The sequence below is a fragment of the Pinus tabuliformis genome, chromosome 1_2 (genome assembly GCF_031772625.1).
Source record: "Pinus tabuliformis cultivar Carrire ecotype Pingquan chromosome 1_2, CPIR1, whole genome shotgun sequence".
NCBI lineage: Eukaryota > Viridiplantae > Streptophyta > Pinopsida > Pinales > Pinaceae > Pinus > Pinus tabuliformis.
The window spans coordinates 957,747,880-957,892,058 of NC_142298.1; positions in this window are offsets into that span (position 1 = coordinate 957,747,880).

Sequence of the window (144,179 nt, forward strand, 5' to 3'; positions counted from 1 at the left end):
CTTGTGATTGTTAATAGTTTATGATGGTGTGTATGCTGACCAATTGTTTTGTCTAGGTGGGTAAATGATGTTCGGAGTACACAATCACCATGCCTTGTTTAAATAGCTCCACTGTTGGAGGTGTTGTATCAACATGCCCATAGACAATATAGTTCTTGTTCACAATGGTGCACTACACGGAGATGTTGTTGGTGGTAGAGGCCTATCAACTGGTGAATTATATTGTGATCTTGTGGATATTATTGTGTTGTTTTATTTGTAACCCTATATTTGAGTATTGATATATGTTTTTCATAGTTAAGTTTTAGTTGAGAGTACCCATTGTTTCATTGAATTAATGATCTATATCGGGGACATTGCCAACACATCTACTTTTGTTGCTTTTTGAGAAAAAAAGTCATATCTGGTACATTTTTCCCCAATAATTAATTAGTTGAAATTCAACTTTAATTTACACTCAATATTAAACTTCACCAAAATATTGAAAAAAATAATTAAATTTTCATTATTATAATAATTGTTTTCTAATCTCAAATAAATTTATTTATTTTAATAAATAAATAAATAAATTTATAAGACTCACTCGCCACAAAATATAACAATGTACACCATTTTTATAAACAAATTTGCACTCTCACATATGGTATAAAAGTCATATTACTACCTTTAGTGCCTTTAGGGTTATTAAGCCTAATCCAATGTTATTTTACCATGTTGCGATCATAATGAATACAAAATTTATATGAAAATGATATAACTTAAATTTGAAAACATAAACTAAGATTAAGAGTAGAACACGTATTTTTTTTCTTTTCCTAAAAGTGTAAATGTTAACCTATACACATAATTTTTTAATCTTAGTCTGAAATTTTCTTACACCTAACTATATAACAAAATTTAAAGTTGAAATTAAAATTCAAACACATAATAAATATAAAACAAAATAGTAAATTATTAAACTAATAATACAAACCAAAGACCACGATTAGTATTGTCTTCTAACTTTTGAAATTTTAATCTATCTGAAATTTTCTTACAACTAACTTTATAACAAACTTTAAAGTTAAAAACTAAAATTCAAATAAACCACATAATACATATAAAACTCTAAAACTAAATAATAAATTAGTAAACAAATAATACAAACCGAAGACCACGAATACTATTGTCTTGTAACTTTTGAAAATATATAATGGTCTTTCTCTAAAACCTAAATATAAGAAAGGGCTAAAAATTTATAATTTAGCACAAAAATGTTAAAAGGTTATAGTATCCTTCAACTTTCTATTAAAAAACTAACTTTGAATTAAACCCTTTATTTCCAAGTTAGTATGAGTTGCTCAAGTATTATCGCTAATAAACCATTGTATTATTTATTAATACTTATTATTTTCTATAATTGTTAATTAATTAATTAATTTTTTTATATTGAAATTAACGTTATTTTAAATTTCACATGTTATATAATATTTGAAATACATAAATACTTATTAAATGGACAATTGATAAACAATATGTTTAGATAAATAATTTTATATATCGGTTTGGATTTATCTTAATGATTTATTAAAGGTAAAGAGAGATCAAATCTCTTTTTATTTTAAAAGAAGTTTGTATCTCAATAGATTTGATCTTTCTTGGCACATGATTGATTAAAAGTTAAAATGGATCTATGTTAGTTTAATTATTTTTATAATTAAATTATATATATATATATATATATATATATATATATATATATATATATATATATATAATGTAATTTGATCGAGCCAAAATGTTAAAGAGGACATTACATTACATGTTAAAATGTTAAAGATGACATTACATTACAACATCTCTACTATACGGGGTTAGATTGGTTTACGATTGCTATTTATGGGCCCATGGTATTTACCCATGGTATTAGGTAATAATTTTTACGTTTAGGCAATATTTTATATTATTTAGATATATTATATTTTTTCTTATGTTAAAATACTATTACGATATTTCAGGGTGGCAGAGAAGGGGGGGTATTATTCAATCCTGATGGAATACTAGAGACTAAATTTGCATGGGGTTTGGGAACGAAAATAAATAATTAGACATAAATTTATGGTCTCCTACAAAGTTTACACATTGCCAAGAACAAAGGAATCAAAGATATTGTCATTCTATGATATTTTCTAATCACAATTCATTACCTTATTAAGGATGGTAGTCCAAAGGATAACTACTTTGCGCAAGTGCTTCAAAGAATTAAAGGATTGGTTGATTACTTCCAAGCTAAAGAATGCTATCATAATCTCAGATTTAATAATGTGGATGTTGAATCACAAGCAAATGAGGCTTGCTCCTTGGAAGAGTCCAAGCTCGATATCAATGAATAATATAGTTTATATCCCATCCCTTAAGGCTTCATGACTTTTGATTCTTGGTATTTCCCTTGGTTTATTTTTAGGAACTTTAGTTTTGAAATAACTCCTAATTCCCTTTACTTTCCTTTCCTCTACCATTATCCTCTCTCCCTAATCCCCTGCCTTACCCGTATCCCTTCCATATTCCCTATAACACCCCTCCTTTCCTCCTCTCTTGACTCTCAGTAGGGAAAATATATCCCCTCAATTTTATTTATTTTATGCAGTATCTTCCATACAAAGGCATACACTCTTCCGTCAGGCTTCCTAAAGGTTCACATATATGGTTAATGGATCACATTTAGAATTCCTTTGACATGGAAACTCAAGCGATTTGTTGCCATGCATATGTTGTTTTTCCCTTCTCACATGCTTAAATTTATGGTTATCCTCTACTAAAATCTTGGAATAACTCCCCACTCAAATCCATGATGAATTTCTTTGGAGGCTACAAAGGTGATATTAATGAAAGAATGATGATAATCGTGTGAAGGGACAGGAAAATTGGTGTTAAATTTGTGTCAAATCTAGCTCTAGATTGACTCATCAATGAGCTTGTTATGTGCATCTTCTTGCCATCGTCGTGGCTAGAGAAACTGATTACAATTCTATCTTTAAAATTAGTTGTGGTGTCAAGATGTGCTTCCTTCAAGAAGCTTTGTGAAAAGCTTCGTTCTATGTTCTAAAGTCTCATTTTTGGGGTTGTGCAACTACGGTCTCGACACTTCATCTCGTGGGTAATTTGGCATAAGGGTCTCTCTGGCTTGCAATGTACTTTGGCTACGCCTTGTCTCTCCTCCCTAATAGGCATCATGTTGTCATGGGTTCCCTAGTTTGAAGGTAATTCTGAGTCCTCTATGTCTAATTTGGAAACTTCGCGTATTCTGTGTAGGGAGGGAAACCCCACCAAAGTTGGCTCCTATTATGTCGCTTTGGGCTCTAATTCTAGCTATATTCCTTTTGTTGTCTTGCGGGAGCCTTTAGGTTAGAGGAAGTTGGTGAATTTTGGGTGTAAAGTTTATAAGTTGCATTTTCTTTGTATTGGGGATTTGGAGAGGTGTTTAATTAAACAATTTGGCGCTTCTTTCTATTGGGGACTCTCCATTAGAAGTTTTGATTTTGCAACTTGCTTATTTTCCTCTCTTTTGGGTAGTCACTTCCTGTATAATTCTAATTTAGGGTGGTCGGTCTCGTTTTAGAAAAAATGTCGATGCAGTTGATACTACTACCACCTCAACACCATGAGCTTTGACTCAAATTCTAAATATTCTTTAGTTGCCAACCCATGTTCCCAGTGCTTTTTTTCCCATGAAGCCCTGTAGAGGGCACTACGACCTATAGGTAAAATTCTATCAGATGTACCACACATAGGTCAAACTTGTGGATCAAATCTTGGCCCTCTAGAATCAAATATTAAAGAATGGAAGATGAGGTAGACACACTCAAGGTGATAATGTCGGACCTCAAGCTCTGTAGGGATTCATCCATCATTCAGGACTAGCCTCTGGAGTCTGTAGGAAAGCGGGACATCAACTTTAACAAGCCAACATCTGAATATGATTGATCTGCATGCAATGAGTTTTTGGGTCTTTTGGTTTTTTGCAAGTTTTGATAGGAAGTCTCTAAATGTAATGGGTTCTTAGTTATGGTGCCAAGGTTAATGGTCAGTACGTATCTGAAATTGTTCTGAAACAAAGCGATGTATTCCCCATGTATTTGTTGCGATTGGGTGCATATTTAATCTAAATATTACTCATTTTTGTTTAAAAAAATTACTATTACGATATTTCAATAACTTTAATACAATACAATTTATTGTTTATAGACCCATGGTATTTGGTAATAACTTTTTAAAAGTGGGTAATATTTTATAATATCCTTTATGTCTTATAAATTCAAAATCTTAATATAAATTCAACATATTAAGCCGACAATTAAAATGTTGATATACTATATAAATTTAAATACAAAACTTCCATATCCATCACAACCCGTTTTTTAATCAACGCTTCTATCTATTGATAGATTCAAAAGTCTTATATCTAAATTACTCATCTCACAAAACCCTAAACTCCAAAATACTATTTAAATATTGACATACTGTCGTTCTTACATTACATTACACCTACACATCTCCCCTACACTAAACTTTCCCATACTAAACTATAAAGTGTCTCTCAACACAATTATATATATAAAAGAATAATATAATTAAAAGTATAAATAAATATATAAGATTTAATCTTGGAATGTTCAAATAAATATATGATTCAATTATTGTATATAAGATTTTGATGGAGTTCTTTGTGACTATTTTAGTGTGCAGTGTTAGTCGTGCTTTTCATCTACCTAATATAAATATGAATACAACTTTTATACAGATTTCGAGGGAGTTCTAATATAATATGAATTAAAGATTAAGGAAATTTGTGCAAGCAATTTATTTAAAGCAAACCCTTTCTATATTTAAAGCAAACCCTTTCTATATTTAAAGCAAACCCTTTCCATAATTGAAGTCTTATAGAAAATTTCACTATGTAGACAGTCGTTATTGTATTTTTTAATGAAATGTAATAAAAGCCAAATTCTAGTTAGTGTATTTTTTAATTTATTTTTAGATAGTAAAAAGTCAAAGGAGGGGTAGAGCGATTACTTAGCTATGTATTTTTTATTAATGTATTGTGATATAGGAAAACGTTAAATGAGGTGTTGAGGTAGAGGGATTGTTGGGCTGCTTATTCTATTTTTTACATAGAAAAAAGTCAAATAAGCTGGTGAAAGGATGTATTATTTAGTTACGTATAAGATTATAATATAAATGGAAATTTAAAAATATATATAATTTAAATATACTATATATATATTTTAAGTGATGTTTTTTTTCGTATTATTCTTATATGGAAATGAGTAGTTGAATATTTATTAATGTTTTCATTATATATGATTTATCAAATAGTTTTTAAACATAATTGGTAAAATATTAAATTTATGGGTTTGTAAATAAATATTTATAAATAATATAATGAAAAACAATAATAATTATATTATGATTTTATGACGGGGATCCATTTCTATGTTTATTTTATTATATGGTTTTTTTAGAGTTTAGAGTTGGTTTTTCTCTTCAATATAATGTGGTTGGATGGTGTGCCATTTGCCTTTTCATCTTGCGAGCGGATAGCTGCTTCTCCCTATGTGATTGGAGTAACCAAGAAAACCGCATGAAGACCCTTTCAAACATTATTTCGAATTTGCCTTTAAGGCTTTGGGTAATGTGTAAGATATTTTCATGGGTTTCCAATTTTCTCTAGAAAGCTTGAGCCATTATGATCTTTACAATCTAGTAAATTTTAACAAATTTATAGAATTGCATCCTTGATGCATGAATGGATTGGATCAAAGACCCAATGCTATACCTATTCAAGGATTTAGTTCTTTGTTAGGTCCTTCTTCTTGTTCCCCACCCCCTTCTCCAACGCCTCCATTGCTCTTTTTGATCCCTTTGGGCACTTGGTATGGAAACATTTTTTTGCTTCCCAGACATCCCAACAACATTAGATGGGTGTTGCGATGTGTGGAGGAGGAGGCCTTCCGAAAGTTGTTACTCTTCCTCCCTCATTTGGTTTCCCTACCACCCCTTTCCCATTTGACTTTGATGATCTGAAAACCACTCGAAAAATATGACCTAGCAACGAACTCTTCCAATTGCCATGGAGAAAAAATAAAGGGACCTAGAAATGAGGTGTGCCCCTAACTACCTAAGATTGGACTTACTTGGAACATGCCTTGAGGAAAGCCTATGCCTTTCCAAATATATATCCCACTCCAAAAGACCTTAAATGCTAGAAAACCCTCAAAAGACATGTTATAGAGTCCAAAAATCTAATAAAATACAAAGCAAGAGAGTATCCTCACTAGCTAACACCCTCATGTGGGATGGAGTTTCTTCCATATCCTTTATATATGGGAATCCCTTTAGATTATTTATAACTGTTGTCTAGTCGTAATGTTGCCCTTGGAGGCCATCTATCCCTTGACTTATGGACCCAGGATACATACTTGTTGGGTCCCTATAATACTAGTGATTACCCCATTACTATTGTAGTCATACCCCTTATTTATATTGTTGTGCCCCTATTACCCCCATGTTGTTATTTCTGTGCCCCATAGAATCCCTCTATTGTTATTTTTGTGGCTTTATATTATTATTGTTAGGTCGGCTGGATTATGTTGTGACTCCTTAGACTCCTATATATAGAAAGGAGGTTTTGTCATTTGTATCATCCAAGAATTGTTCATTTATGTAATGTAAAGGAGGTTGCCCCCTCGAAGAGGCTGAATTCTAAGGCGTTGATCTATATTTTCTTGAGCTGGTTTCATAACAGAGAACAAGACAAATGACATCCTCCATCTCATTCATTTTGACTTGGGTGGTTCAATGCCTGTACATTCTCTTTGTGGCCATCCCTATTATATCACCTTCATTGATGGATTTTCTAGAAAAAATGTGGATATATTATTTGAAGCACAAGGATGAAGCCTTCAAAATGTTCAAGGAGTTCAAAGCTTTGATCGAAAATCAAACAGGGAAGAAAATCAAGATATTCAGGTTTGAAAATGGTGAAGAGTACACTTCAAATGAATTCATTGATTTTTGAAAAAATGAAGGTATTAAGAAGGAAATGACTATGCCCTATACTCATGAACAAAATGGAGTAGCTGAGAGGAAGAACATGTCTATTGTAGAAGCCGCTCGTGCCATGCTCCATGATTAAAAGTCATCGAATTTCCTTTGGGGAGAAGCAACAAGTGTGTTATGAAAGCAGCTCACAAAAAGATATAAAAGATAGATGAACGCCTTAGAAATAAGCCTCTTCGAGGGGGGCAACCTCCTTTACATTACACAAATGAACAATTCTTAGATGATACAAATGACAAGACCTCCTTTCTATATATAGGAGTCTAAGGGGTTAAATTATAATCAGAGCCGACATAACAATAATAATGTAAGGGCATAATAATAACAATAGTGGGCTTCTGTGGGGCACAATAATAACAATATGGGGACTACATGGGCACATCAATATAATAAGGGGGTTGTACTAATAACAATAAGGGGTTACACTAGTAGTATAGGGACCTAACAAAGTGTTGTCGTATACGTTTAAAACAAGGTGCCTCATCAAGCATTGGACAACAAGACCCCAGAAGAAGTGTTCATAGGTGTCAAGCCTGATGTTATCCATATCCATATTTTTGGCTGCCCCGTATACTTTCATCTGCCGAAGGACAAAATAAACAAGTTGGAAGCCACAGGAAGAAAAGGTACGTTTTTTAATTTATTAACCGGAGAACCCACAGTAATAACCATTTTTTTTAATCAACGTTTCAAATCCCAACAGGGATCCATCATCAGGACATTCTTGAATGATGATAGTAGAAGAACTTGAGGGTATTAAATAGTTTTTAATAGTTTGAAGTGGGAAGATTAAATGAATGTCAGCTATTTTAATCATTTTTATTTATTTATTTATTTTATTTTATTTTATTATTTTTTATAAAATTTTTACTTTAATTAATTTTAATAATAATATTATTAATGTGAATGTATTAATAATGATTAATAATTAATAACTAATAAATAATAAATAATAAATAATGATATTTAATGAATACAAATTAGTAATAATATTGCTGTTAATGTATTAATAATAATTGATAATTAATAACTAATAATAAATGATTAATTGATAATTAATGACTAATAAATAATAATATTAATGTTAATAATTGATAATTGATAACTAATAATTAATAATAATATTAATGTATTAATAGTAATTAATAATTATTAATAATATAAATGTTAATGTATAATATTTAATAATTAATAATTAATAATTATTAACTAATAATTATTAGGCATTTAGAATATATATTCTTGGTCAAAGGAAGGTTGAATTTATTAGGGACGTCAAATTCGATGAAAATGCCACCCTTGGAAAAGCAAGGGACCTTCCTCTGCCTCCTCCTCCTCAGAACAATGATGATATGCATATTATGGATGGTCCTTCTGTGCTCGAATATGAGACATATATTGTTGATGATCCCATGGATCCCATGGATCCCTTAGCTCCTCCTGCTAGGAAGAGGCAACTTTGACTTTGAGACACATTATAAGATGATGAGAGATGAGCTACCATTTGAAGATAATTTAGAGAAAGGAAGAAGCCATGCATGTATTAGGGATATGTTGCAACCATGAGTACTATGATTCAAGCCGAACCTCCCACATTCAAAGAAGCCGTAATATAATAAGTTTGGAAAGATGCTATGGCAAAAGAATATGAATCGATTACGAATAATGATGTATGGGATGTTGTGCTGAGACAAAATGGGAATTTGTGGTGACTTCGAAGTGGCTATTCAAGATCAAGCACATAGTTGATGGTAGCATTGAGAAATATAAGGAAAGGTTCGTGGCTCGAGGTTTCTACAAGAAAGAGGGATACGATTATGATGATATATTTGCACCCGTGGATTGATATATAACCATTCGTTCGATAGTTTCTCTTGTCGTAAGTCAAGGATGGACCTTTCATTAGATGGACATGAAGATTGCATTCTCCATGACATGTTACAAGAAGAAGTGTACGTTGAGAGAAACCATAGGGATTTGAAGTAGAGGATCGAAAGATACATGTTTTTAGGTTGAATAAATAATTGTATGGTTTGAAGAAAGCCCCCAGAGCATGCCACACTCGCATAGATAGTTACTTGATGAAGCTAGGATTCACAAGAATCAATGTCGATCCAAACCTCTACTTCAAGGTAGTCCAAGATATGCCATTGATTTTTGTTTTATATATTGACCATCTATTCTTGACAGGTAGTGAGTCTCTGATGATCGAGTGTAAGAGGGAGCTAGCCTCTGAATTCGAGATGAAGGACCTTGGACTCATGCACTACTTTCTAGGCCTTGAGGTGCAGCAAAGGCTCGGTGAGGTTTTCCTTTCACAAGGAAAATATGTTGTGAAGCTATTGGAAAGATTTGGAATGACAAAATGCAAGTCACTACCCACACCAATGGAAATGAACTTCAAGAAGTTATGTCGGGAAACTATAGGACCTGATTTGGTGAATCCATTCGAGTATAGACAATTGATTGGGGAATTGATGTTCCTAGTGAACACCCTTCTGGACATTTGCTATGTAGTGAATACATTGATTCAATTCATGACTAAGCCTCTCCATGCACACCGGATCGCTTCCAAACACATTTTGAGATATTTTCATGGGACTATCACACTTGGTCTGATATATTATTCTAGAGATGTTCGCCTTAATGGATACACTTATGTTATCTGGGCGGGAAACATTGTCAATATGAAGATTACGTTTGGATGTTGTTCTAGCCTTGGATCTGCCATGATATCGTGAATGAGTAGTAAGCAAAATTTTATAGTATTGAGTACCTTCAAGGTAGAGTATATTGCCACTAGCATAGCTAGCTACGAAGCATTTTGGTTGAGGAAGCTCTTTGGAGAGCTATTTCAACAGGTCTTAGATACTACAATGATATATTACGACAAAATGAGTGGGATCCGTCTGACAGAGAATCCCATATTTCATGACAAGTCCAAGCACATAAAGATTCAATATCAATTCATTCGAGACATGGTGGAGAGAGGACTTATTCAAATCCATCACATATCGACAGATGAGTAGATTGCAGATATTCTCACGAAGGCTTTTCCAAAATAGAAGTTCTTAGTCTTCAAATAGTATCTTGGAATAATGGATCTAACCCCTCCTGACAAGGGGCATCACTAATCGAGAACAATGAGCTATCTCTTCCCCCCTGTTTGAGCTCCCAAGGTGAGGAATTGAGATAGAGGGCTCCTGGGGTTGAGGGATCTTTGGATAATAGGGTCGTAGATATTTCTCCCCTATATGTTACCCATAGGGTTGGAGATGTTTCTCCCTTATCTTGGTCTTTGTAGAGTATACCCTAGTTTGCATCATACCCACAAGATCGGCTTGTTGGGATTACTGCTTCCTGTTTGGCCAACAGGTTGAGAGTGTACTTGGGGTTGTGAAACCCAATTTGATTATGATGTAGGTGTTCTACCACATGAATCTTGAGGGTCATCGTTGGGAAGATCAGTGAGAAATAGGATGGGTTGAGATGTTCTCCCCTATATCACCTATTTCTCTATATGGGGTTGTAGATGTTTAGCTCCCCCATGAGTTTTTGGGTTGAGATGTGCTCCCTGATGTAGATTCAGGCTGAGATGTGCTCCCTAATATTATTTTCGGATTGAGATATGCTTTCTAATGTTATAGAGGGTGGAATCTAATGCTCCTCGATTCTTCTTCTTGATATTCGAGAATGATTCAACTCATAGAGTTGAGCAGAGATGGGACACATGATGATAGGATGACATGTTGATCAATGGACATATATTAATAGGTTGAATTCTCCCTAGTTTAGAGGGAGTGTTAAAAATATGCAACTTGTTAGTGTCGGTATCTTCATCCCTCCATTAGTGATCAAAATTCTCTTGTTGCATTGAATTTTAGGTGTCTCATCCGATCAGCTGCATTCCATTAGGTCATGGGTCATTTGATGGCAGTGGCATATTATCAATTTTCACTCATGGTATTTACATGCTGGCCCATTTTCATAAATTCAGGTCATTTACAGTGATTTTCTGTCTTTACAATTGCAAAAGCCATTTTTAGGGTTTTAGGTCTCATTAGGTCTAGGGTTTGTCATCAAAGTTTTTTAAAAGCTCAATAATGGTCAACAGGCACATGAGGAGGTAAAATAAAGTTTTAGCATAAAAAATTTCAATAATCACATGCTCAGTGATTGATTTTTCCTCAAAACACTATTTTGAGGAAAAACAGAGTTTTATTGTTTTATGTATAAAAATTTCATGTAATTTCATTTTTTCTATATGTAATAAGTACGGAAATGCAACCCTAGTCACCTTGCCAAGCTCCTGCACTCCAGCTCCTACAAAGAGACAAAAAATTCAAAGCATTATTCCATCAAAGTAAAAAAGCAAGTCAAATTGCCGAAACAAAGTTTTAAATGATAAAGTGAAAGGCCAAACATTAGAAAGTGGGTTTTTTGTAAATGAAAAATCAAAGTCATTTGTATATAAAGTGTTTTTCGTGTTAAAGAGTTCATTTGTGCCAAAGAGTAAGAGAGCAAAGGCAAAATCATGTTTGAAGGTGAAGAAAGGCAAAACTGTGCAAAGCTCCTGGTGCGACGCACCTAGGTTGAGGCGCGATGCATTTGGCGGTGTGGCACACAAAAGATCAGAAACTACATTGAATTTTAAATGGGCACAACACACCAGAGAAGCGTGACGCACTTGTGTCTGGGTGCGGCGCACCTGCCCTCCAAGCCCTAACTTCACCAAATCGATCCTCCCAAGCTTCAAATCTTGCAAACTTCATCCGTCCAAGTAAGTGAAACATCCTAAAGTGCCTTTGCAAGAGATTTCCTCCTCTTTCATAGTGTGTAAATTGGTGAAAGATAAAATTGTAACTACTGTACAATTTCATTGAAAAAACTGTCTATGGTTTGCAAAATTATCATTTTTGCTGTTTTACCCCCTGCAAATCATTTTCACATTCCTCACACTACATTTCACTCATTCTATTTCCCTTTCCCTCTCCAATTTCTACTCATCCTACCCTTCTATCCCCAAAACCCTAATACCTAACAAATTCCCACTATTTCCCAAACCCTAATTTGCATTTTGAAAACCCTGCCACTCCCAAAAAATTGTACAACCAGCATCACAATCCCTCATTCACTATTCCCCTCATCAATCCCATTCATTAAACAACAAACACTTATTCTTAATATAAAATCTCTTCATACTCATCATAGAACATCAAACAGTGGAAAATATGGAAACAGATTCACCTTATGAAGGGATGAGGAAATAGTGAGTGATTCCTCCCAAGAAATTCATGCACCAAGAAAACCACACAAGGGAGGAAAACACATCCGCGAGGAGCCCACTACACTTACAGAGTTATTGGCATGTCCTCTTGCAGTAGCATGTTTCAAACATCAGTCTTGCTACCAGTTTTGTGAGATGGTGGAAAGAGTCAAATACCACCATGAGCTTGCTATACTTTTTGTTCTCCATCTTCACAATGGCCAGGTCAATTTGGCAGGGGTTACATTCACTTTAACACCTGAAACTATAGATGAAGCAACAGGTATTCCGAATGTGAGTGAACAGTGGAACAAGGGAAAACTAGTGGACAAAGAACATAATGAGCCTTATATCAAGGCTGACTATCAAAAGCAAATCAGCAGGGTCTTCCCTTTCAGATACCTACAGGACACATATGCTCCACTCATGAATCTCATAATCAAATAGTTCAGCTGTGAAGGCAGATTTTCTCGCCTATACACTTATCATGTTATATTATTGATGCATTTCACTAGAGTGAGGATGATGAACCTCCCCTATTTCATGTGCCGGAATATTGAGAAAATGACCACATTAGTGCAAAGAAAACCTCCTCATCAACAGTACAACAACATTTATCACTTTGCATTGATCAAGATTGTGGTTTTGCATCAGCTGAGCTTGCTAAATGTTTCATGGGATGATTTCATTTCACATAAGGTTTTCACAAGTCCTCAAGTGACCCCATCAATATTTCATGAGGCAGGAGGGCCTTCACATCAGCAAGAGGTGCATGAGACTCAAACCACCAGTGTGCCAGTATTTGTCACTTACCAAAAGGGCACAAGGAGATTATTTGCAGCAGCCAAACGAGTACTATCTCCACCCGGGGTGGAAGGGGTCTCGTTTCCTTCAACAACAAAGCAGGTAAAGGAAAAAGGAAAACAACCATTGCATGATGAGGGGCCTTCTGAAGGTCAAGAGAGAGATTTCATTCTGATTCAGGATGATGACATTGATTTGGGCTCCCAAAGCTCAAAGCTCAAGGAAATTATCCAGGAACAATAAGCTGACATTCATGACTTATCTCTTAACTTGGAAAGAGCTAAGTGGGTCATAAACTATCTTGAGCAAAGGAACAAGTAGTTGGAGGACCAACAAACTATCATGGAGCTGCAAAACATAAGAGAAAACCGACAAGCAGCCAAGAGGAGGAAAGTCAAGTTGACACCGCTAGAGCAAGAGATTGAAGCTGATCGAGAATCTTGGCTAGAGAGGGCAAACATGCACTTGGAGAAGCTGCTGGAGAAGGCCAAAAAAGAGAAAAAGATGTTGAGGCACATGGCCTATCACTATTTGGCAAGAAACAAGATTTGCAAAGCGAGGATAAGGACCTTAAAGGCCAAGTTGAGGAAAACTTTGAGGAGGAAGAAAGAGAAAGACAAGCTCAAGATCTTGGCTGAAGCTTCCTTAGCCCAACATAGTACTTGATGCAGGTCACTCAGCCCAAATTTCAAGAAATTTGGCACACTTTTTGACAATTTTGAATTTTTGGAGGAAAAAATAGGTTTTTCTGCCTGGTGCGTAGCGCCACCCGGCGCTCGCTTTTGCTAGGGATCTCCTCTGGAGGAAAAATCTAAATTTTTGGATTCCTTGTAAAAAATCATGCATACCCAAAAATTAATAGAAATTTGTGTCAAGTTTTGAGCTTCCAAAAGGGTCAAAAACACCTCAAAATGCCCTCTCTGCCCCTTTTTGGCCACATAGGAAGTAGTGTTGGGAGAACTCACTTTTGGAGGGGTAAATGGACACCAAACTCAGAAATTCCACTTGTTCTGGAAATTAGACAGATATACCTTTCCAACAAGCTCACTTGGAGTAGATTTGGTGCACGGGAAGGCCTCCAAAATCAGCTGAAAAGGCGCGCTACGCACAAGGAAAGAGGCGTGACACACAGGATGGAAAATTGCCATTTTTGCCAAAAAACTTTGTTTTTCGCCTAGTTTTTTCTCAGTTTGACTTTTCTCTCTCTCATGGTCAAACTAATGATGTAAATTGATGTAACGTGATGGAATTTGATGTAAAAATTTTAAAAATTCACTCACGGAGGTAGATACATCATGAAAAGGTAGTTTTGAACTGAATGAATAAGTTTCCTAGGTTTTAGAGGCAAGTTGTTCCACTGCCTACTTTTCAGTTCTTAGTTTAGATCTTGTTGAAATATATCCTAAAATCATGAATTCGACCCCTAAAGCCTAGCATGAGTTGTTTTTTGCCTATATCTAGTACTTTTTCAGTCATTTGTAAAGGTTGGACTCTTGTGAATGCTTTGAGCACTATTGTACATCATCTCTGCAGTTTGGCAAAGGAATAGACCAGGGTTTGCAGCATTTTGTGGGATTCTTGTGGCAAGTTGATTTGGTATTGTTTTTCCTTCTATAATTCAAGTTTACATGTGTTTATGTATGCCATTATCTCTCTCTTTTCAGCTAAACTAAATGAATCAAGGATAAAGGTAGAAATCATTGATGTTGCAGTGCTCTACCTAGGGTTTGTTTAGTTTTTCATGTTTTCAACTGTTTGAAGAGGATTCATGAGGCTCTCATGTCCTCTCCAACTCCTCACCAATCTTAAGACTCTCCATCTCACTTATTTCAAAGTACTAAAGCAATTTCCTACCTCGCCCCACAGAAACCTCTGCAAAACTGAGTCCATTCCCCGGACCCAAATCTGCCTTTCACATTTGAGCCAACAAACCAACATAAAATTCAATCAAACTCCTCTGAGCATATACCTAGCCTAAAATTAGTATTTATATTAGTCATCTCAAGCTTTATTGGCCATCTTTTCCTGAGATTGACAATGAGAGAGCCCTCTCCCGACTTGGTAGGGCTAGCTACCAGGTTAAGCGTGGTTTGATGTTACCCTAGATCCTGCCTTTCTCAGTCTGAGGTAGATTTAGGCCATAACACAACTACGGTCAAATTTCACTTTGGACAACTCATTTTATGGATATGATGATGGCATTGAATTCCACTTTTAAATAGGAACAAAATTGACCTAAAGTTCACTCAAGTCAGATAAGGGAAAGTGTACTTATGAAGGAAAGAACACATATGCACATTTAGACAAGGTCAACCTCAAAGAAAATTGGACACCCATGGAACCCTATAAATACAAGTGACCTCAAGCTCATTTTGACATCATCACCAAGCATCTTCTTCTTCTCTTCTTCATTGATTGGCTTGCACAGGAATGAGGAAGGGATGACAGTAGAGGTTCACAAAGGTCTGAAATTACAGGGTACGAGGCTAGCATATGTTTTAGAGTTTTGGGCTATAGTCGCTAACTTTCCACAGGGAAAATTCAACCACCGTCTTTGGCATCACAAGATCAAGGGAGTGACTAAATACCTTCAGTCACACACACAACTCCCCATCCATGCGACCGAGAATTTTGACTCATATTTGATCGAGGACTAGAGTTGATCGTAGTTGATCGCAAATGGGAAAAGTTGTCTATGATATATTTTGATGTTGGAAAATTATTTCTGAATATTGTTGGGTTTTTTTAATGGATGAAATTGTATTGGGTTCATTGTACTCTATGCTAAACATTTTATAACAATCTAATAGAAGAAAATGTTTCAAAGGGTTTTACCCCTAGTGGGGGTTTTCCCTAGTCTTTGAACAAATCTAGTGTCTCTTGTTGATGTGTCGACTGTCTCCTTTGTCATTGCATTTATTGTTCTATCTTCAATTACCGTTGATGAATGGAAATAATAATTTTATTTGGAAAGATTGATAATTGAAGTATTGAATTGGGCTAAAGGAATTGATACAACATAGAACAATCTAAAAAATTAACAACTAATTTGTGATTTATTTTAATGATAATGATATTTAATGATCTGTAAGTGTAAAATAAATTAAAAGAGACAAAATACTAATTCACCCCCCTCTCAGTATTTTGGTACCATAGTGGGTTCCTTCACAACAATCTAACTATTGGAAGGTATATCATGGACTGCACTAAAAATGGAACTCCATTGTTTGACATAAAGAAATATGCGTTTTGGAATGGAAGGATGAAAGCATTTGTGGATGCATAGGGATTTGATGTCTAGTCCTCTATAGAAAGTGGATACACTAAACCCCCTGCTCCTCCAAAAGATGATGATGGTTAGAAACCTTTTTAAAACTATGAAAAATCCAGCAATGCTACTTGAAGTGGTCTAACAAGTTCAGTTTATGTTAAAGTAATGCATTGCAATTTAGAAAAGGAGCCTTGGGACAATCTTAAAAGCATATATGAAGGACATAAGAAAGTCAAAGAGGCCAAGCTTCAAACCTTCATACGACAATTTTAGTAGCTGAATGAAACAATATGAAATTATTGTTGCTTACCTTTGTGGTGATGAAATAGTAAACGACATGAAAGGTTTAGGAGAACCAATAGAGAACAAAGTGATTGTTTAAAAGGTACTTTGATCTCTTTCAATGAGATTTGATTCTAAGGTCTTAGTTCTAGAAGAAAGATTAGACTTAGAAATGGTCAACATGGATGAGCTACATGGAACACTTACAACTTATGGAATGAGAATAGAACAAGATAAACCATCCAAAAGAGATGCAAACTTCAAAGAATCCAAGAAGAAAAGAAAGAACAAGAAACAATAAAAGCCAAGATTTAGTTATTGTTGAAAATAGCAACAAGAAATGATAAAAATAGAATCTAGAATATTCCAATTTTAATTTGTCCTTGAATTAAAATCGAATTTAGTCTCACCAGCTACTTGGAATTATAATTAATTAATTCATTATGGATTAATTAGTTGGAGAAATTCAAGTTAGAAGTCTTTCTAAAGTCATGCAACAGTTATCCCTTAAATTAAGGAGATTATCCCTTAATTAAGGAGATAAGATTTAGTTATATTTGAGTTGTAATTAGTTAACTCAGTTTACTGAGTTAATTCCAGTTAAATTAGTTCCAAACTGTTTGAGGAACTAATTGTGAGTTATCAGTTAGTTGATGCATGCATGCACTCAACCAATGTACTCCAGATTACTGAAGATTCCCTCATCAGGAACTCATGCATGTCTAATCAGAGAAAGACCCAGTTGAGATCAAAGACAAGGACAATGTACTATTAGTTGCATGTGTTTTCCTATAAAGGAAAATCATGCATGCAATCAAGGTAAGGTTCCTTGAGGATTGCGCAGTTCTGACAGGGTGTGAGATCAGTGTGAGAGATCAGTGTTCCACTTGGTAACAGGAGGATCACCTAGGAGAAACTGCGTAAGGAAATAGGAGCTTGGAGGGTAGAGGAGAAGGCTTGTGAGAAGCTTTGATTTCCTGTGAGCATCCAGGAGGATTGTACTGAGAGTTGGCTAGCTGTGAGAGCTAAGGATTTGTATAATTCTGATCTATTTCCACCTTGTATGATAATACAGATAGTGGGGTTTTTAGCTGAGGCTTTCCCCTGAGTATTTTCTGTGTTTCATGTGTATTGATTCTTCTTCTTATGGTTATATGTGTTCAACTTAGATTCAGCTCAATCATTAAGCTTTCGCAACGTAAATTGATAATAGAAGTAGATTATAGCATTCTTCTTTGGTTATATTGCATTATCGGGTTAATCTACAGTCAAATTTTCTACAGAGATCTTAGAGGTAGATTTGTAGAGAATTTGTAGAATTTCTACATGGTATCAGAGCAAAGTTTATCGAAGCTGTGAATAGTATACTGAGAAGAGAATTTGAATTTTGAAGTTCGGGGTTGCAGGTGCAAATCAAATTCATATCATACTTCAATTGAGATGGAACATTATGCGACTAATTTCCCATCGAAGAAGTCCAAGAAGGGATCCTTGGAAGGATCAGAAGGTGAGGCATTAGCCTGTCAATTCGAAATGGACTTTACTCTCATCACATGCATGGTGTCGTCGATGATGGGTTGTGTTTGGTATCTTGAAAGTGGAGCCTCATTACACATGACCGGTGATAAAAGTTTATTTAGTGCCTTGGAGGAAAAATACCTCAAGATGCGCATTGAGATGGGTGACAACGAAAGGTATAGTGTTTTAGGAGTGGGCACGGTTGCTTTTCAGAGGGAGCATGGAGCTCCTATCACCTTGAGAGATGTGAAGTATGTGCTTGGACTGAAGAAGAACTTAGTATCAGTCGGAAATATTTTCCTTAGACACATCACCACGAGATAGGTGAAGCAGATCGGTTCACAAGTTAAGAAACTGTATGCTCTTGAGGTTCAAGATGCATGCAAAGCCTTGAGGAGCAAGGCAAATGTTAGAGACTTGGTGGTTGAGAGGGAGAGTAAATTACCACTCAACATGCAGCCCCTGAAGAAGTCTCAGACAATTGTGGAGGAGCCACAATTGGAGAAGTGGGGAGAGGGATCACATGTAGCCATACCTCCAGATGTGAGGTGGGGCGATGTGAAGTGATAGTCCCAAGAAGGATGAAATTGGGTAGGGTCCATTGAGAAGTTTTATCTCATGGATCGTACCTTGCTACGGGAGCCAAAAGTAAATAGTAGCGGGAGGAATCAGTGGGATTGATGCAACTAGAGATCAGAGCGACAGAGGCTAGAGCAATCAGATACTGAAGAGCGCAGAGAAGGATTGACAACTGTGCAGAAAGGCAAAGTCAGCAGAAGCACAAATTTTTCAGTTGACAAAGGCAATATCAGTCAGAGACTTTGATGGCAGATGCATCATACTGATTCAGGTTGGATGTTTTTTTTTTGTTTCTGGAGTTGTTGGAGCAACAACACTTGAGAGAAGTGTTGCATGCATAACATTCCAAAGGTTCACGATCGGGATTGAGTTGAATTCCTTTCTTGTTGAGAGGGAGTGTTGAAAATAGCAACAAGAAATGATAAAAATAGAATCCAGAATATTCCAATTTTAATTTGTCCTTGAATTAAAATTGTGAATTAAAATCAAATTTAGTCTCACCAGCTGCTTGGAATTAATTAATTAATTCATTATGGATTAATTAGTTGGAGAAATTCAAGTTATAAGTATTTCTGAAGTCATGCAATAGTTATCCCTTAAATTAAGGAGATTATCCCTTAATGAAGGAGATAAGATTGAGTTATATTTGAGTTGTAATTAGTTAACTCAGTTCACTGAGTTAAGTCCAGTTAAATTAGTTCCAAACTGTTTGAGGAACTAATTGTGAGTTATCAGTTAGTTGATGCATGCATGCACTCAACCAGTGTGCCCCAGATAACTGAAGATTCCCTCATCAAGAAATCATGCGAGTCTAATAAGAGAAAGACCTAGTTGAGATTAAAGACAAGGACAATGTACTATCAGTTGCATGTGTTTTCCTATAAAGGAAAATCATGCATGCAGTCAAGGTAAGGTTCCTTGAGGATTACGCAGTTCTGACAGGGTGTGAGATCAGTGTTCCACTTGGTAACAAGAGGATCACCTAGGAGAAACTGCACAAGGAAATAGGAGCTTGGAGGCTAGAGGAGAAGGCTTGTGAGAAGCTTTGATTGCTTGTGAGCATCCAGGAGGATTTTACTGAGAGATGGCTAGCTGTGAGAGCTAAGGCTTTGTATAATTTTGATGTATTTCCACCTTGTATGATAATACAGATAGTGGGGTTTTTAGCTGAGGCTTTCCCTTGAGTATTTTCTATGTTTCATGTGTATTGATTCTTCTTCTTATGGTTATATGTGTTTAGCTCAGATTCAGCTCGATCTTTAAGCTTCCGCAACACAAATTGATAGTAGAAGTAAATTATAGTATTTTTCTTTGGTTATATTGCATTATCGGGTTAATCTACAGTCAGATTTTCTACAGAGATCTTAGAGGTATATTTGTAGAGAATTTGCAGAATTTCTATAGTTATAATGGATGATTCAGATGAAGAAATGGATAACTTTGTGAGAAAGTTGAAGAAAGGAACTAGAAAGTACAAAAATAAGCTTCCCTTAAAGTGTTTTAATTTTGGTAAAATTGGTAATTTTGTTTCAAAATTTCCTTATGCAAAGTGCTTAAATAGTGATGAAGTAGAAGGGTCTCCTAAGAAGGAAAATAAAAATGGAAAAAGAGGAAAGAATAAAAGTAAAATAAAAATCTACAAGAAAATTTTATATTCAAAAGAAGACAATTCTTCATCTGAAGAAGAAAGAAATAATGAAAGTGACTGAGAAAGAGTGTTATTCATCATAATGGAGAATCAAAATGAAACCCCTAAAGTTTATGATGTGAAAGGAAAAGTATATCTTGTGAGTATCTCAATACACTTTTAGATCTTCCAGATCTAAACCTTCTCCTTGCTCCCTGGTGCACACCAGTTCTATATCAAATCACACATGAATAATCCATTCCATTGCACACCCAACTCCTTGATCTCCTTCTCTTTGTATAGTTTTTGGTCTTTCCAATACCACAGGAAAATCCATTGGTTATGTTTAGTAATTGTTGACGGATCAAATAGACGTTGCCGACACAAAACCGTGGGCGATTACCATGGTAAATGCTCATGGTATTCTATGTGCACCCACAAATTCAGAATTTCACTTTCAATATGTATATCCAACTCTAATAAATGAAAGTAGTGTATGTACTCAAGTTTGATGAAGGAAAGTAGAATATATTTTTAAAACTTCAAATTCTTCAATCTATTGCAAATCCAACTTATTACGAAGTTTCCAACGCTCTTCCTCATCTTCTGCAACACTTGTGCAAACATTCATATCATTTGCAATGGTTCAATGAATCTTTATAACCATCATCCATCCATAGAGTAGCTAGGAATAACAAGCGTGTGACATCATAGGACAAGTTGACATCAAGGACAACACATTTGACATCTGGTTCATAGTTGGCATGTAGGTTTCCATTAAGGACAACACATTAGCCATAATTCCAATAGGCCTTTATGCAATGTTCATCGTGGTTGGCTTCTTCAACTTTGCTAGGCTTAATTATGGACAGTAATGCAAGATGCCCTTGTTATGGAATGCTTATTTGTTTGGATTCTTCTAGTTTCAATTACTACATTCATATCACCAGTAATCTAATTCAATCGGTGATTCTTCTAATACCGTTGTTTAGGTGCTTTGGAAGATGCCTGGAGATTTTGCTTATTACTTACAATTTCTTCCCAGTTGACAATTGGCCCTTCTTCTAATTGTTCTTCTTCTTTTATTATTTATTCTTGCTCGAGTTCTTAGATTTATTGCTCCTTTGAGTATATGCTTCCCTACTTGGTCTTTTTCCCTTGAATTTCATCAATTGTTACATTTATGCTTTCCACTACCTCGCTACATCTCAGATTATAGAAATTGTATGCCATGCTTTTGCTTGAGTATCCAACAATTATACCTTCATCTACCCAGGAGTCAAGTTTTCCAACATTTTTATCTTCCCTTTTTATACAACATTTGCTTCCAAAGACTCTAAAGTGCTTGAAATTTTGTAGTCTTCCCTTCCATAGTTCATATTGGGTCTTACCATTATTACTTCTGAGCATTCCTCTGTTAAGAATATGAACAATTATTTCTATTGCTTATACCCAAAATATATCACTTAGTTTGGAATGCTCAACATAGTTCTATCCATTTCAAGTATAGTTCTATTTTTCCTTTTAGCGACTCCATTCTTCTGAGGTGTCCTAATTGTTAAAAAATGTATTTTTATTCCTTGTTCTTCACGAAAGTGTTAGAATTATTTTGACGTAAATTATCCTCCATTATTTGATCTTAAGATTTTGATTTTCAAATCAGAATCATTTTCAACCCTCTCTTTTTAAATCCTAAACCATTCAAATGATTCTAAATTTTCTTCAGAAAACATACCATTGTCATCCTAGTGTAATCGTCCATAAGGAACATGAAGTATTGTTCACCATCCAACTATTTAGTTCTCGTCGGTCCTCACAAATCGTTGTGTACCAACTCCAATGGTTTTGAAGTCGAGCACTCCCTGGTTCTGAACTTAACCCTTGTTTGTTTTCCATGTTGATAGTTCTTACACATGGTGCTTGTTGGTTTCAATATTTCTATCATATCCCTTTCTACTTCCTTTTTTTTGATTTTGACCAGATTATTGAAGTGCATGTGACACATTCTCCTGTGCCAAATCCAACTTTCATCTTCCTTTTCTAATCAACAAATTTCTTTTCCAATTTCATCCAAGATGTGTATGTTATTTATAGTCCTTAATGTTTTTTCCACTAATCTACTTGATTTATTCTTTATTATTTCACATTTCTTTGAGTCGAACATAAGTGTGTACCCTTGGTCACGCATTCAACTCACACTTAGAAGGTTATGGTTCATATGTTCAATGAGAAAAAAAATTTCCTCCATGGCATCCTTGCTTCTAAGCTTAACTATACCCTTTCCTAAAATCTTGGCTAATCAGTCATTTCCAAACAAAACCATTCTATCCCTTTCCTTTTGCAAGGTTACAAATTTGTCTCTATCCCCTGTCATGTGTGTTGAACAACCATTGTCAACATACCACTCATTTTTCTTTCTTTGGGATTCTAGAGCAATCACATAGTTTTCAACCTTCTTCTTCCAAACTTTTGGAGGATTGTTTAAACCATGCTTTGTCTCCTTTAGAGGAATGTTCAACCTATAATCTTTTTCTATATGTCCAAAATTGTTGCACTTGTATAATTTTACTTCATTCCGAAATGGTCCAAATTTGTTATAGTTTCATCTATAATCTTCACAAGCCTTTCTAGAATAGTTACTCTTAGAGTATATTCTAGTTGATTTTGTTCATAGCATAAGCCTGACAAATCATAGCTTTGTACCTGAAATCATTGCAAGTATAACATAAACCAAGAAACATAGTTTGATACCTAAGAGTGGGGGATCTTCTAAGTGGTGCGGCTCTCCAGAAAATTTCTTCTTGAGTCCTCTCCATTGGTGTTTGCCGGTTTTTCACTCTCTTAAATGACTAATATTGATCTTTCATTGGTTGAACATTCTCTTTTGAGGGATTTCATTCCTCTTTCTTGATAGGACCCTTGATGACACATGCATAACTCTTTTATTTATATTCTTTTTGAGTTGTCATGGACCCTGAGCCCTTCCCAACATAAGTTGGCTCATATCCTAATCCACATTTTTCATCACATGGCCTTTGAATTCTAATAATTCATCCAAATGTTTAGTATTGTTCACAAAATTTTGTTGGATGTTTTCCTTCTGAACTTCCTTTCTTAGAGAAACTATTTATGCTTCCAAACATTCCTTTATTTTGGCATTTTCTTCCAACCAATTTTTCAGTGTTTCCTCAATCATTCTACCTTCCTATAACTCGAGTTTTAGATTGATAATGGTCTTCTTTGATTATTCACACTTTTTATTAAGACTTCGAAAATTCTGTTTTAGTTCACTTATCTCTTCCATCAATTCATTGTTGGAATTCTGATTCTGATATTTTTGTAGTCTATTGATGATGCCCATATGCTGCTTAGAAATGGTGTTGGTTCATGATGAGTTTATAAGTTGTTACAAAATCTTATATTATTGCTGTTATTGATATGGTTCTTTGGTGCATTTCTTGTTGGTGAGAAGGATACAATGTGATCATAATTGATAATGAAGAGTTGGCACATGTTTAGGGGGATCATCTTCTAGGCCTCTGATGGTTCATTGTTGGAATTATGGTCTATGGATCACATCTTATTGCATGATGTTGACTATGATGTGTTCATGTTATTGTTGATGATTTGTATCCTTGCATTACTCACTAGAGATTGGCAATTTTTTTATAAGAAAGAAATATACATGTTGTTATCACTAGATCTTGAGTTGTATATGTTGAAGCTATTGATGGTACCTCATTATTGCTATTGATGATGAAGATAATATATGGTACACAGTGTTCATTGTTAATGATGGTTGATAATCAATATGTCGCTGAACAATTCTATGATACTTAATGACTTGTACACGAAGAGAATTTGTTATTGGTATGAGTCTCATATATTGCCTATGGTGTTTTTGGTCCAAGATATTTATAGGTTATTGATACTTAAGGATTGTGTCTCTTCCTATATCTGGAGAGAGTGTGCTAACCTTGATGGCATGAGGCCAAGGGGATGAGTTGCTATATTGCAAAAATCTTATGCTGCTACTATTGTTGCTTGGATGCAATGCATATTTGGCCACATGTTTATGATACTGAAGAAACATATGTTACACTATTTTATCTATGGATCCTTGATGATGGGGATGCTTATGCTACTGTCATTATCTCATGCCTATATGGTGGATGGAGGTTTCTGATGATTATCACAGTTTTTCTACATAAAATTCCATGTCATATATGTAATCCCATTATTTTGTGTTATTGATGTAAAATTTGGGTCCATAGAGTCACCTTTTGTAAGAGAGGTCATATGTACTTATGGATAGTCATGTATTTTCTCATGAAGAGTAATTCTATCATCATGGTTTTTCCCTTTGCAGTTGATGTCAAAGGGGTAGAGAAAACTTGGTGTTTCCAGGAGGTTTCTATTGGGTGCAGATTTTGGGCATATTTTAGATGCCTCTTTTCCCCAGTTTTGACCATTTTACCTTTGAACCCATTCGGTTTACATCCTAATTATCACTTTTCCTGGTTATAACAATCAACTTTTGTTGTGACATATTATTTTTCCATTTTTGTTAAATATGAATGAAGTGATATCTTTTGATGGCTAACCAAGGTAAGTGTTGAAGAAGTTCTCTGGCTCTTTTTCTTTCAGGTTTTGCCTATGAATTCAAGGCCAAAGGATGGACAATTGTGTTGTTAATTCACAAATATGTTTTGAGGATTTACTATTACGAACCATTTATGTTACACCTCAAGTTGTTGTTACACCGCGAGATGTTGTTACACTGCAACTGCCGAAGACAGTGGGTATTATTCCACGAGACAATTGTCGAGAAACATGAACTATCTGTGGGTAGTCAAGGAATCTAGGCGGTGATGATATTAGAAAATGATGTAACTTGAATAGGCATTGTATTTAGAATGAGTTGTAACAATTTCTGTTTTCTTTTAATATCGATTAGCATGAGAATCGCAAGATTCTCATGACTGATCTGTTCCCTATTTTGGGCATGTAAACTTTATAAAAGGATTTAGTTCCATGGAAGGGAACATGCAACATGAGATAGTACCGTAATTTTGATTCTGTAATTCACAGCTATTTTAATGCAAGAACATCGTGTGTGATGCTTTTGCAGATTCTGTGTTGAATTCCTAACTAGCTCTTATTTCATCCTTGCACCCTACTAGGGAGGAAAGGCCCTCCTATTTATGGGGGATTGTAGTAGTAGTTGTAGAAGTAGATTAATTAGTTATTTTTCATAAGTGTGAAGTTATTGTTGTTGCTGTATAATTCACATAGTAGATTTACTTCTGTTTTTCAGATTTATGATATGATGTTTCACAAGATTGATTGAAGTTGTAATATTTGATCAGCTGGTTTAGTCATTGATATTATGTGTGGTGTGCCGTTTTCTTGGTAAAGTATGAAGTGTGATTTCATTCCTGTAGAATTCTTTTTGATTTCTGCATGAGTGTTTAATTTTTGCAATTAGTTTTAGCAACATTTCTTTCTATTCTTTATTTCTATCCTTGGTTGTTATGTATCGACACTGATAGTGTAGACACCTTTGAAATAAACAAACCTACCCTGGTTGACAATTAAATGGTTGTGGTTCAATCAATTAAAAAGTGATTAAACCAACACAACATTTTAGCATCGTTGCCAGGGAAGGCAGTTGACAATACAACCAGCCAAGTGTGTTATGTTAATATAGTGTTTCTAGTGCACAAGTGCTGGGCGGAAAGATGAGAGGTAAGAACCTATGCATCGCTCTAATATAACTGCGTGGGCTCACCACTGTGATCATTAGGACAGTTAGGGTGTGTGAAATTTTTGGATTTTCTTTAGACGTGTTTTCAACTTTACAGGGACTGGGTGGTAAGACGAGAGGTAAGAACCTGTGCATCACTCTAATATATCTGAGTGGGCTCACCACTATAGAAGTCGAGACACTTATGGTGTGAAATAAACACACATAGGGTCCATGTGTAAGGTGTAGGAGTAGCAGAGATACCAAAACAAAACCACTCTAATAAATCACAAGAAAAACGGGTCATAAAAGGAACAAGAAGAGCACAGATTTGGGGAGAAAAACATTTATTCAGGAGCTAATCTCAAAAGCAGAGAAAAAACAGTCAAACTCATAGAGGGATACAAGAAAAACAAGGCCAAAAAAATATGTTACTCCAATAGTAAGGCTAGAAGCATCGGGTTCCTCTATCTCCAGACCTCATCATCCTCAGACTAGTGTACCCACTCCCAAAACCATAGACTGAATTCAAGAACAATAGGTCAAAATTGGTGGCCATGACCTTAGGTCTGAGGGCCAAGGGGAAACCAGTGGGGAACATCGAGGGCCTGAATTAAAAGTGCATCCATTTGCTTATCCATATCCATATTCGAGCAGTGCGGTGAAACAACCAGCCCCAGAGCATCCTGAGCTATTATATCACGAGTCTTCACCCACAGGATAGTCACATAGATGGCCTGAAGAATGAGACTCATCATAACAAGAGTTAGGAGGATCAATAATGGGGGATGATAATAACAATAACAACAATAACAACAATAAAACAAATGCCACCATTACCAACTTTGAGTTCCCAATAGATGATATAAGGGGTGAATCTCCCATGAAAACATTCCTTTTGTCAGCTCTTCCATTTTTTCAAGGAACAACTATAGAAGACCGTGAAACCTTCTTGCTTGAATTTGATGTCTTGTGCAGGGGCTATGATTATATCGTTGAATTGAGGCTTATGTGATCCATATTAAATTTATGAGAGATTTTTCAGCGTAAATCACAAGATATTTCATTTGTCGACGCGTTTCGAACCAGCTAGTGTGGTTCATCGTCAGGACAAGTTGAATGAGCAGGTCAGACTTATCATGTTAAATAGATAGAGCAAAAACTCCAACGGCTGAATTCCTTGACCAGGTAACGACTATATAGATAACGGCTAGATTTGGTATGGCCATTATATAGTTAAAAAAAATAACTTAGGTTAGTTAAATTCTTATTAAAATAAGAGTAAATGGATAGTTTTTAACCAATTATAATTATGAATATATGTTTTAAAATAAAAAAATTATAACCTAAAATAATTTAGGTTAATAGTTAGTTATAAAAAATTATTATTAAATATATAAATATGCATAAATATCCATATATAATATAATTCACATATAAGTCAATGGGATTATTCCACAAACTAATAATTTTTTTTTTTTTTTTGTTGATAAGTGGGTGAATCCTGAAAATCACTCTTACCCTGTGGCTGAGAGGCCACAACTCAGGGGCATCTAAGCCGTCAAAGTCACCCGGGGATCGCACCCGGCCTGAGCCGCACCAGCGGAAACCATGCTGGATTTTTGGTATCGGCGAGACTAGAACCGGTGACCTTTGCATACGGAGCGCCTTAACAACGCACTCCTTCACCGACTGTTCTATATCTCTTTGATACAAACTAATAAATATTAATAATCTACTAAATTAATTTTAAATTTTAAATAATAGTTATTTAAATAAGTCATAGTAACTAGAGTAATTTAATTATAATTATGATATTAGAAATATACATATAAATAAATTATAAAATGAATTAATTTAAATTAAAAGTAAGTTATCCAAGTTGTTAAATCTAAATATTAGAAAAGTTAGTTAAAAGTTATAAATGTTAGGGTAATATATAAATAGCAAGTTATATAATTTTAATTTTTTTTTTTTTAGTAAAAAGTGAGTGACAACTTATTTATAGTTCTATATATTAAGATAAATTGATTAAAAATAAAATAAAAGAATTCCAATTCAATAGTTATTTAAAAGTTAGTTAACTATATAAATAATAGAGTCATATAAGGGTTAAAAAGAAAATTTTTAATATTAAAGTTAATGGATAAAAATTAACAAAGAATAATTTCAAGCTCAAATACTTGAAGTTATCAGCAAGAATAAGTGCTACAACAAAACCTTAAACTAGAAAAACCTCAAGGAACAAAGACCCCAATAAATAGGAAACCAGGGGAAAAATAAAAAAAGACAATGAGAGAAAACAAAGGGAAGGGAAGGCAGGAAGACCGCGACTAGGAGGAGAGGGCTGTAACCCAGAAACTACTGACCTTCTAGCCATCCTCCCTATTGAGATTGTTAAGCCTTTTTTCAATCTCGAGCACTTCCCTAAATTTCTGGTGATGGAATTGGGACACTCTGGCAATCACACTAGCCTCCTCAATGCAGATATGATGATTGGTTTTCTCGACATGCTCTGCTAAAGCGGAAGACTTGGCTCTCCTATGCTTAAGGTCAGCTGCGTGTTCACTAATCCTCTGATTAATGGAGCGACCAGTCTCACCAATATAGGGGGTCCCACAGGAACAAGGAATAATATAAACCCCTTTCATGTCCTTGGGGTCGATAGGATCCTTCACCAATCTGAGGGACTTACGAATGGTATTGAGAGGTCTAAAGGTCGAGGGGACATTATGCTTCTTAAGAATCCTCGCAATCCTGTCCGTAGTTCCCTGAACAAATGGAAGATGGACCCCAAGAATCCTCTCCTTCTTATCTCTTTTAGCTATCGAATTCTTAGCTGCTAAGAGGAAAGCCTTATGTCCCAAGTGCCTACTATAACCGTTCTCAACAAAGACATTAAGGAGATGGGATTTCTCCTCCTCAAAGCTCTTATCATTGGAGATTCTTAAGGCACGAGTGGCAAGGGTGTTGAGAACCCCCAACTTTTGAGCTAGGAAATTGTGGGAACTAGCATGAAGATATTGCTCCGTATGAGTTTTCTTACGAAACACTCGGTGGGAGAGGGAACCATCACTATTCTTAGAGATAAGAATATCCAGGAAAGGGAGGCAGCCATCGACTTCCTGCTCCTTGGTGAATTTAATGGCAGAGGATTGACTATTGAGATGTTCGAAGAAGAGGTCTAACTCCTCTTGGCCATGAGACCAGATGACATTAGTGTCATCTACATATCTTTTCCAAAGCTTAGGCAGGAGACGGGCTGAGTTAAGAGCCTTGGATTCAAAGTCCTCCATAAAAAGATTCGCAACAATAGGGGAAAGGGGTGAGCCCATGGCAACCCCACAGGTTTGCTCAAAGAACTCACCTTCAAAACAGAAAAAGGTCAACGTGAGGCAGATCTCAACTAACCAAGCGGTATTAGGATCAGTTAGATAGTAGATAACTTCCATAGCCTCATTTATAGGTATGCAAGTGTACAGGGAAACCACATCAAAAATGACTAGAATATCTTCAGAGTCCAGTTTAATGTCCTTGAGCTCCTCGATAAATGAAGCAGAGTCTTTAACGAAGGACCTTGTATGACCAACTAAGGGTTTAAGCTTCAAGGCAATGAACTTTGCTAGAAGATAGGTAGGACCCCCAATGGTGTTGACAATGGGCCTAAGGGGAGCTCCTTCCTTATGAATTTTAGGGAGACCATAGATTCTAGGAGTGATAGGATTGCTCTCAATGAGTTTACATTGCAGGGGACCCAACGAGCTACTGGACTTGATGGCAAGGGCGACATTCCTGGAGATCTTCTTCAAAAGCTGAAATTGTTCCCTACTACTCTAAAACGAGCAACACTGAGATGGTTTAAGGGACTAGGCTCTTCTACTATTCGGACATGGGGTGACATGAAAGCTACATTCCTATCCAAGTATCAGGACTATTGTCGGACCCAAGACCTAAGGGGATAAATATTCAGGATGACATAGAAGGAGGAAGAAATCTTGGAGGATTATGTGGAATGATTCCATTATAACTTGCAGAGATATAAACATAGTGATTTAGATCTAGAAATCTTGAAAACCATATTCATAAGGGGAATGAGAGATGACTGCCTTGATACCGTGAATCTACTAGGAAAGGAAGACATATATCAGGAATCATTTGATGAGATAATAAATCTCTGCCTAAGATGCTCGAGAGGGTCATCTAGAGGAAGAAGCATGGTACGAGATGCCTCTGTCAGAATACATAAATCTACAAATGGAGGTGTGACCAGAGTGTAGATTGGAAATCTATTAGAAAACCTTAAAATTGATCTCCTCGATACCTTATCTGCTCAAATAATGATGACACAAGTGAAGAAAGCATAATATGAAGTTGATACAACTTTAGCTGTGTAAACAACGTTAGCTTGTGCAATATTTGTGATCTAGAGCATTCTACAGGCCATTGCTCAGAGCTTCCCATAGTAAAAGTGGTTCTCAATGAATCAAGCGAGGAAGTTTAGTCTTCCTATTTCATTGGATCCGGGAAACCATGGAAACCACGACCCCCAGGTATGTCTCAAGACTTCTCTTCTTTTAATCCATGGAATAATATATATAATGCTAAATAATTCCCTTGGCATTATTCTATTCCTCCTCCAACACAGGTTCCTTCACCTTGGAACCAATGGTCTCCCTCTCCATCTTTCCAATACCCTCCATCTTAGCCATATTCTTGGACTTAGATTTGGAGAAGAAATTCCCTAGGCCTAGCCCCTCCTGTAATTCCAACGCAACAACAATTACAGCTGCCACCTCTTCAAACACCTGCTGCTACACCTCTTGTATGAACCCAATTACTTGTGCAACATAACCCTAACCCAAACAATAAGGAAACCCAAAACATTTAGGCCCTGACTAGCTTTCATACTTATTACATCACTCTTGTCGGATGTAACAAAATTCATCTTCGGCTAGGGAAAGTCAATAACCCAAAACACTCTCCTATTATCACTGAAGAAAAGTGTGAGTCACCGAGAGAAGATATCATAGATCTTGAAGATGTTGTCACACCTGTAACAGTTAACTTGGAAAGGATTGTTGTGCCTATAACAACCAACTTGAGTAAAGCTGATACACTTGTAACAACTGACTCGACTATGATAGCTAAGGATCCTCTGTATCCCAAAATATTAGCCGAAGCTGGGATGACTTCACAACTAGAATCTGATTTCCTTAGGGAGTTAAAAAATTTACACATACAAATTCCTTTACTGAAGGCTATTAAAGATGTACCTATTTATGTAAAAACAGTAAGAGATATGTGTATTAAAAATCCCAAGAGGAAGCCTAAGGATCCCGCTACTATTCATGTGATGGGAATGTTTTATGAATTGATGACTGATCAACCTCTCTTAACCAAATATAACAATCCAGGGAATCCCACGGTCACTGTTTACATCGATGACAAGCCCATTACCAATACATTGATTGATTTAGGGGAAACCATTAATGTAATGACTAAGGAGCTCTTCACAACCTTGGGGTTACATAGACTAAGACACACACCTACAATGTTGGAATCAACAGACAGGTCCCATGTCAAACCTAAGGGAGTGTTAGAAGACGTAGTGATCGCAATGGATTCTTGGAGATATCTAGTTGACTTCCTCATTTTACAAACTAAATCAAACATGGGGGGGCATTATTTGATTCTAGGGAGGCCTTGGCTAGCCAATGCAGACATATTCATAGGATGCAGATCTAGGTCTATGATAATTTCAGATGGTCAGGCCATAAAGAACCTTAGTCTCTACCCCCCAAAAAAACCAAGTATGGATTTGGGAAACCCCTTGTGGGATGAATTCGAACCCGAGTCAGATTACTCCCAGCCACTTCTCACCCTTGGGAAATCCCAATACTTCAAGGATGAGATAGAGGATGATATCATAAATAGATTTATTAGTAATTCACTTTCTGTTACTTCTATAAAGGACTCAGGGGAGGAAGATGTTGTAGAAGATCTAAGATTTGAACAGATGAAGACTGCTCCAAACATCAACAATAGTCCAGTTGAAATAGAACCAGGTAAATATCTAAATGTCAATCCAAACCTGACTATTGAGAAAAACATATTTCTGTTACAGAAGTACAAAAATGTGTTTGCATGGGATTATACATACATAAAAGGGATCCATCCCATCCTATGCGCTCACCACATCTATTTAAAGTATGGTTGCAATCCAATTAGATAGCCGCAGTGATGTATGAACCCTGCACTAAAGGAGGTAGTGAAAGAAGAATTGCATAACATCTTGAATGCCAACTTCATTTATCTAATCCCCACTTGTCATCGTCCCTAAGAAGAATGGAAAGTGGAGAGTCTGTGTAGATTATAGAGAACTCAACAAAGCCACCCAAAAGGACCATTTCCCTCTGCCATTCATAGATCATGTCCTTGATACCCTATCCGGAAAGATTTTTTTTTCATTTTTGGATGGGTTTAGTGGTTACAGCCAGATATAGATTGCCCCAGAAGATCAAAATAAAATGACCTTTACCTGTCCTTGGGGAACCTTCACATACATGGTTCTTCCTTTTGGACTCTGTAATGCGCCAACAACTTTCCAAAGGGAAATATTGGGAATTTTCTCGGATCTGTTGAATGACTATCTAGAAATCTTCATGGATCACTTTACACCTTACGGTGATGCCTTTGAAACAACATTAGTTAATTTAGAAAAAGTATTAGAATGATGTGTGAAGACTAATGTTTCTTTGAGTACTGTAAGTGTCACATGATGATGAATTAACGAATTGTGCTAGGATATCTTATTTATGCTAACGGGATTAAAGTAGACCCTGCTAAGATAGAGGTAATCTTGAAAATCTGAATTCCCAAGACACAAAAAGAGGTATGTATTTTTTTGGTTCATGCAGGGTATTATAGGAGGTTTATAGAATTTTTTTCAAAGATTACATCTCATTTATTCTCCTTACTTACAAAATATGTGGAATTTGTATGGACAGGGAAGTGCAAGCAAGCCTTTATGGAATTAAAGAACTGTGTATCAACAACTCCTATTTTGTGAGGACCAAATTGGAGTCTGCCATTTCACATAGCTACAAATGCATCTGATACTGCTGTGGGAGTTGTATTGGGCCAACTGGAGGACAGAAAGTCTTATGCTATCTATTACATAAGAAAGAACTTGACTCCAACTGAACTCAATTACACGGTGACAGAAAAAGAGTTCCTTGTGGTAGTGCATGCCATCAACAAATTTTGACACTACATCACAAGATATCAAGTGTTTGTACACACTAATCACTCTTCCATTCACTTTTTAATGAATAAACCAGTCACTAATGGTAGGATTACATGGTGGTTATTTCTATTATAGGAATTTGATATAACAATCCTAGATAAACCTGGGAAAGATAATGTAGTGGTTGATTTTCTTTCTAGGCTAACTGTTGGTGATGAATGCATGCCTATTGAAGATTATTTTCCTGATGAATACCTTTTTTCTATTTCAACTCACTCACTGTGGTATGCAGACATAGATAATTATATTACGACAGGAATATTTCCACAATACCTATCCTCCAGAGAAAAGAAAAGAATTGTCGAGCAAAGTGCTAGATATTCTTGGATTGAGGGAAATCTCTATCACACTGGGCCAGATCATCAAATCAGGCGTTGTGTGAGGGAGGATGAAATCTTTGATATCCTTAGAGATTGTCACGAGGAACCTTGTGGAGGACACTTTGCAGATAAGAGGACATGATACAAGGTGCTCTCAACAAGATACTATTGGCCCACAATATTTCAGGATGCTAAGAAGTTCGTGAAGGGATGTGACAGCTACCAGAGAATGGGTCAACCACTCCAGTAAGATGAGATTCCATTACGACCTCAAATAGTTTTAGAGCCATTTGAGAAATGGGCCCTGGATTTTGTAGAACCAATTAACCCTTCGTCCCAGTAAAATTCCTACATCCTGGTCTTCACTAAGTATGTCACAAATGGGTTGAGGTGAAGGCATTGACAAGAGCCACAAAGCAGGTTGTTTTAGACTTGTTTGTTTGAAGACATTTTTGTTCGCTTTAGGATACCCAAAGAAATAGTGACAGATGGAGGTCCCCAATTCACATCTCATTTGATTCAGAAGCTAGTTGAAAAATACAAAATATGTCATAGGATTACTTCACCTTATCATCCACAAGCGAATGGCCAAGTGGAAAGCACCAACAAGGTTATTGAGGGAATTCTTACCAAGATTGTGGCCAACCATCAGAGGAATTGGGTTGATAAACTTCCAGAGGCGCTGTGGGCATACAAGACTACATGGAGGAATACTACAAGATTCTCACAATACGAATTAGTGTTTGGTAAAAATCCTTTATTTCCCATAGAGTTCGAAATCAAGACATTAAGAACAGTGCTATAGGTGAAATTGGATCTAGCAACAACACAGAAGCAACGTTGAATCAACTCAATGAGCTAGATGAGAAAAGGCTAGCTTCTATTTAGAAAACATACATCATTCAACAACAAAGGGATAAGTGGCATGATAGATTCATTAAAAAGAAGAAGTTTCAAAAAGGAGATTGGGCTCTATTATATGATTCGAGATTCAAGGATTTCAAGGGGAAGCTCTACACCAGGTGGCTAGGTCCTTATGAAGTTGACACAATATTTGACAATGGGACTGTGAATTTAGTTACCATTGATAGTGCTAGGACACCATTACTCGCTAATGGGCACCGTATTTGGCTATATCACAAACCCACTTCAAAGGATTCATTCGTCAACATTGTTGTGGATTCTAACCTTCAGATTACAGGGGCAGGGGAAAATTCTCCCGCGCTGCCAAATTTTTAATTTTCCAATAAGTGTAATAGCCGAAAACCAACTTTTGTTGGAAACTGTTACACCCTTTAAAAAAATAAATAAAATAAATAAACAAATAAATTTAATAAAAATATATAAATAAGAATATGGCTGTGAAAATACATATAGGGGTGCAAGCAGACAAATTGTGATGGTTGACAACCACCATGTGGCCATTGTTACACATTCTTTTCTTTCTGTAACAACATCATTTATCTCATGCACATCTTACAATATTCTCTTACAAGTTTTAGTATTTTCTTGTGCTTTTCAAATTTTTGTAAGTATCTGTAAGAGTAGTGTAAATAAGAATCTATTGTAGAAATAGCGTTAGCAATTGCATTTGTTGTTACATGTGTAACAACTGACAACCTGTAGCAGTGACCCAAGTGAAATCGTCTGCTATAATAAATATCATTCATCAATGTCTTTCTACATAAGCAATTGACACAAGCAACACGTCATCACCAGAATTAATTATATCGTTGGTACCTTTTCGCCACATCACCTCAGGTATGTCATGCAAAAGGTATATCATTTTTTCCTCTATTTATCATTTATGGCAATTAATATGAAACTTTCTTTGACGACCAAGGATGACCGTCACATTAAACTCGGGGGGAGGATGAATCATTTCGCAACCTGCAATTTAAAACTAAGATTAAAAGCAACAACCCTGTAATCATTATTAAACACTGTAATTATTGTTATCTCTTTATGCCAATCATGCTAAGGACTAAATCACATTTAAGCTAGACCTCCACGATCCAGGATTAATAATGAGATCATAACGTGTGCAATATGATCCCCCTGATCCGACATTCCTGCCTTTATTGCCTACCTCACTGCCCTGATATCAACCTCATTGAAGCATTGCACCCTCACTTCAAAATTCTCAGAGAAAGAACAGAGAAAAGACAGAGTGTAGTAACTAAAATAGAAATGGGAGGAACAACAGTCTGACACAAGCCCAATTCGACTGAAGCATTGGAAAATTTCCCTGTGGCTTCCAGATTTTTAAGGAAGCAGGATGGTTTGAGTTCTTTGAGCAACTTAAGGGATTAGAGGAGTCAGTCACCATGGAATTCACTAAAAACTTGAGCAGAAACTAGACAGAGGTTAGGGGGCTGAAGCTAGAAGTTATAGAAGAAGTAATTTCACAAGTAACATCATCACAGTTTGGGGTTAACCGAAAGATTAATGACCCCTCCCTTAAGGTAGAATTCCTGCAAGGAGAAGAGAAATTGGAGAAAAAAGGCAGGGGAATTGATAGGTTATCACTCCCTCAGCCATGGGGAAATGTTGCCCTATACATAATCAAGTACATTACTTGTGAAGGAAGGGAAATGATCATGTTCAATTACCATTTTCTGTTGTTAAACCACCTTCGACATAGGCAACTAGTCAATCTCCCATATTTCCTGCTAGAAAATATAAGGCACATGTCTGTTGTCGTAAATATTGTTGCACACCTAGAGAGTTGCGTTACCAACTACAACCTCATTAAGTTAATTGTTTTGGATGCATTAGAATGCCAAGGCAAGAGTTGGGAGGAGTTTATGAGTAGAAATACAAGGACTTCCTGCAAAAGGCAAGCTGAAATCCCCGATGATGCTCCAAGGGAAGCTAGGGATACTGAAGAACAAGGGAAATCCTCGGGAGGTAGGATTGAGAAAAGATCATTGGAGAAGTCGATAGGCAGCATGATATTGAATAAGAGGGTGAAAGTAAGCTCACATCTAGAACCTTTACCTCAATCCAAAAAGGAGCTGAGCAAGCATAAGGACACATGGAAATAGAAAGAAGGGGAACAGGCCCATCTGGAAGAGGTCCCTCTATCAGGTAAGGAAGAGACCCAACTTTTGCTGCATAAAATTGAAAATTTAGAAATGGAAAATGAAAGATTAAGGAAGAAATTAGAGGAGAGTAAAGTGGAAGCACGGGTCCTAAGCCTGGAAAGCTTGGCAGAGGCTGTAGACAAAATGAGGGAAGAAACCACACTGGTTTATGTATGTGTAGCATGTGCTAGGGATCTAGCAACAGATGGATACAAATTCTGTGCTGCAAACACCATTTCGATGGAAACTCAAACCGAACCCTAGGAAGATGTTACACAAGAACTTGTTAACGACGCTACTGTTACACAAGAACTAGCAACTGAGACGGAGCATCCCACGGTAATCGACCTGGAAGCTGATACACAAGAATCTGCGGACAACATTATTGTTACACAAGAATCGGTAATAGAGGAAGGGGTTATTCAGGAACAAAAAGAAAGAGCTAAACCACAAGAACCTGTTGACGAAGCAGCTGGTACACAAAAACCAGTAACCAAAGTAGAGCAGCTCAATCCTCGAGATGTTGTTACACCCATTCCGATGACACTGCTGTTACACAAGAATTAGAAGTAGAGGTAGAGGTTACTCAGGAAGAAAAAGAAAGAGTTTAACCACAATAACCTACTGACGAAGCAGCTAGTCCACAGAAACCGACAGCCAAAGCATAGAAACTTAATCCTTGAGATGTTGTTACACACCCAAGTGATATTGCATGTGAAGGAACACAGGGTCCTGAAGCAGGATGGTGTTCAAAGAAAATTTTATCGATATTAGGATTGCATAAATGCAAACAACAGGCACTCTCCTTTAAAAAGGGAGAGATCTCGCTGGAAGGACATCAAAAAGTTGTAGATACGCTCAAGGAAAAGTAGGTTGAGAAGAAACTGGCAGAAGAATGGGAAAGATGGGAAAAGAAGGAAGTGAGGAAGGAGAAGGAGAAGAAAATGTAGTTGTTACAACAACAAGTTATAGATTTCACAAATGATAAAAACAAGTTGTATGAACTTTCCCTAAATATGTTAGGGTGTAGAAGGCACTCTCCATCCTACCTAATCTTTACGTGCGAAAGATTTTATTTGTTTCAGTTGAAGGTCGTCTATGAAAATAGACCTTATTTTGGTGATTCTACCTGGACTTTTTTGGATTTTTTTTGTGCTTGTGATTTTAATGATCAAATCTTACTATGCGAGTTGTTTCTTCATAATATAATCTGTGAGCATGCTAGTTTGCACATGGTTGCACACATTTTCTCCTACATGGGGGACCTACATTTGCAATCTTTTATTTCTTTCATGAGAAATCAGATAGAATGGCACCTAGCCATGAAGTCAGCAGACACAAACGAAGAAAAGCCAGCATTATGGATAAGGGCGGAACCAGGAATGGCTACAGAGTTGAGGCATGATTTTAAGAGATTTATGAGTACTCTGTACGTTAGAGAGAAATCAACTATCTATAGAAGGAGAATCGTGGGATTCTGCCTCAACCTATTTGTATAGCTAAAGAGCTGAGCACTAACAAGGCGCCTTAAATGCACTGAGGTTGGTAGCGTAGGTCTATAGGAGGTTGACCCTTTTGGGTTTCCAAACTTCGTGGTTGTTGTTGCATAGGTTCTAGAGTACATCCAAATTATGAGATCATTGGGAGCCTTCTGGATAGGGCTCAAGTTTAAATATCCTTGGATTTGGCTACTAGTGGAGGAGTATTAGCGCCATTATTAGTTGTGTGACTATGAAGAGGAATCTTGGCCGCGTCAGATGATGGCCACTCAAGGATACAGATTCATTGATGAGGATAACGCCGATGCTTACAACTTGATCTACAACAGAGGTACAACAACAGTATCTGAGAATTTTCCATGAGGACATGCAATTGCTTCAGTTGGGGGGAGATTATGGGTGCAACTTTTGGGCATATTTTAGATACCTCTTTCCCCCATTTTTGACCATTTTATCTTTGAAACCAAGAGCTTTATGTCCTAATTATCACTTTTCCTAGTTATAAGAAGCAACTCTTGTTGTGACATATTATTTTGCCATTTTTGTTAAATATGAATGAAATGATATATTTTTAATGGCTAACAAGGGTAAGTGTGGAATAATTTCTCTCAGGTGTTACCTATGAATTCAAGGCCAAAGGATGGACAACTGTGTTGTTAATTCACAAATATGTTTCGAGGATTTGTTGTTACAAACCATTGCTGTTACACCTCAAGTTGTTGTTACACCGCAAGATGCTGTTACACCGTAACTGTCAAAGACCATGGGTACTATTCCATGATACAACTATCGAGAAGCATGAATTATCTGTGGGCAGTCAAGGAATCTAGGCGATTATGATTTTAGAAAATAATGTAACTTGAATAGGCCTTGTATTTAGAAACCAATTGTAACAATTTCTATTTTCTTTTAATATCGATCAACATGAGAATTGTAAGATTCTCATGACTGATCTGTTCCCTATTTTGGGCATGTAAACTTTATAAAAGGATTCAGTTCCATGGAAGGGAACATGCAACACGAGATAGTACCGTCATTTTGATTATGTAATTCACAACTATTTTAATACAAGAACATCGTTGGTGATTCTTTTACAGATTCTGTGTTGAATTCCTAACTAGCTCTTATTTCATCCCTGTGCCCTGCTAGGGAGGAAGGGCCCTCCTCTTTAGCAGGGATTGCAGTAGTAGTTGTAGCAGTAGATTAATTAGTTATTTTTTGCAAGTGTGAAGTTATTGTTGTCGCTATATAATTCACATAGAAATTTACTTATGTTTTTCATATTTATGTTACATTGTTACACAAGATTGATTTAAGTTGTAATATTTGATCAGCTATTTCAATCGTTGATATTGTGTGTGGCATGCCATTTTCTTGGTAAAGCATGAAGTGTGATTTCATTCCTATAGAATTCTTTTTGATTTCTGCATGATTGTTTAATTTGAAATTAGTTTCAACGACATTTCTTTCCGTTCTCTATTTCTATCATTGGCTGTTATGTATCGGCATAGATAGTGCAGACACCTTTGAAATAAACATACCTACCCTGGTTGACAATTAAATGGTTGTGGTTCAGTCAATTAAATAGTGATTAAACCGACACAACTGTTTCCATCAAGTCCAAAGGGGGATATTGTTGGAATTATGGCTAATGTGTTGTCCTTGATGGAAACCTACATGTCAACTATGACACAGATGTCAAATGTGTTGTCCTTGATGTTAGCTTGTCATACAATGGCTACAAAGATTTTTTGAACTGTTGCAAATGATATGAATGCTTTTATAGGTGTTGTAGAAGATGAGGAAGAGATTTGGCAACTTAGTCACAAGTCGGATTTGCAATAAATTGAAGAATTTGAAGTTTTAAAAATATATGCTACTTTCCTTCAAAAAAGTTGAGAACATATGCTACTTTCCTTCACCAAAGTCCTGTATACATCATGAAGGTGAAATTCCCAATTTATGCACACACATAAGATACCATGAGAATTTTCCATGGTAATCTCCCATGGTTTTATGTCTATTTGATCCCGTCAACAATTACCAACAACATTACCAAAGGATTTTCTTGTGGTATTGGAAAGACAAAAATATATATAAGGAGAAGGAGATCAAGGAGTTGGGTGTGCAATGGAATGGATTATTCGTGTGTGACATGATATGGAATCGATGTGCCCCAAGGAGCAAGGAGAAGGTTTAGAACTGAAAGATCTGAAAGTGTATTGAGAACTAATGGATATGCTTGATTGACTTGCTTGTGTTTAAGTAGATAACAATACAAGATCTAAGGTTTTAATGATTTGAATATGTTTGTAAAGATTTGATAGTGAAGTATGAAAAAAGTGTGATCTGTTTGCAACAATTAATTGATTCAGCAAGTTAAGATCTGTACATAGGGTTGCTTCTAGAATGTCATGTACATATGTGGAAATGATTCATATTAGTCTTGTATAGATTATGAGATAATATGCTTTTATATTATTGCATGACCTAGGTTGTAGACACTGTTTTGGTGTTTACTGATGAAAATGATGATTATAGACGCGATTGAATTTAAACAAATGGCTTGGTTAAGAAGTTATGGTGATTTGAAAACTGTACGCAGGTCCTATTTATGGGAAGCACATATATACGTGGGTTTACATGATGAAATTCGTGTATATATTCTAAGTTGAATTTGATCATGGTTTGTAATGTTAGATGGCCATAACAATGGATTGATTCTGCATTGTTTACTCCTAATTGATTGATTGATCAAAGTTTGCTTATTGGTTTGGTTAATTAGTGATTATTTGATGATTGATATATTGGTCTAAGCACATTGGTTTGATATGGGATTGGTGACAAAGAGGTATTGGTTATATATTGGTGTGATCTAGTTATGGTGATTCAATTTTAATATTCATTTGTTTAGTTTTGGTATTTAGTGAGTTGTACGCTGGTTTTATGCACAGGTGTAGGTCTTAACCCCATACAAAAATTACCTGCATACGAATTCTAAAACACATAAAATAAACAATGCGAGAGCATAACACATAAAACACATATACACAAAGATTTCCCCTGGATCCCAAAACCAGGACTACCAGCTTGATTTTTCATTATGTTCCTTTCAATGTTATAATACATATTTATACATGCCGAAGCATCCAATACCATGGACCGAAAACCATCGCGTCCAAAAACATGTGCAAAAATCATGCACAAAACCATAGATGGGTCCGCCCATCCTAACATAGGGTCCAAAACCAAAATTTCCCGGGGTGCTGCCCTAGACCCCATAAAGTGGGGTTACGGGTGTGCCTCAAACCCCCTGTTAACTATGTGGAAAGAATATAACACAACCCAACATTCTCCCACTTGTTGTTTTCTTTCCATAGGGGGCCATAAGAGAGCTTAGTCATTTTTCTAGCCCTGAAATGCCCATTGTCTCTCTACACCAAGAGAACTTCTCAGAGCTCACAGATTTTGTCAATGCATCTACAATATTCTTCAAAGTGTCCACCTTTACCAGCAACACCTTTTTGTCTTCTATCATATCCCTCACAAAGTGATACTGAACATCAATGTGCTTTGTCTTTGAATGATATGCAGGGTTATTTGCCAAGAAAATTGCACTTTGGCTGTCACAGTCTATCCTTATAGCTTCCTGTACTAATCCCATACTTGAACACAATCTTTGCAACCAAACTGCTTCCTTGCTTTCATGAGTGGCTACCATGTATTTTGCCTCTGTAGTTGATAGTGCCACTACAGATTGTTTCTTATTCATCCAACTGACTGCACCTCCAAATAGGTTAAACACATACCCACTTGTAGATCTTCTCTGATCCAAATCTCCAGCCCAGTTTGCATCAACAAAGCCATGAATATCCAACACTCTGTCCAATCCTGGTCTTCCTTGGTAGCACAAACCATAATCACTAGTGCCACGCAAATACCTGAAAACCCGCTTCACTGCTGTCCAATGCTCCTTTCCTGGTTTTGACATAAACCTGCTCAATACTCCCACTGCATGTGCAATGTCTGGTCTAGTACATACCATTGCATATATCAGGCTATCGACTGCACTTGCATATGGAACACGAGACATGTCCTCTTCCTCTTCTTGTGTCTTGGGACACTGTTCAGTAGATAACCTCACACCAATAGGAATAGGAACCTTCACCGGTTTACTATCCTGCATATTAAACCTCTGCAATATTGTCTCAACATACTTCCTCTGGTTTAACCAGAGCTTCCTCTTTGCCCGATCTCTTTTAGTTTCCATGCCCAAAATATAGTTTGCAGCACCAAGATCTTTCATGTCGAATTTGAAGGACAATTGGGTCTTCAAATCCTGGATAATTTCTTTGTCATTTCCAACCAGCAACATATCATCCACATACAAGACTAGATAAATAACACAACCACCAATTAATTTAAAATACACACAGTGATCTGCTTTGCTTCTGGTAAAGCCAAGTCCCCGTATAAATGTATCAAATTTCTGATACCACATCCTTGGTGACTGTTTTAACCCATACATAGACTTCTTTAACTTGCATACCAATTCTTTCTTACCCTTCACTGCAAAGCCTTCAGGTTGCTTCATGTAGATCTCCTCTTCCAGATCCCCGTGAAGAAATTTTGTTTTCACATCCATCTGTTCTACCTCAAAATCAAAAGTAGCAGCAACAAATAAAAGTAACCTAATAGAAGTTACCTTGGCAACAAGAGAAAAAATATCACCAAAATCAATTCCCGGCACCTGGGAATAACCTTTTGCTACCAATCGAGCTTTGTATTTCTCCACCTTTCCTTCTGCATTAGTCTTCTTCTTGAACACCCATTTGCTGCCAATGGGTTTCCTTCCAGCCGGCAACTCCACCAGATCCCAAGCCTCATTTTTGTGCAAAGATTCCATTTCATCAACCATGGCTTCTTTCCAAAGTTTTACATCCTCTAAATCCACTACTTCATTCACAGTTCTGGGATTATCATCAGTAACAGACAAAGCAAAATTTGAACAAAAGTAGATGGACTATACCTTTTTGGCTGCCTTCTTTCTCGAACTGATCTTCTCACAGTTGGAGTTTGTGGCTCTTCATCTTTTGATTCCTCCTCTGCTGTAGAGTTTGATTCTTCCTCCTTTAGCTCAAACTCTATCTTCTCAAGTTCGTTTGGTTGGACTTCATGTTTAATAACATCTTTCACCTCTCTGAACACCACATCTCGGTTGTACACAACCTTCCTTGTTACTGGGTTCCAAAGATTATAACCCTTTAAACCATCCTTATACCCAATAAAGATGCACTTTTTAGATTTACTATCCAACTTGGTTCATTTCTCCTTTGGAACATGTACATATGCATCACATCCAAATACCCTTAGATGTGAAAGAGAGGGTTTCTTACCAGTCCATACCTCTTGTGGAGTCTTATCCTCCAACGCTGATGAAGGTGACCTGTTGACCAGGTAACATGCAGTATCCACCACCTCTGCCCAGAATTCTTGTCCTAACCCGACACCACTGAGCATGCTTCTTGCCCTTTCCATCAATGTCTTGTTCATTCTTTCTGCAACTCCATTTTGCTGAGGTGTATATGGAGTAGTCTTCTGCAGTGATATACCACACTTCTTACAAAATTATTCAAATTCCTTGCTGCAAAACTCTCCACCATTATCTATCCTCAGCACCTTTATCTTCTTCTTTGTCTAATTTTCCACGAGAGCCTTAAATTCTTTAAATCTGTCAAAGACTTCAGATTTCTTCTTAAGGAAATATATCCATGTATTCCTTGAGAAGTTATCTATAAATGATACATAGTACACAGACTTACCCAGTGATGGAACCTTCATAGGTCCAAACACATCACTGTGCACAAGCTCTAATATCTGTTTCGCCATCTTACCACCAGAGGGGAAACTCACCCAATTCTGCTTCCCATATCCACAATTTTCACAGAAATCAAAATCCAGAGAGCTATTACTCATACCTTCTACCATACCTTTACCATGAAGTATTCGAAGGCCCTTCTCTCCAATATGTCCAAGCCTTTGATGCCACAACATGGTCTTCTCTCCAGAGACCACTAGATTTTCAGCTCCACTTTCAGGAACCACAGAACTATTGCACCCATCAACAACAGTACTACCTTGCAGCTTGTACAGAGTTTCAATCTGAACTCCCCGCATCAATAACAGTGCTCCTCAAACCATCTTGCAGGTAACTTTCTCGAACACTGTCTTTACACCTGCATCATCCAGCTTGCTTAGAGAAATCAGATTTCTAGCCAATGCAGGAATATGTAGAACACCCAGAAGTGTTCTAACCCTTACACCTTGCAACTTCAACTTTACTTTTCCGCGACCAACGATTCTAGCCTTACTATCATCCCCCAAGAAGACATCACCACCATCGTATTTCTCATACTCACATAACCACTCTCTATGGGGAGTGAAGTGAAAGGATGCACCTGAGTCAATTAACCATGCCTCATGATCTACATGTGTACTTGAAGAAGCCAAGTACACATCCCCACCTTCCTCTGAGGTGGTTTTCGCCTCTGCAAAAGGAGCATCATCAGATCCCTTTCTTTTTTCAGGAGCTTTAGATTTACAGTCCCTTTTGTAGTGCCCTTCCTTTTTGCATTTCCAACACACCACCTTTACAGGTTTTCCTGGAGATTTAGATCTCCCTCTAGATTTAGATCTCCCACTCGATGACTTATTTTTGTTTCTATTCTGGGACCGTCCTCGTACAGACAAGACATCACCATTCTAGCTCTCCGTATTTTTCTGTCTCATCTCCTCCATCAGCAAGGCTGGGACTATTTCATCAAACTGCAAGGCAGTTACATTGCTACTTATTGCATAACCAGACTATCCCACGAATCTGGTAGAGAACACAACAAACTGATGCACTTATCTTCATTTGAAATTTTAATATCAACAAACGCTAACTGACTTACCACAGTATTAAATGAGTTCATATGCTCTGTCACTGAGTCTCCATCTTTCATCCTCAGGTTATACAACTTTTTCCGCAGGAACAGTTTATTCACCAGAGACTTATATTGGTGTAAAGTCCCTAACTTGTCCCATAAAGCCTTTGCCGTAGCTTCCCCTGATACATTCAGTGATACTGAATCTGAGACACACAATCGTATTATGCTCTTTGCCTTCCGATCCAACTTATTCCATTCTTCATCGGAGACTCCCATTGGTTTAGTACCTATATCTACCGTGATCCATTGATCTTGATCCACCAACAGATCCTCCATCTTGAGTTTCCACAACTCAAAACTATGACCATTAAATTTCTCGATCTCTATCTTTCCACTGCTCGCCATCTTCTTTCACCACCAGAATCGATCTTGCAGATCTCCCACTGAACAGGGTCTACCACAAGCCCGAGCGAAACCCCTCAGCAACAAAGGCGTCCCCTTGAAGCCAAAACTGCTCTGATACCAATTGTAGGTTTTAACCCCGTACAGAAATTACCTGCATACAAATTCTAAAACACATAAAATAAACAATGCGAGAGCATAACACATAAAACACATATACACAGAGATTTCCCCTGGATCCCAAAACCGGGACTACCAGCTTGATTTTTCATTATGTTCCTTTCAATGTTATAATACATATTTATACATGTCGAAGCATCCAATACCATGGACCGAAAACCATCGCGTCCAAAAACATGTGCAAAAATCATGCACAAAACCATAGGTGGGTCAGCCCATCCTAACATAGGGTCCAAAACCAAAATTTTCCAGGGCGCTGCCACGGACCCCATAAAGTGGGGTTACTGGTGCGCCTCAAACCCCCTGTTAACTACATGGAAAGAATTTAACACAACCCAACAACAGGAAGCACATATATATGCAAATATATTTAAAGGAAGTCACTTATATATTGTGAATTAATTAGGATTTGCAGTGATGATTTGACCATGACAGTGAATGAATCTTTTGTTGCTTGTTGTTGTTTTTTAAAGAAGTCTTAGTTATTGTTATGTTGATGGTTAGAGTTTGGTTCTTCTATGATTGATTGGCGATGGGTATATTGACATGATATATTGCAAAGGTGTAATTAATATTCAATGATTTAACTATTGATGTTCTCAGTTTGATCAATATGGTTGGTTGGTTATTGAGTTTGATTGATATTGGATTGGTATTCAATATTGCTTTAGTATTGGCATATTGACATTCAATGGTTGAGTATTTAGTAATTGGTATTGGCATCAATGGTTGACACATTGATAATGGTTTGTTCATATTTGATTTGATATTGACAATGATATATTCGCTTGGTTGAAAAGGTCTACTTCAGTGATTCAATATTGGCATTTAATGGGTAATATATTGGCATCATTGGTATAGTCGGTTGGCACATTAATTTGATCATATTTTTTTGGTGTTCAGTAATTGGAATAATGATATTAGCTTGATCATTCTAGTAATTCAGTGATTCAATGTGGTGGTGTTATAGACATTTTTGTGCCTCGCATCATGGAGCATGGAATGTCAATAATTACAGGGATCCTCAGTCCCTAAACATGTTGTTCTTACCCCTAAAAGAACAAGGTCATCAAACAACAGCACTTCCAATCAGTTCTCCACCTGAAAACACTTCAAAACAGGCTTATTTTGGATCATGTCAGCTGCTTAACTGAGCTTCTGCGCTGTAATGCAACTGTCCCACTCTGTACCTGCGCTGGAAGTCAAAAGTAATGAAGGCTACCTGCGCTGGGCGAGATTGGCCAAGTGGCACAGTCATCCTGCAAGGTGTCAACTGCCCAGGAAGCTTCCAAACTGACACTTGGTTCATCAGATTCGCCTTGTGATGAGTAAGAGGTACTTGATCACCATGTGTAAGCAAGGATCTCCAAGTGGACTCAAGAACTGAAGATCAACTGAAGAGGGAGAGGACACTAGTCAGCTCTATGCTAGCCTCAAGCTGACTCATCCTCTCTTCTTCTCTCCTATATATAGAGCTCTTCTATGAGGTCTAAGGAGGCTGGAATTTTGTGTAAAGCAAGGAGGTGCTGTTTGATTACAGTTAGAGCTATTGGGTGATTGTTTTACTAGAGGTGAAGAGGAGAGTTCTTGCTGCTGGGGAGGTGCTGCTGGATTGGAGCCATCATTGGTTGTAACCTTCTCAGAACCCTGTTACTTCTATCAATAAAGTTTTGCATGTTCTCCTATATACTTGTATTGCATTGATGTATTGTATTTACATGTATATTTGATTCACTCTAATCCATGCATCAGTTATGAGTACTTGTATCTTGTAGTTTCCTCTCTCGTTTTGTGCAGGGCTTGTGTGTAGCTGGACCGGCAAAGAGAGCAAGGAGCTGGGAACAAGAGACAAAGAGAGAGGATCAAGATCGACTAAGCGAAGGATACCAGGTTGGTTGATCATTTCTTCCCCCTCTCTGTACTTTCATAAAGGAAAACATCAAAGCTTTACTTTCAGTTGTTGCTAAAGACTGTCACCTTTAGAGTAGGGATAGGGTCATCCGCATCGGATACTTTTCCCCACAACAAACTGGCGACTCCGCTGGGGAAGGCCTAGTATCTTGTTGGTGTTTGTAGTATTTGCTATTCATTTCTTGAAGAAAAGAGTACCAAATCGAAAAGCTTTTGACTATATCAAAAGCGAAGTAGAGGGACTGCTACTCTTGCTCATTTGCTGAGCAAATTCAAGATTTGAAGAGCTTATCTACAAAAGACTCTTTACTCTTTGTGATAGATCTTCATCCTCTTGATCATACCTTAGCCTGTACTTGACCTATAGCTTTTTATTTCATCAAAAACAGTGCATTTTTGAGCTTTTTATGACCCGGAAAACTTTGTAGACGAAACTCTCGTGAGTCAGTGCAGGCTGTACACAGGCAGCCTGCATTACAGCGCAGGTACTCCCTTCGGGAACTGCGCTGAGAGTGAAATTGGCAGACTAGAACCTGCGCTGGTCCAGTTAGCCCTTGTCTTGCTCAGTCTTCCTATTGTGTCTTGGCCCTGTTTGCACTTGTTTTTGGCTGATTGCTTGTTGGTTATTGTACTTGCTGTAAGCCACTTCTCCTTGACATTATTCCGCCTCAGTTGTGTGATGAAACTGTGAATGTTCTTTCAGTATTTCTTGTTGCAATTACAGTTTCCCATTGTGAAAAGCGAACCAGTATAGCTGTGACCTCTTAGATCCTGAACTGTAAAAGTGTCTTTGTGATCTTAAGAGCTAGTTTTATTACTGTTCATAGCTGTTTGAGTTTGTTCGATTTGCATTTCATGGTTTGAATCTATATATTTCCTGTGTTTTTAAACAAGTCTATCATAAGGTGTCTTTTTGATTGTGGACAAGCTTGTTTATTTCTACTTGAAATTAGATTCAAAATCATACAACAGTTTCCTTTTTGTCTAGCATCAACATTAAGGATAACGAAAAGAAATACATGCATTGTGCATTTTGCATTTGACTGTATGCTTGACGATTTAGGAAGATGTGCATTTTAGTGTGTGTTCTTTGATCTGTGGAAAAAGTTGTGTCCTTCTTTTCCCTCAAGTAGATTAAGGTTTTCAAAGTTGAAAGATTGAAAAGATTTGCTTCTCATTCTTAGATTGCATATAGGAAGTTGTATATATACATCTCGTGGCGAACCTGAAAGGCAAACTGTTAAGAAAGATCAACATTAAAATAAACTCAATTTACATAACAACGCTTTGGAATTTAACGCAAACATCTAGAGGTCTAGGTAGAGACGTGTTCCGGCGTCGTTAAACATAGTGACTGTCGATCTCTACGAAGGTGGGTGATTCCTCCTGAGAGTCGGTGGCACTAACACGGACTTGAGCTCCCGCGTACCGTCGCGTATATTGGGAGACCCCTATAGGTTTTTATCCTTTATCCTTAGGAAACCGTGTCGGCCGCCCTACTGATCACGATGCAGTGAACACAGCATTCACGAAGATCGACCACCCGTACCGTCAAACGTATTCTGTGGTTTCGCGAAAGGTTTGGCACACCCTCTGCCTAGATCTCCAGAGCAGTTTCTTTTGGCCTTTTTCAAACTCTATAACTGAAAAAGTCCAACCGAGCATTTGTCACTTCGGGCTCATTAATACATCGAAGGTGACTAGAGTCATCTTTAGCTTTTTCTCGACTCTTAAAACATGAAAAAGCAAGTTTGTGTCTAAAAGCGTCGTTAATAAAATTTATTTTAAAGCGGAACATAATCACCTGTTATTCCCACGTTGATCTTTCAGTTGAAAAGTATGGAGCCCACCAACCAAGGAAGTAACCTTGGCGGAAGTCCAAATCCCTTCTCCTCTTGGGGAGATGTTGGTGCACCTCATATGGCTACATTGTCGCTTCCAGGATTGACAATCGGCCTCCCTGTATGGCTCTTTTCAACTAATGTAGTCCAGATCGCCACTAATCCTGAGCATTCGAATCAACAGTCAGAACAATCTAGAACTACCCACCAGCCTTCCACTTCTTATGATACTTCCTCTGATCCTTCATCTTCGCAAGGTAGAGCCGGGAAAAGTCAGCCTCCCAAGGAGAAGAAGGAAAAGAAGAAGAAAGAAAAGAAGCAGAAGGAGCCTCTGGCGAAGGCGACTGGGGGCAAGCAGAAGAAAGCTGACAAAAACCCACACACTGCACCGACCGGGCCTAAATCGCCATGTGTCATTTGCAAAGGGATCCATTTCCATCGTGATTGTCCTTGTATTCCTCGGATACTAAGGGACTGGTCCCCAAGGTTGCACAATCCGGTAGCATCAACCTCTGGTTGTCATGTTGATTGCATTCCGTCAACTAGCGAGAGTGAAGGACGAAGAAGGGGACCAAGATCACCCTGTCTATTGTGTGAAGGTCATCATGCCATCCACAAATGTCCATTCTTAGATGAGGCCAAGAGAGTTTTGGAAGATCGCCCGGTGTCACCGGTGCGACTTCCACCTGGATATCAAAAACTCGCGCCTAATCCCTCGATAGTTGAAAATCCAGTTGAACCACTCAAGTGGTCAGCTGAAGTGTCGGTCATTGAGAATGAACCTACTGAATCTAGACTAGACGAAAGTCTAAAGGTCGATACGGCAATTGGCCCGGTTCTTCCTTCAGAGGTTCTATCGTCCAATGACCCCGTCATTGAAGACCCGTCTTCAAATGGCACCGTCGCCGAAGAGTCATCTTCATGCGACACCCTCACTGATGAGAACAAGGATGACACCATCCAGATTCTTTTCATCAGCACCGACTCCGATGAGCATCAGGACAATGCGCCCATTCCTTTATCGCAGGAAGGAACATCATCAGAGTCGTATCCGGCCGTATATTCGGTCCCACCGCCAAGCAACCTGGTTGTATCCTTTGATTGGAATCAACTAGGCAGACCCCGGTTACCAGCCAGTGTACCATTCAGAATCATTGTCCAGATCTATAGAATGATTATGGCTGGTACTATCATTGATGAAGGGGCGTCTGTGAGTATCCTTTCCTCTGTTGCTTGGAAAGCACTGGGTTCCCCGGCGCTTTTACCTGAGTTGAGAAATCTCTCAGGTTTTGATAAAGGAACCAGTCGACCATTAGGGATCCTCCCCGATGTACCTGTTACATTGAAGGGGAAGACCGTCAAGATGAACGTGTTGGTAGTTCAAGGACCCTTGGATTATAACCTACTCCTTGGACGCGACTATATTTATTGCATGGGAGCGATAGTCTCCTCACTCTTTAGAGTAATGTGTTTTCCACATGAAGGAAGGGTGGTCAAGCTCGTAGACCAACTTTCATTTCCGGGATCTCGCATCGCAAATAGTCAGATACCAATCCTAAATGGTCTGTTCACTCAAGATTCGCCTCCGCCCCCGGTCCTCCTTCCCGATGAGCGCGAGTGATTCGGAAAGAAAGACTAGGACCCAGGGGGCATGCACCCTGGTCTGCTTCGGGCAGAAGAAACTCCGGGTATAAGACAGAATTTCCGCAGGAGAACATGACTAGTCCGTACCCCGTCCGTAGGAAGTGGGGTTGTTCTGGAAAAATGATCTTTTGTTAAAGTTATGTGTTTGGGAATCATTCACCTTTGTCTAAAAAAGTGGGCAATGCCTGAGTAGGAATTCCCTTATTACAACAAGTAGTCACCATCTTTAAATTCAAGCCTCGCCCATCGAAACATGTGTTTTGAAGGATAAGCAGGGGCAGTCTATTAAGAAGGAGACCGTATTGTTGTGACAGAGGGTAACCATCTTAGGACAACCCAATGATAGGCACCGCCGAAGAAAGAGATTGATCTGCGGCAGCAAATCGAACCGTCTTTGGAATAATAAGAAAGAGGCAAGCCTCCCTCAATAATACCAATGTTTTATCTTTGGGTAGTGTTCTTCTATTGTCATAAATAGCTGTTTGTTAAAAGTGGGCCGACGGGAAGCCTGAGTACTGCGTAAGACCCCTTAAAATAACGAGAAGACAAGTATCGTTAGCATTAGATTAGCAAGATGACAAATAAATGTGAACACCCAAAGAAAAACAGAAGTAGGGGAGAGGAGGGGCAGCCTCGAAATTCTATCCTATACCTGGGGGCATGCAAACTTTCTGGAGTGCAAGTTAGGGGCGGTTATTTATCTGGTTTTAAGATTAGCCGTTTCCAAACTTGCATGAAAGAAAGCTTGTGGGGCAAAAGTAAAATTTGCCAAAAGTGAGCACAGCTGTGGTAAGGCATAAGCTCTATAAAAATTGGTCCTTACGAGAGGCGTTCTTCATATGACTGGTATATCGAGCAGTTTTAGCATATAGTTCATGCTCGTTAAAAAATAAACGCAAATCCGAGTAGTTTTAGGACTGAATTTATGCTCGTTAAAAAATAGAAAAGTGTGAGCAAAAGTTTCCCTCAGAGTTCAAGCTCATGGAAAAAATGAACCGGTAAATAACCTTTTGAGATCGTAAATTCATCAGCCGTAAGAACCTTGATCGTGTTTTCATCCATCACCTCCACTGTTCATTTGGCCGATCATTCACTTCCATTTGTGTGTTTACCTCTTTTGAGAAACAGCTGCGAAGAGTGATTTCACCTAGCCATCCTTGTGACACTGCCATGATTGGAAAATTCCAACCTGTACCTATCCCTGTTTATCACTCGTTCCTCAAAAGACGAGTCTTCTTTCAGCTCTTTTCACTGACTCGTAAAATATGAAAAGTTTGCCGAGTTTTGGCCTTCCAGCTCGTTAAATGACCGGAACGCTATCCCTCCTCTAAATTTTAATCTTTTTGGACCTGAGGGATTATTGCACAAAAGGATCGAGCGCTTGTCTTGTTCGGCTCGTTAAAAGTACCGAACAGCCATCCCTTCTGTATTGTTTTATACTTTTTCGGACTTAAGGGATTTGCTGACGAAAAAGGAATCATGGAGTTAACTTTCTGTACCTTTTCAGACTCTCTAAAAATGAAAAGGACCGAGTTTTCTTTGTCGTTAGACTCGTTAAAATGATTAAATAGCGACAAACTTGTCTTTAGACGAGAACGAGTTTCCCTATCGCTAGGCTCGTTAAATCATAGCGATGGGCTTGCCCAAAGGGCAGGTTATAGAACAAGCATATGTTATCCTCCTCAAGCTTGACAAAAATAAAGAGGTACTGGTCAGAAATGACTGGGGAAAAATTGGGAGAACATTCAAAGTTTAATGGTAGCAAGTCACTCTTGAACATGACACTTTTCCTCCGTACCACATCGGGTTGGGTTGTTTCATTCACCGGTCTCATCGCCATGGTCCTCGCCAAACCATCCACATTTGGGGTAATGCTACCGATCCATCGTATCAGTGTCGTTATATGTTCAAGAGGGGTCATTCTGAAAGTGTCAACCGTGTCCCATCCACTGCCATACATTATCCTTCATCCATTCATGATCGCCACCCTGAATCATGTGTCACAGTTTGTTTTCACCTCCACTAAAGTCATTAGCTCCGTTCCGTGTCATTGATGTGGGATTCATTAAGGCCCTCCTTTGACGGATCGCTTCTTGTCGACTTCAGCTCATTATCCAAGAAGTTGATCTAGGAACACCCCCATCAGTACTTTGAAGCTTGCATGCCTCAATGGCAAGTTTCTCACTTCCGGCGACAGGTATACATCAATGACCTTCGACCAGAAGATTTTGCGTGGCGTTCGACGCCAAGTCCTTTATTCACGCCACGTGAATTGTACTGCAGTACCTTGAGGGTCATCGTCATTATTGGTGATTCCTCTCGCGCTTGTTAACGGTTTACATTATTGACCGGTAATCAAGCGATGTCTTTCCATGTTCGACTTCAGCGCAATTCTCACATGGATCGACTTGTACTTAGAGTGAAGATCGAACGAGTTTGAAGACCCCGGATCTAGTTTCATCCATCCGGGTTGCGATATATATTCAGGAAATATAAAAGCATTTGCCATGTACATCATTGCAGCAGATGATCATCCTACTCAAAGGATGATAATTTCAGCAGAAAATTATCAGTCTATCTTCAGACGATCGTCTGTCATATGTACCAAAATGTATTTATAAAAAGCTGAGCATGGGAATGCCCGCCTCAGCTAGATCATGAGAATAATGATGAATGAAAAATAATGTATTGTATTGTATTGTATTACAGGGCACTCTCCTCAGTACTGGAACGAACTTCGGATCCTCTAGATAAAGCATTTCACCCGATAAACGGCCTCATACTTTAGGGGGCAACTGTTATAGACATTTTTGTGCCTCGCATCATGGAGCATGGAATGTCAATAATTACAGGGATCCTCAGTCCCTAAACATGTTGTTCTTACCCCTAAAAGAACAAGGTCATCAAACAACAGCACTTCCAATCAGTTCTCCACCTGAAAACACTTCAAAACAGGCTTATTTTGGATCATGTCAGCTGCTTAACTGAGCTTCTGCGCTGTAATGCAACTGTCCCACTCTGTACCTGCGCTGGAAGTCAAAAGTAATGAAGGCTACCTGCGCTGGGCGAGATTGGCCAAGTGGCACAGTCATCCTGCAAGGTGTCAACTGCCCAGGAAGCTTCCAAACTGACACTTGGTTCATCAGATTTGCCTTGTGATGAGTAAGAGGTACTTGATCACCATGTGTAAGCAAGGATCTCCAAGTGGACTCAAGAACTGAAGATCAATTGAAGAGGGAGAGGACACTAGTCAGCTCTATGCCAGCCTCAAGCTGACTCATCCTCTCTTCTTCTCTCCTATATATAGAGCTCTTCTATGAGGTCTAAGGAGGCTGGAATTTTGTGTAAAGCAAGGAGGTGCTGTTGGATTACAGTTAGAGCTATTGGGTGATTGTTTTACTAGAGGTGAAGAGGAGAGTTCTTGCTGCTGGGGAGGTGCTGCTGGATTGGAGCCATCATTGGTTGTAACCTTCTCAGAACCCTGTTACTTCTATCAATAAAGTTTTGCATGTTCTCCTATATACTTGTATTGCATTGATGTATTGTATTTACATGTATATTTGATTCACTCTAATCCATGCATCAGTTATGAGTACTTGTATCTTGTAGTTTCCTCTCTCGTTTTGTGCAGGGCTTGTGTGTAGCTGGACCGGCAAAGAGAGCAAGGAGCTGGGAACAAGAGACAAAGAGAGAGGATCAAGATCGACTAAGCGAAGGATACCAGGTTGGTTGATCATTTCTTCCCCCTCTCTGTACTTTCATAAAGGAAAACATCAAAGCTTTACTTTCAGTTGTTGCTAAAGACTGTCACCTTTAGAGTAGGGATAGGGTCATCCGCATCGGATACTTTTCCCCGCAACAGGTGGGCTCCAGTATTGTAGCAATAATGCTACAACTCCTGGAACTCCCTTCTTTAATTTTATCAACCCGGTAGTTCGTAACAAACTTGGAAGCGACGGTGCTGTATGCACAAGTACTAGCTCTTGCCGCAGCTGTCACTTGGTCAGCTGGCACAAGTCCGATAGGGGCTCAAGCCAACTTCTATGAGCTCTTAGAAGAAGCTTTTTAACTGATGGACGAAAGCTAACTCAAAGGAAGCTAATCTACTTGCGGAAAAAAACTGAAAGCCAAAAAAGAAACGCAAACCCTAGAAAACCCTAATTCTACCAACTAGTCCTACTGATGCAAAGGAAAGAATGAAAACTACGAAAAGAGATGCCATTACTTCTAGGAAGGTAAAATGCATGTGTCTAAGTTATCACTATCTGAAGAAAACATCTTTTTGTATTTTTGCTTAAGTTGTTGAAATTATCATGCATGTGCTTCTAACTAGTTTTCCACTTTGCAGGGATGGATCAAGGGATGAAATGCTTTGGGAAAGGTTGGGATGGTACAAAGAGGGTCTAAGGGATCCCTAACATTCTTTCTGAGAGTTTCACAAAGTCTGGATGCCATGCAACCGTGTTTATGAACTTCTACAGGAAGTCTGCAGGGGTTTCTACAGGATGTTCTGTAATTCTTCTACAAGATGTTTCGAAATGGGATTTTTGAGGATGGGTGATTGATGGAAGATGCATGGACGGTTATGGAGGTAGGATGGGGGTCTGAAGTGACCCAGGAACTGATGGATGGAGTGGTGAGATGATATGTGGAAGGCTGATTTGGCTTTAAGGTAGCTGAGACAACAATGGAGAAGGTAGGGTTACGTGGGCAAGAGGATGGGATTGAAGCGAGAAGCCTAGATATGGGATGAATCAGATGGCTCTGATGAAGCTTGACCAGGTGAGTGAGTGATAGAGATGCCCTGCACAATGCACATTCAACCGAATCAATGAATTCTTGCAAACAAACTAAGTCCTAGCTAACTTAATCTAACTGTCAATGAAATGAATAAACAACAGCCTCGTTTGGAAAGAGAACCATGTACATCACGTGAGCAAGAACATTCCGAAAGATATAAATGCATGACAAACTCCTACCAATCGATTCCCAAACATAAAAAGCTACTTTAACCAACAAAAAAAACCAAAATAACAAAGCAAGATCTAAAGAGCAGATTTTATTTAAAGAACGCAGCAAACACACATAAAGATAAACAGGGGAGGTACTAGGCGCTTGAGATGGGCCCATCCCCAAGAGCTACAGCCTCCCAAGAGAGATTTAGAGCTGGTGCAAGGCTGAATTCATCTTTATTAATCAAGAATGAAGAGTTACATCAAAACTGTCCACAAGGAGAGCTTGAGAATGAGCTGAAAGCAAAGCTAATCTATTGCATACAAATCGAATTACAAAATGACTACAACAAGGCTATGAAATGACTAACTACTAGCTACTATCTACTGGCTAGCTAGCTAACATCCAATGGCTAACCAAAATGAGGCCCTAAGCCTTCTTATTTATACAATTTGAGGACCCAACAGTCCTCCTAAACTTTAGGGACTCGGCTGCCCAAAAATTGGAGTTAATAGCAGTCCTACTTGACTTGCTTGGCTGCCCTTGTGCTGATTGATTCGGTGACCCTTGAACTCCAAGCTGATGGTGGAGAATTCGAGGTAAGGGCCCATAAATGAAGGGGACACCTTCCTACAAATCCTCTAGCTTGTTCTCCCACGAATTTGGCTTCCAAGTGCTCATTAAGACCTTCAATTTTGTCTCCAATTTGACCAAAAAGGCTACACAAAGCACCCATTAGACTTGTTGGCATAATGACTAACCAAATTCACTCTATTAACATAAATATAATAAAAAACATGCAATAAACTAATGAGAATGGTGGATTAAGTCAAATTAGGAGGTTGAATGAGCCCAAATAATTGTCCATTTTTGGGGTTCATCACAGTGGTTGGTATATTCGTATTCAATATTGGTATTGGTTTTTTAGTGATTCAATATTTGGTTGTGGCTTGGTATATTGGTTTGATCAGTGAGAAAATTGGTATTCAATATTTAGAGACTATTTTTCAGTAATTGAGCTTATTGTTGGGTGTGGGTCCAGTTTGAAAATTTGATGAAAGGTGGCCAACATGTTTTGATTGAGACAGGTGGATCTAGTATGAATTATTATGAAATGTGGTCCACAGGGTGTTGAGAGTTGCAGCCTTTAGTGAGGGGGTAGGAGCTCCCTTCTGGCAAGAGTCGGTAAACGAGATTAGGGGGTTGTAGCTCCCTTCTAGCGGGTGCTAGAGAATGATTGGAGGTTCTATCCTCCTCCAAGTACGATCTCACATTTTGGTAAGATTATGTGCTAGTACAAAGATGTAATGAATATTTATTTATAATAAGAATAAGAAGACAAAGACGACAACAGTGGTAGTTTTCTCCCACATTGGGTTTCCACCTAAAAAATCCCTGTGTCTTTATGTGTTGATATGTTTATTATTTATTATGTTTTACCAGCTCTTTACTGCTCATAATTACTACATAATGAATAATTAATGAAATGGTGATTGAAGAAATTGATAAAAATAAGTAAACTGCATATACATTATTTCTATTTATTAATAATGTGTACATATGTGATATGTTTGGAGTAAAGTCACGTATAGAATTCATAATGCGTAATTGAATATTAATGGGAATGAAATATTGATTCACCACTGCCCGGCCGCACCCCCCCACCCTCTCCCCCCCACAAAACACCCTCAGTATTTCTAACAAGGTCGTGGAATAATAAATGAACCAACTTGAGAAGAGTGAGACATGGGAATTGGTTCCAAGACCTAAGGAAAAGAACATCATTGGCACAAAATGGGTTTTTAGAAATAAGCTAAATGAATATGGACATGTAACCAAGAACAAAAAAGATTGGTATGTAAAAGACATGTGCAGTTCAAAAGGATATATTTTGAAGAAACAGTTGCACCTATGGCTATAATGGAAGCAATCAGGATGTTCTTGGCTTATGCTTGCTCAAGAAGGATCAAAGTGTATCAGATGTATGTAAAATCAACCTTTCTAAATGGATAATTGGAGGAAGAAGTATACATAGAACAACCAGAAGGGTTTCCACTAATCAATAAGGGAGATTATGTCTGCATATTAAAGAAATCCCTTTATCATCTCAAATAAGCACCTAGATCCTGGTACAAAAGATAAGACCGATATTTGCAATAGAAAGGATTCAAAAGGAAAAGTGCATAAAACTATATATATATATACATATATATATATATATACATATATATATATATATACATATATATATATATATACATATATATATATATATACATATATATATATATATATACATATATATATATATATACATATATATATATATATATATATATATATATATATATATATCTATATATATATATATAGGTTGATAAAGACAACTTGAATATCAATGATGTATACATGAATGGCATCATCTTTGGAAGCGTCAATCATAGGTTGAGTCAGAAGTTTGCTAAAGCTATGCAGAATGAGTCTGAGATGTCTCTACTTGGAGCATTGACCTTCTTCTCAAAACTATAGATATCTCAGGAAGATGAATGCATATTCATTTCCCAAACCATGTACATCAAGGAAATGTTTAAAAGGTTATGAATGGAAGATTGTAAACCTGTAAGCACTCCCATGGTGACAGGTTGCAAATGAAGCAAAGTTGATGAATCTAAGGAAGTATATCAGAAACTCTATAGATAATTGATTGGAAACCTATTATATGTGACAACTTCAAGACTATATGTAATGCAAATAATTTCACAAGTGGCAAGGTTTCAAGTAACGCCAAGGGAATCCAATGTTTTAATAGTAAAAAGGATATTCAAATATCTCAAAGGAACATATGAATTTGGGTTTTCGTATCTGAATGGAAACAAATTAACTATGACAAACTATACAAGTGCAGATTGGGCAAGATGTGTAGATGACTGAAAATTACCAGTGGAGAATATTTCTACTTACATGATTATTTGGTATCATGGTTGAGAAAGAAACGATCTTCAATATCTTTGTCTATAAAAAAAAGCATAATGCATAACATCAACAACATGTGGCACTCAAGTCCTTTGGATGAAGCGAACTCTGTAATATCTTCAAGTGAAGTACGAAGAGGCCATTTCGATATTTTGTGACAACACCAATGCCATAAGTCTCTCCAAGAGTCTTGTTATGCACTCCAAGAACTAAAATATTCCTATTAAATACCACTTTCTACGGGAACAAGTTGTAGAAAAGAATATCAAGGTAGAGTGCATTAGAACAAATGAATAGATAATTGACATCTTAACTATGCCTCTTCCATGAGAGACATTTAAGTATCTTCAATAGAGACTTGGAGTATGTCTAGGTTCACATTGATTTGCATTCCATCATGCCAAGAAGACAAGGGGAGAAACAATTTCACAAGGAATATGAGTGTTGCCATCAATATCAAATAGTCGTATTGTTAAAATTTGGTTGTCATTGATGTCAACCCAAGGAAAAGCCAAAATAAGCCCCACTTTCCCCACTGTTTTTATGGCATATGGTCATGAGAATGCATGCTAGACCATCATCATTTGATAGTACTCGTCATGCCGATTCCAATAGTAGAAGATAGACTACATAGACCTCATGGTTGAGGAGATACATTATCTTAAAGTTGAAGCCCTAAAGTCTGGCCATGGTGCCCCAAAATGGATGATGTTTTTGGTCCAAGGTTTATATTAAAATTTGATGGAGATATTTTGGGTCATGTTTGTTACAAATTTTTGACCAAGTTGGCCTCAAAAAGAAAAAAATACATTTTGAAATGGCTTAAAAATGGGAGGTACGTAAACTCAAATTAAAATTTGAATTTACATATTAAAATTTTGATCAAGTTAGCTCCATGTTTTAAGGTAAGTTGACCCCCATCTAGATCCCCCTTGCTCAAGTATAAATAGGGCACCCATCTGCCTTCAAATTACATCATTCCACTCTCATATTTTGACTGTTTTTGCTCTGAAATATCTAAGGCCAAGGGAGAATCGTAGCTCTGAAGCATAGGCCAATGAGAATCTCATTGGGTTTAAATTTGTTTTTTTTCTTTGTTTTATGGTTCATTGATCAAGGTTATTCTAGTTGGAGTAAAAGGGATATTGAAGGGCCTACTTCAGGGTTATTTTGGTTGTAGGGAAAGGGATAATTGAGGAAGGTTTAGGCCAAAATAAATGGATTTTAAGGGTTGATATAAAGATGAATTTTTGGAATAAATTTATGGTCTATTTAGGCCCATGAATAGGATCTAGTTCAACACGTTTTGAGGAAAATATGAGGCTTGATTTAGGTGTATTTCAACCACAAGGAAGGGTCTATTGTAGGGCCATGACATCCCTATGGAAGTTGCATAAGGTAGGCTTGTATGGTCATAGGAAGTAGCCATGTAAGGCATTAGGAAAAAGGTTAAAATAAACCTATTTTAGGCCACCGAAGGTAGGTCTGTAAGGCCGCACAAGTGAGGCTGATTTGAGCTTGTTCTGGTCACAAAATAAGAACTAATATACCATAGGCAAGGGGTCAATTTGTGTTTGATCTGACTGAGTATATTAGACAATAGTATAAGGAGGCTGAGCTACTAATCTGAAGATGAGTTTTGAGACTGTCTAGTCTAAATTACAATGACCTTTAGGAGTTGTTTTGAGGCATATCAAGGACTGAGTTGAGTAGTAGAGAGGGGGGAGGTTAAAGTTGCAGTGAAAGGGACTAAGAAATGTCCTTCTTAAGTCTTTTTCATGCAACAATTAAAAATTAGATTAGGGCTTGTTTGAAAGGGAAGGTTAAGGCCTCATTAGGACATAGTCAAATAGTATAAGTAAAGGACTTCCCTGAAGAAAGGAAGTGAACAGAGAGGTACATGCACAATGACAACTAGTCCATGTCCATCCTCTACAATTGTGTGATGACTAAACTTCTTTCAAATTGATTTAAGGTCTAAGCCTTTTGTTATTGGTATTTTATTTTGAAAAGATTAAAGTGAAGGGTTAATATACAATATTCAATATTACCTCAGTTTGACAATATCAACTGAGACAACAAAGAAGTATTATTTGTATGTCATTGTAAGTGGGTCATTATCCCTGGTATGATGGCTTACAATTTCTTCTTCTATCTTTCATTGGTCCCTTAAAATACTTTAGGGTGGTAGGGTGCTTCTAGGGTAGCGTATTGAAGCTAACAGGGTGTTGGTGCATCCTTTAAAGGAGTTGGCGCTTCCTGATAAACTGAATGCTTGTGTAATTGAGTAGTAGGGGGTTGGTTCTTCCCTTCAATTGTCGCTGGTAAATTATTATACTTTTCGTATATTAGAAAGCATTCCATGGTTTTCTCCCACAATTGGGTTTCCACGTAAATTTTTTTGTGTATTGTTCATGTGATGTGATGTGATGTTGATTTGTCATTTGTCTTAATGCTAATGATATTTAATGCTCTGTAACTGTAAAATAAATTGAAAGAGATGAAATAATAATTCACCCACTCTCAACATTTCCAATAGTTTTAGCATGATAAATTTCCAACCTACATGGATACAATCATCATTCATACCTAGCTAATAGTTTCTAGGAGTCCACATGGCTCCTTTAACTTGTTTCACAAGTACTCTCTCAAAGTTTTCCTCAATTTATTTTTGATCATTGAAGACACTTTTGTTAAAATCTCTATTCCAATACCCTAGGTAGATTAATTCCTTATGATTTCCTTACTAAAAATTAATTTATATCAAATTCTTCAACTCATATAATTAAATACACTTGCTAGAAATTTAACTAGAAATAAAAAATAAATGGAAATTGTACGAAACCAATATCCAAAGTACGCACATAAATTTTTTCCCTTCAAATATCAACTTTTAATTAAAATTGCTCCAATATTACAAGGGCTCCCAAACTAGGAAAATAACCCATTGAAAAAACATGAAAAATTACAACAAAACCTAGATGTTCCAGAGAACCATATGTGACGACCCTACGAAAACCCATTGAAAAAACCCTCCTATTATTGTTAAAATATGTTTGAGAAATTTGTATGGCCACCCTTATATTTTTCTAGAGTGTACAACCTCTTCAAGTTTCCTCTGCACTTATTGTATATGGCCATTTCAATTCCTATCAGATGGGTTAATCTCCTTTTCCACTCACATGATTTCCTATTTTCTCCTTTGGACTTGCACACTGAGTGAAAATCTTTTATCACTATCTAACTTATTTTTTTCTAACACTTATTGTGTATCACACTCTTTGTGTCTTTTCCTTTCACTTTATTTTCCTTTTATAACATTGATTTGATGACCAAGCATCCATAACCCTAATCTCTTAATGAGATTGATGGTTGAAATTGAATCCCAATTAACAATGGAGTTTACATCTAAAGCACTAATTTAAATAATTTACATTGTATTAGACATTAATAATTTTACTAATAAAAGACTCTTTACTTTAATAATTAACTTTAATTAGAGTGGATTACAAAATAGAAAAGACCTTTTTGGATGACTTCCACACATCAAACACTTTATGGCTTCCACACATCTGAAACTAGACTTGTGTAAAAGCTCATGTTTGATGCTACAAACATCAACACTTTTGGTTTTTAAATCCCACTTCCATTAAGTGGTATTTAGTATCAAATTCCTAAGAATAATTTTCCTATTTTTCTAATCATAATTCCATTCACAACATTAGCTATTGGGTTAGTTAAAACACATGTGCTACAACACCTTGTAATTAATAGTCAAACTTAGTTTATTTGTATACACTTAACCACTTATTTCTCAATATTTTATTAGTGCATTTAGATTTTATTCTTTTTCTAACATTACCATGCTAAAATTTTCTCATAATTCAACCTTTTTCACTTATAAAATCAAGCATAAAATCCAATGCCAAAATTGATTTCAAGGGGGACTATTTACATAGTTGGGACTTCATAATCCAACTATTATTGCCAGCATAGCCAAGTCCACCATCACTGATTTTTACCCAAATTTACTCCTTTGATGCAATTGTGCATCCAACTCAACAAGAGAACCCTTATGGGCCAATAATCTATATAACATCCCAAGGGAACCCTCCCCCTTGAACTCCTGTGCATACCAATTGTCTCAACTAACATTGTCGTAATGTAACCAACTATAAATTTGATAATATCTCAAGACACAATTTATCTTTAGCCTAATATTCATGACTTTTTACTTCTCACAACTTTGTCCTCCTAAGAGAGTCTTCTTGTAGCCTCTCCAAGTGATTGCTCATACAATCCACTTGTTACACTTTTTCTAGTCCAACATGATTGGGGTACTCAATTTTTTTTTTTGTTTTTTTTGGGCCAAAACTTGCTTTTTGATCCTCACATTCATTTCAAAGAAAACTTGTTGGGAATCAAAGAATAGTTGGGGGTGGCGGGGTAAATCAATATTATACATTTTTTACACTTATTTACTCAATTAATTAATTAAATGCAATCAATAACAGAGAAAAGAAATCATGATATGCATTTTTCTACACGGAGAATTAGTGTGGAAACCCATATGGGAGAAAATCACAAATGCTTTTGTTTATGATGTAAAATTGAGCTCCAACTTGTGACAACATCAATTTTTTGTAAGCACTGAATCATAGGAGGAACCAAACCCCTCAGATCTGAAATCCCCAACTTACTAGAGGAATCAACCTCTGATATCTACAAGCACCATATTGCAATAGCCAACCATATCTATATTTCATACATTTTCAAATTGCGATCTATGACACTTACAATTTTCTTGGAAAATTTAGTTAGGTTGTAGAAATTCTATCTTCTCTTTAATTCTTTTGTAGGTTGTAGTTATTCAACTACATACCAAAAAGAGTCTCTTCTTCTCCTTCTCTTTGTATTAGTCTAAAAAACTATTCAACTTTTCCTCTACAACACTTCATATTTTAGTATTTATGCAGGTTGTTAACACATATAACATTGTATGGGAACAACTCAATATTCTCTTTGAATATTCTTTCTCCTGATTCCAATCATTACCTAATAGTTAACATCATTATTTTATTTATATGTGATACAATCTTTAATGTCCTTTGACCTATGAGATTTAATTTTTCTTCACTAATTTTAGTACCCAAATTCCAAATTTATTTCACGGCCCTTAGTTAGCTGGATCCTAATCACATATGACCACAACTAGAACCAAAGTCTTAGGCCTTTTAAGTGCTAAGCACCAAGAATTTAATCCACCAACAAAATTACCCACAATGCTCCAATTTTTAGATTTAAAAGAAATGGATCAAAGGCTAATAAGATATCCCAGATCCCCCTTATCTTTTTACTTTTGATGAGGGAATGGGATCCTGATGTTTCTTTTATTTTCTCGTGTAGTTAAAAGGCCCATGATAACTTTCATTCGATAAAAATAAAACAATGGTTGGAATTTACTTCCAGTCCCCCATGACTATATCATCATTGGTCATGGGTCCTTTCGACATCCAGACTTAAAACTACAACAAGAATTGGTCAGGGTCGCGATGTTCATCACGTGCTGGGATGTGTTCTCTTCAATTGCCAATGATATTTCCTATGCACCACTAGGGCTACTTGCCATTATTTTTAATTAAATTTGCACACAATTGCTAGCTAGGGCTATGGATTAGGCTTAATACATGTTTGGGCTAGTATTAACCTAATTTCCATTACACAACAAAAGCATACAAAACGAGCCCTTGGCACAAATTCCAAGGTTTTTCCATCTCACTTGCAATGTCACCTAGTGACATCATCCTTCCACATGGCATCATCTGGATGGTGTCATGTGTCACCCAAAAATAGGCTACTTTCTCACCTAAAAGGGATAATTTCACTACCATGTGTCATATTTTCCATGTGCCACGTCGTTTTCCTAGCACGTCATTGCCACCTCTCTCCACATCACCTTTGCCACATCATCATGTGATTTGTACAAAATTTTGTGTAGTTGATGAAGATTGCGACTATTGATCTGAAACTATCTCCACGATTAGATTCATACCACATTATCGCGTCCCCAGCTCCCCGGGTGAATCCATTATCAAATATTGCATGACCACGGTTGCGTATTAATGCTTATCCCTATTTAATCTAATCACCAGGTGTATTAATGTGGACACTACTCCCCATTTAACATAATCATTGGGTGTATTAACAATGAGACCAATCCATATTTAAATTGATCACTAAGCATGTTAACATGCTTAAGGTGCCAAACTTTATTCACTACTTTGGACTGAGATCAAATGCCATATATTGTTCGAAAGGCCTTGGCGAGGGATATTAGACTAAATCCTTACATTCCTCTTTGAAGCCAAGGAACTGTGGTAAAAATTTCCTCAAATATAAAATCTCCCATAACTTTGACACTACCAATTGCAACGATTACAACTTCCCATTTTCTCAACACTCTCATTGGGCTTGACATTAATAAAAACACTTTGCTCAACAATATGCCCCTTCATTATTGATGGAAACATCACCAAATGTTTTAGGTTATTAATGGAAACAATACCACTTAGGAGCTATTTTAGCAACACTCCCCCTATCAAGCTACTAAAGTTTCAGAGCTCACTCTTTATTGTTGCTGCTACTGTGTGCTCACTTTATTGATGTGAACTCTCCCATTTTGCTTCTAAGAAACCAATGGTTGATCACTTCTCCTTAGAAACTATAATACAAGTCCAATGTTTTCTCACTTCTCCCCCTTTGACATAAATGATAAATGGTGGAAATTTGGATGATCTCCCCCTTGGATTGTGTTCCCTTGAACACTACACTTTGCTCCCCCTAAACATGACTTCTCTGTCTAATTTAAGTTTGCAGTTGAATGTTCACTCTGGAAACTTATCATAGCTTAACCATCCAGCTCCCTCTAACATTATACTAGATATTGAGAAACATTCCATTTCATCATTATTCTCCTGCAGATTACTTGCTAAATTTCTCCACATGATGAGTAACTACTAGTCCCCATACTGATTGAGTCAATGTGTTGAAGGATAGATCACTTCCAATCACTATATGAGGTACTCAAATAGTTTTATAGGAATAAATTAGCTGAATATATTTGGAACTTGTTCATTAGTGGCAACATATTCAAGATTAACAACCTTGTCAACAACTTGATCTCTCAAAAAGTGTTATTTAATTGAAATGTGCTTCATTTTTTAATGCATAATATGCTTCTTGGAAATACTTATTGCACTAGTATTGTCAAACACAATGGGGACAAGATCATCAAATTCAACTTTATATCCTTGAATTTTTGCTTCATCCACATGATTTGAGTACATGTAGCTACAATTATATAATCAAATTCAACCATAGATAAAGAAATAGAGTTTTGCTTTTTTCTTACCCAAGATATCAGAGAGTTACCCAAAAATGGTGTTGCACCACTTATGCTCTTCTTATCATCAATGCTACCTTCCCGATTTGCATCAATATATGCTATCAAATTGAAATATTTTCTTCTTCCATAACATATACCATAATCAATTGTGCCCTGTAAATATTTTAAGATCCTATTTACTGCATTATATGGATCTCATAAGGTTTAGACTAAAATATGGAAACCAATATTACAACTTGCGTTATATGAGGCCTTGATGCAGTTAAATATAAAAGACTTCCATTCATATACCTATAAGTAGTCCAACCTACATCAAGAGATACATCAGCCTTGCTCAATGTGCATCCAGTCACCATGGGTGTGCTAACAAGCTTGAAGTCTTCCACACTAATTTTTTTCAATTTTTTTTTAGATACTTGGATTGGTAAATGAAGATACCTATGTTTGATTAAGAAAATTATAGTCCAAGGAAGAATGACAATTCTCCAAGCATGGACATCTCAAACTCCTTCTCTATTTCCTCTGCAAATTGTTAACCCATTTGTTCCAAATCACTCCCAAACATGATATCATCTACATATATAACAATGATTGGCATATTTTAATTATTAGATATAATGTAAATATTTCTATGTATTTTTCCTTGCTTAAATACTTGATGTTGTAGGTATTTGTCTAGCCTTTCATACCAAGATCTAGGAGCTTTCTTTAACCAATACAAAACCTTCCTTATTCTATAAACCTAATTTTCATCTTCAAATAACTGAAATCCCTTTGGATATTCAATGAACACTTCCTCCTCTAACTCACCATTAAGAAACGCTGACTTGACATCCATATTATACAATTTAAAATTTCTCTAAATTGCAAATTCTATAAACATCCTAAAAGCTTCTAATCTAGCTATAGGGGGAAAGGTTTCTTTGAAATCAATACCTCCCATTTGTGCATATCCTTTGCAAACCACTTTGGATTTATTTCATAATGTCTGCCCATCTTCATTGAACTTGTTCTTAAATATCCACTTTGTACCAATGAAATTTTTGCATTTTGGTATAGGGACCAATTCCCAAGTGTTATTTTTCTCTATCTAATCCAACTCTTCATCCATTTCCTTTATCCAATGTTTATCTTTGATTAGTTGGTGGAAAATTTTAGGTTCTACTTGAGAAAATATAGCAATATGTTCATGTCTAGAAGTGCCTATGAATTTCCTTCTCGTCTTAACTCCAATTCTTTATCTCCAATTATTTGAGTTTCAGGATGATACTTTTTTACATACATGGATGGATTTTTTATTTCAGAGGGGTCTATGATTTTTCTTCTTCTACTTTTTTGTTTTCTTGTTCTTAATACTCTTTAAAGACATTTGTTGTATCATCTGATTTTTCATCTTGTTGAACTTATGCTGATTGTGGCAAAGCTTCATCTGCTTGATATCAATGCATTCCACTATCTTCTTTGATTTTTTGTTGTAGCACTTGTATCCCTTCCTTCTAATTGAATAGCCAAGAAAAATACCTTCATCCGCTGCTAGAGTTGAATTTCCTCAGCTTGTCATCATTTTTGTTTATGTAACACTTGCTTCCAAAGACTCTTAGATGTTTTACTAAAGCTGGTATACCTTTCCATAATTCATACAAGGTCTTATCACTTCTTTCTATGAGTTGGACTCTATTTGATAGATAGACACCTATTTAAGTTTCTTATCCCCAAAATGTGTTTTCCACCTTTGCTTTGTCCATCATTACTCTTGCCAATTCTTGAATTTACGTATTGTTTCTTTCCACTACTCCATTATGTTGTGGAGTTTTAGCCACTGAGCACTACCTTCTAATCACATACTCCTCACAATTTTCCTAAAACTAATTATAGGTGAATTCTCCTCCTCTATCTAATCTTGGACACTTGATTTTCATGTCCTTTTCATTTTCCACTTGAGAATTGAATACTTTGAACTTGATAAGAGCTTCTGATATTTCTTTAAGTAACATGACCCAAGTTGCTAAGGTATAATCATCAATGAATAGAATGAAATATTTCTCTCCTCTTGGGCTTTATGTTCTTGTAGGGCCACATATGTTAGTATGAACTAGCTATATGGGACTAGATGATGCATGATCTTTTATTTTGAAATGTACCATTTCTTGCTCCCCAAATTGGAATGATTTACATATGGAACCATATGGATTTGACATGTTTGGCATGCCTCTAAATGTTTCTATTTTTCTGATTTTTTCTCAAAGGAACAGTTAGTGATTCACATTAATAAAAAAGCCTGGTCTCTAGGCTAGAAACCTTACATATCTCCTCATGTTCCACGTTGATACTATATTCAAAAGCCTAAATAAATTCTAGCTTATGCTTATGGAACCTTTTTCTAGATATTCTAAACAGGTGCCTACTATAAACTTTGCAAAAAACTCCTAACAACAAAATATACTACATAACATCAACGAATTTTAAAACATATTAAAAGCTTTGACAACTAATATTCTTTCTTATTCAACTATCGCTTGGATTTTTGGTAGTCAGCGTTGGTCCACTGTTCCTTCCTCGGAGGTTCTCTTGATATTTTTATTTTTATTCGACGATTCTTCAATTATTGCATCTTCCTCTAGGATTAACTGAGCTCCATTGGTGAAATTCTCTTCATCCTCTTCCAATCTAACACCCATTACAACCAACTATGTTCTCACTTTAGCTTGGAACTTCTCCATTTTTCTCCCCAACAATGCAGATTTTGTGTCCATTAACAGTTGGTAAGTTTTCCTTTCTTTATCATCATCTTCATTCCTCTGTTATATAACAATCAACATCCCATCCACTACTTCTAAAAGGCTGTTGTTGAAATAATTTGATTTCTTCTATTCATTCCAATAATTGGATGTCCTAGGGTTTTCCATGGCAGTTTTGTTCTTCCTTGCTTTTATGAATCTAAATCATGGCCAACAAACGTGAGCACTCGAACTGCTGCAACACACACTCAAAGAAGTAAAGCACCAAGTAATATGAATCTCCCATTGCTAATCCTCTAGTATGGATCTATAACTAGATATCTCAACGACAAAACATTAGAAATGTGGGTATTAGCATCGCCATCCCTATTATAGCCGAGTCTGACTCTAATCTAACATTCCGACACCATTAATCACAAAATTTTCGAATCCATATTTGGTTTGTGTCAAGCATGGGATGAATTGCGATTGTTATAGAGGGGAGTGCAAGTAATTCCAATCTAGAAAAAAATGAATGTAGTAGCAAGGCCATAACCCTTCCCACCTTGATATTCTATTCCTAGCTTGGAGTATTAAATTATGTTGCCACCTCTGTGAGTGTTGGGAACCAGTTGACTGCCAAATGTTATAACTTATTTGACATGAGTACCAACTTGTTAATATTCATGATTGTGGTATTAAAATGATATCAACTGTCTTGATAAATTATGCAATTAAATGTACATATCTGTATTTATGGTTAAAGTATGCTAGCTTGAAAAACATTTGAAATTTTAATTATCAATAAATTAATACTGATAAAAATTGATTGTAATGTTGTAATTATGATGTTTTATTCTTTTGAATAAAGAAATATATGGAAACATCATTTTTGAGTACAGGTGGCTAAAAGAGATAAGGCTGCAAATTATTGCAGAATAGTTATTTCCCATTAATAAGACCTAGGCATCTAATCCGGATGATTAGATTTAATTAAGGAATTATGATATTGGCCAATTAATTGTTTCTTAGAAGAAAGGGAGTTTTCCTCAAGAGTGGGAAACATGAGCTCATTAATGCACAAATATCTATCTTCCACCTGGTGATGAGGTGGAGGTAGTTATTAACCACCAAACGAGTGGTAGATGGGTTGGAATAAAAATATTTTGTCTTATTGCTTTTGTCTCATTCTGAGAACAAAAGAGACTGAAGAGAAGCAAGAAGTAGTAGACACAAAATAAAAGTTGCAGGCCTAGTATGCTCAAGGGGATACTATTTATTTTATTGTGTCAACATTGGGAGGAGTCAAGTACTTGACTATTAATTTTCCAGAAAAAATGTTTCAAGTCGGTATCTCTAACTTTTGTAATTATTTTCTTGATAAGAGAAAAAAATTGGAAGTGTTATTTCTAGTTTTCGACAATGAAAGATAAATGATTATTGATTGAGTTTTGAAAATATTGTGTTTTACTTATTTATTCTGTACAATGTAGTAAGTATGATTTGGAAAAAGGGAAATGACACTGTTGTAAATTATTTTAGAATTTATACAAAAAAAGAAGAGAGTAAAAGATTATAGTTAATGTTGTAAATAAATAACACATAGAATAGAATTATTTTATTCATAAGTGCTAGTTAGAAGTAGAAATTACTAAACAGAATGAAAAATGTGAAGTCAAATATAAGTGTGAGTATATATCTATATATGTGACTTGGTATAGGATTCCAGAGAATTATTTCTTATGATAAATATATTTCTTATAAATGTAATAATGTCTTTTATAAAATATAAAATATTATTTGTATATGTGCAAATGTATTAGACCAAGTTTGGTCGTGTACAAAGCAACTCTGTGTAAAAAATGAGAGAAAATTTAAATTAGTAAAATACTGTAACTATTCATAATTGAAGTGAGGAGATTTATGTTCAAATAAAATCTCTATCCCAAACAATAAACAAAAAGTAAAGGCATCAGTATGTTCTTCTATTCTGAGCCATCAAAAGTAAACCAAAATTGTATATAAAAGTTGCCTTACAGTAATGTAGTGTGTTGATTGAATAATGTATACAATACAATATAAAAGAAAATGTACATGAAAGAAAAACACAAGGATATTTATGCATATAATATCATGGTATTAGATACTTAAAATAAATACACAAGAGTTTCTTGAAATTCTATAATATGATTGTAAGAAAATCAAATGTAGAAAAGGTATCACGACCTCATGAGAACTGTACTTAGTATATGCAAGGATGAAATAGATAAAACTATGTTCACCAAGAAAATAAAAATTCAATACAAAGAAGGCTCATGGACTATTATAGAAATCTTAGTTCCGAAAGATCTAAATTCCATGCAAGGCATTCAAGAAAGTATTTAACACACAATCCTAGTAATAAACAATTTGGAATTTGGTCTATAATAAGAGAAAAATCTCATCCATGCAAGAGAAGAGGCCAAGATTTGGGATTCCCCGACCTGGTAAATGAAATAAATAAGTCAAAAATAGAACCTCGTCCAACTTGAATATAATTATAAGAATATGCTATGACTGAACTGGTAATTGTACCTGTAAAGTAGAACCCCAAATAGAATGATTGACCATTGTTAAGAATCTTTAAGGAAAAATAAAGAGTAAAGAAATTGAGAGAATAAGAGCAAGAGTAAAATTAAAATACCTGAAGGTAAGATACAAAGGTTCTGTTATGAAACCAACTCACAAAAAGATAGAAAAGATAGATGAACGCCTTAGAAATAAGCCTCTTCGAGGGCGCAACCTCCTTACATTACACAAATGAACAATTCTTAGATGATTCAAATGACAAAACCTCCTTTCTATATATAGGAGTCTACAGGGTCACAATATAACCAAGCCGACCTAACAATAATAATATAAAGGCATAAAAATAACAATAGAGGGATTCTATGGGGCACAATAATAACAATATGGGGACAATAGGGGCACAATAATAACAATAAGGGATACAATGACAATAGTAATGGGGGGATCACTAATATTATAGGGACCTAACATGCCCCTCTCCTTCAAAAAAGTGTTGTCCTCAACGCTTGAGTAGTTCTGGATGCTTCTATATAAAATTCTCATCCTCCCATGTGGAATCTTCAATGGGTAAGTTCTTCCACTTGATGAGATACTCTGAAATTGATCTATTTCATAGCTGTCGAGTTCTTGTTTCTTTGACTGCTTCAGGTTCCAATATGATTTTTCCTTCCTCATCAAGTTCTGGCAATATTGTCTGAACTGGAAGCTTGTCACCTATAACCTTCTTTAAGCATGAAACATGGAAAATTGGGTGCACTCGAGAAGCTGCAGGAAGCTCCAATTTGTATGCCATAATACCTATCTTTTGCAACACCTTGTACGAACCGTAATACTTTGGAACAATTTGTATGCCATACCTTGTCTGAACTGTAAGCTTGTCACCTATAACCTTCTTTAAGCATGAAACATGGAAAATTGGGTGCACTCGAGAAGCTGCAGGAAGCTCCAATTTGTATGCCATAGTACATATCTTTTGCAACACCTTGTACCTATCCTTCTTAGCTTGCTTGAGGGGCATTTTTTTATATGGCTGTAGCCGTAGGAATACCCAATCACCTACATCAAAACTTCTTTCGCTGCGATGTTGATTTGCCTGCTGTTTCATTCTATTCTGTGCCAAGGTGAGGTTATCCTTTAAGAGTTGGAGAACTTGTTGCTGATGCTCGATGTGATCTTCCACTGCTTGAACCTTAGAATTTTCTCTTAAATATGATGTGATGGATGGTGGATAATATCCATAAAGTTCCATAAATGGGGTAATTTTTGTTGCAGTATGGAAGGAAGTGTTATACCACCATTTAGCCAGAGGCAACCATTTGACCCATTGTGTCTGTTTATTAGATACAAAGTAACGAAGATATCATTCCAAACATTTGTTTACTATCTCAATTTTCCCTTCAGATTGAGGATGATAAGATGAGCTATGAGCTAACTGTGTAGCAAGTCAAGAAAATAATTTAGTCCAAAAATTTCCAATGAAAATGGGATCTCTGTCACTTACAATAATCTTTGGGTTTCCATGTAGCTTTGGAATTGTTTCCATAAATGCAGTAGAAACTATATTCACTTTAAATGGATGAGATAATGCACAAAAGTGTGCATACTTGGAAAGTTTGTCCACTACCACCTTGATAACACTCTTTCCTTCGGACTTGGGTAAACCTATGATAAAATACATTGAAACCTCCTCCAAACGTTGGCTTGGAATGGATAAAGGTTGCAATAGTCATGGAGTCTTAATTGTTTCAACTTTATTTTGTTGGCAAACCAAACATTCCACCACAAACTTTTGAATATCCGATTTAAGGCCATCCCAAAAAAAATACTTCTTAACCCTGTGGTAGGTTTTTAGAAATCCTAAGTGCCCTCCTAAGGGAGAGGTTTGCAATTCCCTAAGAATCTTTTGTTTGAGTTGGGAATTCTTACATAGGTATACTCGATCCTTGTACCATAACGAATCATTTTCCATATAAATGTATCAAATGTACTGGGATCTTGTTGTATTTTTTGAATGAGTTCCCACACTTCCTCGTCATTCTTCCATTCATCCCTTGCTTCGTTTATCAAATCTGGTTGGATAATAGAAATAGCACAAAGAAATGCTTCGACAACCTCTTCCTTTCTTGAGAGTGCATCTTCCACAACATTTTTCTTCCCTTTTTTATTGATGATTTCAAATTCATAACCCAACATCTTTGTGACCAATTTTTGCTGCTCTTCTGAAGATAAACTTTGTTCTAAAAAGTATTTAAGACTATCATGATCTGTTTTTACCTTGAAGTGTCTTCCCATTAGGTAGGGTTTCCATTTCTTAAGTGCATGTAGTATTGCCAACATTTCCTTCTCATAAATAGCTTTGTGTAAATACTTTCCTTTGATTGGATGACTTTTGAAAGTAATGGGTCCTTCTTCTTGCATTAAAACAACATCGATTCCATTTCCTAAGGCATCACATTCCACAATAAAAGTTTTTGTGAAGTCCGGTGTAGCTAAGACTGGTGCTTGGCACATTGCCTCTTTAAGATGTTCAAAGGCCTTCATTGCTTCTGGAGTCCAGGAAAATGCATTTTTCTTCAATAATGTTGTTAGAGGTGCTACTATCCTCCCATAATTCTTAACAAAGTTGCAATAATACCTTTTCGACCTGAGAAATCCTCGTAGATGCTTTATGGATGTGGGGATTTTCCATTCCTTAGTGGTTTTAATTTTGTTAGGGTCTACCTTAACACCTTCATGAGATACAATATGACCCAGATATTCCACCTCTTGTACTCCAAAGAAACATTTGGAGATTTTTGCATATAATTGTTTCTCCTCCAATAGTTTGAGCACCATGTCAACATGTTGGACATGATCCTTCCAAGACTTGTTGTAGATTATTATATCATCAAAAAATACTAACACAAATTTTCTAAGAAAGGGTTTGAAAATGTAATTCATCAAACCTTGAAATGTAGAAGGTGCATTAGTAAGGCCAAAAGGCATGACCAAAAATTCATAATGACCCTCATGAGTTCTAAATGATGTTTTTGGAACATCTTAAGTCTTCATTCTGATTTGATGATATCCTGAACGAAGATCCAACTTGGTGAAGTAAATTGATCCATGTAATTCACCCAATAATTCATCAATGACAGGAATGGGAAATTTATCTTTAATAGTGAGCTCGTTGAGCTCCCTATAATTTAGACACATTCTCCATGATCCATCCTTCTTGTGAACTAATACTACTGGAGCAGAGAAAGAACTTCGACTAGGTTGAATTATACCAGCCTCTAGAATTTCTGCAACCATACGTTCAATTTCACTCTTTTGGGCATAGGGATATCTCTACGGCCTGATGTTTGGAGGAACACTTCCTAGAATCAAATGATTAGCATGATCATGATCACGAATAGGTGGGAGACCTTTGGGAGTCTCAAATACCTTGGAATGATTGTCCAAGAATTTTTGGAGATCTAGAGAAATAGATTATTTCGATGTGGGAACCTCTAGCGAACATAATTGTGCAGTTACACCTCATTGTTCCTTCTTTAAAAGCTTTGTCATACCGTTAGAGCTGATTATCTTTCCCGGTTTCCCTGCAATACCCCTTAATTCAAATTTCTTTCATTCCACAGAAAATTTCATGAAAAGTTCTTGAAAATTAAAAGCTATTGTTCCCAAGGATTGTAGCCATTGGACTCCTAGTACAACATCAGCACCACCCATTGGAATGGAAAGCATTGGGCTATTCAATACATATTCTGCCATGGATAACATGATATTATAGCACTTTCTAGAGCAATTTATGGTTCCTCCACTTGCAACCATCACTTGACACTCTAGTGCTGGATATATGAAGCAATTCAATTCCTTTGCTATCTTACAATGATTAAAATTATGGGTACTTCCCGAATCAATCAACACTATTACCTTTTTCTTCTTGATATGTCCTTCTATCTTAATAGTTTGAGGAGTGGTAATTCCAGCCAATGCATTACAAGATATGGTCGGATTCATTTCTTCTTGTTCTAGGATTTGTTCCTGGAGTATATCCTCTTCTTTTAACATTTCTTGTTCCTTTTCTTCCTCTTCTTCACAATCTATGTAGAATAATTTCTTCTCATCACACTTATGACCTTTAGTGTATTTGCTATCACAACTGTAACAAAGCCCTTTTTCTCTTTTTTCTTCCAATTGTTTTGGTGTCAACTTTGTAGGTTGTGGAAGGCTAAGGGCAACACCACTTCCATCCTTATATTTGTGAGTGGTAGGCTTCCTGGTTGCCATAATTTTGCTTTCCATTTTTCTTGCTAACCTGAATGCCTTCTCCAATGAATCAGGTTCCTAAAGGCGAAAATCATGTTGGATGTTATCCTTTAAATTCCCTATGAACACATCAATCCTATGCTCCTTTGGAATATCTTTTACCCTTATGTTCAATTTTTGGAAGTCCTCAATGTGCTCCATCATTGAACCCTTTTATTTGAGATTTATCAACTGGCTAAAAAAGGTGTTGCTTTTTGTATCCTCATAACGTGCTATCATTTCTTCCGTAAAAATTTCCCAAGTGACAATTTTTTTACGAGAGCAAAGCCATCGATACCATACAAACTGATTTGGTTCCAAATATAAAGTTGCAATACGTACCTTTTGTGTGTTTGCACATTATGGAGATCGAAAAATTTCTCCATCTGTAGTATCCATGTTTCAGGATCCTTGCCATCAAACTTCCTCATATCGATTTTTGGAACATGGTGGGTCTTCAATCCAACATTAGAGTCTATGAAATCATGATTAACATTTATTTTTTTCTCATCATGAGTTTCTTTTACTACCCTTTCACCATTAGTGACCATTTCTTGTAGCAACTTATTCAAATTTATCTTCAATTCTTCCATCTTATCGTCCATGCCATTCATCTTAGCGTCCATGCCATCCATCTTAGCTTCCACGCTGTCCATCTTAGTTTCCATGCCATCCATCTTAGCTTCCAAGTCATTCATCTTAGCTTCTACACCTTTCTTTAAACCATACATCTTAGCTTCTACATCTTTCTTTAAACCATCCACCTTATTTTCTGTTATCTTTTGTGCGAGTGAAATTTGTTGCACTTGGTTTCGTAATATTGATATATGATGTTGCATTTCTTCCTCTTCTTCATGATTCATGCTAGAGCTTTCAAGTTGCTTACTAGGTGTTTCCATTTTATTTCTTTGGGGCATCAATTACCGATAATAATGCTTCATTATGCCCTTTTAATTCCTTCAAACCAATTTTTCAAACCAAGCTTATGCAAAAATTTAAAAAATACACACCTTTTTGCACTTATAGGAGCTCGATATTGAGTCTGATGTACCTCTTTAATTTTGTATCTCCCAGTTCTGAAATCATGACTTGCAGTAGCCCTTTGCGTCCTCTTTCCAATGCCACCAGTCTAATTAAAATTGGATTCTCTAAGGAAAAGTTATGCCAAATCTCCCACAATCACCTGATTATAGACTAATTCAGTATATCGAACTTGTACGACGTTCCACATGTCACTGTTATGACCTTAGTACCTGAAACTGATACACAGAAAACTAGAGGTTGTCCTCTTTCTTAAACTTCTTACGCGATTTCAATCTGATGCTCAAAACAAAAGTTATGACGATTTTCCCCATGTCACATGTTTGGAATGTAATTTTTGAGTCTGCAAAAACACCAACTTCCTCAGATCATATCTCCGCAAATATAGCGAAAAAAGATTTTAAATTTGGACCCAAAGTTCAGAACTATTTCGACCCAAATGGGTTTTGTTTATAGCTTTTGAAACGTTGCAGAAAAATTTATAGCGAAAATGGCACGATGACCTATTTGGAGCAGCGAAACCTTATAATCCAAAGCTCTGATACCAAATTTTATGAAACCAACTCACAAAAAGATAGAAAAGATAGATGAACGCCTTAGAAATAAGCCTCTTCAAGGGGGAAACCTCCTTTACATTACACTAATGAACAATTCTTAGATGATTCAAATGAAAAAACCTCCTTTCTATATATAGGAGTCTACGGGGTCACAATATAACCAAGCCCACCTAACAATAATAATATAAAGGCACAAAAATAACAATAGAGGGATTCTATGGGGAACAATAATAACAATACGGGGACAATAGAGGCACAATAATAACAATAAGGGATACAACAACAATAGTAAAGGGGGGATCACTAATATTATAGGGACCTAACATGTTCAAGTGTCATCTTTACCTATACAATGGAAATACAAAAAATAACTACTGTAATTAAAATGGGGACAAGCTCTTTATGATTGGGTAAAATGATTTAAAGTTTAAAATTGACAAAACTCGGAAGTGAAAATTGTATTCACCAATGCTGAGCTATATATGAATGGGAAAGGAATTTAGGAGACCAATATATTTTTAAAAAATGAAAATGATAATTTTGACGCTAAAAACCTAGTCACGGGCAACCCATGTAAATACAATTACAATTACATACAAGAGGAAAATCGTGAAGATAGTAAACATGGTTAGAGAGAGACTTTGAAGTAAAAATTAAGTACTATGATATTTATTTTTAACAAAAGAAATTACCCTGTTTAATAAAATAGTTATAAACGAAAATAGGCAATGCAAGAGTTGTACCAAAATTAGGGTTATCAAATCTATGGAAGGAAAAATAATAAATAGAAATACCATATAAGAATTAGAAAGGAACGGGTAGCAAGAGATTTAGAACCTAGAAAGGTTTCTTCCCTTTCAAAAACCCTTAATTGTTCCTCCAATTTCCATAAATCAAAAGATGCCGAGCCTGTTACTTTCGACCAGTTTTAAAATTAAGGAAAACAAAATTAGAATTAAACATCACCTCAAAAGTAGCGGAGAGAAAAATAAAGGAAAATTGCACTGTCAACAACCATTATAGAACCACAAACCAATTAGAATGAAACCTTGAAATAAGAAAAAAAAGGTTTGGGTTAATACTAGTAAGAAAAACAGGTTTATTCTGGAAATCCAACAAGTTATAAACATCATAAATTCATTTTTAAGATGGACACAAACACTTGAACAAACTTTTATTAAAAACAGAAACGTCAAAATGACTACAAATTTACCTTTTGAAGAAATTGATGAGAGAACAAAGTTGAAAAGTTGATAGATAGACCTCATAACTTAGTTACTACATCACTTTTGGAAAAGATTATCATTTAATACTTACATACTGAATCTAATACCATGAAAACAAAGTTTATAGAGCAAGCCACTATGAAAGTATTGTAAGGTAATGTTGTTGCTGCAATTAACACCCTCCAAAATTTTTCTCACACTTGAATTTTGGAGCCTACTAAGGATCTTAGGATCTTTCACTCTATGGTTACTCCATGGTCGTTTGATGTTTTCAAAGGCATTTAATTCTTCTTCCCAGTTTTAAATTGTTAAGTCACTTGCACTCACATGCATAGATTCGATGAATTCATAAGAAAACTTAATTTATGAAAGCTTAAACATGCATAGAACCATCCATTGAGAGAGTTCATGTTCAATATTAATCTCATGTCAAGAGTCAATGCACACTTGCATTGAAAATATCCCTCACTTTGGTCACTTTTGTGCTTTTTTGTGGTGAGTTTTCTCGACTATCACTTTTGGACATTTTCGGTTTCACAAGTGTTGCTTTCACATTTGTGACTGCTCTTTTTTCTTATTTTTAGTTTAATAAGTGTCTTTTTCATGTTATCTTACTCTGGCATGTGCCACTTTCAAGGTTGTTTGCATTTTTCAAGTGTCGTCTTATGTCTTCCTCATGTCACAGTTGTCGCTCTTGTGATTTTAACTCCTGCATGTGTCACACCTTTGCACATCACCAAACTTATTTTTGTTGCCCCCTTCTCTATCACACAATCCTAGATATCTTGCCAAACACATTCCTACAACTTAGCACACCTTTTGGTCTCAACTAGCACTTTTGTTATAACTTGTGTTCTAATTGTTGTAACGTGTCGTTTCAATTGTCACACTTAGAAATAGGTGTCGTTTGGTTGTCGTTTCAAGGTGTGACTAATGTTCATGAGACTTGTGCATTCCATTGGCTTGTATTGATTACATTTATGTGTGTGATCCATGTTCAAGTGATGTTAGGATTCATTTCTTTCTCCTACTCTATTGGTCCCACACTTAGCAATTTTGAGAGCTCTCCTTGGTTCTTAAGCCCAGTGCAAGTTCTAAAGGCATTAACCCTATTACTAGGTGATGAGTGTAACTTATTCATGAGCCTCATTGGCATATATTTCCTCCCATACTTGTGCACTAAGTCCTTTCTAAGGTCTCCTCCCTCTCACAGTGCATCAATACTTCCTAAGGATAAGTCGCCTAGCCTTTTACTACCTCCCTCAGTGAAAATCACATTCCAGATGAACACGTAGCCATTGTTGGAGAGACATGCTCCCTCCCAAGATGAAGTGCACTTCAAAACAATGAAGTTCACTTTGAAAAACTGAATCACACTTAAAAACAATGAATCACACTTCAAACGCTCAGTGAAAAAGTGCACTTCAAAACAACAAGAATCCTTTGAGCGCACTTCAAAATAATGAAGTGCACTTTGAAACAACGAACTGCACTTTGGAACATTAAAGGACCATCTATTTCTTAAAAAGTGCATGGTGTGCTCACAAATCCTAGCCTTTGAGCGCATCACACACTCTTGAATCCTGAAGCCTTTGAGTGCATGGCACAATCATGAAGCTTGAAGCCTTAAGGTGCAAGCTGCATTATTGAAGCATGAAGCTTTCATCCTTCCCTTTAAGAGACGGTACATTCTTGAAGCCTAAAGACTTTGAGCACATGACACATTCTTGAAGGACAAAGCCTTCATCCTTCCCTTTGAGTGCATGGTGCACTCTTAAAGCCTGCAGCCTTTGAGTGCATGGTGCAGTATTTAAGAAAGAAACCTTCATCCCTCTCTTAAAGAGCACATGGTGCAATCATGAAGCCTAAATCCTTCATTTGAGCATACTCCTTTGAATCAAAGAACTACACCTTCCTAGTTCCTATTGAGTGGACAAGTGCACTGCAAAGGCTTGATGTCTAACCCCTCTGTCCCTTCAGTGTGCACCTTTGCCCCCTCCCTTTTTATTTGAACACATGATCACACTTGGAAGGCTTCAAGCCTAATTTCTTCATTGCTTCGGTGTGTGTCCTTGCACCCTCCATATATTCCTTGAGTGCATGAGCGCACCTTGAACCTATGAATGATTCTACTATGTGCTTTGGATCTGTGCCCTACACCCTTTAGTTATCTCTCTCTTGCTTGAGTGCACAAGAGAACCTTGAAGGCCTTTTTTGAGCCTTTAGGAGTTTGAAAATACCCTCGTAATCAAACCTTCTCCTTTTAACCCTCTTATAGGCCTATGATGAGCTGGTCATTCCATGGGCTAGGGAATGGTAGAATAGATGTTCAAGACTAATTTTTATTTTTCATGGATGATTTAATTAGTAATAGTACCTTTCTAGAATGACAAGGTAATTCTGAAATAATATATCAATAAGGAATCATAAGAAACACCTTCAGAGAAGAAGAAAAAAAGAAACCTATCATGGAGACATAAAGCAGATCATGGACCGAGACAAAAAGAAGACATTACATGATGACATAGGAGATTCCTATATTGATCAAAGACTCTTTCGATGGTGAAGGAGAAGAACAAAGTGGATCCTTCATGAATATGTAGCATAGATCATATCTATCATCAAGAATGCAAGATGAAGCAGCAAGGAAGACAACTTGGCATTGCCCCCTCATCATGAAGTCCATGTCATCATTGTCAAGTTGTAATTTGTATAAGTGGCATCGTAATGGTAAATATATTTCCATGTGGCATGTAACATCATCATGTGGAATGTAATCATGTATTCTCATGAAAAGGACAAAAATGTATTGTGTGGAAGTCCAAGAGTCATATGTGGAATATGAAAAGTCACTTAGTCATATATGGAAAAAATGTCTTTAGGATAAGTCCAAAAGTCATTAGAAGTTCAAGAGTTGTTTAGAAGTCCAAAGGACACATTAGAAGTCCAAGAGTCATGAGGATAATTCAAGAGTTATGGGGATATGAAAGGTCATTACCCTTATTATAAAAGAAACCTCATAACTCAAACAACGGGATTTTGGAGGCTTAATATTTGGAGAGCTAGTATTGGCTTCTCTACATGGCATATAAGAGAAAAATATTCTTTTGAGAAGCAAGAAGTGGCTTCATGTTCCACTACTCAAATTAGTGCCTCATAATTGTAACTATGTACTTGGATATTTCATTTAATTGAATTCAATGAACCAACACGTTTTCATGCATGTATCACAAATGCTTTAGGACTATTCTTGGGATGTTTATGGTATATGTTGTCTTCATATGTACTGTAGAAATTGAACTATTTCAGTGGCTTTGGTACTTATCATGTTGAATATGTGTTGTACTTTCTTTAAAATCATTATGTAAACTATTTTTATAATAAATATTGTTATGCTCTTATGTGTCTCTCTTAGGTTAGTACTATTACTTCCTTCAAGAGACTCACTTTTTGTCTCTTGCTGGTGAAGGTATCCTTTTACACGTTGCAATCAGTGTTTCACAATGTCCAACAGCATGCTTATTAAGATTTTATGTATATAATCTCTTATATTATCCATTGAAACCAAGATGAATCTTTGTGTTATGGTTGTCAGGTCGATACTCCTGATGGGGCTCCTGCTATAAATGGTGTGAGGTCTAATTGGGATTTCACATCGGGGAGATACCTTGCATGTTGGTGGTATCCAACACTGTCAACATTTTGGTGCTAGAAGGAGGGTTAGATGACAAGTTGTGCCCTTTGAGTCTATGTTGAATCTCTTATCTTTAATGGGTCATTCTCAAATCATTATCCCATAGTGTTTTTCTAACCTATCTCCTGGTAAAATTTCAAAATCCATGAAAATTGTTCATGTATTGTATCAATTCAGGTTTGATGGCAAGGGTGGTACATTTTTGTCCAAACTCATAAATGATTTCGTTGGGTTTTGTAAATCTCTTGAAATCGATGATAAATATGTTATGTGTATTCTATTCACCCTCACTCTCAAAGGTCGTGTTAACCAATTTTTTCATACCTTACCATCTTCTTCCATTCATTCTTTTCGTCAATTTCTTAAGGAACTTCATCAAGATTTTGATAGGTATGATTAACGAGATTTTTATAAAAGAACCAATCAACTTAGAATGAATCCCACTAAATCAATTGATGATTTTTATAATATATTACTTCACTTATGTTATGAGTTTCTTGAAGAAGATATGGATTGGGATTTGTTTAAGCAAGCATTTGAATGTTTGACTCAGATTTCTTTGAATCACTGTGAATCTAAACCCCCAGATTTTAATGTTCTCCTAACTTTAAGAAATTGTGAGACAACCCGAATCTCAAAGGAGAATCCTATTCTTCCTTTTTTTCCCTGTCATCCTCCTTTTCCAGTACCAATTTGGGTTCCTTCTTGTGATAATGTTGAAGTTGGGAAATATGCAAATCAAATTCCTAGTCCATCTTCTCAACCATCATCCATTTCCCATGATCTTTATCCGATGGAGGAAACCTTGGAATCCTTCCATTCCTTTGGATGATATTTACACTCATAACTCTAGTCTTGAATTTGATTTTGATTCTTGTCCTCATCTACCATCTCTTTCTCATGATTCCTTGCCCCTTGATTTTTTGATCAACATATTCCAAATCCAAATAGTGGTCGGTTGCAAGGTAGTCACATTTCATAGGTAGAGGAGAAACAAGGTGAGGATTCTTTCGATATTTCTTCTCTTTTTCAAAATCCTCCATGTCAAGATAATGATCTCCCATCCTTGGTTGATTTTGAATCTAGAAATATCGGTGATGTATTAAATTTTCTTAGTCAATCTGAATTCTCGGAAAATCTTCATTCCGTTGATTTTGACTGTGTTATTATATATAATGATGGTTTTCCTAGTGCATATTTTGATCTTTTGGTTTATCAAGAGAAACGTTTTTCAAAAGATTTAGATCTTGAATCTAATTTGGTCAAAGAATATGTTCTTATTAGAACTCCCTCTTCACCTCACGATCCCTTGTGTTCCACCTTTTGTAAGGAATTAACTTTTGATGGAGATACTCAATCTAATGAGTTGGATTTTGAATTAAAACATGGTAGTGAGATCATTCATGATGAGGAGGAAAATAAAGAAATCATTGATTATCCTTTCCATCCTTTATCATTTTTAGTTTTTCATGAAGACAATTCTTCTATTCAAGTTACTGATGAGATTTGTTCAATCTATCCATCTCTGGATGTGCAATTGGAAGAATCTTATGTTATAGGTCTAACCTAGAAATATATGATAACAGAAATAAACCCAAGAATAATAAGATTGAAATAGATAGAAATGATTCTCTTTATTGATCAAACCCTTAAGGTAGGGCAACACCATACATTCACTCCTTAAGGAAGGAGAACACTCCACAAGCCATATGCTTGTTCATACAATATTCCTTCACTATCTTGACATGGAGTCTCTAGCCTCTATATAGGCCTCATACATACAATACCATGGGTCATTACCATGGTTTCCTCATACCATCAACTAATACCATGGGCCCATTACCTTATTACTAACTACTTGTGGTCCCTTACATGATATGGGTTAACCACCTTATTTATTACTATGGCCCATCCCATTATTACATTATTACCTTGGGTACCTCCCTTGGTACCCCATATTATCCCCCCTAGGTATATAACATTCCACCCCCCTTAGCATGTTTCGTCCCCGAAACATGGGAAGAACACAAATAATAAGATCTACTCAAAAGAGTAGTCCACTGGTACCATGAACGTGCATCTAGCCATCCAAGAGAAAGGTGAACCCTCGATCTCGCTGGTGCCTCGCTCGCTTGAGATGGAAGTTGATCGTGGCAGCTCTTCTGTGTGTAGTAGGTGGATCGTCGCTCCTCGCTATCCGTCATACAGGGGTTGTTGTCCTTGTGGCTAATTGGTTGCCATCTTGTTGGTTGTTTTCTTGCGAGGTGATGTGAGTGATGATATGTTGAAGTTTTAACCCATGGTGTCTTTTTCTTTAATTCACCCTCCTGTGGTGCCTGTTGTGGTGTCTTCTTTTCCAATATGACTTCAACCACTGAACCCTCATCAGATGTGTCAGCACCTGTTACCTTTTCGGCTTCAGCCTCTGTTTGTGTTTGATTGTCGACCATCAACTGCTCATCATCTGATATGTCAGTCCCTGGAACATCTTCTGCGTCAACCTCCGTGGACTCTACCTGTTTATTGATGGAAATATCGTGTAATGTAATTTTCTTCTTTTTATACCAGAGCTTCAGGAATTTCTTCTGCACATTAATATTTATAGTACCCACTGATTCCATCCACGGGTATCCCAAAACAACATCCATATTATCTGTCTCTGAAGCATAAAAATCACCATGCAACACATACTTATCCATAGAAATCTTCAAATCCTTATACACTTGAACATCCTCATTATCAATTTGTGCAGTTTCAATGTGTTTTGCTGGAACTTGCAATCTGTTTGCCAAATTAACACTTATAAGATTTTGCTTGCAACTAGGATTTATAGACACAACGATTTTCTCCTTCTGAATCAATCCATGAACCTGCAATAAAGATATACCAGTAGGAAATAACCCCATATGTTTCTCCTTATCTTGTTTTCTAGTATGAGACCATCGGTCTAAAAGGAATTTTTCAAATTCTTCATGAGGCAGGTTGTAACACTTCGTTTGGTTAAGTAATCCCCACCATGTGGCCGCCTCATCTCTAAAATCCTCCACTGCCCACAATTTCCAATTGTTTTTCCATAACCACTTCTGTTGTTTTATGTATTCTTCAATAGTAGGACCACTATCTTTTCCTGTAAAATAAAGAACCTTGCTAGAAGCCATGAAGAGAGTTTTGAAAAAAAACACACACTTGGCGAAAATTTGAAATTGTCACAGTTTAGTCAATATTGCTCAGAATCCCTATTATGACCTGTTTTTGGAAATGGAACAACCATTCTGCATCTTCCCATGTGATAAAAATTTTGATCCAGAAAATGAAATTTCAAATCTGCGCTGCAACTCTCCCGCCGTCACCAAAATTTCTGCAAAAAAGAGCTGATTTTAAATCAGCGATATCTCCCTCATCCAGACTCCGATTCGACTGATTTTTTTTTGAAATTGGGTAATTTTTCTCAAACAATTCAGATCTACAATTAGATTTTGTAGATCTTGCACCAGGACATCTAGATCTGCGCCGCAAACTCGCTGCCCTGAAAAATTGTCTACAACACCACTGATTTTTAGATCAGCGATATCTCCTTCATCCGGACTCCGATTCAACCGATTTTTTTTTTAAATCGGCTATTTTTTCACAAAGAATATAGATCTACAATTAGATTTTGCAGATATTTCACCAAAACATACATATCTGATCTGCAAACTCGCCGCCCCCGAAATCCTGCAAAAAATAAAAATAAAAATTCTCCACTTTTGTGCCCAAGAAAGTGCTCTGATACCACTTGTTATAGATCCGATCCAAAATATATATGAGAATCGAAATAACCCAAGAATAACAAGATAGAAATAGATATAAATTCTTCTTTATTATCAAACCACTTGTTGTAGATCTAACCCAGAAATATTATAGATCTGATATGAAAATATAAGATAATGCAAATAAACCCAGAAATAATATGAAATGATTCTTTATTGATCAAACCCTTAAGGTAGGGCAACACCATACATTCACTCCTTAAGGAAGGAGAACACTCTGTTAGACTCCGTCTCATATCAGAGATTGATTCTTCTTCAAAACCCTGTTTTGAAGAAGAAATCATTAATGTGTGGTTTTAGATTATGTAATTTATCTTCAGCTCTTCAAAAGGCAGCAGCAAACTTCAACGCTCCTATCCCTGCACAAGCACAATTTGAAATATCATCAGCAATCAGAGGCAAAAGGCTATGTGGAGAAGTCTCACTGGAGATCCCGAACACCTGTTTTGGAAATTGTCATAAATGAATTATCTTACAACAAGGAGTTGATTGGTCCATGTCTTCAGGCATTGATAGAACCCAAGCGGAAAATGGACATTATTTTGACCTATCTTTTGAAATATTTCTCACGGTATATCACTGGCCTCTATTATGTTTTCTGAGTACATTTTGAGGAGAGACTAAACCATTGTTTGCACAGAAATGAACGCTCTTCTTCCTTAATGACCGTGTGAGCTTTTCTTGTAGCAAAAATTCAAATTTCAGAGGACACATTCATTTGTTTGGTTGTACATGTATTCTCAATCGAGTGGATCAATGTGACTTTAATGTAGCTGTAACAAAGGCAGAAAGACAGAGGTCTATTTCCAGAACAGTGCTATGAGGTTCAATTTGCTACAGCTCTTTGTCAAAAACAATCGCAATGATCATCGCAGGCAACTCATAGTTGACTTGCAGCCTCCTAGATTTGACAGTGGAGCAATCCTTAGTCAGGACCCTGCAGTTTCATATGTCAGATTTTCAATGGATCTGAATGATGATCAACGCCGTGCTATACTTAAGATACTTTCTGCAAAGGCCTTTGTTTTGAAGCGCCTTGCTTACACTTTGCTCTGAGAAATAACGAAAGTATTGTTTCTGGTGGTTCTTCATCCTATCAAGATGAGATCTTAGATACCATGGTCAACATAATATATCCGAGTTTGTTGGAAACCACAGCAAAGGTGATGACCGAATTGAAACTGTAAACATTTCATGTAATGTTGTTGGGTCGGCTTCTTGGGTTCCAAATCTGACATGCAGCAAAAAGGATAAGGGTGAAATTATGGTAGAAATAGTAGTTGAAACAGATAAAGTGAAGCAAATGACTAAATATGTAATACAGCTAAATTCTTCCAGTTACCTTCTATACTATCTAATTCCAGCTTTATCGAAATCATGTTATGCTTATCGATTTGGACTGTTAGATGGTTGCAAAGTGATTAATGATACAGATGCTACTACACATGTCACAGACACAAATATGGAGATATATTTCTGTCTATTTCAAGATCACTTTTGGGCTCAAAATGAAAATTTAACTTTGGATGGCAGCCAGGGCACGATTTAACATAATTGACTGCAAAGGAAGTGTGCGGACTGTATTTGCAAGGGAGTTTTTCAAAGGCTATCAGATGGTCGACTTGAGACATGGCGAAATATTGCTATCAGTTTTTTTTTACCATTTACAAGGCAGGGTGAATATGTCAAGGAGTTCAAGCGTGCTCGGCGCAGAGATGATGACATTGCATAGCGCGTTTTTTTTTTTTTAAATTACAGTTACCTTCTGGGCCCTTGATTGAAAATTCACCAGGCATAAAGCCTGGAACCCTGATAGCTTGTGATCGGGTCTGTATTCCTAGCCTTCAAAGGTTGCAGCATCTCAAGAAATATGCAATATTCAGAAGGAATATCAAAATTAAATCCAACGAAGATTGAAATTTGTTTTCACAGGAATGTATCACTGGGATTGGGACAATGTCTGCAAAATGAGTGGAAAGCACTTGACAAGGGTTCATGGACTGCTCTCATGTCACCTTTTGAAACAAAATTTATTGATATTAGAATGCCGGGCACGTTGTTTGATTCTCTCACAATTTCGGTTGAAGAAACGGAAAAGCACAATATATGTTGTTTTGTATGGATCAATTGTTGGGCTTGGGTCAGTAATTCCACGTTATGTATCAGGATTGGTTCATTCCATGCTTCAAGAATTAGGCTTTGGTGAGGAAATGTTTAATCCTGTAGCGGCGTTTCTTCTGTCATGTGTTATCCTGACAGGAGCATTAGTTCTTTCGGAAGATGGGAGTGTGGACATAGGTACAGTCCAGTTTGTTGCATGGGCAATTCGCATAGTGGCATCTGTTATGATTCTTCAGAGTTCCCATGATTCATTGTTGGCACTACTGATGCTGATGGTTGGAGTAACTTTTACATCAGCTGCTAGACATATGGCTTTTACAATGCCAAGATCCAGATCACGGTGCGATCTTTGGAGATTTTGTGGGATCGAGGGCGATGTGGCGCTTAGAAGGTGGAGCTTTTGAATGCAGCCATGCAAACTGCTCTCGGTTTAGTTGTCACCATAAGCCGAATCGGTGGAATATTAGTTTGAAGGTCGTTGTATTGGCAAATGCAACGTGGCAAATCGAACTTAAGTCCAGATTATCTATTATAGCCACAAATGCGATTTGGTTTCATCTCTTAATTGGTAGATTTGCGCTCCAATTTTGGCCAATCATCAGCAGATTTAGAGCAGATTTAGAGGAAGAGGGACGCTGCATTATTTTAGGATGATGTAACTCTCCTTTCTAATTTTAATAATTGTAGTGGAAATAGCGCAGAGGTCTTGGGGTCGATTGGTTTTCCCCCAGTTGTATTTTGTTTCATCTTTTTGTGATGTTAGTTAAAACAGCGCCCCTGTTTTGGGCAGCAGTTTTATTTATTGTATTAAAAATGTCATTTGTAGGGGAGAGTAGAGGAGAGTTTTCTGAGTGCTGAGTGCTGGAACAGAGCTTTTCATTGTACAGTTTTTGGCAGAGAATTTAATGGAATTTCACAGCTCTGTTTGCTGAGATTCATGTGGTATGTCAATTTAACATTAGTTTTTCCTCTGTTACATATGTAAACCGTTATGTTTCAATTCATTTCATGATCATTTCTAGTTGAGCAAATGAAGTGTTTAGGAAGGAATTCATAGTATTGTATGCTCCTCCTATAAATTTGCTCACGTTCAATGTTTTCTTCTGTTTAAGGAGGATTCAAAGTATTGTTTGCCCTCCTTAGCTCCTCACCAGTCTTGCCATCCCATTTAAAAAATCTAGATTTGGTGTTAAATTGCTTGCCTACCTTGCCTCAGTTGATAACCTGTGTAGTCATTATATTTCTCTGTTTGAAGCTGTGATTTTGCCCATGCAGCCCAGAAAAACCCCGTCATTAAAACCCCAAAAATCATTAAATCCAACCCCCAATATCAATTTACTAGCCTAAAATCTTTATTCTTAATTGGTCAGCCTAATCATATTGAAAGATCTATCAAATCTGCCCCAAAGAGCCTTCTCATACCTCGTAGGGCTAGCTACGAGGTGAAATGGTTTGATGTAGCCTTGAGAGTTTGTCTATCTCAGCCTAGGTGAATTCCAAGCGCTAACACACTCCACAAGCCATATGCCTATTCATACAATAATCCTTGACTATCTTGACATGGAGTCTCTAGCCTCTATATAGGCCTCATACATACAATACCATGGGTCATTACCATGGTTTCCTCATACCATCAACTAATACCATGGGCCCATTACCTTATTACTAACTACTTGTGGTCCCTTACATGATATGGGTTAACCACCTTATTTATTACTATGGCCCATCCCATTATTACATTATTACCTTGGGTACCTCCCTTGGTACCCCATATTATCCCCCCTAGGTATATAACATCTTATGACTTGGGTTTATATACTTGTTGAAGATGTAAGTTATGACCAAATCAATGATGTAGATGACTTTCATCTAGATGGTAGTGATCTAGTCGAAATTACTGGTAGTAGTTGTACATGCACCATGCATAATCTGATTCAATCCTCAAAATGCAATTCTATAATTCTTGAAAGTCTCAAGACTCACCAGGAAGTCTAGGCAATTCAAAATTTGTTGATGGTTATGTCAGGTCCTCACAACTCTGGTAAGGCTCCCGAACCAAATCATATTTGGAAATTCTTGCAAAATTATTTATTTGCATGGTTTCACTGAATGTAAATTCCTTATTGAAAGATATTTGGTACTTCAGACATAGTTTTTCTAACTTTCAAGATTTGGTCTCCGATCATATTGAAGTTCTTATTTCAGTTGATTTATCTTCATGCAAATCTCTTATATCAAACTCAGGTTTGGAATGTAAAACTTTCATGGATGAGTGAAGCTGTGAAGTTTATCTTTCCAAAATTTATCTTTCGCCGAAGGATTCATGCCTATCAGATGATTTTGAAAGTAACAAGCTCATAATCCTTCTTGTGAATATTACGATACTGATTATTTTCTTCATGGCACCAAATATCCTCTTCAAGGTTAATAAATTCTAGTTCCATTTGATGAATCGAATTCAAACTAATTTATCATCCCCTATTGAATGAGAGTCTTACACCTTAATCGATTTATCTGATCATGACAACTATTATTCAATGTATCATGTTCCCAATAGTATATCTCATGATATTTGTTTTGAATTGATTGATTCTTATGATTTGTCATTTCAATATGCAAATACTTGTCAAGCAGTTGAGGCACTTCAACCTCACCTTATGGTTATGTCAGGTCCTCACTATCTTGACAAGCTTTCTGAATATGATTAGGTTTATTTTCCCTCGCAAGATTCTCATCCTAATTCCACACCATTAATTGAAAATTATTTCTCTCAAGGGTTTAAAGATCATCAAGAGGAATTATTTGAATTTCATGATCCAATCTATGATTAGTTAGAAGCATCTTACTTAGGAATAACTTTTGCTAAAAGAAAGTTCCAATCTCTCTTGATGTTTGCTAAGGAAGACAATACAAGTGTAGGTATATTCACAAGGAGCCATCAAGGTTTGTTTTCTTATGATTTTCATTGAAAAGGTAAGGTGGAAGGTTGGGTAAAGTCAAGTGATATGACACATATTTCTTCCTTTAAGAAAGACCTTCAATGTTTTGTGCAATATTTTCAAGCTTCTATCTTTTTTGTTGCACATTATTATATATTGGTTGTAATTTCTCTTATCTTTATGTTTGCAGGTCAGGAACAACAATGGTGGCTTCATTGGAAATATCATTACACTTAGCCTTGACCTTCTAGATGATTAGACTAGGAGTAGGCTTAGTCATATTTAGTTTCCCTTGCATTTCAGCCAACCTCTATCCTACTCTCCATCAAGTCTCTGTGTTTGTTTATTTATTGTTGTATACTCTATAGGTTGTCTTATGTTCCACCTCCTTTCTTGGTTCTTTTGATTTTGTTTCATTGTTTTGTCATGAATTTTATTTTTGTTTTTTAAATAAGACTTTGCATGAAAGATGCTCCTATTTGGCTCAAAAGAGAATGTGGAAAAAGTTGAAAAGGGAAATTGTGATGACGAAAAATGCTTAGCTAATTTGTTATCTCTTCTCTATCCTGGGCTTGTATATCTTTAAAGTCCATCATTTCTAGATGAAAAATATGATCCACTCGAATGGAAAGCCTTTGGTCAAACTATAAAACCCGTATATATTCTAGGATCCCCATTCCTCAACTCGTTATTGTAAGTAAATAGTTTTTTATTGTTGATCCAGTCAAGTAGAGAAAGGATAAGGTTCAAATCTAAAGCGAGCAAACTAATAACAGAGCTTATATAAATAATTATCTTAAGGGGAAACCTCCTCTGCTCTTAGTAATTTAGGATCCCTCTTCCACCCATTGGAAATAATAAGTGTTGAAGCATAGTCTTATTAAATAAATAAATAAAGGGTGAAACAAGAGAAAGGCTTCCTATGCAGGGAGGTGAAGAAAGTGACTTCACTGGGGTATTTTCCAGGCTTGTTGGAAGCAAAGAAACACTTGTGCTCCTATAGTGACTCTGCCGGGGTACTGTCTAGGCCTACTAGTAGTGGAGTAACACCAGAGATGAATATCTTAAACTTTCCGTTCATATTACTCTCTCCTATATTGAAACAATTGTGATTTGGAAAACCTTGATATATGTTTAACCAAGTAAGGGAATGGAGCAGACTATATCTACAATTAGGTTAAGTAGGGAAGCCAAGGTAATATGCAATATGAATAAATACTCCCTGAAATATTGAGACCTTGCACTTATAGAATTGAACCCAAACAGAGAAGTTGGAGTTCTACTAGTGTGTCACCAAGTGTTATCGCTACAATCAACACCCTCCAAATTTTTTCTCGCACTTGAATTTTTGATCCTACTGAGGATCTTACAATCTATCTCTCTATGGTTACTACATGGTTCTTTGATGTTTTTAAAAGTGTTTAAGTCTTCTTCCTAGTTTTAAACTGTCAAGTCACTTGCACTCACATGCACAGTCTTTGATGACTTCATGAGAACACTTGCTTTATGAATAGCACCATCAATAAAGACATTGCATGTGTGAGTTTCAACTCATGTCGTCAGTTAGTGTGCACTGTCATTTACAGTCTCCCTCACTTTGGTTGTGTTTATACTTTTACTACAGTGATTTTTCTCAACTGTCGCTTTTGTGCATTTTTTCTTTCCTAAGTGTCGCTTTCACATCCATGGCTATTGATTTTGCTTTTTTTTCACTTTAATAAGTGTAATTTTCATGTTATCTTCACTTTGGCATGTGTTGCTTTCAACGTTTTTTTCATTTTTCAAGTGTCATCTTATGTTTTCCTCATGTCATAGTTGTCACTCTTGTGATTTTCACTTCTCCATGTGTCACAAATTTGCACATAAAAAAAGTTAGTTCTAGCACACCCTTCTACATTACATAGTCCTATATCATTCCAAACACATTCCTACAAATTCGCTCACCTTTTTTTCTCAGTCAACACTTTTGTTATAACTTGTGTTCTAAGCGTTGTAATGTTTCATTTCAACTATCGTACTTAGAAATATGTGTCACTTGAACATCGTTCCAAGGTGTGACTAATGTTCATGAGTCTTGTGTATTCCATTGGATTGTATTGAAGGATTTTATGTGTGTGATTGATGTTTGGGTCATGCTAGAATGCATTTATTTATTCTACTCTGCTGGTCCCACACTTAGACATTTTGAGATCTCTTCTTTGTCCTTCAACCCAGTGTGAATTCTAAAGGCATTAACCTCTTACTAGGTGATGAGCACAACATATTCATGAGACTCATTGACATATATTTCCTCCCATACTAGTGCATTAAGTCTTTTCTAAGGTCTCCTCCCTCTCATAGCTCTTTAGTGCTTCCTAAGGATAAGTCACCTAGCCTTGTGTTGCCTCCCTCATTGAAAATCACATTCCAAATGGACAAGTAGCCTATGTTGGAGAGAATTGTACCCTCCCAAGATGAAGCACACTTCAAAAAAATGAATAGAACTTTGAAACAACAAATTGCACTTAAAAAAAATGAAGTGCACTTCAAATGCTTAGTGAAAAAGTGCACTTCAGAACAACAAGGATCCTTTGAGCACACTTCGAAAAAACGAAGCACACTTTGAAAAAATGAAGGACCATATGTTTCTTAAAAAGTACAAGGCACACTCATGAAGCTTAAAGCATTTGAGTGCATGGAACACTCTTGAAGCCTAAAGCCTTTGAGAAAAATATTCACTCATAAAGAATGAAGTCTTAAGTTGCATGGTGCATTCTTAAATCATGAAGCATTCATCCTTCCCTTTGAGTGCATGGAAAACTTTTGAACCCTGAAGCCTTTGAGCGCATGGCGCATTATTGAAGAATGAAGCCTCCATCCTTCCATTCAAGTGCATGACACACTCTTAAAGAATAAATACTTTGAGCATATAATGCAGTCTTGAAGTATGAAACCTTCATCCTTCTCTTAAATAGTGCATGGCACAATCACAAAGGGTGGAACCTTAATTTTTGTGCACTTCTTTAACTCAAATAACTGCTCCCTCCTAGTTCCTCTTGAGCACACAAGAACACTGTGAAGGCTCAAAGCCTAACCCCTTCGTCCCTTCGGTGTGCACCCTTTCACCCTCCTTTTTTATTTGAGCACATGAGCACACTTGGAATTCTTGAAGCCTAACCCCTTCGTCCCTTTGGTGTGTGCCCTTTCACCCTCCTTAGCTTCCTTGAGTGCATGAGTGCATATTGAACCAACAAATGATTCTACTTCATGCTTCAGATATGTGCCCTGTGCCCTTGATTTATCTCTCTCTTGCTTTAGTACACAAGCACACCTTAAGGCCTCTTGTGAGCGCTGATGAGTTTGAATGCACCCTCCTAATCAAGCCTTCTTCTTTTAACCCTCTCACAGGCCTATCATGAACTGATCATTCCATGAGCTAGGTAATGGTAGAATAGATGATTAAGACTGGTTTTTCTCTATCATGGATGATTTTCATTGGCAGGCCAACCTTCCTATAATGACAAGGTAATTCTCAAAGAAGATAGTAAGAAGGGAGCATAAAGAAACACATGTAGAGAAGAAGAACAAAAGAAAGATATCATGGAGACATAAAGCAGATCATGGACTAACACATAAAGAAGACATTGCATGATGAATCAAGAGATTTTGATCAAATACCCTTTGGAGGGTGAAGGAGAAGAAAAAAGTGGATCCTTCATGAAGATGGAGCATATATTAGATATATCATCAAGAATGCAAGATGAAGGAGCAAGGGAGAAAACTTGGCATTGCCACCTCATCATGAAGTCCATGTCATCATTGTCAAGTTGTAATTTGTACAAGTGTCATCGTAATGGTCAATATATGTCCATGTGTCATGTCACATCATCATGTGGAATGTAATGATGTATTCTCAAGAAAAGGAAAAAATGTATTATGTGGAAGTCCAAGAGTCATATGTGGAATATGAAAAGTCACGTAGTCATATATGGAGAAAATGTCTTTGGGAAAAGTCCAAAAGTCATTAGAAGTTTAATATTTGTTTAGAAGTCCAAAGGACACATTAGAATTCCAAGAGTCATGAGGGTAATTCAAGAGTCATGGGGATATAAAAGGTCATTCCCCTTATTATAAAAGAAACCTCATAACTCAAGAAAAGGACTTTTGGAGGCTTAAGCTTTGGAGAGCTAGTCTTGGATTCTCTACTTGGCATAGGAGAGAAACATATTCTTTGGAGAAGTAAGAAGTGACTTAATTTTCCACTACTAGAACTAGTGCCTCATCATTGTAATTGTGTACTTGGATATTTCACCTAATTGAAGCTCATTGAGTCAACACATTTTCATGCATGTATCACAAATGTTTTAGGACTATTCTGGGGATGTTTATAATATATGTTATGTTCATATGTACTGGAGAAATTGAACTATTTCAGTGGCTTTGGTACTTATCATGTTGAATGTGTGTTGTATTCACTTTACAATCGTTATGTGAACTATTTTGCTAACGAATCTTTTTGTGCTCTTATGTGTCTCTCTCAGGTTAGTACTATTACTTCCTTCCAAAGACTCACTTTTTGTCCCCCACTCGTGAAGATATCCTTTTACACATTACAATATATATTTCACAATTTAAACTTACTTTCTTATTTAAGGTTTATGTATATAATATCTTATGTTATCCATGGAAAACAAGATGAACCTTTGTGTTTTGGTGGTCGGGTGGATACTCCGAATGGGGCTGCTACTCCAAATGGTGTGAGGTATAATTGGGACTTGACATCGGGGAGAACCCCTGTATGTTGGCGATATACAACACATCAGCATGTAACAAATGAACCCTATCAGTGTCGAGATAGACTTATGATTCACATTAAAACCCTAAAACCAATCTCGCCCGTCGATTACATCAGAGAAGATCCACATCGTCAAGGCATTAGGTAAAAAGTACTAATGTGGAGTTCTTGGTGAATGAAATGTTTGGGTGAAAGGTACTAAACATGGAAACCCCGATCGTTTACACGTATACACCTATGGAATGCTATGGAAAGAAGTATAACATAGTAACAAATGTAAAACAAAAAATTGTTATCGCTAAGAATAACATCACTGTAATCTAACGATTCGGTAAAATATGGCATATGAAAAGTGTAAACATTAAATTAAAACAATAATAAACACACATTCAATAATCACATCAATATTCACAATGTTATAAGGGTTTGGTGGAACAATCTATATGCAAGGTGATGGAAGGATGTTTTCAAGCCAATGGTATTAATTGTACAAGTATATAATATATTCCATGATATTGTAATTATACTTGATTATAATATAAGTTCATCACGATAGTCTCGTTAATACTTTACAATAGTGGAAAACAGGGTAGGATGAAGTTTATATACAAATGTCGATTATGCAATGGTATTATAACTAAATTTTATTGAGATGTAATGGAATATACACATTAATTTTATCAATAAACTAGTTTAATGAGTTACAAACTTTATAGTGGATAGTTTCATTCCTAAGTAAACAATGAACAATATCGAAAAGTACTTTTTGAAGGAAGATAAATATTAAATGGTATACTGAAATAGACTTACCTATATGATAAATGAAAAATAAGGTGTAATGCAAGTTATCTATAGTTTAAATATAGGTAAGATAATTACATACAAGAAATATGGTATACTCAGTTCTATCATTAATAGTGAGGAGTGTTTAGGAGAAAATATATTTCATAGGTTGACAATAATTATTGAATATCATTATAAAATTATTTTTTGGGTGTTTGTGAGGTTCATTATAATTAATTTGAGATACCAATCCTCCTTTGCAAGCTTCAGTGTATGCAACTAATTCCTTTAAGATCACATTTAATCATACAAAGAATTTCCTTTAGCTTGAGTTTAGCCTTTTGTTAAGCTCAAAATTCCTTTATGGTTTTAATTATTCCTTCGGGAATTGCTCGTTATTTTCATGGTAAGGGAAAATTTATAATCTACCTATTATCCAATTCCAAGGACCTTTGTTGCAGTATAGTTCCTTTGTTTTCTAATTCGTCAGTGATTGGGTTCAATTGTCTTAACACATGAAAAAATTCAATTTTCTCAAATCTCTTTACTTGAAGCATAATCCTTTGCAATACAAGAGGGAGGGAAGAGTTTTGTGATCCTTTTTCTTTTGACACTTCTTGAATCGCAATTAATGATTCTCCAATCATCATATTTTTTTCTTTCTATTTCTAGTTCTAGTCCCTAACATAGAGTGTTCACTTGTTGGGGCCTGATCCAGGTTCAAAGTTAATTAGCCAAACAAATCCCTACACTACTAGACCTTTTGGCAACAGCTCGCAATGCGCAGACTGAAGTCTCACCCGAAGCAGTATGGGGGGATGCTGGAACCAAGTTTCCGCACCCTCGAGATGTCTGAGGGGTCGATTTAGTCCAACTATGAATACCTTCGCACAGGCCACTTCGCACACTATCCTGACTAGCGATACCTTCGTGATCTGTTATAATCGCCTTCACGCAGCCCTCACTAGGGGCTGAGGTGCTTTCGTGTTGCTTATGGCAGAAATATAAACTATTTCCCCAAGTTACACCATGGATCTTGCTTATCTTCTTGCAATTGTTAGTTATCTTTGCGTAAACAGATAGTTATATCACATTTACTTAATCAACACAATCATATAAGTTCATGCACCATATAAACAGTGAAAATGCATAAAAACAGGAAATAGATACATAGAATTGATGTGAAACTTCTCTTTATTAATGCTTCAATGGTTACAGATTCGACTCACCCTGCACACTCAACTGCAGGGGTCCACGCACTTAGTTGTGGACTACTAGGCCTCTGCGCACTCAGCTGTAGAGTCTTCTCCTACTCTACGACCTAAAGACTCAACTGTACACTTAAGATAAGATTCAATTATCCATCCTTAGATCCCTTTTTCCTCTTCTTTTACAACTTAGAGCCTCGCTCTATTTATACAATCCCATGGTCCGCGGACCATGGGTAGATCTCTAAAGCCATCATTACATTACAAAATTAAGGGCGGACAACCCTATGACTCATGTACAAACTTTGCACTCCCTGCCCACAAAATGCGGAGTCTTTACATTAGATTTACATCTTTTGACCAAAATCTAGGCTTTAAGCCCCAAAACTTCCCTTAGGGGATCCCGCGCCCAATAGGCCCCGAACACAAACATCGTGACTCACCCTCGAGTCACTCTATTGGTGCAGAGATCTTCGCGCGAAGACCACCCAACTTTGCCTAGACCGCTGCAAGATTGACATTGCACTGAGTAGCTACCTGCTGTACTTCCTGGACGCGATGTTCAGAGACTGCTGTAGCTGAAATGCTGCCCTGCACCTGTTCCTGCGTTCCCTTCATCTACGTGAGCTTGGCTTCAATCGAGGCGATAATGACGAATGCCTCATCGATCCATGGTTGTACCCGCACCTTTAAGACATCTTCCTTATGTCACGCAATGTCTACCTGTTCCTTGAGAGCTTTTGCCTACTGCATTCACGTGAGCCTCTATGTAAGGGCCACCATATGCTCAGTCCCTTTTATTTCATCATACTATTGTTGCTGCTCACACGCCTCTCTTTCTAGGCGCTGTATCTTCGGGTCCTCCTACAGAGCGGTGAGGACCTTGAACTATTCTTCAAAAAGTTTGGTGTAGTCCTTCATTGTACTGCTGATCTCTGCTATTCCTGCTGTAATGGTGCTGGTGCAATGCTCTTTCACCTCTGGCAGAGTTGAAAGCTGTGCCTTCAATTGCAACTCAACTATCTGAAGGTTCAGCTCCAGCTGAACCTTAACCATCTCTTTTTTCACCTTGCGCACCCCTGCTGCTAATCTCCAGATGCGCACCTCTACTGGTGCCTCTATTGGGATGGCCAACTCAGGGACCATCTGGCAGGCTTCCTCGACCACTTGCACTAGTTGCCTATTCTGTGTGACAACCTCATCGCCCTGTAGGCTCAGTTGTTCCATATTAATCCTTTTCTCACTCATCACCTGGACTGCGTGATTTTCCCTAGCCTGTAGTTCTGCAGTCACTCCATCTTGCAGAACATAGAGCGTCTCCCACAGGAGTGCAGCCATGTTTATACCAACTCCCTTTAGCAGACTAACCATAGGCTCGTCGGCCTCGTTTTCTGTAACCAGTGCCCCTTCTGGAGGCACTATAGTGTTGGCTATGCGAGCGTGCAACATTTCCTCAGCTGCGACCGTGCCTACTGTGAGGCTGGTCGACAGAGTACCAACCTAAGGAGTACGCACCAACAACTCCTGTATCTGTGGTCGAAGGGCCCCCAACACCATCTGATTTTCCTCCACGAACTGTTGGAGGACCTCTGGGGTGACGTCACGCACCATCCCCCCTATATCATTTATATCCCCCTCAATGAGGGTGATCGGGTCGAAAGAAGTCTTGGAGGCTTTTGACTTCTTCTGCGGCCCCACCTTCTCTCTTGGGCGTTGTCGCTTCAGCTGTGTGGATGTTGTCTTTGGGTCTGGGCCACCTTCCTCTAGTTTAGGCTCCTGTTCAGGTGAGGGTGACTTCTGGCCCTCACGCTACTTCTCTACTACCAGTTGTTGTTATGTTGCTCCCTTCGCAGCGTCCCGTGCCACCTGCGCCTTTGCTGATGCTGTATCGTTCCTTCTCTTCTCTGCCAACTGCTCCATCCGTAGTTTTGATTCCTCCTTCTTCCTCTATGCGGTATACTTTTCTGCTTCCACCGCAGAGCTGGCTGGAGCGCGCAACTGCGACAGCCATGATTCAAGCACTGCGAATATGACATCGTCTGTGGCTAGGTAGGGGAGCTCGTTCCATTTCTTCATGGGGTCCTTGCGTGCCTGATATATACATGATGGAAGTCTACCTTGAATTCCACGAAGCTCTGCATACTATTTTATACCGTGGGCGATAACCACGGCTTGCGGTTAATCCCCATTCTGATGTTCATCTCCATGAACACCCAGAATATATTCTTGTCTCTGATCCTCTACGCATCTTTAGTTGCCCACAACGAAGCATACTTCGCTGCCTCCGAAAGATCCTGCACAATCGTGGGGAACTGGTTGTCGCCTGGAAATTCCTAAGCCACCAGTACTATGGATAGCAGAAGCTACGCAAAAATTCTCCAGGAACTCGTTGCAAAAATACTCCGACCAGCTAAACTGGACCCTCTATATGCAATACACGGCAAGTGCAACCACTGGCGTGGGCACCTCATCCGCAGGGCACTTTCGTATAACCTTTCCAGCTAGTATCTGCATTGCGACTCTGACCGCATTATTGTTGATACTAGAGATTGCGTACGCCCTCTTCTTCTTCTCCAGCTTGAATTTTTTCTTCATGGCCTCTGCAATGGCCAGATTGTTACTCTTACCCTCCAAAATATCTATTGGGTCCTCCCCCTTGCAAGGGAGTCGGGTAATTCTATGGATTAGGTGGTCCATGATGGGGATGGGCTCCTCTAGCCACAAACACCCATCATGCACCAGGCAGAGCAACTGCCTGATGACAAAAATAGTTACTGGGGCGCGATGGTAATGCGGCACCCAGAGTAGGTTTAACAACCCTGCTTTCTCTACTCTGCGCAACCACTTGTGTGGCTCCAACTCTATGACTCCTACCGCTGTGTTTTTCTTTGGCCGCATTAGCTGCGCGGTTGCCAAGTGTGGGAATTTCTCGTGGTCCGCGAGATCCTAATCTTCAAAATTTAGAATCGACACCCATCCTAAGTGCGCTCCAAAAATGATATCATCGGGGAGCAGCAGAGTCTGTAGAGAGATTTTTCTCTCATCTATGTCCTTAGGAACTCTTGCTTTCCCCTTCCATGGAGGAACATACATCGGGCAGCCTGGTCAGAAGGTCCGCACCTTGAGTTTCCTCCTCCATTTCTTCATCCTCCTCCTCTTCTACCAGGATTTCCTCAAGGTCTTCCTCCTCCTCCTTGGCTTCCAAATTAATCGCCTTCCCCTTTTCTTCCATGGTCAATTTAGTTCTCAACGGGTTTCTAGGGGACATGCACACCGGTACCATAGGCCACTTATCTTTCTTGGGCCTCAGCATGCGCGACAATTTAGGGATTTCTGCAACTATCCCGACACTTTCTAGGGCATCTCCTATCGTCATGGCATGTGCGGCCTCTTCAGCGGTCATCTCTCCGATATCCATGGCTTCCTCTGGCACGGTCATATTGCTGTTCCACAAATATCTCAACGATTCAGGTAGGTGCTCAAATAATGCCTTCGACTTCAAAGGATCGAACAGATCAGAGTTCTTGAATCTCAGGGTGCGCAACAACTCAATTCTCAAATGGCCAAGTTTTGTCTGTTGGGCAGCCCTTTGCAATTTATAACACCTTTCAAATTCGAATTCGACCATTCCCCCCAAATCCAGTCTATTAATGCTCCCTTGGCGGCATATTTTCCCAAATCTAGCCCATAAGTTTTTCCTTAAATGCCTGCCTCCCACTCCATTTGGTCTCAAACTAAGCATCACATCGTGAATAGTGACTACAATGGTGACTTTCCAGCCAACTTGAGCGGCAGCGCAGGTACCCTTGCACTGTCGCGGACCCTGTGACACCTCGCTACTACGTGTAGTCCTGACATCGTGCAGCTCTTGGGCATAGTAGTTTATAGTCCCATGCCTCCTTTCAGCTGCCTAGAGTGCTAAGACTATGCTTCCCATGGCTAGTCAGGTGGCTAAACCACCTGTATACGGCTTCAACCAACTACCGTTTACTTTTCCTGGAAAGAGTTCGCCATTTAACTTCACCAACTACACCACACCACCATCTGTGATCTTAATAACATACGGTCCCATCCAATGCATCAAACTAATAAACTCTTGGCGGTAGTCCCTAAGTTCATCAATGTAATCGAGCTCCTCCTGCTTTATCACCATGGTCTTTTTATCAAGGAAGTCCTTCTGTATTCCTTCCTCAAGCTTCTTGACTTCTGCTTCCACCATGGTGCTTTTCTCCCTCAGCCGAACTCTTTCATTCATGAGTTCTTGGAGCCTAAGATCACCCTACTAGATCTCTTCATTGAGTCCCAATCGTTCTTCTTCGAGCTCTTCCAACTGCGTAAGCCTTTCTTCTAGGGCTCCGTGGTCCGTTACCCCTATGAGCGCCACTATGCGTGGACAAGACACGATAAAATCCATAGGCATTATGGCTTCCACTCCATCAATCAGTCGAAAAGGTGTCTATCCGGGTACGTGCAGGTCCCAATCACTTCATTGCGCGTTGCATACCGTGTTTAGTGCGTTGCACTCCTTGTTAATTTCTTTTGCATGGATAACCTTCTGCACGATTATTCTTCCCACATACTATCTATCCAACCTTAAGATCAAAATGCACATCTGACCCCCCAACACACACTTATTGACCATACCTCTCAGCGCGGAGTTCATGCGCATACGCGTAGGTTGTTTTCCATATGCCAACATCCACCTGGCCATATGCGTGTGCAGATCATCTTGCCCATTGTATTTTTCTGTCAATCGTACTCTAGGCTTCCCAAACCATGTGCGCATCATCCTTTTACACTCATACTAGTCGTCAAAGCTCCCTTTGTGCATACCCCACCACCTAGTGGGCATAGTGCGCAGTACCCAATTCAAGGCCTCGAAACATTGTTTTTCCAACAACTCCCTTTCAAACTTATCTAGGAAAGTATCTACCCCACTTAACCCATCATAAATATGAAAATCCCTCACTTCCGTCGTTACGCAGTGCAACAATCTTGTCATCATATTACAGTTCAGTGTGGTTACCTCGTGTAACCGGTTCTTCCATCACTGTATCTCATCATCATAATCCGACGTATAGGAGCTTCCACGCTCCCATGATATCCATCTGTCCGTGGTGGGATTTACCCAATCTTGCTCTCGCATGGTTATTTTGTAGATGCAGTCGAAATCATCATCACTTTCATAGCCACGCACTAGCTTTGTATAGCGCGATCCTTCAGCAAGGTCCAAGGGTATAACTATGTGTAGAGACTTCTTCTCAAAAATCATCTTGCGCTTCTTCAGATTAATCACCCCATTCATGTCAGTGGCCCAATCAATTCCTAAGAGCGCAGGGTAAGGATTGTTGTCATAAACGATCTCTATTACTTCAAAATCTGCTAGCGCGCTCGCTCCCTCAATATCCATAGTAATTCCTTGCAATCTCCCCATAGGTATTATCTTTTGCTGGTTCGCCATTCATAGCTGAATGGGAGACCATTGCAGTGTAGGTCTCCCGATGCGCTCCCATGCCTGCTTCGGCAAAACGTTTGCATCTGATCCTAAATCCATAATTACTTGGTCCATCTCATATTCTCCAATTTGCGCGGTTAACCTAATTTCTCTCCCCATCCTTGTCTTATGCTTTCTAATCTTCCGGACTACGCGCGGTTCTCCTGGCGCGGTCCCAACACATCTGTTAATGAGTTCCTGTAATCCTTTTATAGCCTTACTATCACGCAGTAGCTTCATGCATGTTTCCAGGAACGTTGTAAGCATAGATGGGTCCATCTCTGGCTCCAGTCTATCTTTGCTTCCTGAAGTGGAGGCATCAGCAAAGCTCTTCTTAGCTTCCATAAAGGTTTCTTGAGCGTGCTCCAAATCAAACTCTACTTCTTTCACCAGAGCTTTGTGAACCCAAGCACTATCTTCGGGCTATTTGCCTTTGTCATCTCCCATCATAATGTCACTTCGGAGAACAATGTTCACATTTGGATCTTCCTCGTATGGCTCAGACCTCATCATCTGCAGGTTCTAAGTCGAGGGAGGTGGTAGCGCTCCCTTGTCGCATATCCTAGCTATCAGTGTAGGACATTCTTCCGTCTCATGATCAAACAAGGTACAATATAGACATGATGGACGCGATGGGTTCATACAATCATGGGCATAATGTCCCGACCCTCCGCAATTGTAGCATATCAGCTATCTACGACCTTTTCCAGGTCCTCCTCCACCTCGACCCTGTCCACACCCCTGAAATCCTGCTCACGCCACTCCTACATTCTAGTCTAGGGGCCATGTTTCAGCCTGAACTATGTAGGTGGGGGTTCTATCCATCATCAACTCATAGCTTCTACAAGTGCACTCATCGTGTCCTACTGACCTACAAAAATTACAGAACAATTGTTGTGAGTTCTGCGTGTACTTCTGTAACAAATGGCAGTTGTCCGTAGCATGTTTTCCACTAATTTGACAAATCACACACCACAAAGCAGGCACCGCACTAGGTCCTACTTGCACCTCTCGTCTTAACGGCATCAGTCCTCCTCCTGTGAGGTAATTTGCGAAAACTAGGCAGTGGTCCTTATCATGACCCTGACCCTTGCATTTTGCGCACCACACCTCTTCGCATACTTCTGGTTGAGTTGTCCTGTCCTGTTTCAGACTTTGCATCTCAAGGCATAAGTTTTTCAACTGCGCATGGATCTGTTGAACTCCCAAGTTAGGATCTTGCATTGGGGTCTCATTAAACCTCATTGTGATCTCTAGGGCCTCTGCCTGAGTCGTTAACTTCTGTTGCGACAACGTGCTCCTCAGATGTGGTGTTAGCGACGCTACAAACCATTCGCGGTGTTGTCCATCCATCAGATTCATATTAGCTCTGTGAATCATGCACTTCAGCCTCTAATCCAACTCCCAAGGAGTCTTTCCTGGTAGCATTGTGATCTCTTTGAATCCAATGATCTACTGCGCCTCTGACTTCGGCCTGCTAAATTCCTTATTTAGCGCAATTTGGATATCTGTGATTCCCGCATTCGGATTGTCATTTGAATTCTTAATATACCAGGTTAGTGCACGATCCTGCAAAATGCTGACCGACCTTGCTTTCTTTATATTATCATCTGTAACTCCCTTCACTTCCCATACGACTCTTACCACGAACCAAAAATGGTTCGGATCTTCATTTCCCAATCCCTTGAACACAAGTAACTTTATTGTGCTTGCCATATTGAGTCGCGGTGGTGGCGAAGGTGGTACTGGTGAAGATGGAGGTGATGGTGGTGAAGTTGGTGGCATTGTGGGTGGGGGTGGTATGTGTGGAATCCTCTGCCTTATAAAATGGATCAGACTTTGTGGAGAGACCTTCATGAGCTCTTCCTCATCCCCTCGCGAAGGTTAAATCAAAGGGATTTTCTCTGGTCCCTTAATTCCTTCATTTCTGTAGGTTTTTCCGCTTCGTGTAGCTCCGAACATCAAGGTAATTGCATAACCCTCTTTTCATACAATAGCATTTTAATCCATGTATTCAGAGACTTTACGTACTTACCTCACGGTCCTTTGAGGAAGCATCACTCTGCCTCACTATAGCTGACTAAAGTGTCTACCACAAACTCAGTAATTAATCCTCCTATAATCTGATCGAGCCAATGATCAATAGCACGTGTGATCTTATCCTCTGATGCTTCCAATCTACGCACCAACTCTGGGGTCAATGCAATAGGACTATAAAGTTTCCACCTTCCTTGGCTATCTGCTAGCTTTGTGATCCGCTCATACAGCTTAGTAGGGAAAGATGCTAAGAAGATTTCGTGGATCTCTGTGTACAAGTAGCAGTCTAACCACTCTTCTTTTGTCATTCGTGGATTCCTGTTCTCCTGCGCTACGAACTCGTGAATTCTCTTATCCAACCAATCTTCAATTTCCTTCTTTGTTGGATTCCAATGGTACAACATCAGACATCTCTATGCAGATTCTGGTCCTAACAATGGAACCATTTGTTGGCTTGTTGGGGCTTGACGCAGGTTCGAAGTTAATTAGCCAAACAAATACCTACACTACTGGCCCTTTTGGCAACAGCCCGCAGTGCGCGGATTGAAGTCTCACTCGAAGCAGTATGGGGGGATTCTGGAATCAAGTTTCCGCACCCTCAAGATGTCTTAGGGGTCAATTTATTCCAATTGTGAATACCTTCGCACAGGTCACTTGGTGCAGTATCCTGACCAGCGATACCTTCGTGATTTGTTATAACCGCCTTGGCGCAGCCCTCACTAGGGGCTGAGCTATTTTCGCGCTGCTTATGGCAGAAATCTAAGCTATTTCCCCAAGTTACACCATGGATCTTTCTTATATTCTTGCAATTATTATTTATCTTTGCGTAAACAGATACTTATCTCACATTTAATTAATCAACAGAATCATATAAGTTCGTGCACCATATAAATAGTGAAAATGCAATTCATACCCAATATACTCAAAGCATAAAAATAGAAAATAGATACATAGAATTGATGCAAAACTTCTCTTTATTAATGCTTCAATGGTTATAGACTCAACTCACCCTGCGCACTCAGCTGCAGGGATCCGCACACTTAGTTGCGGACTACTAGGCCTCTGCGCACTTAGCTGCAGAGCCTTCTCCTACTCTACGACCCAAAGGCTCAACTCTACACTTAAGATAAGACTTGATTCTCCATCCTTAGATACCTTTTTCCTCTTCTTTTACAACTTAGAGCCTCTCTCTATTTAGACAATCCCATGGTCCGTAGACCATGGGTAAATCTCTAAAGCCGACATTACATTGCAAAATTAAGGGCGGACAACGCTATGACTCATGTACAAACTTCGCGCTCTGTGCCCACAAAATGCGGAGTCTTTACATCAGATTTACATCTTTTGACCAAAATCTGGGCTTTAAGCCCCAAAACTTCCCTTGGGGGATCCCACGCCCAACATAGAGCTAGGTATTTAACTTAATTATTGGTTGCATAGATCGACCCCCAAGGATGTTGAGTCTCTGTTTTTTCAACGAGGAAAAGGATCTGATTTTTACGAGATTTTCAAAGTTCACCTTTCCCATTCTTCTATGCCATAACCAAGTTTCATCTAGTTTTTTGATATAACAATTTACTTTGGTATTATCGAAAAAGTACACATTACTAGGGTTTTCGATTGCCTTGGCTACTACTTTACCAAATTTAACAATTAAATTCTAAATTGATGTAGACTATAATAATACACCAGATTGCTAAATTTTAATATATTTATTATTAATTGATAAAATTTGAATGATGCTTACAAGGCTAAGGTAGTGCTCCTTAAATAGGAGTTGATTGGCCATGCTTAATCAGAGAGACATGTCCCTTGGGGACTGATGTCTCTTCACTTAACTAATTATTTGCTAATTAATTAATTATAATTAATAATTTATTTATTTTAATAATATTTTAATATTTATTCAATTTTTATGACTTTAAGTTAATAACATTGCCTTCCCCTTAAGATGCTTTGTCCTCAAAGCATAGGTAGGTCTGGGTGTTGATGCACAAAACGTTCTGATTCCCAAGACGAATCGTCCTCTCGTAACCTCTTCCATTTGATGAGGTATTCCTTTATTTTGTCTTAGATCATAAAAACTTCTCTCGGGTAGCGAGTATACCTTCAGGTTCAAGGACTATTATTCCTTCTTCATCGGTCTCTAGTATTTTTGTTTGTGCTATTTGGTTTTTCCCTAATACTCTCTTGAGACTTGATACATGAAAGGTATTATGGATTCAACAGTTGTCTGGTAACTTTATCCCATAAGCTACACTACTTATTGTTTTGATTATCAGATACGGTCCATAATATTTAGGTGACAATTTATTCTTCCCTTGTTGTTTTTGTGATAGTTTCTTATAAGGTTGGAGTCTAACAAAGACCCAATCTCCCTCCTCAAACTCTCTTTTAGAGCGGTGTTGGTCGGCTTGTTGTTTCATTCTATTACGAGCCATGGTTAAATTTTCTTTTAGTAAGTTGATGATCCTTTGACTTTCTCATAAGTGGTCTTTAACTGCTGGTACCCTAGAATCAAGGAGTGAAAATTCCTTCCACCTGGGTGGCTCGTAACCATATAAGGATTGGAAAGGTGTCATCTTGTATGACGTGTGGTATGCGGTATTATACCACCAATGTGCCAGGTGTAGCCACTGTGTCCATCTGTTTTGTTTGTCTGTAACGAAACAAAGAAGATATGTTTCCAAGCATTTATAAACGATTTCGGTTTGCCCATCTATTTGGGGGTGATAGGCCAAACTCATATTGAGGGATATTCTTGCTTGATGGCATAATTCCTTCCAAAATTTTCCTTTAAACCTTACATCTCTATTGCTGACTATGACCTTAGGAAACCCGTGTAGTTTGTAAATATTTTTACAAAACACATCAACGATTTGTTTAGTTGTGTCAGTCTTTTTAATAGCCATAAAGTGGGCATATTTAGTGAGCCTGTTGACTACTACAAATATTTTATCCTTTCCGTCAGATGCAGGTAGTCCTTCAATAAAATCCATCGAAATCTCCTCCCACTTCTGATTTGGAATGTGTAGTGGGTGTAGCAATCCTGGAGTTGGAACATTTTCGCTCTTGCTTCTTTGACAAATATCACATTCTGCAACATATTTCTAAATTTCCTTGCTCATACCCTTCCAATAGAATGACTGTCGGATGTTGTAGTAAGTCTTGTAGAATCCGACATGTCTGGCTGCTGGCGAATTGTGAGACTCCTTTAGTATTTTCACCTTAAATTTGGATGCGGGTGTTAGGTAAATTCTACCCTTGTACCATAAGATGTCATTTTTCCACTCGAAGTTGGTATACTCACTAATATTGTTAATCATGGAGTCATAATCCTTATCCTTGGCATATTCGACTCGTATTTCATGCAACCATTCCAAAACAACTATCATGTCGACACATGTTGTGTGATCGTCATCTTTACATGAGAGTGCATCAACTATGACATTCTCCTTTCCTTTCTTGTGTAATATTTCTAAATTGAAAGCTGACAACTTCTCCATCCACTTTTGTTGTTCTATTGATAATGTCTCTTACTGAAGTAAGAATTGAAGACTCTTGTGGTCGGTTCAGATTGAGAATTTACTTCCAAGAAAATATTGGTGCCATTTCGTCAAAGCGTGTATGATGGCGAGCATCTGCTTTTGGTATGTTTATTTTAATCCTTCTTGTTTAGACTACAAATGGTTTGGAGAAGTGAGGAGTTGCTAGCATTGGTGTGGTTGACATCACTTCCTTTAATTTCTCAAAACAAAGCATTTTTCTTTAACAAATTTGTCAGGGTTGTTGTCAGATGTGCGTAGTTTTTTTTAAATCTTCTGTAATACCTTGTTAAACCTAAAATTCCCTCAGCTTAGATATGTTCTTGGGTTTGTACCATTCTTTGATTGCCTTTATTTTGTTGGGATCCACTTGGACTCCTTCCCTTGATATAATATGTCCTAGGTATTCAACTTCCTTCTGCCCAAACGTACATTTCAATAGCTTGGCGTAAAACTGATTCTTTTCCAAAATAGACAACACTTCTTCTAGATGTTTGAGATGTTCTTTCCACGTCTTACTGTAGACTAGAATATCATCGAAGAAAACTAGTACAAACTTCCTAAGATAAGGGTGAAAGAGCTCATTCATGGTTGCTTGGAAGGTGGCTAGTGCATTTGTTAATCCAAATGGCATGACCTTGAACTAGTAATGCCCTTCATGAGTCTTGAATGCTTTCTTTTCGATGTCTTCTAATCTTACTCGTATTTGGTAGTAGCTTGATCTTAGATCTGACTTGGAAAAACATTTTGCACCATGCAATTCATCTAGCATTTCATCAACAAACGGAATCAAAAACTTATGTTTAATCGTGATTTTGCTTAAGCCTCTGTAATCTATACATAATCAGAAAGATCTGTCCTTCTTTCTGACTAATACTATGGGTAACGTACAAAATTCTACTCTTCATAATGATTCCATGCTTCAACATGTCTTGTATTAAGCATTCTATTTCTATCTTGTGGTGATGGGGATAATGATATGGCTTAACATTAACTGGTGTTGAGTTTGGTTTTACTTCGATAATGTGTTCAATTTGCCTTTCCGGGGACAACTTTATTGGTAGATCTTGGAAAACATTCTCGTCTTTCTGGATCAAGGATGAAATCTCTGATGGTTGATGAGTCCCTTTTGTCGATAGTAATTCCAAGTGCCAACATTGTGCAAAAAAATGCTGGTGCCGCCTTATGAATAAGCTTCTTCATCTGTTGAGCGGATATGACTTGTGTTGGTGGTGCCTGAAACCCGAAGAACTGATATTTCCTTCCATCTCATTTGAATTTAATGAACTGTTTTATGTGATTTACTGAATATGTGCCTAGTGTTCTTAACCACTGTACACCCAAAACAACGTCTACTCCTCCTAGGGGAACTGGATAAAAATTGGACTCCATTTCATATTTGCTTAATTGTTGCTTAACCTTATGTCACTTGCCCACTCCATCTATATGTTTTCCATTTGCTACCATAATTTTTAAGTCTGTTATCGGGTAAGAAAATATGTTCAGTATTTTTGCAACATTGACATCTACAAAGTTGTGCGTACTTCCTGAGTCCACTAGAACAATAACGCTTTGCTTCTTGATGTCACCTTTAAGCTTCAGTGTCTATGGTTGAGCTATCCCTGTGATGGCTGCTATGGAAATTCGTGGTGTATCGTCTTCTGATTCTGGACTAGGGTTTGCATTTTCTTCATTGTCCTCTTCATCAGAGCTATCTTCTGAAGATCCCTCTTCTTGTTCAGCTTCATAGTTGTACAATTTTTGTGTTGCGCACTTGTGTCCTGCATAATACTTCTCTCCGCACTTCTAGCATTTGCCATCCTTTTTCCTTTCGACATTAGATTGTTGTTTTCCTTCATTTCGCAACAATGGTGGAACATACTTGCTAGTATTTTTTGATGAGGGTTTACCTCTCTTCCCCTTGGAATAGTTGTTAGCCCTATCGTTACTGGCATATGGTGTTTTGTGAAGTTTATATTTCCGCTCAATAATTATGGCTGCGTGTCTGGCCTCCTCAATGGTTTTAGGTTTATGCAATTTTAATTCTTCACGAATGTAATCTTTAAGGCCACAACGATACATTTTTAGCAGCTCCTCATCTGAAAACCCTCTCTGCCTTACTTCTAATACTTCCCATTCGTGAGTGTATTCACTCACTGATCCTTTTTGCTTTAGGTGAACAAATCTCTCGTAGACATCATCCTTCTCCTCCTCATGAAACCTTTTTAACAGAGTGTTTTTAAGGTTTTTCCAATTGAATGAGCAACCCGTGCATTTAGACGACCACCAAAAAAACCAATCATATGCTTCTTCTTCTAAGTAGTTGGATGCAGTTATGGCTTTTTCTTGTTTACCGAGTGGAGGGTTTGCTAAAAAAATTGCATCCATCTTATTCACCCATACGACAATGCCTTTAAAGTTCTTACCATCATACTTAGGTAATTCACTTTTTATTTTAAGATGGTTCCTTCCAGAAGATTGAGTATAATATTGGTTTCCTTCGAAGTGAATTTGGCGTATTTGTTGCTTCTCACACCTTAGGAAGTCATTCTCTTGAGAAGTATCCCCTTCTAAAGTCTTGGGACTTTGTGTAGCTGAAGGTGGATTGGTCTCTCCGAAAGGCTGACTCATTAAGTTTTTTAAGTCAGATAAATCATTGGTCATCTGGCCCTGCTTACTAACTAACTTCTCGACATTATCCAGGCGTTATTCAGCTTCTTGTTGGCCACCATTTTATTTTGTTTTTTTCTTGAAGACCCATTTTTTTTTAGATATTAATAATTTTTTTTTTTTTTTAAATCGATTTATTTTTTAAATGGATAGACGTCACGACTCAGGTCACGTCCATTGACCCTGTAACTTCACCCTGTTTAATATCGTGGCCCTTCCCATCTGATTGCAGTGTTGACCAGCTAACAACGATGCAATGTTTTCCACGGTGGCCGTTGCTAAAACTTGCAGACTTGTTGCTATTCTGTACGCTATTGTATGCTAAGCAGTTTTATACGTTGATTCACCACGGAAATGGGAGACAACGTATCTCAGGGACCAGCTGTTAACTTGCAGGCATCCGCTTGTTCTGTACACTGAACCACGCAAATGGATTGCAGACAGTGGAATCTGTGGCCCAATGTTCCAGAACTGCAGTCTTCAGACTGCTCCTCCACGCTTATCTACTCTGACGGATTGCAGATAGCAGAATCTGTGATTGTTTTTTCTAGAACATATGCAGCAGCAAAAATGTAGAGCAGGCCGCGGATGGGAGGCTCGTAGGGCCTGACGGCCAGTAGGACGTAGTGGGTGTCACCAGTCTTAAGCTGGCTCTGATACCATTGTTAGAAATTAAATTCTAAATTGTTGTAGACTGTAATAATACACTAGATTGTTGAATGTAATATATTTATTATTAATTGATCAAATTTGAATGATGCTTACAATGCTGAGGCGATGCTCCTTAAATAGGAGTTGACTGGCCATGCCAAATCAGAGAGACATGGCCCTTGGGGACTGATGTCTCTTCATTTAACTAATTATTTGCTAATTAATTGATTATAATTAATAATTTATTTATTTAAATAATATTTTAATATTTATTTAATTGTTATGACTTTAAGTTCATAACAGAGGGAAGAGTTTTGCGATCCTTTTTCTTTGGACACTTCTTGAATCACAATTAATGATTCTCCAATCATCGTAATTTTTCTTTCTATTTCTAGTTCTAGTCCCTACCATAGAGCCAGGTATTTAACTTGATTATTGGTTGCATATAACGATCCCCAAGGATGTTGAGTCTCTATTTTTTCAACGGGGAAGAGGATCCGATTTTTACCAAATTTTCAAAGTTCACCTTTCCCATTATTCTATGCCATAACCAAGTTTCATCTAGTTTTTTTGATATAACATTTTAATTTGGTATTATTGAAAACATACACATTATTGGGGTTTTTGATTGCCTTGGCTACTACTTTACCAAATTTATCTTTTATTATGTCACAATATTTAGAGCGAAATGTTACATTTCATCCTTAGTCACACATTTGGCTCCCACTCAAGGGATTCTGCTCTAGGCTATCCACACATAAGACATTCTGGTCCTTAGTCTTCTCATCCAAAATGACAATTCCTCTTCCTTTTATCTATGTTGGAGAATTGTTCCCAAAGGTAACACTTCCTCTTCTATCTTCCATTAGAAAGAGAAATTTACTTTTGTCTCCAATCATGTGCTTTTAGTACCCATTGAAGACATACCATTTCCATTCTTGATTATGGACATATAGTGTAAACTTCATACTCCTCATACTTCTCTTATTTCTATTTCCAACTCTTGAAACTTCCTTGATGTAAATATTACTTAGGAATTTGTTGTATTGGGGGATTAAAAAATATTATCTTTCATTCCTTGGCTTTGTGTTCAAAATTGTTGCATTTAAAGCATTCAATGTCATTCATGAGACGAGAATATGTATTGTTCCTTCAAAAAAAGAGATTCCTTGATCTAGATTTTTGAAAGTGTTTATATCTACCATCCTGATATGTTTTAGATTTATTGGCTCTACAATTAATAGCCTTATGTTCAAAGTTATGACAAGAATAACAATTTCCATAAAATAATTTTGGTATCTGAAGCCATGTTGTCATTGCATAAGGTTGGATCTGTTGAATTTTTTCTTCCTTACTTGCTGATGTTGTGATTTGTGTTGAGAAATATTCATGGATCTGATAAGATTAACAATTTTCTAGTAGTTTCTTTAGTCAACACCTCCGTTGTCTTCACTGGAATTTCATTTGAGCGTATTTGTGTAGATTATAGGGGATTCATTTCCTAAGGACCTAGTGCCTAACTCAACATTTGAGGTATGTTAAGGATTTTTATCTCCTAGACCTGTTTTGATTGAAGGAAATATTTGAATCTTGAGGATGTCATCTAGAGTCTCTGACCCTTTGACAAACTTGATATTCAAATCCATCTTAGGTTTTGATTTCTCTAGATTTATATTTAAAAAAACAACCTTTGCTTCCAACTTTTGACAATTGTTTTCCCATTCTGTCAGTGGATTTGTGAGAATTTCATCTTTTCTCTTTGCTTCTTCAAGATAATTTTTCAAAGAGATAATATCTTCTTCATAAGCATTTGAATCTCTATTTTCCTACTCCTCGAAAAATTCCTTCGTAAGAGACTCATTCTCATCTTCTAACTTGTCATGAGTCTTTTGTTTATCCTTTAACTGTTGTAGAAGGATTTATTTAATTCTAATTGTTCCTTCTAATTGCATCTTTTGAATGTTAAATCTTTCTTCATCGGGATAATAATTACCTTCTTCTGTTCTCAACAATTGTTCCTTTAACTATTTGTTTTTCCTCTTGGTATTCTTTAGCTAACTTAGAGCACTAATAAACTCTACTTCAAGATCAAATAATCCTTCCACTTCTTCCTCTATGTTTGAGTTTTATTTGTATTTAAATTTAGAATCTAATGCCATGAGAAAGCACTCATCATGCTCTTCATTATGATTTTTCATTGCTTTCTTCTTTAGAATAAAAACTCTTCTTTCTATGAGTCTCTCCCTTTGATATTTGCAAGATTTACTCCTATTCTTTTGATATTTATATTTTTATTTCTTCTCATCCTTAATGTAAGGACATTTTTAATTAAATTGACCAATTCTTCCACAATCAAATCATTTGATGGGAATCTTACCTTTATACTTACCAAATCCTCTTTTTAATTTCCTCAGAAATTGAGCCATCTCCTGATATGACTCACGACTGAACTATTCTTGACGTTCTTTATTCTTATTTGAAGTTTTGAAGGTAACCTCCTTTGGTTCTGACTTCTCTTTTCCAATTCTCATTTCGTAAGTTGTGAGGTTTCCTTGAAGTTTTTTCATCACGAGAGTGTTCAATAATTGCAACTCTTCAATATCAGAGATCTTATCATTGAATCTCATTGAAAGTGATCTCAATACTTTCTAAACCACTACATATTCATCAAGTTTCTCATTAATACCTCTAATCAAGTTAGCTACCTCATAAACTCTAAGAAAATATTCTCCAATACTCTCATCTTCATTTATCTTTAACTTTCAAACCATATTATATGAGTTTGTAGTTTAGCTTTCTTTACCTTGTTATCTCCTTCATAGCTATTTTTGAGCTTGTCCTAGACCTCCTAATAGATTTGCAATGCATCACTTTGGCTAGCTTAGTTTGGTGAAGACAAAAAAAAAAATCATTCCTAACCTTTGCATTGTTTGAATAAGCCCTTCTTTCCTATGCATCTGTTGGAGTTAATGGAGCTATGTATACAAAATCTACAAATTCCCAACATCAACACCAAGAGACATTAGGTAAGCTTCAATTCTAATTCTCTAGAACACATAATTGGAACCATCAAATATTGGTGCTATGTTTGAAAATAATGCATCATGACTGGCCATGATTCCCTGCATATCTACTTTCCAGTGGTTACATTGTTCCCGAAGGAACCAACTCTAATACCAATTGTTGGGAATCAAAGAATACTGAGCAGGGGGTGAATCAATATTATATAGTTCTTACATTTATTTAATCATGCAATTAATTAAATGAAATCAATAACAGAGCAAAGCAACCACCCATCACATGAAATTTTGTACACATAGAATTAACATGGAAACCCATACGAGAGAAAACCATAAATTGTTTTGTTTATGATGTAAAATTGAGCTCCAACCTCTGATTACATCAATTTTATGAGCACCGACTCACAAGAGGCACCAACGGACTTATATTTGCAAGCCTTAACTTGCTAGAGGTACCAACCTCCAATGTCTATAGGCATCGACTTACAACAACCAATTAGATCTATATTTCATACATTTTCAAATTGATATCCCTCACGCTTACAATTTCCTTGGATAATTTAATTAATTATGTATCAACTTTTTCTTTTCTTCAATTGTTTGATAAGATGAAATTATTCAACTACATACCAACAACATATGTTCTTCTCCTTCTACTTGTATTTTTCTAACATATGGTTGAACTTTGCCTTTACAACACTTCCTCTCTCAGTCTTTATCTTGGCTATTAACACATACAACAATGTATTGGAACAACTCGATCTTCTTTCTAACTCTAATTTTTCCTCCTCCCACACACTACATAATTGCTAATGCCATTATTTTATTTATATGTGTTGCAATATTTAATGTACTTCGACTTGTGAGCTTTAATATTTCTTCACCAATTTTAGCACTGAAACACCAAATTTGTTTCACAACCCTTAGTTGGATGGCTCCCACTCACATCTAACCACAACTAGAACCACATTCTTAGGTATTTTAGGAAATAATCACCAAGAAATTCATCCACTATCAAAAATATCCATGACACTCCAACTTTTATATTTAAAAGAACAAGATCAACGATTTATAAGTTATCCTAGAGCCCCCTTGATTTACAAATTTTAAAAAGGGAATGAGGTCTTGTATTTTTTCATGTTTATTGTGTAGATAAATGTCCCACCATAACTTGCATTCGATAATAATCAAACAATATTCAAGATTTTTTGTGAGCCCCCAATGATTACATCATCATTGGTCGCAGGTCCTTATGTCTTCCAAACGTCATACTACAACAAGAACTAGATGGGGATGTGTTGTTTTTCAAGTGTTGGCATACGTGGCCGTCAAGTGTTGACAATATTTCTTATGCGTCCTTGGGATTACTAGCCATTATTTTAATTTCCATTACACAAAAAAGCATACAAAATGACAAATTATGAGGTTTGGCCATGTTACCTTCCACGTCACTTGTTGACATCATCCTTCCATGTGGCATACTTTGGGTGATGCCAAGTGTCACCAAACAATAGGCCACTTTCCCGCCCAAAAGGTCCAATTTCACTTGCCATATGTCATGTTGTCCATGTGCCACATCATCTGCCTACTATGTCACTACTAATTGTCTCCACGTCACTTATGCCACGTCATCATGGCATTTTGTGTGAAATTTTATGCACCCAACGAAGACTGGGACCATTGATTTGAAAATTTCTCTGTCATTTGATTCATAACACTTCATCACATCCCAGGTACCTCGTGAATCCATTAACAAACCTTGCAAAACAACTAGGACCATAGGGTTTGCATTGTGTATTAACACTAATCCACGTTTAACCTAATCAATGGGTGTATTAATGTTGACACTAATCCTTATTTATCCTAATCATCGAATGTATTAATGTTGACACTAATCCTAGTTTAAATTCATCACCAAGTGTATTAATGCACTTAAAGTGCCAAAATTTAAACATGATTTTATCTTCAATCCTTTGGAGTTAGACCAAATGCCATATACAATTAGAAAGGTCTTAGCGAAGGATATTAGACTGAATACTTAGATTCTTCATTGAAGATGAGAAAATGAGGCATAAATGCCCTCAAAGATAAAATCTCCCTCGAGCTTAACACTACCAAATGCAACTGCCTACTTGCTCAACATTCTCATTGGGCTTCATCAATGACATCACTTTTCTCAACAATGAGTGATTCAATTAGTTTTAACATCTCAAGTAATCCCTTTACCTCAAGGATGACCATTACTCATGTTTATTCTATTTCTTTTAGGAACTGAACATCCTTTTTTATAGTCACAACATATGATCATAAAATTCAATTTATCTTTGAGATATTTATTCTAGCTCCCAATAATATCAAGGCTTCAAACCATTATCCCAACCAATACTTACTATATTGGTCAACACACTCATCTTAATGCAAAGATTGCACTCATGGAAGGAAGGATTTTCACACTAATATCTCATGTTCCTTCTTATATCAAGGACAACACTAATATGTCCCTAGTATCCTTCCAATTTCTTTTCACATCGTCTCATATCCCTATCATGGGCCTCCCCTTGACAATAAATGCATCTTTAAAGAACAATTACCAATAGGACTTTCTCTTCCATGAGGAAACCTATTATATGCAAATACTGTTACTCACATTTCAAGTGAGTTTTTGCATCAAATCTATCTAAGGATATCATCATCTCCATTAGGCATACATCTTCAAACAAGATCGACACACAACAATCATACCTCATGAAAATTAGGTTCCTTTTCCTGCTCCACTCTTACATTAGCTTTTATTCCATTAGACATTCATCTCTAATCTTCATTATACAAGGTACTCAAGGGTACCTTTCAATGTGTATTTCATACTGTCACATGCACATACCTACATATCATGCACATCGTTGTACACAAGTACTTGCATTCATATTTCAAGTTGAACTTACTTGCAATAGTTTACTTTCCTATTCCCTTATTCAATAAATTTCAAAAGCTTCATATCTAACACTATGGCTCACTATTGTTCTCTTTATCAAGATCATTCTCTCTTGTATGCTTGATCCTATAAGCATTATGTGCAATATCACCTCCAGCTGAGGAAAACTACGTAGTATTAATTCTACCCCAAGACATAGCAGGAAAACCTTATGCATGCTCCTTAACTTGGTTGATCCATACATATGTCCTTGTGCATTTCAACTAGAAAACTTACATATACACTCCCTTCCATGGATTTATTAACCACATCCATTCACTTAAAGGAACAATGCCTTATCATCTCGGAAATCTATCCTAAATCTAGAACTAATATCTTCTACTGGCAAGCATTTCCAATTACACATAGAATCCAAGGAAATGCACATCCTTTCCACATCCAGATTCAACCACTTAGTCCTTTATCATTTTATATACTTTCCATCTTCCGAATTGGGTCATTGGGAAATCATTTCCATCCCAAAATTTAACAAGTCACCATTCCAATTCTATTAATCAAACTTACAAGCATCCCAATATGATCCATTTATACCTAATGATAAATTTCAACAATGAACTCCATCATGGGATTCAATCATGATATCCAATCATGGCATCCAATACTGTGTGCATACACAAATCTACATATGCAATCAACACGTGTGCAAGTGAATGGGAATGCACCATTCACCTTTAATTCATCCTTACTAATTCAATATCAACACTAGTTCACAGGAGTTCATACTTTTTGGTGAATGCATGAAGCTGGGTTACACTTTTGGGCCAAATGTGGCAATGAAATTTCAAGTTTTTCCTCTTTTATAAAATTGCAGCCTTCAAAATTCATATAAGCATTGTGAATTTTGATTCAGAGTTAAGAGATAATATGTGGAGAATTTTGTTGTTGTCATAATAATAGCTTTTGCAAAAAAAATTAGTGTCATATAATCTCTCAATTTTCCATTAAATGCAATATATCCTTGGATTTTTTCACAAAACTTAAGAGGTATGCATGTGTTCACCTAACATAACTAGTTTAAAATGTGTAATTTTTAATATATATCTATATCTATATATATATATATATATATATATATATATATATATATATATATATATATATATATATATATAGATCAAAATGATCTACATGGAGAGAACTAATTTCATATTAAAAAAAATAAAAAAATTATGCAAAATTATATTTTTTGAAAAATTTTCGTGGTTCATGTTTTATGTTATTGATTTTTTAATCAACCCCTTTAAAACTGTCCAAAAAAATATGAAACATTATGTTTAAAATAAATTAGATGAAAAATATCATATGAATTTGAAAGTTTCAAATTCATATGCCATTGGATAGAGGATTCTTTCACGAACCCAACATGATAAACTCCACCACTTAAGGACAAATTCTACCCTAAATCCGCTAGGGTACAAAATGGGGTTGCAAAGAAATCTGCAGAAGGGGTGTTGAAACTGTGATTTTTAGGACCTTAGGAGCTTGATCGAGTGCTTAAATTCAAAATTCAAATTGCTTGATCAAGCATTAAAGAAACCCTCAATCGATCCATATACATGGTTAACCAATGACTCGATTGAGCCACTAAAATCCTAACCTGCCAACTTCCTACCAACTTTTATTAATGATATTAATGGTAAATGGTACAACTCAAGGGCTTGAATGAGCCTCTACTGTTAACAAATAAATTAGCCTCTAAATTCGATTGTAAAAAGAAAAACAACAAACATTCATTCATAGAGAAATATCAGAAAGTGAAAACTACACAAGGATTCACAACAAATATGTGAAATTGGAAATTTGGATCTAGAAAAGTAAAGAAATTGCCATCCACAAAGGAAATACGAGAAAATCTAGAGAAAGGATGAGACAAAGACACCAGACATTGAGAGAACAAGAAGATCATGCAATTCAAGAAATTCATGCAAATACCAGAAATTCAAATTATCTCTCTTCTCATATTACTTGCTCCATATTGTATGCTTTAGGAAATATGATTTAAAACCAAAAGCAAATGAAGAATGAAACAATAAAAATATGATAAAATAAACATTGAAAGTAATACCGTGTAGTTAAAAAATGATATGTAACAACAACTAAAGAAAACAACTTTGAATCCATACAAATTATTGAAAACCACTTGAAACCATGTAAATTATTAAAAACCACTTGAAACCATACAAATTATTGAAAACTACTTGAAACTATGGTTTATTGGAATTTTTTTAAACCACTTGAATTCATGCAAATTATGAACCACCTTCGAATTGTAATGGTTTAAGATAACCCACAAAAACTAAGGATGTGATTTAACCAAAGAAAACCATTGGAACATAATTTCCATATATTATTTACATGAATTACAATTCATGGAAATTTATTTACAAGAGGGATTAGAAAAAATGGTTGTCATATAGGTGCTCCAAAACCTATAAACATTAGTTTGATTAATTTTTGATATCCCAAGTAGGAGTTAAAAGAGATAAAATGGTTCAATATCTAGAAGGAGCAAGAATATCCCTACTTCCAATGTGCATGAACTGAGAAGACATTCTTTGTTAAACATATATAAAAACATTAAATTTTTGTAACATTCATCATCATATATAACATTTAATGGTTCTTTGAATCCTAAATGATGATTCCTACCTTTGAAAACCTAACAAGTTTCTTCTTTCAATTTTCACATGAAGGTTATGATATTTTTTTAAAAGAACAAGTTTTTTAAAGACATAGATAGTGTCGTGTAAATTCGTGCTTGCAAAAAAATGAGTGTATTACTGCATATAACTATAACGCTCCATGGAAGACTCATGTGATCAATCAATATTAAATTCATAAATAATAAATGCAAAAAAAAAAAAAAAAATTAGCATGCATGTATTGATGATATTCTATAAATGTTTACAATGTTAATCTTCTTAGACTGTGGAAATTTATTGTCAATTAAATTCATCTAGTTGTTTCTCAACATGTAATCACGAAATATATTGCTAAACTTGGTTCAAAAGTAAAAAAGTTGAGTTCTTTATTTTAAAATTTGTCAAGATTTGATGAAAATAATTTAAAACATAAAAGACATTGGATATCCATCTTTGCACGTGCATAAAAAAGGTTCCTTGTAGAAACATATAGTTTTTTAAATCCTCTTACCTCTCCTTGTGCCCTACTTGATTGTTGTGCTGAAATTTTCATTTACATTCTCCCAAAAAAACACTCAAATCATTTGTCCCCCTCTTCACCACAAATCATAACAATGTACGTTCGTTGTTGATAAGATCTTGAAACATCCTCCTTGTTCTCTAAATCCACTTAAACCTTTATCTCTTGATTTCTTTTTGTTTCCTTATCAACAATTTCATTGTCCTTCTCATCCCACATTTCTTCCACTTTTTATTTGGAATTGTGAAATTCTCTATAGTTATGATAAATTCTCCCTTGAAGAAAGTTCTCCTTACTATCATTTTATGGTAATTTTAGTTACACGTTTTAAAACATTAAATTGTAGGTTTTAACCCCGTACAGAAATTACCTGCATACAATTCTAAAACACAGAAAATAAACAATGCGAGACCATAACACATAAAACACACATATACATAGAGATTTTCCCCTGGATCCCAAAACCGGCACTACCAGCTTGATTTTTCATTATTTTACTTTCAATGTTACAATACATATTTATACATGCCGAAGCATCCAATACCATGGACCAAAAACCATCACATCCAAAACCATGGATCGAAAATCGCCGAGTCCAAAAAACATGTTCGAAAATCATGCACAAAACCATATGTGGATCCGCCCAACCTAACATAGGGTCCAAAACCAAAATTTTCTGGGGCGCTGCCCCGAACCCCATAAAGTGGGGTTATGGGTACACCTCAAAACCCCTGTGACCTCCCCCCCTCTAACCTCCAGTTAACTACGTGGGCTAGTCATGGAAAGAATATAACACAACCCAACATTCTCCCACTTGTTGTTTTCTTTCCACAGGGGGGCCACAAGAGAGTTTAGTCATTTATCCAGCCCTACAACGCCCATTGTTTCTCTACACCAATAGAACTTCTCAGAGCTCACATATTTTGTCAATGCATCTACAGTATTATTCAAAGTGTCCACCTTTACCAGCAACACCTTTTTGTCTTCTATCATATCCCTCACAAAGTGATACTGAACATCAATGGCTTTGTCTTTGAATGATATGTAGGGTTCTTTGCCAAGAAAATTGCACTTTGGCTATCACAGTCTATCCTTATAGCTTCCTATACTAACCCCATACTTGAACACAATCTCTGCAACCAAACTACTTCCTTGCTTGCATGAGTGGCTATCATGTATTCTGCCTCTGTAGTCGATAGTGCCACTACAGATTATTTCTTACTCATCCAACTGACTGCACCTCCAAATAGGTTAAACGCATACCCACTTGTAGATCTTCTCTGATCCAGATCTCCTGCCCAGTCTGCATCAACAAAGCCACGAATATCCAACACTCTGTCCAATCCTGGTCTTCCTTGGTAGCACAGACCATAATCACTAGTGCCACGCAAATACTTGAACCTGCTCAATACTCCCACTGCATGTGCAATGTCTGGTCTAGTACAGACCATTGCATACATTAGGCTACCAACTGCACTTGCATATGGAACACGGGACATGTCCTCTTCCTCTTCTTGTGTCTTGGGACACTGTTCATCAAATAACCTCACACCTATAGGAATAGGAACCTTCACCGGTTTACTATCCTGCATATTAAACCTATGTAGTATTGTCTCGACATACGTCCTCTGGTTTAACCAGAGCTTCCTCTTTGTCTGATCTCTTTTAATTTCCATGCCCAAAATATAGTTTGCAGCAACAAGATCTTTCATGTCGAATTTGGAGTACAATTGGGTCTTCAAATCCTGGATAATTTCTTTGTCATTTCCATCCAGCAACATATCATCCACATACAAGACCAAATAAATAACACGGTCACTAATTAATTTAAAACACACACAGTGATCTGCTTTGCTTCTGATGAAGCCAAGTCCTCGTATAAATGTATCAAATTTCTGATACCACATCCTTGGTGACTATTTTAACCCATACAGAGACTTCTTTAACTTGCATACCAGATCTTTCTTACCCTTCACCGCAAAGCCTTCAGGTTGCTTCATGTAGATTTTCTCTTCCAGATCCCTGTGAAGAAATGTTGTCTTCACATCCATCTGTTCTACCTAAAAATCAAAAGTAGCAATAGATAAAAGTAATCTAGTAGAAGTTACCTTGGCAATAGGAGAAAAAATATCACCAAAATCAATTCTTGGCACTTGGGAATAATCTTTTGATACCAACTGAGCTTTGTATTTCTCCACTTTTCCTTCTACATTTGTCTTCTTCTTGAACACCCATTTGCTGCCAATGGGTTTCCTTCCAGCCGACAACTCCACCAAATCCCAAGCCTCATTTTTGTGCAAAGATGCCATTTCATCAACCATGGCCTCTTTCCAAAGTTTGCCATCCTATGTATCTACTAATTCCTTCACAGTTTTGGGATCATCGTCAATAATAGATAAAGCAAAATTTGAACAGACAGTAGATGGACTATACCTTTCTGGCTGCCTTCTTTCTCGAACCGATCTTCTCAGACCTGGAGTTTGTGGTTCTTCATCTTCTGATTCCTCCTCCACTGTAGAGTCTGATTCTTCCTCCTTTAGCTCAAACTCTATCTTCTCAAGTTCCTTTGGTTGGACTTCATGTTTAATAATATCTTTCACCTCTCTGAACACCACATCTCAGATGTACACAACCTTCCTTGTTACTGGGTTCCAAAGCTTATAACCCTTTAAACCATCCTTATACCCAATAAAGATGCACTTTTCAGATTTACTATCCAACTTGGTTCGTTTCTCCTTTGGAACATGTACATATGCATCACATCCAAATACCCTCAGATGTGAAAGAGAGGGCTTCTTACCAGTCCATACCTTTTGTGGAGTTTTATCCTCGAACGCTGATGAAGGTGATCTGTTGACCAGGTAACATGCAGTATCCACCGCCTCTACCCAGAATTCCTGTCCTAACCCGGCACCACTGAGCATGCTTCTTTCCCTTTCCATCAATGTCTTGTTCATTCTTTCTGCAACTCCATTTTGCTGAGGTGTATATTGAGTAGTCTTCTGCCATGTTATACCACACTTATTACAGAATTCTTCAAATTCGTTACTGCAAAAATCTCCACCATTATCTATCCTCAGCACCTTTATCTTCTTCTCTGTCTGATTTTCCACGAGAGCCTTAAATTCTTTAAACCTGTCAAAGACTTCATATTTCTTCTTAAGGAAATATATCCATGTATTCCTTGAGAAGTCATCTATAAATGATACATAGTACACAGACTTACCCAGTGATGGAACCTTCACAATTCCAAACACATCACTGTGCACAAGCTCTAATATCTGTTTCGCCCTCTTACTACCAAAGGGGAAACTCACCCGATTCTGCTTCCCATATACACAATTTTCACAGAAATCAAAATCCAGAGAGCTATTACTCATACCTTCTACCATATCTTTACCATGAAGTATTCGAAGGCCCTTCTCTCCAATATGTCCAAGCCTTTGATGCCACAACATGGTCTTCTCTCCAGAGACCACTAGATTTTCTGCTCCACTTTCAGGAACCATAGAATTGTTGCACCCATCAATAACAATGCTACCTTGCAACTTGTACAGAGTTCCAATCTGAACTCCCCGCATCAATACCAATGCTCCTCAAACCATTTTGCAGGTATTCTTCTTGAACACTATTTTTACACCTGCATCATCCAACTTGCTTACAGAAATCAGATTTCTTGCTAATGCAGGAATATGTAGAACACTTGTTCTAACCCTTCCACCTTGCAACTTCAACTTTACTTTTCCGCGACCAACGATTCTAGCCTTCCTGTCATCCCCCAAGAAGACATCATCACCATCATATTTCTCATACTCGCAGAACCACTCTCTATGGGGAGTGAAGTGAAAGGATGCACCTGAGTCAATCAACCATGCCTCATGATCTACATGTGTACTTGAAGAAGCCAAGTACACATCCCCCCCTTCATAGAGGTGGTTTTCGCCTCTGTAGAAGGAGCATCATCAGATCCCTTTCCTTTATCAGGAGCTTTAGATTTACAGTCCCTTTTGTAGTGCCCTTCCTTTCCGCATTTCCAGCACACCACCATGACAGGTTTTCTTGGAGATTTAGATTTCCCTCTAGATTTAGATCTCCCACTTGATGACTTATTTTTGTTTCTGTTCTGGGACCATCCTCGTACAGACAAGGCATCACCATTCTGGCTCTCCATATTTTTCTGTCTCATCTCTTCCGTTAGCAAGGCTGAGACTATTTCATCAAACTGTAAGGCAGTTGCATTGCTACCTATTGCAATAACCAGACTATCCCACGAATTTGGTAGAGAACACAACAAACTGATGTACTTATCTTCATCTGAAATTTTAATATCAACAAATGCTAACTGACTTACCACAGTATTAAATTCATTCAGATGCTCTGTCATCGAGTCTCCATCTTTCATCCTCAGGTTATACATCTTTTTCCGCAAGAACAACTTATTCACCAGAGACTTAGATTGGTACAAAGTCCCTAACTTGTCCCACAAAGCCTTCGCCATAGCTTCCCCTGATACATTCAGCAATACTGAATCTGAGACACACAATCGTATTGTGCTCTTTGCCTTCTGATCTAACTTCTTCCATTCTTCATCGGACACTCTCGTTGGTTTAGTACCCAGATCTACCACGATCCACTGATCTTTATCCACCAACAGATCCTCCATCTTGAGTTTCCACAACTCAAAACTTTGACCATTAAATTTCTCGATCTCTATCTTTCCACTGCTCGCCATCTTCTTTCACCAACAGAATCGATCTTGCAGATCTCCCACTGAACAGGGTCTACCACAGGCCCGAGAAAAACCCCTCAGCAACAAAGGCGTCCCCTTGAAGCCAAAAACAGCTCTGATACCAAATGTAGGTTTTAACCCCGTACAGAAATTACCTGCATACGAATTCTAAAACACAGAAAATAAACAATGTGGGACCATAACACATAAAACACACATATACATAGAGATTTTCCCCTGGATCCTAAAACCGGGACTACCAGCTTGATTTTTCATTATTTTACTTTCAATGTTACAATACATATTTATACATGCCGAAGCATCCAATACCATGGATTGAAAACCATCGCATCCAAAACCATGGACCGAAAACCATCAAGTCCAAAAAACATGCACGAAAATCATGCACAAAACCATAGGTGGGTCCGCCCAACCTAACATAGGGTTCAAAACCAAAATTTTCTGGGGCACTGCCCCGGACCCCATAAAGTGGGGTTATGGGTACACCTCAAACCCCCTGTGACCTCCCCCCCTCTAACCTCCAGTTAACTACGCGGGCTAGTCGTGGAAAGAATATAACACAACCCAACATAAATGATATGGTGCTTCTAATGAAGATAAACTTTTTCAACTAATTTGATTTTGTATAGTAGGATTTCAAGTATTAACATACTTAAAAATTAGTTGAGTAGGTTCCTTATTGTATCATGGAGTGTGTATTTATGTATTGTATGGTTTTTTAGTCACAATTTATCTTAGAGTTGATTAAATTTGTATAAATTTATAGATATAGAATTTGATTTCTCTCATGAAATAGGTTTGTCCTTTCAATTTGGTAATCACTAGCTTGATTTTTCAAGAATGTCCCATTCTCACAAATTCAAAAGATTCGCCACATCATTAAGTTATTTAAGTAATAATTCCCTCTGAAGTATGTATTTAGAGGTTTCCTATATAAGAATTTAAACTTCATCTCTATTAGTCTTTAGTTCAAGAACCTTGCAGATTATTATACAAATGAGTAGATTTAATAATTGACATTAGATTTAAATAATTAAAATGTTTGGCATATGATATATATGAACAAAAGTATAGTACTTATTACAATAGGGATCACTTTAATTTGGTGTTTATATAGTATTTTGAAGTTTTTTTTTTTTTTTTGCTAAGAACAAGTAAATTTGAAAAAGGTCTTGAAATACTTCACATTTTTGCAGAAATTACTTTTAGTTTAGGATTTATATAGTCTATTGAAGAAACGAAAATTGTTGCTAAGAAGAACTAATTTTGAAAAAGGTCAAATGCTTCACTTAGTAAATGGAGACAATATTCCTATGATCTGTCAAATTATTTAAAAAAAAATTGACAGTATTGTATTTTATTAACTGTTTATAAAAATATATTTAAACACGCATTATAACTATATAATACATATTTCACACATACTTGCAATTACAACACTTTGTATGTGCACTAGATTCACCTTGCGCACACCATCAATACTAAACAATTTGATTTACTATCCATTACAAGTAGAGTAATTGAGGCTTATATTTTACTTTGAAGTTTCACACACAAACATATGCTCACACAGTATAATTAGGAAATAGGTAAGTGGTCCATCATCCACATATCATTTATTTTCTTGCAAGGAACAAACATCACATAGTGTAATTATGGGAATTGTATTAAAGGATCATGAACCACATATCCACATACTTGCAATTAAAACACTTTGTATGTGCACTAGATTTACCTTGGACACACCATCACTACTAACCATTACAAGTAGAATAATTGGTTATATTATACTTTTAAAGTTTGCACACAAACATATGCTCACATAGTATAATTAGGAAATAATTAAGTGGCCCATCATCCACACATCATTTATTTTCTTGCAAGGAACAAACATCACATAGTTTAATTAAGGGAATTGTAAAGGATCACCACATATCCACATCAATTCACACTTTGTATGCTCACAATTTCACTTGCACACACATTCACCCCACACACTAAGCTCACTTAAACTTTGTATAAAGGGTATCCTCTTTCCGAAATCTTTGTACCTAATTTATTTGAGCTTATATTTTGTTGCACACCCTAAGTGAAGAAAATCCTTTCTAAAAACAATATTAACTTGAACACACTAAATTCCCCATAGGGCCATAATAGAATTTATAATTTATACTAGGACCATGGAGATAGGCAACATAGAAGCCGTCATGGTTGTTTTTCATATTGAAACATAGAAAGTTATCTTTTAGGGAGCTTAAAATCCTGCATCATCCAATGACAAATCTGGTACATGGAGAGAAACTCATGAAGGGGGTAAGGCCTAGGTGGCAGATTATCATGAGCCTTCATGTTGTCTCCCGACACATAGTAGGGGTTTTGGATCTAAAAATGACAACCAAAATTTGAGATTCATCCATTCCCACTAGACGCGGGTAACTTAGTGGCTAAATATCAGGGCATATTTCCCTATAGGTGGAGGTGCAAGATCACTTAGACTTGAGGTGATCTTGGCCGGGCTACTAGAAGCATTTCCAGCTCTTTTGGGACATAGACCTAGTACGTTTGACCACTATAACCCTCTCCATACATTAGTTAGCTTTTTGGTTGCTAGAAGCATCGCTAGTGACATTTATGATGTGGCCCAAGTACCTTATTCTAAAATATTCACAAGACCTAGTTACTACTTGAGCAGAAGGACGTTATACCTTTTTAGGAATTTTTCTCATACACAAAACCTCAAATAAACATTTTTTGTTGATTGTTTTACACATTAGAATTAAAGGGAAAATTATCCACGTATTTTTTGCTTTTTCTTATGTATGTGATTCATTTGGTTTTCCTAAAGAAAATGTATGTGTTCAGGTGTGCTTACAAATGTAATAGTCTCAGGTGTTGTTGATTTCTTTCCTTTCTTTCCAACTAATTTCTTTCTCAGAATATAATTCTTGTCATTAGTTACATGTTTCATAGGGATTATATCATCTTCAAGTGCCTCCTACATACAATTCACATCATCATGAAAATTATTTTACCTTTCATACATGTTGAATGCTTTTACCTTTCATCATATTCTGAATCACCCTTTTTGTTGACATAGGGACCGATACTTTTACTGACCTACTCTCTTCTTCAACCCATCTTTCCCTGATCTCAAAACCCTTTTCTTTTCATGTTTCAACTTAGAACCCTTGGTCCATGTGACTAGAACCGTAGGGTTTCCAAATTGAATTTTATTGATTGAGGATGAATGCTTTTACAATTCATCATACTTTGAATCACCCATTTTGAATTGACACAAGGATCAATACCTTTACTAGTGTGCTCTTCTTCGACCCATATTTCCCTGAGCTTGAAACCCTTTCATTTTCATGTTTCAACATATAACCCTCGGTCCATGTCAACTTCTGCTAGCTAGTTAACAAATTCCAACTTGTTTTTCATTTCACTTTTTTGTAGGGTTTGTGACTAGAACCCTAGGGTTTCCAAATTGATTTTATTTATTAAGGAGGGACGTTTTTACCTTTCATCACATTCTTAATTTCCCTTTTTGTTGACGCAGGGAATGATACTTTTAATGGCATGAGATCTTCTTCAACCCATCATTCCCTGAGCTTGAAACCCTTTTCTTTTCATGTTTCAACTTGGAACACTTGGTCCATGTCAACTTATGATACCTAGTTCCCAATTGTCAACATATTTTTCATTTAAATTTTCCCTAGGGTTTGTAATTAGAACCCTAGGGTTTCCAAATTGTTTTTTATTGATTAAGGAGGAATGTTTTTACCTTTCATCATATTTTGAATCACCTTTTTTTTTTACAGTGCAAAGAGAGATACTTTTTTAGACTTGCGCTTTTCTTCAACCCATCTTTCCCTCAGCTCGAAACCATTTTATTTCTATGTTTCAACTTATAACCCTTGGTCCATGTCAACTTCTTCTACCTAGCTACCAAGTCTCAACTTGTTTTTTATTTAAATTTTCCCTAGGGTTAGTGACTAAAACCCTAGGGTTTCTAAATTGATTTTTATTGACATAGGAGGAATGATTTTCCCTTTCATCATATTCTAAATCACCCTTTTTGTTGACACAGGGACCGATACTTTTATTGGTGTGCTCTTCTTAGACCCATCTTTCCCTGAGATTGAAACCATTTTCTTTTTGTGTTTCAACTTAGAATTTGTGGTCCATGTCAACTTCTACTACCTAGCTGGCTACTATCAAATCATATCATGACCTTCCACCTAAGGTGATTTCTTTAATAAACATGTGTATATTTACTATTCACTTTTCTGATGATGATGATTCACTTGAATTACAAGTATATTTTGTTTTCCACTATGAGGGGATGGAAATTGAACAACCACATGATAGAGAAGATGTGTCTCATCAATGTGATCAACTAGATAATGATCAAGATGTGCCCCATGGACCTGATCAACCACAAGAGGAACATGTGTCCCATCAAGCTGATCCAATATCACTAGGGGAACAACATGTTCCATGCAAAGCTAATTAACCCTGGAGGAAGAATATTTTCCCTATCAAATTGATCAACCACTACAAGAACAAATTGTTTCCTCTCAAGTGGACAAGATAACATGGAGTTGTAGTGGTTTGGAAACAGGTGGATAGTTTGCAAAAAAATTGGATGTAAGTGCAATAGAGGACCTTAGGGAGCCTATCCCTTCTCACACTATTAGAGACCATGTCAATAAAACCATTCAACAATATTTCGAGAAACATTCAGTATTTTCATAAGCTCAGATACTACATGGCTTGATCCAACATAAGAAACTAAAACATGCCACAAAGCTTTTGGGTGTCTGAGATGCTAAAAGCAAGAAGACACATGGGAATTTCACTGAAAATATATCGAAGGCATTCACTATGTTTGGAAAAGCAAGAAAACCCGATGTCCAAGCTACACGCAGGGCAATTACAATTGCTATTGTTGCACCAAGTACATAAAGGCAACAAAAGTCGGCAACAATGCCAAAATTGCTCCATGTATCGAGAAAAATATTGCACAAACATACCAAATTCAGGGTTCGAGTGAATGAAAATGATGAATCTGCTTGTTGGGCTCTTATCACCAGGAAACCCTACCAAGACAACCTTACAATAGGAATCATAGCATTTGTGGTAGAGTTTTTGGAGAGCCATTCCCATGCTATTCTAGATAGAAAACATGTCATACGACATCACATAGCTAAAGGTGAGTATGTGGAACACACTAAGCACATTGTAGAAATGACAGAAGTTTCATTGTTTGAGGAATTTCAGGAAAACAATAACCATGTGAAGATATCCATAAGGATGTTTTGGAAATTGAAGCCATGGTTTATTAGGCCTAATACAATTCATGACAAGCGTTGTTTCTGATATCATGTTGAATTTTAGCTTCATTATGACACTTTCCAGAAATTTTACAAGAAGAATTGTGATGGCGACCCTCTTCCTCCTACAATGCATGATTTTTTTTCATCAATATTGTGTAGAAGGGAGCCAAAAAAGTTGTTTTATAAGAAAATATGTATAGGTGGTGTTATTACTCCTCCGGATCTCCAAGGCCGAGGAAGAGTCCAGCTGAGGCAACCACAAACCAATCTTTTGACTTGGTAGCTAGCCCTACAAGGTTGGAGAGGGTTCTCTCCAAAGGATCACAGCCAAGAGGGCTGGATAGATTAGGGTTTTAGGCTAGGTATAAAGTGCAGGGGTTGTTTTGATTTGATGTTGGGTTGCTGGATGAGGATTAGGTCAAAGAGACTAGGTCAGGGAAAATGAGATATGATTGCAGACATTCAAAGGGGCAGGGTAGGTAGAAAACCTAACACTTTAAGGTGATTTAGTGAGATGGTTTAAGAGTGGTGAGGAGATAAGAAGAGCATGAAACACATGAATTCTTCCTAAACTGAAGAAATGATTAGAAACTGTGAAAGTTTCCCCAAAACAGAGCATGGAAACTCATGAATTATGTTCATCAACTTGAAAACTATCAAAAAATAGAAATGAAATGATTGCTGGAATAAACAAAAAATTTAAACATATGAGACAATAGAAGAAATAATTTCAAATAGTCATACCACAAGTATCCCAAGGAAATAGTTGCAACTCATCTATTAATATTGACCAAAATCTGATACAATAGTGTCTCAGATCATTTGTACAACATCCAACTGAGTCCAACCTTTGAAAAGACTGAAAATACAAGATATAGGCCTAAAAAAAAATCCTCCTAGCCTCAGAGGTCGAATCCATGAGAGGAGGAGAAATTCCACCAAAATCTGAACTGATAACTAGAGTGTAGGGTGGTCAAAATGACTCATCCCTAATTACAATGAACTGATTCATTACACCTCGTAGAGTCTATTTACCTAATGTATTTACCCTAGGTAATAGTAAAGAGACCATAATTACATTTACATGACTAATTTCATTAGTAAAAAGTTTATTTCCCAAGAGGAAAATCAAATCTGGAGAAAAACAGTAAAAAATTAGCCAACTGGTCAAACGCGTAGCTATTCTGTCAAACGCACAGTGTCATATTCAAACCCACTTTTACCTGCCTTCCTGGTGTCTAAATTGAGCCCAGGATAGCGCGTTGGAAAGATTATCCTGACTATTTTCTACATATACCTTTAGTTTGAAAAATGGACTTGATTTGACCCTCCAAAAATGGATTCTCCCAATATTGGTCAAACACACAACATCAAGGTGAAAAAGGAGTTAGAACATTGATTTTTTAGGAGTTTTTTCACCTTTTCACCTACCAGTCATGCAAAACAAGGCTTGTAAAGTTGTTTTCCTGCATGTCTTCCCTGCCTAGAATCTAATGGTGGTCTTCTTTTGTCCAAAAAGTAACCCAAACAAAATTGCAGTGCCCCCTTGGCATTCTAGCTGTCAAAAATTGTGTATAATTACTTGAAAAGCACAAAACTTCAAAATTACCCTATAACGTCTCAAAATTGGTGAAATGATTGCTGATAATGTGTTTTGTGCATGGAGTGAGGCTTCAGCAAGGATGTCTAGCTTCTCCTTCTCTTTTTGGTGAGTTAGGGCTTCAATTTTTGCCTTTGCAGCCTTGAGCTTTGCCCTTGCATTCCTTTCTCTTTTGGCATAGTGTTTTGTTATCTTCCTCTAAATTTCATTTTACTGATTGGCTTTGTCTAGGAGATTCTCTAAATGCTGATTGAACTTATCAATCCAATGCTCCAGTTCTCATCAATCAAGATGGAAAATTTCTCATTCCATGTGAGCTTATTAGTAAGCTCAACCTCCTTTTGTTTCTCTAGTTCTAGAGCTCTTTTCAACCCTCTATTTCTAGGTATTCTTCTAGGTTCTTGCTCTTCTTCAGTTTCACTATACCTATCATAGGCCTCATCAAGCAATGCCTTGGCTTTAATTGCTTCTTTCTTTTCCTTGATGAGCTGAATCTCCATGACCTCGTGTTTGGCCTCAAGCTGCTTATTTTCCTGCTCATAATATGAGATGATGTATTTTGGCCTCTGCAAGTTGATCTAGAGCTCCCTGATGAGTGCACATTTTTCTTTGATGACAATGCTTGTACTCTCATTGTCATCATGCTTACCTAGGTCAACAAAGTCAAAGTCCTGCTTTGTCTCATGGAGGTCTTCCTCCTCATGCTGAATATTTTTCTCTGTCATCTTTTCCTTGCCCTTCTGTACCTTCATTGTTGATGAAGAAAGCAAGGCCCCTCCTACAATTTGTGGGGAAAACACCTGCCTATGGCATCTCTGATAAATGTGTGTAAAATTGCCCAAATCAACCTCTTTGGGATTGATGACCTCAAATTGTCCAATTTGTTCCAACTCTCTAATTTCATCTTTGTTAGGTGAATGGATATGCTCATGAAATGGTGATGATGAGGGTGACTGATCAGATGAGGATGAATGATCTATGGGCTGAGATGGAGGAATGGAGGTGGAAGCATGAGATGATTAAGGGATACTTTGAACATTTTGAGTAGATGAATCAGTAAATATGGGATTGGCTATGAAGGTACGTCATGCAACGTTGAGCTCTTTGAGATGATGAAGGACTATGATTTTAATGAGGGAATGATGAAAGAGACCACTCATTTGATGTTTATACTCTCTTTTCTAGGTAATGTATGCCATATTATAAATGCTCCGGAAGAGATAATAAGGTATGTTGAGCATCTTAACCCTTGTGAAATACATGAGTAGCCGAATATGATAGGTATACAGTCTAGAAAACCTTCGTTCACAAGTAAAGTATCTCATGATGATTTTCATCATGGGAACATATCTCTCCAGGAGGTAAGAGAAAGGAAACAACCTCTTTCTATCATTTATGTATCTAGGTTTAATATAGGGCTCGTAATAATGTCTCTCCAAATCACCTTGTTTAAACCATTTCTCCCCAACATTTGGGATTCCAGTGGCAGCTGATATGATGGTAGTGGATAGAGTGAAAGTGACACCAGCAAGGGTTACTTGGTTATCATGGAGATTGGAGATGAACAGTCTACTCAACATAGGAAGATATTGTACCTTTTTTACTTTATCACAGAATTCAAAACATCCTAGATGTTTGAAAAATGTCATAGTCATGGGAGATGCCATGAGTTCCTTAGTATTTCTTGGCTCAAATCTAAGGATTCTCCCTCCTTTGTTTGACTTCCTCCCCTTTCTTTCCTCTTCACTAGAACTTTTGTTTTCTTCTTCTAACATGGTGTCTTGATTTTAAAACCCTAGGGAGATGAAATGATAGTGGAATGTAGGTGTAGGGAGTTAGGAATGGTGTGAGGAAATTCAAGGAGATGAGGGAAGGGGTTTCTGGTTTAAGGGAAGTAACAAGGAGTGGGAATGTAAAGGGATTTGGGATAGGGAATTTTATTACAGGTTAGGGGTTTTGGGAGCCTAGGTAAATAGAACACCTAGGTTTTAGGGTTTTGGGAATACAAGGATTTGGGAGATATTGAAATGATACAAGGGTTGGGAAAGGGATAGAAGTATTAAGGTGTGAAATTAGAGGTATGGGAATAAAACTAGGGTTTGCAGGTTTGAAGACTCGAAATTTCATTCAAGAGACTTAACCATGAAGTTGTGAGATGTGAAATGAAACGAGGGTATACTTCAGGGCTACTTACTTGCTGGAGGAAGAGAACAACCAAACTGAAGCTTCAGAGGCAATGACACTTTGTTTTAGAGGCTAGAGAGCAACCTTGGTCAAACACCCAACGCTCAACTGAAACGTGCCCTTTCACTGGTCAAACGTGCAATGTATAACAGAAACATGCAGTGTATAATAGAAATGCACTCTCCTGGTCAAACATGCAATGTGACACTGAAAGGCGCAGCGTAATGCACAAACATGCAACAAAAACTTTGTTTTGCTGGTTTCACCTGTCAAACTCGAAAATTTCTCCTTTGTTGAGGTTGTTCGACCATGACAAGAGCAAATGAGGGGAAAATGGATGTCTTTAAGGCTTTAAATACTTGATAGCATTTGATTTTGTTGATTTAAAACCAATTTGCTAATGTTTTGAAAGTGCTTTTGAAACATTGCACTAATAGCCTTTTACCTTGTGCTTTTTCTTTACAGGGTGATCAATTGCTGGAATAGACACTTTTTGTTTTGACATTTAATGTCCAGTTGGCATGTGGTACTGAGTTGGAAAATTTGGGAAAAGTTACTTATTACATATCATGACATAAAAGTACATAAATATATAAAAAAAAAAAAATACATCTCTATTTTTGGAATAAAATTACAATTTGGGATGAAACTCATACTTGAAATGAAAATTAGAACTTTGGAAAGCATCTTCACATGTTTGCAAATCCTCTTTAAATGAAAAAGGGATATTATTGGTGTTCACTCTCATAATTTTGTTGGCCTTATGTAGTGAAATGGTGTTTTATTGGACCTTGAAAAAATGAAACCTAGAGACCTAATGTAAACCTTGAGTGAGCAGACTTTATGGTGACTTGACTAACATAGAGACATAATGAAATAAACTTTCATTATTGATATATGCTCAGTAAGGCATGAAGGTGCGCTAGCAAGTATATATTTTTTAGGGAAAGTGAGTTTTTGACTAGGGCTACCATCAGTGAATAAATTTTTGAATGAGGACCTAGGTGGAATGACAAAAATTTCAAAATGGGACCCTAATATGATCCAAAAGAGGATTTTTGATTATTGATGGCAGTATGCAAATACTAACTCTAACAGGTGGGAGAAGATGCATTGAATGTGGTGATTTGGTATTGTTCCATATGAACTTTCTTATTGATCCCAACCAACCTGGGATGTCAGATATCACCATCACATGGTATCATTATGAGTATGTCATCGGAAATCAACCATCATCTTCAACTCTAGCCCCTAAGAGAATCATCTATGTTGAATATGAGATTCTTATTTCACAATTCACGGGGGTGTTTCAAAAACAGATCTATAAATATATCAAAAATTTGCATAGGTCTAGGTGGAAAGTGTCCGAATTTAAGCATTCTCACAAAGTATTCCAGCCATGCACAATCTTATCAGTGGTAGACTTTGCTGAGAATTACACATTTTCTCCTCAGAAAAAAGATACATAGTGAGTATTATCACTCACACCAAGTGTCCATATTCGTACATTTTCTCTACAAACATGCATAATTGAACCTTGATGGTAGGGATATCACTGACGAGTCACATGATGTGATTAAGGAGTATCAATTTTACATCAATGATGATCGTGAGCATGGCACATTGTTCGTGAAACATTGCTTTGACCTGATTTATGAATCAATAAAAAAATGACATATCATTCATGAAGCATTTGATATGGTCAGATGGTTGTGTAGGGCAGTTCAAGTCAGCACACACTTTTTATTGGTTGAGCCGACTACACATGAAGACAAAAATTCATCATACTTGGAGCTACTTTGAAACAGGACATGGAAAAGGTGGGCATGATAGTGTAGGTGCTTTTGTGAAGCGATGACTTAGGAGGTACCAAATGAGTTATGATGTAGATTGACTAAAACCATCACTAGAGGTGGTCAACTGGTGCAAATCCCATTTAGGACTAGGGAAAATTTTATGGGCTAGTATTCACAAGTGGGCTAAGTTTTCATTCTTTTTCCAAAAGAAATATTTGTTAATTTCCATTTTTTCTAAAAATTATTCCCCCTAGTGTAAAATTATTTTACCTTAAAAGTCACCAATTATTCACCACACATTTTATAAATTGCATATTATGGACTAGTGAGATTCGCCAATTTCTCTAAACTTTAAGATAAATTTCATCCTTAAATTTTTTCTTGTTTAGGACATGAATGTCAGATATCTATAAGGCCTGTGTGTAGGTTATTTTGGAATGTTGAACTTGGCGATGTGAATAGATCCATTCCTTGGTATTGTAATACTGTAGAAGGAACAAAGTAATTACACTCAGTGTGGAGCAAAGACACGTGGGAAATATTTACAATCGAAACAAGAAAAATTGCATGCTTTTGTGAGTTTTATTGGTGTTGATGGATGTAGACTTAATCATTGTGGAAAACATGTGCACTTGAAAGGATGGAAATACGTCCCTCTTAATCCGAAAGGACCTCATCCAATTCTAACGTGGTAAGAGATGCACGATGAAGAGACCATCGTTTCACTTGATCATGATTGAGTCTCCGATCTTGTAAGGGAAGGTATGCGACCCATCTATCATTAAAAATTTCTCTACAAATTGAAATATTGAACATGTTTAACTAATACATATTTTATATCTTGGTTGTAGGCGATGTTTTTGTTGTTATTTCCCCCACAAGAAATCGAGAGAATGTGGCCTACTATTTGATGCAATGCATACAGGTGAAAAGTAGGTTGGTGAGACCATATGAAGATAAACAATTCACATACCAAATTGGTGACATGGTTGTGATGGGCCATTTTTTTGAAAAGGTTAAAAAACAGACTAATCACATCATTTATAGAGATTTTATGCCTGAATATATATCTTGTCAATATAGTCATCTAGTCATAGCATCTCAAATCAATCTCATAGAAATCAAAACAAAGAAAGGTGAACCAAGGAGATGGAAGATGACAAAATCAGACCATGAACATATTATGGAGACTTTCATTCCTATGAGCCATTGGCCAAATGAGTAGATGATGCAAATGGAAAGCCTTGAAGTTGAGTCTATAGCAATCAAGTGTAATCTAATATAGTATAAGAGATCTCAAATGTATGATTTTTGTAATCTATAAATGTGACAGTTGAATACTCTTGTAATTTTGTAATTTTGAATAGAGAAATGTTTCCCTCTTATCTAGGATGGATTCATAATGGTGTACATATATGTTATATAAGCTTTAGTTTCCTTGAGGTGCTTAAGTTTTTAAAGTACACCAAATTTCAAGGAGGTTTTATTTTTAGGGATAAGATCCTTATGTGAACCCCATAGATCTAAAATTTAATTAAAATTTAGAATCAATAGGGATTTAGATTTAGATTTAATTAAAAAAAAATTATCTTAAATTTTTTAAATGTCGTGTATAGTATTCATGTTGAGCATGCAAGAAATTTTATAGATCTATATACATGTCATACATTTGGTTTCTAGAAAATCCATTTCAGTATGTAACAACCAAGTTGATATATTATTTTACTTAAAATGGATATTAAACTCTCTAGGTTATGGACAACATTGAAATATTTGTATGTTATTAAGAAATATGCCATGTGTCAGTTTGATATAAAACATAGAAAGAGTTACACATGTGCTTCATATTGGAATGTAAAAAGTGCAACAAATAATATATTTATATATTTTAAGGCAACCATGGTTCACGGTCACTGTGTGGCCGCTACATCCATGGGCAATAATCCACACAAATCCACCAAAGGCAGCCTAATATATCAGGCCTAACTGCCAGGGCATCGAGGGGATTTGACCTCGTGACCTCCCTATAGGTAAGGTACTTAGCAACAAGGGGTCAACCAATTGAGCTATCGACCCCTCGTTGCTAAGTACCTTACCTATTGGGAGGTCACGAGGTCAAATCCCCTCGATGCCCTGGCAGTTATCATGTTATGACTATTAATCTCTTTTAGATAACCTCAAAATAAATAAAATCGAATAAAACTTATTTGTAGTTTACATATTGACATCTAAATTTGAATCATTGTAATTCGACATACATTGATTGTGCACTTAAAGACACTTTCTACAAACTAATATGACAACTAAAATTGTTATTTTGTAAAATTTTACTTCTTGAATGTTCTTAATTGAATATCTTAAGTTAAGGAATTGATTGAAATATTTGATAGCCAACCAAATTTAGGAAAGTTCATAAAATTATATAAAATTATCTAAAAACGTATCATTAATAATTTTTTGGTATATTAAATTCCAATACGTATGACTTGTATCATGTGTTATGACTGAGCTCCTGTAGATGACCTCAAAAGAAAAAAAATTAATAAAACTTATTAGTTGAATATTACTAGTTGCATTATCACTCAAAAGTTTTCCTTAACTGTGGAAGGAAACTCTGTGAGCAAACCTTCAAACCACTTTAGATTAAAATTTGGCCCTTCAATATTGGGAGTAATTTCTCCTTAACTCAACTACTCAGGATTACTGTAGCAACAGGTCACTAAGCTCATTGGCCAGATCTTAATTGTAACAATTGATTGCGATTGGGAAAGGAAAGGGAAAGACAATTAGGCATCGAGTCAGGGGTAAAATATCAATCATAAGTCTTCAAGACTAGTTTTATGAGACATTACTTTCCAAAGGAAAGATATATAGTATTCCACTAGACACAAAATTGTTGCAATATGGTGATTGGAAGAAATGACACTTCAATTAAAACAGAAGACTATCAAGAATGAATTCTATTATAATATCATAAAGAAATGGAGAAATTTTTGAATGTGATAGATAAAAGCATCAAAGATGAATTTTATTTTGTTGAATTAGAGCATCACAAGATGAATTCCAATTCCATATACATTCATTCAGATACAAAGGAAATGAAAAATACTAAATACTCAGTAAGAAACACATACATTAAGAGACGGACTGTGAAAACATCATAGCATGAATCTTTGGAGTAATGAGTCAAGTACTTATGCTTGAATTTCTTTGATTACTATCAAATAAAAATATACACAATAACAATCTCTCACTTTTCCAAAATCCAACTCTTGGTTCTTTTTCATAAACAAATTTATAGAAAACTTACACAAATTGAAACCCTGACCTTTAAGGAAAATTTAACTACAAAATATCTAAAATATCAAAGAGATTATCAAGATCCAAAAGAAATGAATCTAAAAACCTTTTCATCCATATTTAGTTTTCTTTTTGAAATTATGAAGGAGATGATAAGATCAAATCCCAAAGTTGAATTGATGAGGTGGCTCATTAACAACTATCTAGGAGATTTTTCTAGTGAATTCTTGAAAAATAGGGTCCAAATATGCCTTTGTATCTCCCAAGCTGTTATATCTGTGTAAAAACTAAAAGAGGTTTTTGTAAATGAGCCTATTCTTGACAAAATTGTCTTTGATATTTGAAAAAATTATTTTCATCTTCACAAAAACCACACTCAAAGTTAATGACTAAAAAATGAAATTATTTAATATTTAAAAATGGAAACATGGGCTGCAAATATTCTTAAGAATCTTCCAAACTATGATACATGTGTCAAAAATAAAAGAGGTTTTTGTAAATGGATCTATTTCCACCAAAAACCTCTTTTATTTTTCAATTCGTTTCCATATGTTCATAAGCCTCTCTTGAAGTTATTGTCTTTTATAGGAAAAAACAATCTTAAAAAACAAATTTTTTTCAAGTGAAAACAAAACATGCTTTGACACCTTTTCCCTTCGAGTGTTGAATTTGTGTCATCAAAATCTAGAGATAATCCCATTGACACTGATTTACAACCACTTATATTATTTTCATGTCTTTGACAGACTAAAGATGAGAACAAAACTTTCTAAAAATCCCCTGTTTTGTCATCATGTTTAAAATAGTAATATTTCCATGGAACTCAAGCCTAATTCACTAAAATAAGAGTCTAGTGTGTGAATCCATCTCAAATGTGCTTTATCATGACCATAACCCCTTATCGTTGCCTCAAAAAATGTATCTGCTCCAGTCGCTGAAAAATTAATTGTTAGTGATCTCTCAAAATATTTTCAAAAGGAACGCTGATGGATTAACTGTCACCAATGTAACTTAAATTTTATTTAATTTCTTTCTGCTTCCTCCAAGAAAAATGTCTACATTATTGACCTTTGTTGGCTTTTCTTATTTGTGGAATACAAATCCGACATGTGCTAAGTGAACATAAACTTAGTTACATATATAAGAGAACCCTTAAAAGATCACGATATGCGTTGTGCACTATGGCGCTACCTCTTGTGGGATCCTCCCTTTGTGACTTGTGCAACTTGACTTGATCGCTGGGATTCATATGGTTTTAAAGAGAGAGTCCATACAGGTTGGTAGAGTTTTAAAGAGTCTGTGGGAAAACCTATTATTAATTTTTTGGAAAACCAACGTTTCAGACTAGCTTAGTGAGTCCATCATCAGGGCAATGTGATCATGCTCTCTCTTCTCAAAATTCAGATCACATTGCCCTGATGATGGACTCACTAAGCTTGTCCGAAACGTTGGTTTTCCAAAAAACTGATAACAGGTTTTTCACAGATTCTTTAAAATTCATATGGTTGTTTATCTAATGCTTGGTTATGACTTAGGTGCTTGGAGATTGGGCCTCAGGCCCGTAAATTTCTTTATAAAAATAACTTTAAAATTTGCACAAAGACTTGAGACCATAATCAACCAAAAACAATTTTTTATTTTCCAAACACAGTAATTAAGAACTACAAAACCTTGTAATTCTTGCCCAAAATTACTTGAATTTTTTTCCCTTGATTCCACTATTTTGGCATTGGTGAAACTAGTGCTACATATGAATGCTGGAAAATATTTTCATGGCACTCTTATGTCCCAACCTACTCAAGAAACAAGCAAAATTTTCTTCACACCACTTCGACTATGCGAAGATATAAAAACATTTCACTAACAATCCAACTGTTAGTGCCATTATTTTATATTTTTGAATTAGCGCTAACAATCCAATTATAAGAACACCTGAATCTTTTGAATAAAAAATTTAAAATTGATGAACTTTATACTTCGAAGCTAGACTGAGATAACAACTGGCTCCAGTTGGGATGTTGTCTACCCTGTGAGGCAGCAAAGAACTCGTTTTTCTAGTTCCTGATCCATTGGGCTACTCTCAACTTCTATCCTGCAACCTACAAACTGATGTGTGACCAAATCTACTGAAAACCAAAACCGTACACTACCCCAAACTAACAAATGCAAACCAAACTAAAAGTGCAGGCTAAAAATAAATGCTTGGCCAACAAGCTTATTGCATACTCATCCTACACTAAACTGTTGAAATAGCTGCTCAATCAAATAATACAAAAATACCAAAGCAACTAGTCCAGTAGCTACTCAAATACCGTGGAATTTTTACAGTGCTTAAAAAAAAATCAAAACTGGAAAGTATCGTGGCAAATGAAACTCATGATGTAATTTGTCTCCTAGGGAAAAAATGGCTGAAAATTCAAACTAAAAGAACCCTCCATGTAGTCAACTACGAGATCATAAAAATGATGATCTATCAGATGACCCTCAAGGTATTGAATGACTGGATAATCATGGTTGAATTTCTCATATCTATTCACTATGTCAAACCATGACTTCAACTATGAATTGTCAAACTCATTCCAAAAAACAAAACATTCCTCAATCATGACATCTGAGGGCAACAATACCTCCTTTTGTTTTAGATGGAAAAGGTTTTAGAAAACTTATTTTGATATTGAGAATTATGGGATTGTATTTGAATCTCTAAGGCTTCGAGATCTTTTTCTAGTTTCTCAGAAAATGCTTCTAAGAAATGAATTTTATCCCCAAAACTACATTTTCACGACTTTAAATAAATAGATAAAAACTTGAGAAGGCTTCATCAATTTAATCATCATCAAAATTGTCCCAATATTCCTTGAAACCTTCAATAGAAAAAATATCTTCAACATACCCTGTCATCTTGATTGATTAGGAAACTAAATCTACAGTTTAAGGTCTGAATTCTTTGGACAATGGAGCTGCCATGAATGTTATGACTTATGGAATATAAAAACGGAGTCGCCAGGTGAATCATGTATAACTCAATGGTGTCTAAACATTGTTTAGCATCAATGTTCAAATATGGATCTTTTTCGTTCTCCCAGTGAAGATTTCACCTTCTTTCCTCTGCAACGATGCCAAGATGTTTTTTCTTAGAAGTTTTCCTTAGATGTGGAAGGAAACTCGCTGAGGAAACCTTCAAACTTCTTTATATTTAAAGTTGGCCCTTCATGGAGAGATATTTCTCCTTAACTCAACTACTCAGGATTACAGTAGTAGTAGGTCACTAA